Below are 144,179 nucleotides of genomic sequence, written 5' to 3'. Positions count from 1 at the left end.
TAAAATGTAGTATGGCCTAGAACTTATCTTCTACCCTTGAACGACAAGCCATCCAGATTGCATTTGGCCAGTGATGATAGAGTAATGGCTATAACCTATTATGTCAATATCATAGAATATTATTTTGGGCAACCTTATCAGTCCTTATTTATGTGGTGACATTACTGGGATGGAGATCAAGAGAAATTAATTATGGAGATAGAAATAGACTAATATTACACCTCAAATCTGAGCTTAGGTTGATAATGGAAAGTTTGGGTTTTGTAAAGGAATATAGGATTCGTGGGCAGCAGAAGCCTCTTTACCGATGCATGTTCTTGTTATGTAGTGTCGGTCTCGGCCTCTGGGGCTGGCCATTCAATGGTTCCTCAAGGGCGAGAGTGTTAGTGGGAAAATCAAAGGAAATAGCAGGGAAGTCTCTCTCCATTAATGGAGTGTTAGTATCTATTAAGAATTCAAGTATGCTTTGAATTCATGGCGGGCCAAAGCATATGAGAACATGATTAAGCATATTGATTAAGATAATACAAAGAGTGATTAAGCTAATAGCAAGATAATAACAAAAAGTGATTAATCACAAATCCACATAATCTCATTGCATTAGAGTTGATCCAAGTACATCCTTTTATAGCTCTCATGAAGCTCCCAATCCATGCTTTGTGTGCACCCTAGTGCCAACCATGTGTCCATAAATTCTCACACTACATGTGCCTCCTTGTACTTTCCTGTGCTACCTTTTTACCTTTGACCACCTTTTATTACAAATGATCATACAAATCAACCTTTGTCGATGAACCCTTAGTCTTTTCCTCTTTCTCATGTGCATGCTCCTCCCCTTGCTCTATTCATGTTGCACCCTCACACATTGCTTTTCTCAACAGTATCATCCTTATTTTTGTTATCATAAATAGTAGATAAGTAAGAGGTTAATGGACTAAACACTAGATAGGTGTGGTCCTCCTCATCATCTTTTTTATCCCTATCCCCATCATTGGGAGGCAGTGGTTTCTTTTGAAAAGAAATCATATAGGCCATGTGGAGGATAAAATAGTATGTTTTTTTACAATTCTAATACCTTTTAAATAATATAAAAAATAGTAGAACACATCAAAAATTACTCGATAAATCAAGTTAAGCTCTATGTTATTTGAATTTGTGATATGCAAAGTGGGAACATTATATAAGTAATAATGTAATTTCCTCACATTCAGTGTACACGTTCAAACCTCTGACAGGGCCTATATACAGTTTTGGTTCCCAAAGAAAAGGGGATTTGAAATTATTAGATATTCGATAAGATTATAGTTTTAGGTGCCCAAATTTGCATATGATGTTTCATTAGAAGACCTTGAGGTGAAACTCCTTGGCTAACTAGGAGAGATTGGCTATTCTTCTTGAAAAAATGCCTGTTTTTTCAAGCTAAACCCAAGGACGCCCACTAAACGAAACTAGGTAACCTCATCTTGCAACCACCTATGTAATGGGCAACATGTATTGTAAGTAGCAAATGGTGCAAAAAAGAGAAAATTAAGAAAATCAAATATTTAAGAAATGTGATTTATTAAATGATATGTATGATATTTGAATTGCTCATAGAGCGATCATAAATAAGACATGTAATGTAAAATAGAATTGAGAAATGAGCCAAAAGAAAAGAGTACTCCAAGTACTACTCTAGACCTATGTGTATCAACTCATCAAGTTTCATCCTCTCAAGTGATATCATCATGGCAAAACTCATGTCTACTACTTAAGGAGATGTTGATCTATGGCATTGCAACAAATAGAAAATTAAGTTTAAACTATCTTAAATCTTCTAAAATTATATTTGACTAGAATAATGTGTAAATTGGTGTATATGTGTTTATGTAATGGATAACGTGTATTTGTGAGTAGTAGATTGTGCGAAAAAAATTGAGAAAATATGAGAGATTATCAGAAAAAGATTAGATGATATGTTTCATATTCAAATTACTCATAAAGTGATCATAAATAAGACACTATAATGAAAAATAGAATAGAGAATTGAGCCAATAGAAAAGAGTACTCCAAGTATAACACTAGACCTATGTGTAGAATAGAGAACCGAGCCAATAGAAAAGAGTACTCCAAGTATTACAATGGACCTATGTGTACAATGAAAGAGTAGCTAAATTAGCTCATCAACTATCATCCTCTCGAGTGACATTAGGTAAAAGCTTAATGTCTACTAAAGAAGATGATCTACAATGTTGCCAAAAATCATGCATCTCGAGCTGAGAGAAATATATTTATATAATGAACACATACACTTATTTGTTCTTGATATGATAGTAGATGTTATAAGTTAAAAATATAGGTTTAGAAAATAATGTTTAAATTAATCTAAATTTAATCTAAATAATGTTTAGATAATCTAATTTTTTATAGAATTATATTTGACTAGATTAAATAAAATTATGTTAAATTATATGTTTTTATAAAGTATTAAGAATTAGAGAAAGGAGAAAAGGTGTGTGTATGTAAGATAGTATATTCTATAATGATTGATTGAGAAATAAAAAATAATTTTAAAATATAAAGAAATAGAAAATTATGTTTATATTAATTTAAATTTATGTAGAAATATATTTTGATGACTATAATAATGTGTAAATTGGTATATATTTATGTGTGTGTGTGTGTGTGTGTGTGTGTGTGTGTATTTATGAATAGTAGATTATGCAAAAATAGAGAAAAGTGTGAAATTATGCAAGCTTTCATGGCCTTCTTGGCTACTGCCTTAGGATGGTGACCCACATCCATGTTGTCACTCCATGCTTTGAGTGGATAACTCTAGTTTCTTGCATTGGTATCATAGCTCTTAGCTTAGATTCTTGCTTAGAGAGTGATCAGATGATAATCATTTTTGGATTATTCTTAATCCAATTTTCAAGTGCATCATGATTAGCGATAATCATTTTCGGATGACTGTTAATCTAGAATGCATTACTTTGATCATAATTAGTGTTAATCATTTTCAGATTAAGAATTTTCAAAGTTTTCAAAATGTATTTTCTTGTTGTTCTTGAAAATCTTCTTGATTGTCTTGAATTTTGGAGATTTTTTTACATGAATTAGAGTCTATTTTCATCAAATCTTCACACAAACCCTAGTTTCTTACTATCATTTGGAAGATCCTTTGAGTTCTTTGAATTTTTGGAGAGATTCTTGGTTGCTGTGCAGTTTTTGGTGAAAGATTCATCAAGAAAGGTGCTATTATAAAAGATATTGGAGATAGACTACAAATGTTGCAAAATTGGTATAGTTTTCACAAATTGAAGATCTATTGTAGAGTTATTGCAGATTTGAGTGCAGAATTCGACATCAGTGCAGAGTTATTATTCAGATTACACTTCTATGCAGATTGTAGTTTTCTTACAGAGTTATTGCAATTTTCTTGCAGATTTGAGTGCATAATTCAACATTAGTGTAGATTTATTATTCAGATTACGGTTCTATGAAGATTGTGGTTATGTGTAGATTATTACAAAGACATTGTCAAGATTTATAGTTCTGTTTTAGATTTGAACAAGTTTGTGTTGTAGAATTATGAAGATTTCAAAGCAAAATACAGATTGGAGTAAATATTATGTACTTTCTGAAGCTTTTAAAAATCTTGGTGTAGATTTGTAAAGTTTACAAAGATTTTAAATCTTTTCTTAAAAGAGTGGACAACACTTGGCCAAAAACAACATCATCAACATTTAAGGATTTCTGCAATTTCAAGCAAATCTTGGTCCCAACTTCATAATTTTTTTTGGGCCTACGATAGCAACAACTCAATAATAAAACCAGAAAAGTCATTAAGCTTTAGCTCTATTGCTATTCTGCAAGCATTTTCAAGGCTAATTCATCTATTATATTGAAAACACAACATGCACATTAGGACATTTTGGAGGTCATTTATAGGGCCTTGTAAGAAAATCGTCGATTCTTATTTTCTCTCTCTAGAAAAATAATTGAAATATTAAAATAAAGAGAATGTAAGAGTCATAAAAGTGTACTCTCTAAGCCAGAGAGGTAAATCTTCTCCTAGGCGGCCATTGGAACCTTCTTTGAATTGATACATTTCGAAACTGCAAGAATAAAGTTAGTTCATGAGGATGTTATTGCACGGAAGACAGTTTGGAGGGAATGAGAATCTTCATCTCCAATTTCAAAAGACAAATGGAAGCCTTCTCTCACCCATAGCAAGACATATTCTTTCACTTTGCCTCATATCCAACTTACTCATTTTTAGAGAGCACTTCAATGGAGAACAACCATGTACACACTCATTCTATTGAAGAGTCTAATCATGAAAGCATTAAGAGAAAGTACCATCTACACATTGATCTAGAGAGTGAGTATGCGCCCATTCAAAAATGCAAAAGTGGTCAACTATTGCTCTCATCAGATGTCAAAGATCATATGAGGTTATCGGCGGGGAAGCAACACATAGATCTTTGGTGTGATGGTTCCATCTATCCTATAGACCCCCGTACTACTTCACATCCTTCCTTTTCAAATCCCACAACTCTCTTGTGTTTTGCAAGTGATAGCGCCAAAGGCTTACTAGGATATTGCAAGTCAATTTCTTACAATATCAATCCCAATCTTAATCCAGCAAAGCAACTAAAATCATTAGTAACATTAAGAATGGCAAGAGAAATGATAAAGGAGAAGAAGTTTAAGGTGGTTCAACGAGATATAGTGTATGAATTTGTAACCAACAATACAATTTCGGCGGCTGCGGATATTCAATCCACCATGGATTCAAGTGGAGTCAGTGGTAAGGGTTATAGTGCCATCTAGAAGTCAGTGTCATCAGTCCTTGATCCCAAAGGCAATAAAGCAAAGCTACTTCCAACACTTACAAAAGTTTGGAGACATAGGGGAGGATTTAAACATAGAACAACTTCACTATGTTGGTCACTCATACCACATTGTAGGAGAGTTTAAGGGAGAAGGTGGAAGCATATTCTACAATGAACACAACAATATATTCATAGACTTGGAGCTCTTGCAAAAGAGAATGGTAGAGTTCTATGATATTACATTTGAGGAGATAAGAGGTGTCCTTGAGTGTAAGATTATCAAACAAGGAAAAAAGATGGAAAGGGTCACAATAACAATTATGAATAGGGCTCTTTTTAATTACAGTAGGGTCACAATAACAATTATGAATAGGGCTCTTTTTAATTACAGTAGGGATGATCCAAAGTATTTTAGGGTGCAGTTTGAGACAAACATATGGTGGCTAGGTTCATTTGAGGTCAAGAAAGAGGACCATGAATCCTTGTTTTGGGTATTTCATCATACACATATCCCCAATCTCATCAAAGAACAGATAAATGTAACCAGGATGCTCCATGTAGAGAAAAGGGGGGACTTTCAAGTTGAATGGCATCTTGCGAGTGACTTGAAGAATCTCAAGTGCTTATTTAATTGCAGCAAAGGGGCCAATGCAAAGTCTCCATGCCTTTACTGCATAGACTCCGCAAGGGTGATGGACTCTAAGTGGTGGAGACGACCACCGAATAGACCAATTTTGGATGAGAACTTTAAACTAGTGTTTGAGATTCCTCTTTCCAATGTGCATATATGCACGATTCATGCTTTGTGTCGTATCATAGAGAAATTGGTATATCTCTACATTGGCTTTTCTTGGAAGATCAAGAATGTAGCAGAGAGGAAAGAATCCATCCGTGCATCATTGGAGAAGGTGCTATCTGAAATCGAACTACATGAAGGTAATGTCTAGATTCTGAAGGACACTAAAAAGTCATCTAATGAACAGGAAGTTCCAATGAAGCCCTCTATTGGAGGTGTTAAGGCAAGAAGATTTCTTTCCAAGCCAATGAATAATCAGCAACACAAACCCATAAAGTTAGGAAAGCAATATACAACAACCTATACAAGCAACCTATACATTCTTGGAAGATCAAGAATGTAGCAGAGAGGAAAGAAGCCATCCGTTGGAGAAGGTGCTATCTGAAATCGAACTACATGGAGGTAATGTCTAGATTCTGAAGGACACTAAAAAGTCATCTAATGAACAGGAAGTTCCAATGAAGCCCTCTATTGGAGGTGTTAAGGCAAGAAGATTTCTTTCCAAGCCAATGAATAATCAGCAACACAAACCCATAAAGTTAGGAAAGCAATATACAACAACCTATACAAGCAAAATCGAATACCAACAGTGGAAAAAGCTGCATAATGCAGTGAAAGACCATGAAGGTGCTTCAAGGAATGTCAAAGCAGATGTTTGGTGTTCAATTGATACTTTGTTCCAAATGTGTGAGAGAGTCAACTACTCCCATCAAGACAAAAAGAGCTTTCAAGACAACTTACAAGCATTTAAAAAAGCATTCAGAGCTGCTTGGACTCACACCAACATTACACACTACATGGTATGTTTCTAGCTTACCCTTGTTTCCTAGCCCTTGATACAACTTACAACTAGCTTATTCTTGTTTCCTAGCCCTTGATACAACTTACATTGTATATTTTCTTATGCAGCATATTCTCTACAACCACATGCCTTACTTTATCAACAAGTATGGAGATCCTAGCATTTAGAAAAAGCTGCATAATGCAGTGAAAGACCATGAAGGTGCTTCAAGGAATGTCAAAGCAGATGTTTGGTGTTCAATTGATACTTTGTTCCAAATGTGTGAGAGAGTCAACTACTCCCATCAAGACAAAAAGAGCTTTCAAGACAACTTACAAGCATTTAAAAAAGCATTCAGAGCTGCTTGGACTCACACCAACATTACACACTACATGGTATGTTTCTAGCTTACCCTTGTTTCCTAGCCCTTGATACAACTTACAACTAGCTTATTCTTGTTTCCTAGCCCTTGATACAACTTACATTGTATATTTTCTTATGCAGCATATTCTCTACAACCACATGCCTTACTTTATCAACAAGTATGGAGATCCTAGCATTTAGAACACACAAGGGCTTGAGAAATCACACTATATGGCTCGAAACGCATATTTTAGGCACACACAACATGGTGGTGGAAAAAGTAAGGCAAACAGCCTACAAGAAGTGTTTCAATGGTTCTATAGAAGGATACTGCAACAACTACACAAAAAAGAAACCTTGAGGTCATCCAAACTAATGCAGACACTTAGAGATATGGAAAGGAAAAGATTGAAGCGTTCCGAAGCATTTAAAATCTCATGTGCCATACAAGCACAAAACAAATGGAGAGAACAAAAGATTTTTGTTAATCATCATTGGACAAATAGATGTAACATATAAGTCTTTTACAATGTCTCTTTCCTTTCTAATGACTTTTGTAATTCCTGTAGTTCTGGCTTTCATTTATACCTTAGCAAATGGTGTTTTCCATACTCTTCTAGTTCCTGTGGGTTCTCTATGCCTAGAGACAATGCTACTACAGCATAGGTATGAAAGTAACCCTAGGTGCTGGCATAACCAGGGTAGCATCCAAAAATTTCTAAGGAACTAGACTTCTCTATATCAAAATAATCTTCTCATAACTCTTAGGAATAATTGTTCCACCTAGAAACATGGACAATGTCTTGAATAAAAAATTTGCAACTCTCCCTTCCTAGCTCATGGCATTGTGGCAGATTATCATCTTTGCCTTAGACAATTTGGGTAGGTAGTGAGAGAGCTGCATCTTGGCCACAATACTCCCTTTTATGCCGCTGCAAGAATTCTTCATTGAATTCAAACGTACTATACAAAATAAAATAATTAAGGAAACATAAATCTACATATCACTTCTTCACACACACACACACACAGACACACACACACAGAGAGAGAGAGAGAGAGAGAGAGAGAGAGAGAGAGAGAGAGAGAGAGAGGGAGAGAGAGAACCTGAGTCTCATCTCACAAACAGTTGGTCTTGCCAAAGGTTAATAGAACTTTTGCTATCTTCCGCTACTTTGTTCATCCACTCCTTTGTGGAGTCATTTAACTTATCATAGCCATATTTGGCCTGAAGCTCCTCTTTGAACTTCTGTGCTCAAACATATGTTGAGACACTCTTTACTATTGTAATTCTCCTCCAATGCTAAGTCATCACTGTCATCTTCTGAGACGACAAAACCACTGCTCTCTTCCTGAAATTTGGCAATAGCACATATAGCAAAATCTTCCCTACTAAGACTGAAAATATTCTCAATGTCAGATAGTAGCACATAACATTTGTTATCCACAATGAATTCTGGCAGTACTGGCAATATTAGAGCACACTGGTCCACTTTATAGAGATCTACATCCAGAGGTCTCTGTATGGTGCACGTTTTAAGAGCACCAATATCCATAGACTTGGCCTCCTCTTCCTCCCGTACACTAACTGTATCTCTTCCTCCCGTACACTAACTGTATCTCTTCCTCTCGTACACTAACTGTATCTCTTCCTCTCGTACACTAACTGTATCTCTTCCTCAACTTCTACCTCTTGAGAAGGTAACTCATCTTCTTGGGGAATCTCATCTTCAATAGTACCTTCATAGAGCAGTTCTTCACCTTTTTCAGGAAGATCTTTGTAGAGGCAGTGCAAGTAGCAGAGGAATCCCAATGGCTCATACAGCAGCCTGCAGAGCAACTCATGTGTGTGGTACACCAAGTAGGCTTGTAGTAGGAAGATGGGAGTTGCTTGTACTGTATAAAAAAGTATTTTCCTTCTTGATTGGTGCACAATCCAACAAGTGCACACATAAGCCTGATCCCTTAGTAGCAAAGCTTCCTTTGGATATTTCTTTTTCAAAACCGTCCCTCTATTTTGACAGGTATTGTGCATGCTGGTCCAGAATTGACTCTATTGGAAAAGGCTTGTTAAACATCTCAACAATTATGTGAAAGTCATCAGCAGCTCCAACATTGCAAACAAAATCGAAAAGTCTTTCATCAATTAATGCAAGATCATTGCTCTCAACAATTTCCTCCTTCTTGTCCTTCATGTCTATGCTAAGAACAGGCTGCTTCCTCTTCTTCTTCTTCTGCATCTCTGTGTCACCAGTTGGCCCTTTCTTCTCCTTAGCCTCCATTGAGAAATCGAAATCCCTCTTAATAGAGGACCTCCGATGAGCAGGTCATTTGGAGAGGGACACCAGATTGAGAGCACCGACTTTCTCCTCTTCATCTTCATTTGCCCCCATATCCTAGTCGTCGTCAGTTGGAAATCCTTGCTCCTCTGTTTGTCCTCTTACAAGCTCTATCTCCTCTATCCGTGTGTGCCAAATCTCCTTAGGGTCGTCAATAGTGATGATGAAGTCAATAGACCTTTTCTTTGTGGTCCTCAGTAGCTTTCGAGCCTTCATCAGCACGTCGCTCCCCCCCACAGAAGATAATTCTTCGTCCAGTGTCGTGGCTCCTCGCTTAAGCCTTCTCTGTTCTGATAAATAAAACACTGGGAGAAATTAGAACCCGAGCAACCCCTTTATCTATATTTGTGCGGTTTGGCGCGATAGCACACTTCCATTCCTCTTGCAAGCGCTATATCGCGCACCAAACTGCACAAACCACTCTCTCTCTCTCTCTATCTCTCTCTCTCTCTCTCTTGGTGGGTGTACTGTATGTGTGTGCTTATGTTGTATATGTTTCTCTGTGTCTGTGTGTGTGTGTGTGTTTGTTTGTTTGTGTGTGTGTGTGTGTGTGTTTCTTTGTGTGTGTGTGTGTGTGAAAAGAGAGAGAGAGAGAGAGAGAGAGAGAGAGAGAGAGAGAGAGAGAGACCTAGCGGCAGGGTACAATTTCCTATATATATGGGCCCGGGGGGCCCTTTGGGAGTTCATTGCTGACAGCATACACAGGTAATGAAACTTGTGTGTGTGTGTGTGTGTGTGTGTGGGTGTGTTCGTGCGGGCAGCTGCCCACTGTCGCAATGCGCGGCAGGATGTGGGTGGTCCGCCACACGAGGGATGTGTGTGTGGGTGTGTGTTCGTGCGGGCAGCCGCCCATTGTCGCAATGCGCGGCAGGATGTGGGTGGCCCGCCACACACGACAGGTGTGTGTGTAAGGCCATTCTTCGGAATGGTGCTTACCCTGGGGCACTTGGTCGGTAACGCGGCTAGTCTGTGTCCTATTGGTAAGTATGGCACGCCGTAGCGGTACTAGTCGGTAACGCGGCAAGCATAGTATCGTTATGGCGATGTCACCTTCCCTTCCCTTCCCTTTGTCAAATGCGGACATATGGTCAGTAACGCGGCCAGTGTATGTTCGTATCCTATTCGTATTCCCATAGAATCGGGCGGCATTTTGTCGTTAACGCGGCAAGTTGGTGTCGTCCGCTAGTGCATAAATTGTTTTTTGCATATTGCGACATTTGATCGTTAACGCGGTCGAAAAAATGTCGTAAATTTGCTTGCATATTACGGCATATGATCGTTAACGCGGTCGAAAAAATGTCGTAAATTTGTTTGATTTGACTTGTATTGTTTTTATTGTGTTTGATCCATGCGATACTTGGTTGCTAACGTGGCATGAGTATTTCATGGATCAAAGTTTACATCATATTGTCTAAACGTTTTATTTTATAATATCGTGATTCGTAACTCGAAAAATATGAATATCTCTCTCTTCTTACCCCCCTCTCTCTCTCTCTCATGATACACTTCACAACACGATAGATGTGTAGATAAGAATTTCTTTTTATTTCTCTTAAAATATACATAATTCCTAATAATTTCTTTTTTCTCTCTCTATTTACTTAAAAATTAAAACAGTACATTATTTTCCTCTTTAGGCACTCACAAAAACATTAAAAATGTCATCTAATGTTTCTTCTCTCTATCTGTCACAACTCTCTCTTCCTCTCCTCTCTCTCTCTCTCTTTCTCTCTCTCTCTCATGATACACTTCACAATTCTCTCTCTCTCTCTCTCTCTCTCTCTCATGATACACTTCACAACTCTCTCTCTCTCTCTCTCTCTCATGATACACTTCACATCTCTCTCTATCACGATAGGTGTGTAGATGAGGAGTACTTTAGGATTACAAAACATTATTTTTCTCTCTTTAGGACTCACAAAACTATAAAAAATGTCATTTACTTTTTCCTCTCTCTATCTGTCACACCTCTCTCTCTTCCTCCCCCCCTCTCTCTCTCTCTCGTTCGATAATGTATACACTTCATAAGTAATAATGCACTTGTTACGGTTGTCTCACGTTCGATAATGTCTTGCATGATGTTGAGTTCAGTAATATTGTTTGATATATTCTGTTTTTGTTTGATCATTGATAAGTAATGATACACTTGTTGCTGTTCTCTCACGTTTGATGATGTATTGGATGATGTTGAGTTCATTAAAATTATTTGATATTCCATTTTTGTTTGAACATTGATAAATAATGATATACTTGTTGCTGTTCTCACACGTTTGCTTGATGTTGATTTCAGTAATGTTTGATATTCTGTTTTTTTGTGTTTAGTGATATTTGCTAGATTTACGAAGACGACCAACATGCTTTCCCCCGAAGAGCGTAAAATTGTTCTACGAGCAATTCGCATTGAAGCAGTCATCACAGTGTCACAATGTGCTGATGATGTCCTCAAAAAGATCAATGAGTCTGAGATACTCATGCGAGATCTAATAGACCAGATATGGGAAAATGCACAGCGTCGGCTTCAAAGTGGAGGCAACGCTGAGTTGCTTGATAGACAGAAGATAGCAGATTTCAACCATCAACACATAACACGAACCATTTTGGGGAGCATGCGTATAGCATGTAGTGATCTTAGAGATGCTGCCCCGCCTGAAGCCAATGTGCAACGTCTACAGTTATGGGACGTTGTATGGAGCGAGCAAAGAGCCAAGAGCAAGCGCATGAAGGCGTTGGATGCAGAGTCCCTCCCCAAAAGAGTGTGCATTGCCCAGGACGTCGCTGCAATGTCCAGCCAGGCAGATGCAAGTGGTATAGGTGTCATTAATCGTACCATCTACAATTCTATGTGCACACATCTCATTGGCATCCCGCACGAGGCTTTGTTCGAAGGGCGAACAATAGGCTCCGGTGTTTTTGGCACAGTAAAAGAGTATACAGTTAAAGGTATATCATTTTTTTATATCATTTTTACCGGAGCACATTACTTTTTGCGGAAAGCACTACAAAGGAGAAGGCAGCGCCAAGTTCGAGAGCTTCCAGGCAGAGCAAGGTATGCAAGTGCTACATCCATCGATTGTCCGGTGTATTGCCTTTACAAAAGAAGCTCCTTGGATCACTATTTTTTCGTACTATAATGGCGGCGCTCTTGGTGATACTCTTCTGAAGGTTCCCTTCAGATTCAGTGCGTTCACCAGAGCAATTTTCCGTTTGGATCGAGGATGGATACAACCCCCACCTGATAATATTCCTTTAAGTCATCTAGAACTTTCTAAAATAAAACAAAATAGTAATAACCATGCCACATATTATGCATGCCCTGGTGGAAGGCCTAGCGGCAGCACATCTGGCAGGAATTGTACATACCGACCTACATCCATTCAATGTAGTGTTGGATTTTACAAAAGAGTTGAAGCCACGTATAGGTATTATCGATTGGGGGTTACTGCTGAGAGCGCCCAAAAAACGGGTGTCTCTCAATTTTGTATTTGAAGCAGACAAGAACCCTGAGAAGGTGGCACAGGCAGTCTCCTACGCAGACAGAGAGCGAAATAAACGGCCGTGGATAGCCCCGGAGCTTTATGATCCATTTTTGGCAGATGCATACACTCCTGCATCTGATGTTTTTGCCTTGGGATATTTATTACAAACTTTATATGACTTTTGGCAGAAGGTACAAGAGTTGTGGATGGATAATAGTTCCTATGACAAAGTTACCATGGATACTATTATTCATAGAGTAAAAAATTGGATGTTTTTGCCTAATCGCGATGAGCGAAAATCAATTTTGCAAGTAGTTGAATTTTTTAGATCACTAAATACTGACCCAACGAGGGCACAACGTCCTCTTGTAGAGCTATCGGTGTCATTCACCCCAACTTTGTAATGATACAGTATCAAGAGATTAAGTTTCAGGAATGGCATTTTGTTTCTCTCTTCAAAATTTGATGTGTCCATTGTTTGAAATATTATCTCATTGAGTCTTTGCAATATCTCTCTCCTCTTGTGGTGTTTAAGTTTATGTTTTCTCTTCAAAATTTGATGTGCGCGCATTGTTTGAAGTATTTTTGGAGTCAAGTGTATATTTCTCATCGAGTCTTTGCAATACATATCTCCTCTCGTGGTGTTTAACTTTAAGATTTTGAGAGTAATGGTCAATTTATCTTACGTTGATCTTTACAGTTCATTAAAATCCTAAAGTCATTTATGTTCATGCAGATAATTTCTCCAAATATGATCATTTGTACAAGTACTTTTTATGAAATTAATGAAGTGACTTCTTCCTCTATGTCAGTATCTTGCTCCAAAATTCTTTCACCGTTTACTCTCTCCTCTGCTAAATTAAGCTCATCTAAGTCAATGTCTAAATTGTCTTGTATCTCAAGGGTGGTGCACAACGTGCGTCCAACATCAAAGTTCTCGTCCTACTACATCGTCACAATTGTACATCCATCTGGACATATCTTCTTCATACTCTTCGCTTTCAATGTCTCGCAAGATCTTTTCATTGCAATACATGTAAACAAGTTTATCTGCTCGATCTGCAAGAAGTCGATTGCGAATAGTATTGTGAATATATTTGTACATGCTCCAGTTTCTTTCTGAGCCTGAGTTTGAAGAGCACTGACTTAGAACCTTCATCGCAAGGTTACGCAATAAAGCATAATGCTCACCACCATTCATCATCCACCACTTCCATGCAGGTTGCTCTTTAGCCATTTGTTGAACAAGGGAGTTGGAAAATAAACCCTCTTTCAATCGAAATGAGGTCATCTCCGTTATGCACTGTACACGATCATCATCATTATTATAGAAAGTGTTTACCACTTTATAAAAATCTTGCACCACCTCAACGTTGGACATCAAATCCATATTCCAATATTCAGGATCTAACATGTAAGCAGCACTATGTAGTGGTGAATGCGCTCCAATCCATCTAGCATGAAAGTACTTCAATAGAACTTTTCTTTGTCTACTGGAGAATGGTACACGCCATTGCTTTTCCACCACTGAATGCTCTAATTTCTCTGGACACTCCAAACTCCGCTGGACAGTCCACCATTGCATCCATGCTTTTCCGAGATTAGGCGCTCTTTGATCAAGACTTCGTACAGCATACATAACAGGCATCATTACATGGTATGCATCCATCACACTGTTCCACCAACTTCTTCTCGTAAGCGCTCCCTTCAAGACTTTGATTTTCTCTTTCACTTTTTCAAGTTGAGTGTTCTCCCAGTCATGAAATGCCATGCATGTAAATGTTTCGCAAACTGCATCTTTATTTCTAAGAAGAGACTCAAAAGTGTAAAAGTGAGTGCAAAACCTAGTCTCCGCTGGAAGCTTTAACATAACTGACATGCGAGGTCGAAAAATATCTAACACTCTCTGTCTCTTGAGCATGAATTTCACAAGCTGGCGAGCAGTGTCAACGATTGAGGCAAACCATTTGGTATCATCAGATTTATACCAATCTTTTAATACAAGATTCAAACTATGAGTATTACAGCTTACCGGAAAAATATGTGGATATTGTCGCTGTAGGATTTTGGATGCATTTTTACAATTTTTTGCATTGTCCATGACGACTTGGACTACATTTTTGGCACCCACTTCCTCACAGAGCTAATGACTTGAGCAATGTAAGCCCCAATTTTGATTGAACCAGCTGAATCCACGGCTGAATGAAAGTCTTACCTCTAGGTGAAATAACCATTATATTAATTAATGGTTTTCTTTGCACATTAGACCATCCATCACTTACTATACTACATCCAGAAAGCTCTATATTGCTAAGAATTATTCTTTGTACACATTCTTTTACTTGCGCATAACATTTCTCTAATAGATCATTTCGCATAGCATGGTACGTAGGCGGTGAAAACCCTAGTCCAAACTCACCAATTTTCTTCCATGCTCTCTTCCAATGCTCACTGTCCACCATCATCATAGCACTCCCAGAAAAGTAAATCGCTTCAGCAAGGGCGAGTTGTGCATCATCGAGTCGACCTTGACGTAGGCTTTCTTGCAATGAAGTTTGACGCATGGGTATATTTCCTACGTCAAAGTTTCGCTTGCAGGAAGATGCACTGGGTAGATTACTTTCTGGTTGCACATTGCCGTTCGGGGTACAAGTAGGCGATGTAGCGAGAGTTTGATGATTAGAACAACAGTGTTCTTGCTGCCTTGATACATTAACGGTAGGAGTGTCATGTTTTCTTGAATCTTTCTTTTGAATTTCTTCTCTTATGCGTTTGGCCACTATAGGTACAGAGGGGTGGGTACATGACTTTTTCTTCGGTCCGCCTAAAAAGTGTTCTCTTAGTCGAGGCGCCCCACCTGATTTTACTGCATGGCATAGCTTACACTCCCAATCTATGAATCGATCACCAACGTTAATTGCATATTGCCACTCTATCCCAGGTGCCTTTTTTTTCCTGCTATTTGAAATTTGGACTCTATTGAAAGTATCACTGGATCCAACATTGTCCTCCATCTCAACAAATAACCTATTCAACCAAGCATATAATAATGAATACACAAATGAAAAAACAACAAATCACTCACGTATTACAAAACATACATTAGCAGACAAAGTACTTCGAAACTATCTTGACAAATACAAAAGATCATCACATAACACAAAACTACTTTAAACTATCTTGCAAGGTCTTACTACAAAACTACTTCGAAACTATCATGCACATTGCACCCCCAATGAAGGATGCCTTTTGTACCCAATTAAGGATACTTTACACAATCAAAGATCTATGCTTGCCCAATACTCTAGTATAGGACAATAGACCTTCTCTAACATTCACAAAGAAAATCAAAGATCTATGCTTGCCCAATACTCTAGTATAGGACAATAGACCCTTGTCTACTCTAAACTATATCAAGTATCAAGAACCAATACAAGCCCCTAAGCAGGACTCTTGGCTCCATCAAACCATTCATAAAGCAGAATGAGGTAGATTACGTACGTGGCTCAAATGCAAAGGTGAATGACTCCAAATTTGTCCCTAAATCTCCGCAAGTATTAGCTACGAACCACACCCTGCCCCCAGTTCAAAGAACTAAGGACGAGTGGCTCAATAGCCTTAGGAGTGCCTACAAGGAAAGATGACAGCCCCTAAGATAAGGACGTTCTTCCCAAGAGAACACTTCTAGCAACTCGAGAGCTCTACAAGTACTTTGAGGAGAGATATCACGCCCCCAAAACAAGGACTATTTCCCCAAAAGTTGCACGATGGGTGTCGGGCAGTGTTTATATACAGAATAGTACCCCGCTGGTATTCTTTATTTTTCCCGGTGGGCCCGCCAGGATAAATAGTTTTCCCGGTAGGCCCGCCGGGAAAGATAAAAGCCCGGAGGTGTTACGGGACTAGTGGGTTCTGGCAGGTCATTGCTCAGGTCATGTGAATATATAATGTGATCACAAGTTTTAATATGTTAACAACAGGTTTTGTTAACGTGATCACAAAATTGTGAAGACGTTAATAAAATCCCTGCTTAATAGTGATATAAGTTTCAATCATATCAACATTGATTAGAAGTATGAATCATGTTAATAATGGTTCCATATGCTAGGGAGGCTTATCATCTTGGATGTGAATGGATTGCTGCTCAAAAGATAGCCCAAGAGCTTTGGACCAAGTGTTGTAGGGACTTACAAAGTCAGGGGCATGCATGTCATGCTAAGGCCCAAACTGTATCAATTTATCAACTTAGTAACTAAGCACTTTAGATTGGCCATCTGGTCCTCAATGATGTATAATTTGAGGCCTCTTGTCACGCTAGTTTTGAGAGAATCTAAGATTGAGGAGACATAATTGTAACTAAGTACTTTAGATTGGCCATCTGGTCCTCAATGATGATGTATAATTTGAGGCCATCTGGTCCTCAATAATGATGTATAATTTGAGGCCTCTTGTCACGCTAGTTTTGAGAGAATCTAAGATTGAGGAGACATAATTGTACTTTGTATATGACCAAAGGCACTGTTATTTTGACCCAGGTGTTTGTCATCCCGACAAACCTAGGGTACTATTACGTATGAAGCACTATGAGGATATCCAACATCCCTATAATCCCACAAATACATTATTAATTGATGATACTCCTGAAAAGGCAATGTATAATCCCATTAGAACATGGATATCACCCCTTCCTTTCAAAGGTAACCTAGATGATGTTTATTTATTTTGTGCATTGATAGGGTTGGATATAAGTATGACAAACACTGATGATCTTGGTCTCCTTGCCCTAGGAATTGAATCATCTATGATGACATTAGTGGGGCAAAATCGAGATGATAAAAAATGAGATTTGCTACGCATCGTTTTAAGAGAAAATGGAGTGTAGAAGGTTGAAGCTTGGGGAAATGGAGTGTAGAAGGTAGAGAAAATGAAAAGAGCGCGAGAAATTGTTTAAGCCCAAGAGGAAGTTTGAGAAGGAGGGAATTTTTCCTCCTCTGCAAAGATATGTGTATTTAATATATAGATAGGAATAGAAGTTTCCCTCTTTACCAAAGTGCAGGTGTGTTTAATGTATTCGGGTGTGAAAAGTGACTATCAAGTGTAAATAGAATACATTTTGAGGTGGAAAAGAAGAATTTTTTGATTTGGGAAAAAGAAATAACCTATTTTTCAACGTAGCATTGCCTTCTTTCTGATTGGATACGCTCCTTTTCTCTCTCTACGAGAAAAAGCCATACGAATGACCTTCAAAATGTCGTAATGTGTTGACATGGTGAAAGATTTGATGTTTGGACACATGCTAAAGCTATAATACATGCAAAATGCTATAAAAATGGTACAATCCCTCTCTTAATTGAACTAAGACCAATGGTTAGGCCAATGTACTTCCATTACACCAAGGGATTATGGTTTTTCATGCAAAATGTGTAAGAGTAGCATGCAAAGCAGAGTGCAAGTGACAACAAGAGACTTAGTGTAGTGTTCCCACCGCGCAACGGATTTCGGTTATTAGCAGCAGAAGTAGCACTTCATGCGCGAGGCAGGGTCCCATACTCGGGGCCTCGTCCCACGGATATCCGGACAAAAGACTAATCCGTCGGTTTTTCCAAACCGAACCCGAAAAAACTTCCCTTATCCGGAAAGCACGGGCGATTCCTCCAGGATAACTTTTTACTCTAACGTAGTCAAGACCATTAGTGATCAAACTGATCCGACTGCACCTATAAAGATACTCGGTCAGATCAAAGAAGAAACTTGCACTTGGATCATTGGGATCAATGCTTTTTTTCCCATCAAGAGAGGCACAGCCGTTGATTCCTATCCATAGAACAATTACTATCCGGGATTTACTTTATCTATCGTAGTAACAGAAATTGAGTCTCGATTTACGGATCCATCAGTCCAGCCTAACCCCATCCGATCCCATGGGTTAGCCAACCGCCCAACCACTGTAGTAATGGGATCCAATTTGGAATTTGGTTAGGTTTTGTCTCGGGTACCAAGGAAAAGAGTTCCAAGGCCCCCTAGCCAGAAGTTCATGCAAACATAAAACTAGCCACACCACTTACACACCCAATATGAAATTGCCTTTTTCTTAGCATCAGCTAACTTTAAAACAATCCTTTAATGAAACCATAGTACCACTGATCACAATCTTCCAATTTATCCGGTTGATAATTTCCCATCATTCCTTCATCAGAGTATCTATGGCATCATTGGCAACTAGAACGCTCACCACCTGTCCACACAGGGGCCTTTTCAATAGTTCCTAGCCCATAATACTCGGCAATATAATCACTTATAAAAATCAAGATGGACTCTCATTGAAGATCAGCAAGATCAACCAACAGATCCATATAAAGAGCCATGGACTCATCCATTGAAGACCAGCAAGGTCAATCAACCAGATCCATGCCCGGTTTCACAAAACAACTCTTACTCCTTGTTCCAATATCTTCCACGACGCACGTGTGGGTATCTTCGGCGACCCAGAATTGTGCATGCTGGTCCAGAATTGACTCTATTGGAAAAGGCTTGTTAAACATCTCAACAATTATGTGAAAGTCATCAGCAGCTCCAACATTGCAAACAAAATCGAAAAGTCTTTCATCAATTAATGCAAGATCATTGCTCTCAACAATTTCCTCCTTCTTGTCCTTCATGTCTATGCTAAGAACAGGCTGCTTCCTCTTCTTCTTCTTCTGCATCTCTGTGTCACCAGTTGGCCCTTTCTTCTCCTTAGCCTCCATTGAGAAATCGAAATCCCTCTTAATAGAGGACCTCCGATGAGCAGGTCATTTGGAGAGGGACACCAGATTGAGAGCACCGACTTTCTCCTCTTCATCTTCATTTGCCCCCATATCCTAGTCGTCGTCAGTTGGAAATCCTTGCTCCTCTGTTTGTCCTCTTACAAGCTCTATCTCCTCTATCCGTGTGTGCCAAATCTCCTTAGGGTCGTCAATAGTGATGATGAAGTCAATAGACCTTTTCTTTGTGGTCCTCAGTAGCTTTGGAGCCTTCATCAGCACGTCGCTCCCCCCCACAGAAGATAATTCTTCGTCCAGTGTCGTGGCTCCTCGCTTAAGCCTTCTCTGTTCTGATAAATAAAACACTGGGAGAAATTAGAACCCGAGCAACCCCTTTATCTATATTTGTGCGGTTTGGCGCGATAGCACACTTCCATTCCTCTTGCAAGCGCTATATCGCGCACCAAACTGCACAAACCACTCTCTCTCTCTCTCTATCTCTCTCTCTCTCTCTCTCTTGGTGGGTGTACTGTATGTGTGTGCTTATGTTGTATATGTTTCTCTGTGTCTGTGTGTGTGTGTGTGTTTGTTTGTTTGTGTGTGTGTGTGTGTGTGTTTCTTTGTGTGTGTGTGTGTGTGAAAAGAGAGAGAGAGAGAGAGAGAGAGAGAGAGAGAGAGAGAGAGAGAGAGAGAGAGAGAGAGAGAGACCTAGCGGCAGGGTACAATTTCCTATATATATGGGCCCGGGGGGCCCTTTGGGAGTTCATTGCTGACAGCATACACAGGTAATGAAACTTGTGTGTGTGTGTGTGTGTGTGTGTGTGGGTGTGTTCGTGCGGGCAGCTGCCCACTGTCGCAATGCGCGGCAGGATGTGGGTGGTCTGCCACACGAGGGATGTGTGTGTGGGTGTGTGTTCGTGCGGGCAGCCGCCCATTGTCGCAATGCGCGGCAGGATGTGGGTGGCCCGCCACACACGACAGGTGTGTGTGTAAGGCCATTCTTCGGAATGGTGCTTACCCTGGGGCACTTGGTCGGTAACGCGGCTAGTCTGTGTCCTATGGTAAGTATGGCACGCCGTAGCGGTACTAGTCGGTAACGCGGCAAGCATAGTATCGTTATGGCGATGTCACCTTCCCTTCCCTTCCCTTTGTCAAATGCGGACATATGGTCAGTAACGCGGCCAGTGTATGTTCGTATCCTATTCGTATTCCCATAGAATCGGGCGGCATTTTGTCGTTAACGCGGCAAGTTGGTGTCGTCCGCTAGTGCATAAATTGTTTTTTGCATATTGCGACATTTGATCGTTAACGCGGTCGAAAAAATGTCGTAAATTTGCTTGCATATTACGGCATATGATCGTTAACGCGGTCGAAAAAATGTCGTAAATTTGTTTGATTTGACTTGTATTGTTTTTATTGTGTTTGATCCATGCGATACTTGGTTGCTAACGTGGCATGAGTATTTCATGGATCAAAGTTTACATCATATTGTCTAAACGTTTTATTTTATAATATCGTGATTCGTAACTCGAAAAATATGAATATCTCTCTCTTCTTACCCCCCTCTCTCTCTCTCTCATGATACACTTCACAACACGATAGATGTGTAGATAAGAATTTCTTTTTATTTCTCTTAAAATATACATAATTCCTAATAATTTCTTTTTTCTCTCTCTATTTACTTAAAAATTAAAACAGTACATTATTTTCCTCTTTAGGCACTCACAAAAACATTAAAAATGTCATCTAATGTTTCTTCTCTCTATCTGTCACAACTCTCTCTTCCTCTCCTCTCTCTCTCTCTCTCTCTCTCTCTCTCTCATGATACACTTCACAATTCTCTCTCTCTCTCTCTCTCTCTCATGATACACTTCACAACTCTCTCTCTCTCTCTCTCTCTCTCTCATGATACACTTCACATCTCTCTCTATCACGATAGGTGTGTAGATGAGGAGTACTTTAGGATTACAAAACATTATTTTTCTCTCTTTAGGACTCACAAAACTATAAAAAATGTCATTTACTTTTTCCTCTCTCTATCTGTCACACCTCTCTCTCTTCCTCCCCCTCTCTCTCTCTCTCTCGTTCGATAATGTATACACTTCATAAGTAATAATGCACTTGTTACGGTTGTCTCACGTTCGATAATGTCTTGCATGATGTTGAGTTCAGTAATATTGTTTGATATATTCTGTTTTTGTTTGATCATTGATAAGTAATGATACACTTGTTGCTGTTCTCTCACGTTTGATGATGTATTGGATGATGTTGAGTTCATTAAAATTATTTGATATTCCATTTTTGTTTGAACATTGATAAATAATGATATACTTGTTGCTGTTCTCACACGTTTGCTTGATGTTGATTTCAGTAATGTTTGATATTCTGTTTTTTTGTGTTTAGTGATATTTGCTAGATTTACGAAGACGACCAACATGCTTTCCCCCGAAGAGCGTAAAATTGTTCTACGAGCAATTCGCATTGAAGCAGTCATCACAGTGTCACAATGTGCTGATGATGTCCTCAAAAAGATCAATGAGTCTGAGATACTCATGCGAGATCTAATAGACCAGATATGGGAAAATGCACAGCGTCGGCTTCAAAGTGGAGGCAACGCTGAGTTGCTTGATAGACAGAAGATAGCAGATTTCAACCATCAACACATAACACGAACCATTTTGGGGAGCATGCGTATAGCATGCAGTGATCTTAGAGATGCTGCCCCGCCTGAAGCCAATGTGCAACGTCTACAGTTATGGGACGTTGTATGGAGCGAGCAAAGAGCCAAGAGCAAGCGCATGAAGGCGTTGGATGCAGAGTCCCTCCCCAAAAGAGTGTGCATTGCCCAGGACGTCGCTGCAATGTCCAGCCAGGCAGATGCAAGTGGTACAGGTGTCATTAATCGTACCATCTACAATTCTATGTGCACACATCTCATTGGCATCCCGCACGAGGCTTTGTTCGAAGGGCGAACAATAGGCTCCGGTGTTTTTGGCACAGTAAAAGAGTATACAGTTAAAGGTATATCATTTTTTTATATCATTTTTACCGGAGCACATTACTTTTTGCGGAAAGCACTACAAAGGAGAAGGCAGCGCCAAGTTCGAGAGCTTCCAGGCAGAGCAAGGTATGCAAGTGCTACATCCATCGATTGTCCGGTGTATTGCCTTTACAAAAGAAGCTCCTTGGATCACTATTTTTTCGTACTATAATGGCGGCGCTCTTGGTGATACTCTTCTGAAGGTTCCCTTCAGATTCAGTGCGTTCACCAGAGCAATTTTCCGTTTGGATCGAGGATGGATACAACCCCCACCTGATAATATTCCTTTAAGTCATCTAGAACTTTCTAAAATAAAACAAATAGTAATAACCATGCCACATATTATGCATGCCCTGGTGGAAGGCCTAGCGGCAGCACATCTGGCAGGAATTGTACATACCGACCTACATCCATTCAATGTAGTGTTGGATTTTACAAAAGAGTTGAAGCCACGTATAGGTATTATCGATTGGGGGTTACTGCTGAGAGCGCCCAAAAAATGGGTGTCTCTCAATTTTGTATTTGAAGCAGACAAGAACCCTGAGAAGGTGGCACAGGCAGTCTCCTACGCAGACAGAGAGCGAAATAAACGGCCGTGGATAGCCCCGGAGCTTTATGATCCATTTTTGGCAGATGCATACACTCCTGCATCTGATGTTTTTGCCTTGGGATATTTATTACAAACTTTATATGACTTTTGGCAGAAGGTACAAGAGTTGTGGATGGATAATAGTTCCTATGACAAAGTTACCATGGATACTATTATTCATAGAGTAAAAAATTGGATGTTTTTGCCTAATCGCGATGAGAGAAAATCAATTTTGCAAGTAGTTGAATTTTTTAGATCACTAAATACTGACCCAACGAGGGCACAACGTCCTCTTGTAGAGCTATCGGTGTCATTCACCCCAACTTTGTAATGATACAGTATCAAGAGATTTAGTTTCAGGAATGGCATTTTGTTTCTCTCTTCAAAATTTGATGTGTCCATTGTTTGAAATATTATCTCATTGAGTCTTTGCAATATCTCTCTCCTCTTGTGGTGTTTAAGTTTATGTTTTCTCTTCAAAATTTGATGTGCGCGCATTGTTTGAAGTATTTTTGGAGTCAAGTGTATATTTCTCATCGAGTCTTTGCAATACATATCTCCTCTCGTGGTGTTTAACTTTAAGATTTTGAGAGTAATGGTCAATTTATCTTACGTTGATCTTTACAGTTCATTAAAATCCTAAAGTCATTTATGTTCATGCAGATAATTTCTCCAAATATGATCATTTGTACAAGTACTTTTTATGAAATTAATGAAGTGACTTCTTCCTCTATGTCAGTATCTTGCTCCAAAATTCTTTCACCGTTTACTCTCTCCTCTGCTAAATTAAGCTCATCTAAGTCAATGTCTAAATTGTCTTGTATCTCAAGGGTGGTGCACAACGTGCGTCCAACATCAAAGTTCTCGTCCTACTACATCGTCACAATTGTACATCCATCTGGACATATCTTCTTCATACTCTTCGCTTTCAATGTCTCGCAAGATCTTTTCATTGCAATACATGTAAACAAGTTTATCTGCTCGATCTGCAAGAAGTCGATTGCGAATAGTATTGTGAATATATTTGTACATGCTCCAGTTTCTTTCTGAGCCTGAGTTTGAAGAGCACTGACTTAGAACCTTCATCGCAAGGTTGCGCAATAAAGCATAATGCTCACCACCATTCATCATCCACCACTTCCATGCAGGTTGCTCTTTAGCCATTTGTTGAACAAGGGAGTTGGAAAATAAACCCTCTTTCAATCGAAATGAGGTCATCTCCGTTATGCACTGTACACGATCATCATCATTATTATAGAAAGTGTTTACCACTTTATAAAAATCTTGCACCACCTCAACGTTGGACATCAAATCCATATTCCAATATTCAGGATCTAACATGTAAGCAGCACTATGTAGTGGTGAATGCGCTCCAATCCATCTAGCATGAAAGTACTTCAATAGAACTTTTCTTTGTCTACTGGAGAATGGTACACGCCATTGCTTTTCCACCACTGAATGCTCTAATTTCTCTGGACACTCCAAACTCCGCTGGACAGTCCACCATTGCATCCATGCTTTTCCGAGATTAGGCGCTCTTTGATCAAGACTTCGTACAGCATACATAACAGGCATCATTACATGGTATGCATCCATCACACTGTTCCACCAACTTCTTCTCGTAAGCGCTCCCTTCAAGACTTTGATTTTCTCTTTCACTTTTTCAAGTTGAGTGTTCTCCCAGTCATGAAATGCCATGCATGTAAATGTTTCGCAAACTGCATCTTTATTTCTAAGAAGAGACTCAAAAGTGTAAAAGTGAGTGCAAAACCTAGTCTCTGCTGGAAGCTTTAACATAACTGACATGCGAGGTCGAAAAATATCTAACACTCTCTGTCTCTTGAGCATGAATTTCACAAGCTGGCGAGCAGTGTCAACGATTGAGGCAAACCATTTGGTATCATCAGATTTATACCAATCTTTTAATACAAGATTCAAACTATGAGTATTACAGCTTACCGGAAAAATATGTGGATATTGTCGCTGTAGGATTTTGGATGCATTTTTACAATTTTTTGCATTGTCCATGACGACTTGGACTACATTTTTGGCACCCACTTCCTCTATCACAGAGCTAATGACTTGAGCAATGTAAGCCCCAATTTTGATTGAACCAGCTGAATCCACGGCTGAATGAAAGTCTTACCTCTAGGTGAAATAACCATTATATTAATTAATGGTTTTCTTTGCACATTAGACCATCCATCACTTACTATACTACATCCAGAAAGCTCTATATTGCTAAGAATTATTCTTTGTACACATTCTTTTACTTGCGCATAACATTTCTCTAATAGATCATTTCGCATAGCATGGTACGTAGGCGGTGAAAACCCTGGTCCAAACTCACCAATTTTCTTCCATGCTCTCTTCCAATGCTCACTGTCCACCATCATCATAGCACTCCCAGAAAAGTAAATCGCTTCAGCAAGGGCGAGTTGTGCATCATCGAGTCGACCTTGACGTAGGCTTTCTTGCAATGAAGTTTGACGCATGGGTATATTTCCTACGTCAAAGTTTCGCTTGCAGGAAGATGCACTGGGTAGATTACTTTCTGGTTGCACATTGCCGTTCGGGGTACAAGTAGGCGATGTAGCGAGAGTTTGATGATTAGAACAACAGTGTTCTTGCTGCCTTGATACATTAACGGTAGGAGTGTCATGTTTTCTTGAATCTTTCTTTTGAATTTCTTCTCTTATGCGTTTGGCCACTATAGGTACAGAGGGGTGGGTACATGACTTTTTCTTCGGTCCGCCTAAAAAGTGTTCTCTTAGTCGAGGCGCCCCACCTGATTTTACTGCATGGCATAGCTTACACTCCCAATCTATGAATCGATCACCAACGTTAATTGCATATTGCCACTCTATCCCAGGTGCCTTTTTTTTCCTGCTATTTGAAATTTGGACTCTATTGAAAGTATCACTGGATCCAACATTGTCCTCCATCTCAACAAATAACCTATTCAACCAAGCATATAATAATGAATACACAAATGAAAAAACAACAAATCACTCACGTATTACAAAACATACATTAGCAGACAAAATACTTCGAAACTATCTTGACAAATACAAAAGATCATCACATAACACAAAACTACTTTAAACTATCTTGCAAGGTCTTACTACAAAACTACTTCGAAACTATCATGCACATTGCACCCCCAATGAAGGATGCCTTTTGTACCCAATTAAGGATACTTTACACAATCAAAGATCTATGCTTGCCCAATACTCTAGTATAGGACAATAGACCTTCTCTAACATTCACAAAGAAAATCAAAGATCTATGCTTGCCCAATACTCTAGTATAGGACAATAGACCCTTGTCTACTCTAAACTATATCAAGTATCAAGAACCAATACAAGCCCCTAAGCAGGACTCTTGGCTCCATCAAACCATTCATAAAGCAGAATGAGGTAGATTACGTACGTGGCTCAAATGCAAAGGTGAATGACTCCAAATTTGTCCCTAAATCTCCGCAAGTATTAGCTACGAACCACACCCTGCCCCCAGTTCAAAGAACTAAGGACGAGTGGCTCAATAGCCTTAGGAGTGCCTACAAGGAAAGATGACAGCCCCTAAGATAAGGACGTTCTTCCCAAGAGAACACTTCTAGCAACTCGAGAGCTCTACAAGTACTTTGAGGAGAGATATCACGCCCCCAAAACAAGGACTATTTCCCCAAAAGTTGCACGATGGGTGTCGGGCAGTGTTTATATACAGAATAGTACCCCGCTGGTATTCTTTATTTTTCCCGACGGGCCCGCCGGGATAAATAGTTTTCCCGGTAGGCCCGCCGGGAAAGATAAAAGCCCGGAGGTGTTACGGGACTAGTGGGTTCTGGCAGGTCATTGCTCAGGTCATGTGAATATACAATGTGATCACAAGTTTTAATATGTTAACAACAGGTTTTGTTAACGTGATCACAAAATTGTGAAGACGTTAATGAAATCCCTGCTTAATAGTGATATAAGTTTCAATCATATCAACATTGATTAGAAGTATGAATCATGTTAATAATGGTTCCATATGCTAGGGAGGCTTATCATCTTGGATGTGAATGGATTGCTGCTCAAAAGATAGCCCAAGAGCTTTGGACCAAGTGTTGTAGGGACTTACAAAGTCAGGGGCATGCATGTCATGCTAAGGCCCAAACTGTATCAATTTATCAACTTAGTAACTAAGCACTTTAGATTGGCCATCTGGTCCTCAATGATGTATAATTTGAGGCCTCTTGTCACGCTAGTTTTGAGAGAATCTAAGATTGAGGAGACATAATTGTAACTAAGTACTTTAGATTGGCCATCTGGTCCTCAATGATGATGTATAATTTGAGGCCATCTGGTCCTCAATAATGATGTATAATTTGAGGCCTCTTGTCACGCTAGTTTTGAGAGAATCTAAGATTGAGGAGACATAATTGTACTTTGTATATGACCAAAGGCACTGTTATTTTGACCCAGGTGTTTGTCATCCCGACAAACCTAGGGTACTATTACGTATGAAGCACTATGAGGATATCCAACATCCCTATAATCCCACAAATACATTATTAATTGATGATACTCCTGAAAAGGCAATGTATAATCCCATTAGAACATGGATATCACCCCTTCCTTTCAAAGGTAACCTAGATGATGTTTATTTATTTTGTGCATTGATAGGGTTGGATATAAGTATGACAAACACTGATGATCTTGGTCTCCTTGCCCTAGGAATTGAATCATCTATGATGACATTAGTGGGGCAAAATCGAGATGATAAAAAATGAGATTTGCTACGCATCGTTTTAAGAGAAAATGGAGTGCAGAAGGTTGAAGCTTGGGGAAATGGAGTGTAGAAGGTAGAGAAAATGAAAAGAGCGCGAGAAATTGTTTAAGCCCAAGAGGAAGTTTGAGAAGGAGGGAATTTTTCCTCCTCTGCAAAGATATGTGTATTTAATATATAGATAGGAATAGAAGTTTCCCTCTTTACCAAAGTGCAGGTGTGTTTAATGTATTCGGGTGTGAAAAGTGACTATCAAGTGTAAATAGAATACATTTTGAGGTGGAAAAGAAGAATTTTTTGATTTGGGAAAAAGAAATAACCTATTTTTCAACGTAGCATTGCCTTCTTTCTGATTGGATACGCTCCTTTTCTCTCTCTACGAGAAAAAGCCATACGAATGACCTTCAAAATGTCGTAATGTGTTGACATGGTGAAAGATTTGATGTTTGGACACATGCTAAAGCTATAATACATGCAAAATGCTATAAAAATGGTACAATCCCTCTCTTAATTGAACTAAGACCAATGGTTAGGCCAATGTACTTCCATTACACCAAGGGATTATGGTTTTTCATGCAAAATGTGTAAGAGTAGCATGCAAAGCAGAGTGCAAGTGACAACAAGAGACTTAGTGTAGTGTTCCCACCGCGCAACGGATTTCAGTTATTAGCAGCAGAAGTAGCACTTCATGCGCGAGGCAGGGTCCCATACTCGGGGCCTCGTCCCATGGATATCCGGACAAAAGACTAATCCGTCGGTTTTTCCAAACCGAACCCGAAAAAACTCCCTTATCCGGAAAGCACGGGCGATTCCTCCAGGATAACTTTTTACTCTAACGTAGTCAAGACCATTAGTGATCAAACTGATCCGACTGCACCTATAAAGATACTCGGTCAGATCAAAGAAGAAACTTGCACTTGGATCATTGGGATCAATGCTTTTTTTCCCATCAAGAGAGGCACAGCCGTTGATTCCTATCCATAGAACAATTACTATCCGGGATTTACTTTATCTATCGTAGTAACAGAAATTGAGTCTCGATTTACGGATCCATCAGTCCAGCCTAACCCCATCCGATCCCATGGGTTAGCTAACCGCCCAACCACTGTAGTAATGGGATCCAATTTGGAATTTGGTTAGGTTTTGTCTCGGGTACCAAGGAAAAGAGTTCCAAGGCCCCCTAGCCAGAAGTTCATGCAAACATAAAACTAGCCACACCACTTACACACCCAATATGAAATTGCCTTTTTCTTAGCATCAGCTAACTTTAAAACAATCCTTTAATGAAACCATAGTACCACTGATCACAATCTTCCAATTTATCCGGTTGATAATTTCCCATCATTCCTTCATCAGAGTATCTATGGCATCATTGGCAACTAGAACGCTCACCACCTGTCCACACAGGGGCCTTTTCAATAGTTCCTAGCCCATAATACTCGGCAATATAATCACTTATAAAAATCAAGATGGACTCTCATTGAAGATCAGCAAGATCAACCAACAGATCCATATAAAGAGCCATGGACTCATCCATTGAAGACCAGCAAGGTCAATCAACCAGATCCATGCCCGGTTTCACAAAACAACTCTTACTCCTTGTTCCAATATCTTCCACGACGCACGTGTGGGTATCTTCGGCGACCCAGAATTGTGCATGCTGGTCCAGAATTGACTCTATTGGAAAAGGCTTGTTAAACATCTCAACAATTATGTGAAAGTCATCAGCAGCTCCAACATTGCAAACAAAATCGAAAAGTCTTTCATCAATTAATGCAAGATCATTGCTCTCAACAATTTCCTCCTTCTTGTCCTTCATGTCTATGCTAAGAACAGGCTGCTTCCTCTTCTTCTTCTTCTGCATCTCTGTGTCACCAGTTGGCCCTTTCTTCTCCTTAGCCTCCATTGAGAAATCGAAATCCCTCTTAATAGAGGACCTCCGATGAGCAGGTCATTTGGAGAGGGACACCAGATTGAGAGCACCGACTTTCTCCTCTTCATCTTCATTTGCCCCCATATCCTAGTCGTCGTCAGTTGGAAATCCTTGCTCCTCTGTTTGTCCTCTTACAAGCTCTATCTCCTCTATCCGTGTGTGCCAAATCTCCTTAGGGTCGTCAATAGTGATGATGAAGTCAATAGACCTTTTCTTTGTGGTCCTCAGTAGCTTTGGAGCCTTCATCAGCACGTCGCTCCCCCCCACAGAAGATAATTCTTCGTCCAGTGTCGTGGCTCCTCGCTTAAGCCTTCTCTGTTCTGATAAATAAAACACTGGGAGAAATTAGAACCCGAGCAACCCCTTTATCTATATTTGTGCGGTTTGGCGCGATAGCACACTTCCATTCCTCTTGCAAGCGCTATATCGCGCACCAAACTGCACAAACCACTCTCTCTCTCTCTCTATCTCTCTCTCTCTCTCTCTCTTGGTGGGTGTACTGTATGTGTGTGCTTATGTTGTATATGTTTCTCTGTGTCTGTGTGTGTGTGTGTGTTTGTTTGTTTGTGTGTGTGTGTGTGTGTGTTTCTTTGTGTGTGTGTGTGTGTGAAAAGAGAGAGAGAGAGAGAGAGAGAGAGAGAGAGAGAGAGAGAGAGAGAGACCTAGCGGCAGGGTACAATTTCCTATATATATGGGCCCGGGGGGCCCTTTGGGAGTTCATTGCTGACAGCATACACAGGTAATGAAACTTGTGTGTGTGTGTGTGTGTGTGTGTGTGGGTGTGTTCGTGCGGGCAGCTGCCCACTGTCGCAATGCGCGGCAGGATGTGGGTGGTCCGCCACACGAGGGATGTGTGTGTGGGTGTGTGTTCGTGCGGGCAGCCGCCCATTGTCGCAATGCGCGGCAGGATGTGGGTGGCCCGCCACACACGACAGGTGTGTGTGTAAGGCCATTCTTCGGAATGGTGCTTACCCTGGGGCACTTGGTCGGTAACGCGGCTAGTCTGTGTCCTATGGTAAGTATGGCACGCCGTAGCGGTACTAGTCGGTAACGCGGCAAGCATAGTATCGTTATGGCGATGTCACCTTCCCTTCCCTTCCCTTTGTCAAATGCGGACATATGGTCAGTAACGCGGCCAGTGTATGTTCGTATCCTATTCGTATTCCCATAGAATCGGGCGGCATTTTGTCGTTAACGCGGCAAGTTGGTGTCGTCCGCTAGTGCATAAATTGTTTTTTGCATATTGCGACATTTGATCGTTAACGCGGTCGAAAAAATGTCGTAAATTTGCTTGCATATTATGGCATATGATCGTTAACGCGGTCGAAAAAATGTCGTAAATTTGTTTGATTTGACTTGTATTGTTTTTATTGTGTTTGATCCATGCGATACTTGGTTGCTAACGTGGCATGAGTATTTCATGGATCAAAGTTTACATCATATTGTCTAAACGTTTTATTTTATAATATCGTGATTCGTAACTCGAAAAATATGAATATCTCTCGCTTCTTACCCCCCTCTCTCTCTCTCTCATGATACACTTCACAACACGATAGATGTGTAGATAAGAATTTCTTTTTATTTCTCTTAAAATATACATAATTCCTAATAATTTCTTTTTTCTCTCTCTATTTACTTAAAAATTAAAACAGTACATTATTTTCCTCTTTAGGCACTCACAAAAACATTAAAAATGTCATCTAATGTTTCTTCTCTCTATCTGTCACAACTCTCTCTTCCTCTCCTCTCTCTCTCTCTCTCTCTCTCTCTCTCATGATACACTTCACAATTCTCTCTCTCTCTCTCTCTCTCATGATACACTTCACAACTCTCTCTCTCTCTCTCTCTCTCTCTCATGATACACTTCACATCTCTCTCTATCACGATAGGTGTGTAGATGAGGAGTACTTTAGGATTACAAAACATTATTTTTCTCTCTTTAGGACTCACAAAACTATAAAAAATGTCATTTACTTTTTCCTCTCTCTATCTGTCACACCTCTCTCTCTTCCTCCCCCTCTCTCTCTCTCTCTCGTTCGATAATGTATACACTTCATAAGTAATAATGCACTTGTTACGGTTGTCTCACGTTCGATAATGTCTTGCATGATGTTGAGTTCAGTAATATTGTTTGATATATTCTGTTTTTGTTTGATCATTGATAAGTAATGATACACTTGTTACTGTTCTCTCACGTTTGATGATGTATTGGATGATGTTGAGTTCATTAAAATTATTTGATATTCCATTTTTGTTTGAACATTGATAAATAATGATATACTTGTTGCTGTTCTCACACGTTTGCTTGATGTTGATTTCAGTAATGTTTGATATTCTGTTTTTTTGTGTTTAGTGATATTTGCTAGATTTACGAAGACGACCAACATGCTTTCCCCCGAAGAGCGTAAAATTGTTCTACGAGCAATTCGCATTGAAGCAGTCATCACAGTGTCACAATGTGCTGATGATGTCCTCAAAAAGATCAATGAGTCTGAGATACTCATGCGAGATCTAATAGACCAGATATGGGAAAATGCACAGCGTCGGCTTCAAAGTGGAGGCAACGCTGAGTTGCTTGATAGACAGAAGATAGCAGATTTCAACCATCAACACATAACACGAACCATTTTGGGGAGCATGCGTATAGCATGCAGTGATCTTAGAGATGCTGCCCCGCCTGAAGCCAATGTGCAACGTCTACAGTTATGGGACGTTGTATGGAGCGAGCAAAGAGCCAAGAGCAAGCGCATGAAGGCGTTGGATGCAGAGTCCCTCCCCAAAAGAGTGTGCATTGCCCAGGACGTCGCTGCAATGTCCAGCCAGGCAGATGCAAGTGGTACAGGTGTCATTAATCGTACCATCTACAATTCTATGTGCACACATCTCATTGGCATCCCGCACGAGGCTTTGTTCGAAGGGCGAACAATAGGCTCCGGTGTTTTTGGCACAGTAAAAGAGTATACAGTTAAAGGTATATCATTTTTTTATATCATTTTTACCGGAGCACATTACTTTTTGCGGAAAGCACTACAAAGGAGAAGGCAGCGCCAAGTTCGAGAGCTTCCAGGCAGAGCAAGGTATGCAAGTGCTACATCCATCGATTGTCCGGTGTATTGCCTTTACAAAAGAAGCTCCTTGGATCACTATTTTTTCGTACTATAATGGCGGCGCTCTTGGTGATACTCTTCTGAAGGTTCCCTTCAGATTCAGTGCGTTCACCAGAGCAATTTTCCGTTTGGATCGAGGATGGATACAACCCCCACCTGATAATATTCCTTTAAGTCATCTAGAACTTTCTAAAATAAAACAAATAGTAATAACCATGCCACATATTATGCATGCCCTGGTGGAAGGCCTAGCGGCAGCACATCTGGCAGGAATTGTACATACCGACCTACATCCATTCAATGTAGTGTTGGATTTTACAAAAGAGTTGAAGCCACGTATAGGTATTATCGATTGGGGGTTACTGCTGAGAGCGCCCAAAAAACGGGTGTCTCTCAATTTTGTATTTGAAGCAGACAAGAACCCTGAGAAGGTGGCACAGGCAGTCTCCTACGCAGACAGAGAGCGAAATAAACGGCCGTGGATAGCCCCGGAGCTTTATGATCCATTTTTGGCAGATGCATACACTCTTGCATCTGATGTTTTTGCCTTGGGATATTTATTACAAACTTTATATGACTTTTGGCAGAAGGTACAAGAGTTGTGGATGGATAATAGTTCCTATGACAAAGTTACCATGGATACTATTATTCATAGAGTAAAAAATTGGATGTTTTTGCCTAATCGCGATGAGCGAAAATCAATTTTGCAAGTAGTTGAATTTTTTAGATCACTAAATACTGACCCAACGAGGGCACAACGTCCTCTTGTAGAGCTATCGGTGTCATTCACCCCAACTTTGTAATGATACAGTATCAAGAGATTAAGTTTCAGGAATGGCATTTTGTTTCTCTCTTCAAAATTTGATGTGTCCATTGTTTGAAATATTATCTCATTGAGTCTTTGCAATATCTCTCTCCTCTTGTGGTGTTTAAGTTTATGTTTTCTCTTCAAAATTTGATGTGCGCGCATTGTTTGAAGTATTTTTGGAGTCAAGTGTATATTTCTCATCGAGTCTTTGCAATACATATCTCCTCTCATGGTGTTTAACTTTAAGATTTTGAGAGTAATGGTCAATTTATCTTACGTTGATCTTTACAGTTCATTAAAATCCTAAAGTCATTTATGTTCATGCAGATAATTTCTCCAAATATGATCATTTGTACAAGTACTTTTTATGAAATTAATGAAGTGACTTCTTCCTCTATGTCAGTATCTTGCTCCAAAATTCTTTCACCGTTTACTCTCTCCTCTGCTAAATTAAGCTCATCTAAGTCAATGTCTAAATTGTCTTGTATCTCAAGGGTGGTGCACAACGTGCGTCCAACATCAAAGTTCTCGTCCTACTACATCGTCACAATTGTACATCCATCTGGACATATCTTCTTCATACTCTTCGCTTTCAATGTCTCGCAAGATCTTTTCATTGCAATACATGTAAACAAGTTTATCTGCTCGATCTGCAAGAAGTCGATTGCGAATAGTATTGTGAATATATTTGTACATGCTCCAGTTTCTTTCTGAGCCTGAGTTTGAAGAGCACTGACTTAGAACCTTCATCGCAAGGTTGCGCAATAAAGCATAATGCTCACCACCATTCATCATCCACCACTTCCATGCAGGTTGCTCTTTAGCCATTTGTTGAACAAGGGAGTTGGAAAATAAACCCTCTTTCAATCGAAATGAGGTCATCTCCGTTATGCACTGTACACGATCATCATCATTATTATAGAAAGTGTTTACCACTTTATAAAAATCTTGCACCACCTCAACGTTGGACATCAAATCCATATTCCAATATTCAGGATCTAACATGTAAGCAGCACTATGTAGTGGTGAATGCGCTCCAATCCATCTAGCATGAAAGTACTTCAATAGAACTTTTCTTTGTCTACTGGAGAATGGTACACGCCATTGCTTTTCCACCACTGAATACTTTAATTTCTCTGGACACTCCAAACTCCGCTGGACAGTCCACCATTGCATCCATGCTTTTCCGAGATTAGGCGCTCTTTGATCAAGACTTCGTACAGCATACATAACAGGCATCATTACATGGTATGCATCCATCACACTGTTCCACCAACTTCTTCTCGTAAGCGCTCCCTTCAAGACTTTGATTTTCTCTTTCACTTTTTCAAGTTGAGTGTTCTCCCAGTCATGAAATGCCATGCATGTAAATGTTTCGCAAACTGCATCTTTATTTCTAAGAAGAGACTCAAAAGTGTAAAAGTGAGTGCAAAACCTAGTCTCCGCTGGAAGCTTTAACATAACTGACATGCGAGGTCGAAAAATATCTAACACTCTCTGTCTCTTGAGCATGAATTTCACAAGCTGGCGAGCAGTGTCAACGATTGAGGCAAACCATTTGGTATCATCAGATTTATACCAATCTTTTAATACAAGATTCAAACTATGAGTATTACAGCTTACCGGAAAAATATGTGGATATTGTCGCTGTAGGATTTTGGATGCATTTTTACAATTTTTTGCATTGTCCATGACGACTTGGACTACATTTTTGGCACCCACTTCCTCACAGAGCTAATGACTTGAGCAATGTAAGCCCCAATTTTGATTGAACCAGCTGAATCCACGGCTGAATGAAAGTCTTACCTCTAGGTGAAATAACCATTATATTAATTAATGGTTTTCTTTGCACATTAGACCATCCATCACTTACTATACTACATCCAGAAAGCTCTATATTGCTAAGAATTATTCTTTGTACACATTCTTTTACTTGCGCATAACATTTCTCTAATAGATCATTTCGCATAGCATGGTACGTAGGCGGTGAAAACCCTGGTCCAAACTCACCAATTTTCTTCCATGCTCTCTTCCAATGCTCACTGTCCACCATCATCATAGCACTCCCAGAAAAGTAAATCGCTTCAGCAAGGGCGAGTTGTGCATCATCGAGTCGACCTTGACGTAGGCTTTCTTGCAATGAAGTTTGACGCATGGGTATATTTCCTACGTCAAAGTTTCGCTTGCAGGAAGATGCACTGGGTAGATTACTTTCTGGTTGCACATTGCCGTTCGGGGTACAAGTAGGCGATGTAGCGAGAGTTTGATGATTAGAACAACAGTGTTCTTGCTGCCTTGATACATTAACGGTAGGAGTGTCATGTTTTCTTGAATCTTTCTTTTGAATTTCTTCTCTTATGCGTTTGGCCACTATAGGTACAGAGGGGTGGGTACATGACTTTTTCTTCGGTCCGCCTAAAAAGTGTTCTCTTAGTCGAGGCGCCCACCTGATTTTACTGCATGGCATAGCTTACACTCCCAATCTATGAATCGATCACCAACGTTAATTGCATATTGCCACTCTATCCCAGGTGCCTTTTTTTTCCTGCTATTTGAAATTTGGACTCTATTGAAAGTATCACTGGATCCAACATTGTCCTCCATCTCAACAAATAACCTATTCAACCAAGCATATAATAATGAATACACAAATGAAAAAACAACAAATCACTCACGTATTACAAAACATACATTAGCAGACAAAGTACTTCGAAACTATCTTGACAAATATAAAAGATCATCACATAACACAAAACTACTTTAAACTATCTTGCAAGGTCTTACTACAAAACTACTTCGAAACTATCATGCACATTGCACCCCCAATGAAGGATGCCTTTTGTACCCAATTAAGGATACTTTACACAATCAAAGATCTATGCTTGCCCAATACTCTAGTATAGGACAATAGACCTTCTCTAACATTCACAAAGAAAATCAAAGATCTATGCTTGCCCAATACTCTAGTATAGGACAATAGACCCTTGTCTACTCTAAACTATATCAAGTATCAAGAACCAATACAAGCCCCTAAGCAGGACTCTTGGCTCCATCAAACCATTCATAAAGCAGAATGAGGTAGATTACGTACGTGGCTCAAATGCAAAGGTGAATGACTCCAAATTTGTCCCTAAATCTCCGCAAGTATTAGCTACGAACCACACCCTGCCCCCAGTTCAAAGAACTAAGGACGAGTGGCTCAATAGCCTTAGGAGTGCCTACAAGGAAAGATGACAGCCCCTAAGATAAGGACGTTCTTCCCAAGAGAACACTTCTAGCAACTCGAGAGCTCTACAAGTACTTTGAGGAGAGATATCACGCCCCCAAAACAAGGACTATTTCCCCAAAAGTTGCACGATGGGTGTCGGGCAGTGTTTATATACAGAATAGTACCCCGCTGGTATTCTTTATTTTTCCCGGCGGGCCCGCCGGGATAAATAGTTTTCCCAGTAGGCCCGCCGGGAAAGATAAAAGCCCGGAGGTGTTACGGGACTAGTGGGTTCTGGCAGGTCATTGCTCAGGTCATGTGAATATACAATGTGATCACAAGTTTTAATATGTTAACAACAGGTTTTGTTAACGTGATCACAAAATTGTGAAGACGTTAATGAAATCCCTGCTTAATAGTGATATAAGTTTCAATCATATCAACATTGATTAGAAGTATGAATCATGTTAATAATGGTTCCATATGCTAGGGAGGCTTATCATCTTGGATGTGAATGGATTGCTGCTCAAAAGATAGCCCAAGAGCTTTGGACCAAGTGTTGTAGGGACTTACAAAGTCAGGGGCATGCATGTCATGCTAAGGCCCAAACTGTATCAATTTATCAACTTAGTAACTAAGCACTTTAGATTGGCCATCTGGTCCTCAATGATGTATAATTTGAGGCCTCTTGTCACGCTAGTTTTGAGAGAATCTAAGATTGAGGAGACATAATTGTAACTAAGTACTTTAGATTGGCCATCTGGTCCTCAATGATGATGTATAATTTGAGGCCATCTGGTCCTCAATAATGATGTATAATTTGAGGCCTCTTGTCACGCTAGTTTTGAGAGAATCTAAGATTGAGGAGACATAATTGTACTTTGTATATGACCAAAGGCACTGTTATTTTGACCCAGGTGTTTGTCATCCCGACAAACCTAGGGTACTATTACGTATGAAGCACTATGAGGATATCCAACATCCCTATAATCCCACAAATACATTATTAATTGATGATACTCCTGAAAAGGCAATGTATAATCCCATTAGAACATGGATATCACCCCTTCCTTTCAAAGGTAACCTAGATGATGTTTATTTATTTTGTGCATTGATAGGGTTGGATATAAGTATGACAAACACTGATGATCTTGGTCTCCTTGCCCTAGGAATTGAATCATCTATGATGACATTAGTGGGGCAAAATCGAGATGATAAAAAATGAGATTTGCTACGCATCGTTTTAAGAGAAAATGGAGTGCAGAAGGTTGAAGCTTGGGGAAATGGAGTGTAGAAGGTAGAGAAAATGAAAAGAGCGCGAGAAATTGTTTAAGCCCAAGAGGAAGTTTGAGAAGGAGGGAATTTTTCCTCCTCTGCAAAGATATGTGTATTTAATATATAGATAGGAATAGAAGTTTCCCTCTTTACCAAAGTGCAGGTGTGTTTAATGTATTCGGGTGTGAAAAGTGACTATCAAGTGTAAATAGAATACATTTTGAGGTGGAAAAGAAGAATTTTTTGATTTGGGAAAAAGAAATAACCTATTTTTCAACGTAGCATTGCCTTCTTTCTGATTGGATACGCTCCTTTTCTCTCTCTACGAGAAAAAGTCATACGAATGACCTTCAAAATGTCGTAATGTGTTGACATGGTGAAAGATTTGATGTTTGGACACATGCTAAAGCTATAATACATGCAAAATGCTATAAAAATGGTACAATCCCTCTCTTAATTGAACTAAGACCAATGGTTAGGCCAATGTACTTCCATTACACCAAGGGATTATGGTTTTTCATGCAAAATGTGTAAGAGTAGCATGCAAAGCAGAGTGCAAGTGACAACAAGAGACTGAGTTATACATGCTACTAGCCCCCATCAAAGGACACAGATGACATGTAGGCTATTGGGTTACATGCAAATTGAAGTTCTTACAGACAAGAGCCGTTAGAAGCACTACACAAGCTCACATGGTTAAAGTCATATACATTGCAACTTATGGGGAAGAAGAGTTTGGACAGATGACATGTAGGCTATTGGGTTAGATGCAAATTGAAGTTCTTACGGACAAGAGCCGTTAGAAGCACTACACAAGCTCACATGGTTAAAGTCATATACATTGCAACTTATGGGGAAGAAGAGTTTGGAGAGTAGCAAGAAGAACTCAGCTCTTATCTCTTGAGACTAGACTAGGCAATCTTGCAAGTGATGGAGAACACTATTGTGTAAAGACAAGAAGGGTGGGCAAGATCAATACTTGCAGCTTTTGCTAGTTGTAGATTGGATACAGCAAAACATGAACATTTAAGCTTCACTGCCTTTTCAACATTTCGGCTCAGCCAGCTCCCTAGAGCGCATCACAAGCAGTTGAGTGAAAAGTAGTTGTGTGCATCGCTACATTTCATTAGGCTTCATCTTTCAGCTCAACCAACGCAACCAACCAGGAGATCTTATATGGCTTCATTGCCTTTCTCCTGGCTCAGCCAACAACTAAGAGCTATGCAAGATCATGGCCATGGACATGAACTAATGCATCACAAGCAGTTCGAGCGCAGGCAGTAGCATTCATTTGCCTTGCAGTCGTATTCATTTGTATGGGCTAAATTTGCAGTAGTTTATCAGCCATGCGTATGGCAGCAGCTTGCAATGCCATGAGAGCTATGGGAAGTAGATGTATAGCCTCCTGGGTTAGCTCCAAGCGCAGAGCGCTGGTTTACGAGTACCGTGAGGGCATCGTCCACCTCTAGCAACAGTAGAAGCATTTGCAAAACTAGATCTACAACAGCACACAGAGACAAAGCTTCCACTGTAGGAAAAACGGCAGCACGCATCATCAACAGAGGCATCGATTTTATGGCAGAAGCAAAACGCAAGACAGAGCAGAGCTTCCACCACTGTAAGCGTCGATTAGATGGTAGAGGCAAGACGCAAGGCAGAGCGCACCGTAAGAAAAATGGCAGCAGGCGTCGATTAGCTTCCATCGCCTTTTGAATGCTCAACCTTCTTCTTGCAGAGAAGACGTTGATAATTAGTTAGGAGGCTCGATCATCTTGCAGCGCAGCGCATCGTTTCTTTCATGGCAGCCGTTTTTCACACAAGCGAAAGCTGCAGGAGAAGGCTTGAATTTGAGCCATTCCAGTTTTAAAAATTACAGAAAATGAGGATCAAAATTGTATAGCCGTTGTTGGCACACCTTTGTGCTCACAGTTTGTTTGTGTGTGTGCAGTGTAGCCAGTGGTAAGGCAAAATGGGAGGATAGTTTTTTTTTTACTCTCTGCAAAATTCAATTCACAACTTTAACAAATTAAAAAAGAGAAACAAGCTTCCTTGCCGTAGAGGGCTCAAGTGCAGGTGGTCGCACAGGTGGTCGCACAGAGAGAACGCCACACGGGGAGACGGAAGAGGATAAATGGCAGGAGTCCCAACTGAGTTAGTGTAGTGGTCAAAGCTTAGTGTAGTGTTCCCACCGCGCAACGGATTTCGGTTATTAGTAGCGGAAGTAGCACTTCATGCGCGAGGCAGGGTCCCATACTCGGGGCCTCGTCCCACGGATATCCGGACAAAAGACTAATCCGTCGGTTTTTCCAAACCGAACCCGGAAAAACTTCCCTTATTCGGAAAGCACGGGCGATTCCTCCAGGATAACTTTTTACTCTAACGTAGTCAAGACCATTAGTGATCAAACTGATCCGACTGCACCTATAAAGATACTCGGTCAGATCAAAGAAGAAACTTGCACCTATAAAGATACTCGGTCAGATCAAAGAAGAAACTTGCACTTGGATCATTGGGATCAACGCTTTTTTCCCCATCAAGAGAGGCACAGCCGTTGATTCCTATCCATAGAATAATTACTATCCGGGATTTACTTTATCTATCGTAGTAACAGAAATTGAGTCTCGATTTACGGATCCATCAGTCCAGCCTAACCCCATCCGATCCCATGGGTTAGCCAACCGCCCAACCACTGTAGTAATGGGATCCAATTTGGAATTTGGTTAGGTTTTGTCCCGGGTACCAAGGAAAAGAGTTCCAAGGCCCCCTAGCCAGAAGTTCATGCAAACATAAAACTAGCCACACCACTTACACACCCAATATGAAATTGCCTTTTTCTTAGCATCAGCTAACTTTAAAACAATCCTTTAATGAAACCATAGTACCACTGATCACAATCTTCCAATTTATCCGGTTGATAATTTCCCATCATTCCTTCATCAGAGTATCTATGGCATCATTGGCAACTAGAACGCTCACCACCTGTCCACACAGGGGCCTTTTCAATAGTTCCTAGCCCATAATACTCGGCAATATAATCACTTATAAAAATCAAGATGGACTCTCGTTGAAGATCAGCAAGATCAACCAACAGATCCATATAAAGAGCCATGGATTCATCCATTGAAGACCAGCAAGGTCAATCAACCAGATCCATGCTCGGTTTCACAAAACAACTCTTACTCCTTGTTCCAATATCTTCCACGACGCACGTGTGGGTATCTTCGACGACCCAGAGCCCGAGCACCATATGGTCAGCACCCTCTAGGATCCTTCGCAGGTGACCTAGCGCTTCACTCATAGGCCGCTTCCTTGGTCCCTCATCCACCGTACCGGAAGCTCACCATTTAAATCGAACCGAGGCTGGTCAAGACCTCGGTCGACCTTGCTACGCGAGACGTCCTCCATTGACTCTCCGTCAGCAGTTGCAACTTTAACAGTTAGGTCTTCATGACCTTAATCCACAAGACGGTCAAAATGCTTCCCCAGCATTCTTGACATAAAACAGTCATTTACAAACAGTCACAAAATACAGTTTCTAAATCGAACTCTCGTCTTTCCACATTATCCCTCCTTAGTCCACATTACTTATTCCACATTCTATTCAATGTGTACTCATTCTCATCCATTTCCTCATATCGACGACACATTAATTCACATACACATTCACATTCACATCCATACATCCACATTTACATGCATACATCCATTTTCACATCCTCATTTATACATCCACATCCCATATCCACATTCATACATACACATCCATATCCACATCCATACATCCACATCCACATCCACATTCATATTCACATCCATATCTACATGCATACCTCCATTTTTACATCCTCATTTATACATCCACATCCCATATCTACATTCATACATACACATCCATATCCACATCCATACATCCACATCCACATCCACATTCATATTCACATCCATATATCCACATCTACATGCATACATCCATTATCACGTCCTCATTCATACATCCACATCCACATACATACATACATTCACATCCACATTCCCATTCACATCTATACATCCACATACATACATACATCCACATCCACATTCCCATTCGCATCTATACATCCACATCTACATCCACATTCCCATTCACATCTATACATCCACATCTATATCCACATACATACATACATCCACATCCACATTCCCATTCACATCTATACATCCACATCTACATCCACATTCACATACATCCACATCCACATTCCCATTCACATCTATACATCCACATCTACATCCACATCCACATTCCCATTCACATCTATTCATCCACATCTACATCCACATACATACATACATCCACATCCACATTCACATCTATACATGGGTGGTTGCAAGATGAGGGTACTCACTTTCGTTCACTCTGTCTAAAATTGGGACATCCATGCATCTCGGGCGCAGTACCTCGATCGTGATAGTGCCGCGAATTAAAAGACGACACGTGTCTCCCGAGCCTAAATCGACATATCTCGATCGAGATGCCAACTAATGCCATGCTAGCAGGTCCGGGTTTCCAGGCGTCATCCATGTCACCAATACATGTCACCGCCATCACATTATCTCGATCGAGATATCTTTGCCACTCGGATCCACATCAAGGCCATGCTGTATCCCCCTAGGCATATTTGACTAGCACATCTCCATCGTCCACGTATCTCGAACGAGAAATTAACATCAAATCGCGACCATTCATTGTTCGAGGTAATGGGATACAATCTCCACCGTCCCCATATCTCAATCGAGATACTGAGATCAAATCTCAGCCGTCCAAATATCTCGATCGAGATACAGAGATACAATCTGCACCGTCCAAATATCTCGATCGAGATACGTAGATGCAATATCCACCGTCCAATTATCTCGATCGAGATACGTAAACGCAATCTATACCGTTCATTCACGTACGTTGGAAGATGCGATCTCGGCTGTTTAAATATCTCGATCGAGGTATATAATGAATCTTGACCGTCGAGATACCTTGTCGTGGTAATGCCTTTAAATCAGGGCCGTCCATGTACCTCGAACGAGATAGTAATATCAAATCTCAGCCGTCGATCCATCCCCAACCCTAAAATTAGGTGTGTATCTTGGCCGTATATTGCACTAACCCTAATATCCAGAGCGTTAATCTTGCAAACCCTAAATTGCATGATGTTACCGAACCTCGATCGAGGTTATAAAACCGGAAAACTTTTTTTTTTGCCTCATTGTTACAAGTCGTTTTCACTCTCCTTGCTCTCTTGATTTGGATTAGCATTAGTGAGCCCATTAGCATTGTTTTATAGCTTCATTAGTGCTACTTAGCACTAAGCATTAGACCCTTCACATTAGACCCTTCACATTGGACCCTTTACATTTGGCTTAGGTTTTAGCATGGAGTCACACGAGGAGGGCCACGAGGAGGGCCGCTCATCTATTGCGGACCTCATCGCGGAGATAGATCGCGAGCTAGCGGCTATCCGTAGGAGTGCTAGAGACACTCCGTCTACATTACATATCGTGGCAGACTTGGAGGCGATGCTTGCGTCCCTTCGTAGCCTTCACGATATTGTTTATGTAGATGAGTAGATAGCCCACCATCGCGCTGCTCCTGTGTCACATGGCCTGACATATCGTCACGTCTGTGATCTTGCTCCTATTTAGGGATGGAGCCTACCTAGATCTTTTCCTCGATAGTCGTGGGATGAGGCCTGGGGCGGGCAAGCCCCTCACTATTTCGCGGTATTCGCATCCTCGTATGGCGGCACATATCTATAGTCGATATGTTGCCGCATATGGGAGGATGCCGAACAACCGCCAGATTCCCATATACTTCGCAAAGCAGTTATATGCAGAGTTTGTCTTAGGGGAGGAGGTGGATTACACCAGCCATCGTCCGGGTGGTGGTGCTGGCCGAGGCCGTCTCCAGGACCAGGGTAGGCGGCCTCCACCAGCCCTTCGTGTAGCACCTACCACAGATCCTTCATTTGTGCCATTGTCGACAGTAAAGGCTCTTGGCACGCAGGTCGGCATTGACGTACGGAGTACCACGGGAGAGCATCCAGCACGTGGTGCGCCTGTTCTCACGATCTATACCGACGACGACAGATGTCGAGGTATTTACATATATATTACGTCTTAAGTTTTTTTGGTCATTTATCTTCATGTTTATATATACTTTTCTATATTTTTACATGAGCAGCATGGTTGATTGTGTCACGTAGGTTCCCACACCTGCCACTGCGAGGCTCACTCAGGAGTTGGTAGAGGCGAGAGCGGAGATTGACCGCCTCAGAGCTGCATTACAGATGGCAGAGGCAGCTACTGCAGAGGCACAGCATCTGAGAGTCCGACATCCAGTAGGTAGGTTTCTCTTGCACGTAAAAGAGTTATAATTAAGGTCCTAAGTTATAAATTTCTTTAAGTAATACCTAATGAGAGACTAATCAATTATTTTAATGCTTTACTTTTTTGCGTAGGCTCGGACCGAGGTAGAGAGCTCCAGAGCTGAGGCACAGCATCATCAGATTATGGAGCAGATTGCCCAGCACAGGGCAGAGCAGCTGATGCTGCATGTTCGAGAGTTTCGTAGATCCTCAGACGTGACAGTGCCTTACCTACCTTTATATCCACGGCCTGTCTCATCACAGAGGTTTTTCGACGACCTCTCCCGCAGGATGCACCACCCTTCCTACGTGATGCGTGCTGCTCTTTATGTATCGAGGACATTGATAGTACAGGTGGATATGCCCTGGGATGTGGACATATTTTCCACTTGTCTTGCATCACCCAGGAGCTAGTCCGATTCTCAGCATGCCCCTCCTGCCGTGCACGCGTCGACCTAGCGACGTACAGGGTATTGGGCATCGATGATCTTCACCCAGGCCTCGTTCGAGTAGATGCCAGGACTGGCAGGCCTGTCGACTTTACATCAGCTATGGACTTGGGACTCGACGCCTTCGATGATAGAGCCCAGGAGCCTGAGGTGCCTCCTGAGATAGAGTGGAGCTCACATGAGTTCGACGCTTACCAAAGAGTCCTACATGAGAGCCAGGTCACAGCATATGAGCGCGTGGGTGGTGCTGGCCCTAGTGGCACCTCGGGTGATGGTGCTAGCAGCAGTGCTGCTTCTCATGAGCAGTGTGTCCTTACAGTAGAGGAGTTTACACGAGTAGAGTGGCAGACACGTACCATTGCAGATTATAGATTTTGGGTTTACAGACAGAGGCGTCTTGCATAAGCAAGACGTTGAGAGAGAGAGAGGGCCATAGCAGCTTTTGGGACTCGTGAGCTCCCGAGTACACCGGCACCAGCTCACGATCCTGCCTTTGAGGCAGACCTCCCCGCAGACATTCGACGACCCCCGCAGCCGGCACAGCCTCCTCGACGTGCACAGCAGCCTCGACGCGCACGTCGACCGGCAGTTAGAGATGACGATTTTGATTGGGTTGCTGTTGATAGTGACTAAACTCAGACTAGCTGGATTAGCTCACTTACATTGTACTTAGATTTTTGGGCAGTGACTAACCTCAGACTAGCTGGGGTAGCTCATTTTCATTCTGATGTACTTATTTGACGTTTATATCATTATGAGTTTTTTCATTATTGAGTATCATTACATTTTAGTTGATGTTCTTAATTTTATTATATTTTTTAACACTTTGGCTATCATATTGTTTGTTGAAAATCTCCATGCCATCGTACCCAAACATGCTCTGATGGGGACCAAACTTTGCAAGCATGGGGGGGCACCCACCCCCACATGCTTGCAAAGTTTGGTCACAATCAGAGCATGTTTGGATTGGTAATTAGCGCCCAGTGCGGGTTTTTGAAGTCTCTTGGTGCTTAAGAGGCCATGGAAAATCCGGGCCTTCCCCATACCATCGTACCCAAATATGCTCCGATGGGGACCAAACTTTGCAAGCATGTGGGGGTGGGTCCCCCCCACATGCTTGCAAAGTTTGGTCACAATCAGAGCATGTTTGGATTGGTAATTAGCGCCCAGTGCGGGTTTTTCAAGTCTCTTGGTGCTTAAGAGGCCATGGAAAATCCGGGCCTTCCCCATACCATCGTACCCAAACATGCTCCGATAGGGACCAAACTTTGCAAGCATGTGGGGGTGGGTCCCCTCCACATGCTTGCAAAGTTTGGTCACAATCAGAGCATGTTTGGATTGGTAATTAGCGCCCAGTCCGGATTTTTCAAGTCTCTTGGTGCTTGAGGCCATGGAAAATCCGGGCCTTCCCCATACCATCGTACCCAAACATGCTCCGATAGGGACCAAACTTTGCAAGCATGTGGGGGTGGGTCCCCCCCACATGCTTCCAAAGTTTGGTCCCTATCGGAGCATGTTTGGATTGGTAATTGGCGCCCAGTGCGGGTTTTTGAAGTCTCTTGGTGCTTAAGAGGCCATAGAAAATCCGGGCCTTCCCCATACCATCGTACCCAAATATGCTCCGATGGGGACCAAACTTTGCAAGCATGTGGGGGTGGGTCCCCCCCACATGCTTGCAAAGTTTGGTCACAATCAGAGCATGTTTGGATTGGTAATTAGCGCCCAGTGCAGGTTTTTCAAGTCTCTTGGTGCTTAAGAGGCCATGGAAAATCCGGGCCTTCCCCATACCATCGTACCCAAACATGCTCCGATAGGGACCAAACTTTGCAAGCATGTGGGGGTGGGTACCCTCCACATGCTTGCAAAGTTTGGTCACAATCAGAGCATGTTTGGATTGGTAATTAGCGCCCAGTCCGGATTTTTCAAGTCTCTTGGTGCTTGAGGCCATGGAAAATCCGGGCCTTCCCCATACCATCGTACCCAAACATGCTCCGATAGGGACCAAACTTTGCAAGCATGTGGGGGTGGGTCCCCCCCACATGCTTCCAAAGTTTGGTCCCTATCGGAGCATGTTTGGATTGGTAATTGGCGCCCAGTGCGGGTTTTTGAAGTCTCTTGGTGCTTAAGAGGCCATAGAAAATCCGGGCCTTCCCCATACCATCGTACCCAAATATGCTCCGATGGGGACCAAACTTTGCAAGCATGTGGGGGTGGGTCCCCCCCACATGCTTGCAAAGTTTGGTCACAATCAGAGCATGTTTGGATTGGTAATTAGCGCCCAGTCCGGATTTTTCAAGTCTCTTGGTGCTTAAGAGGCCGTGGAAAATCCGGGCCTTCCCCATACCATCGTACCCAAACATGCTCTGATTGTGACCAAACTTTGCAAGCATGTGGGGGGTGGGTAATTAGCGCCCAGTCCGGATTTTTCAAGTCTCTTGGTGCTTAAGAGGCCGTGGAAAATCCGGGCCTTCCCCATACCATCGTACCCAAACATGCTCTGATTGTGACCAAACTTTGCAAGCATGTACCCCCCACATGCTTGCAAAGTTTGGTCACAATCAGAGCATGTTTGGGTACGATGGTATGGGGAAGGCCCGGATTTTCCACGGCCTCTTAAGCACCAAGAGACTTGAAAAATCCGGACTGGGCGCTAATTACCAATCCAAACATGCTCTGATTGTGACCAAACTTTGCAAGCATGTGGGGGTGGGTCCCCCCCCATGCTTGCAAAGTTTGGTCCCCATCGGAGCATGTTTGGGTGCGATGGTATGGGGAAGGCCTGGATTTTCCATGGCCTCTTGAGCACCAAGAGACTTGAAAAATCCGGACTGGGCGCTAATTACCAATCCAAACATGCTCCGATTGTGACCAAACTTTGCAAGCATGTGGGAGTGGGCCCCCCCCCATGCTTGCAAAGTTTGGTCCCCATCGGAGCATGTTTGGGTGCGATGGTATGGGGAAGGCCTGGATTTTCCATGGCCTCTTGAGCACCAAGAGACTTGAAAAATCCGGACTGGGCGCTAATTACCAATCCAAACATGCTCTGATTGTGACCAAACTTTGCAAGCATGTGGGGGTGGGTCCCCCCCCCATGCTTGCAAAGTTTGGTCCCCATCGGAGCATGTTTGGGTGCGATGGTATGGGGAAGGCCTGGATTTTCCATGGCCTCTTGAGCACCAAGAGACTTGAAAAATCTGGACTGGGCACTAATTACCAATCCAAACATGCTCTGATTGTGACCAAACTTTGCAAGCATATGGGGGTGCCCCCCCCCCCCCCCCCCCATGCTTGCAAAGTTTGGTCCCCATCGGAGCATGTTTGGGTGCGATGGTATGGGGAAGGCCTGGATTTTCCATGGCCTCTTGAGCACCAAGAGACTTGAAAAAACCGGACTGGGCGCTAATTACCAATCCAAACATGCTCTGATTGTGACCAAACTTTGCAAGCATGTGGGGGTGGGTCCCCTCCCCATGCTTGCAAAGTTTGGTCCCCATCAGAGCATGTTTGGGTACGATGGCATGGAGATTTTCAACAAACAATATGATAGCCAAAGTGTTAAAAAATATAATAAAATCAAGAACATCAACTAAAATGTAATGATACGCAATAATGAGAAAACTCATAATGATATAAACATCAAATAAGTACATCAGAATGAAAATGAGCTACCCCAGCTAGTCTGAGGTTAGTCACTGCCCAAAAATCTAAGTACAATGTAAGTGAGCTAACCCAGCTAGTCTGAGTTTAGTCACTATCAAGATAGAGATCTAGTCAGCAGCACCCTCTCTAGCTCTCAACTGCTCTAGAATGCTCTCATGGTCATCCACTCGAAGCCGAAAACGAGGGTGAGAACAGTGTTTTTGGCTCTGTGCTCGAACAAGAGTGAGCCTGGTAGCAACCACTAGATGAGAGAACTAAAATGCCTCTAACTCCCACTTCCACTGCTGGAACTCTCAAGACTCCCCCGATGAAGTCGAATCTGCTGGTAGAACCGGCCTGCCACAATCATGCTATGGGCATCATAAGAAAACCCATGATCATCCACTGTATCCTGGTCAAGCATGCACTTTGGCCTAGTACAACTCATCAGATAGTAGTAGTCTACTCCCTCGCTATTTCCCTTCACTGGCAATAACAGCAAATACATCACCCTCCTGTAGCAAATTTGTCAGGTCATCATAACTGACCATGAACGCAGGACCTGTGTGCTCATCAGACACCACTGGATGTGAAGGATGCTCGGGGGAGAGGAATGTCTGTATCCATGCATCTGCCCATCCTCTCGAGGCACAATGTGACCAATCGCCATCCATACATGCTCCACAGAAGCATGCAAACCGTCATGTGTAAATCGTGGGGGCCGCCATGCACATGCTCCTGATGGAATGTAAGCCCAAGGTGCCAGGTACTGTGTCACAATCATGGGAGGCTCTACGGTCAATCATGCCACCATCCACATGCCAAAAAAATCTCCTGACAATCCGAGCATCACGTTTGGGGTACGATGATGTTGCACTCCCACACAAATGTTGGGAGCACCACTCGACTACGTGGCCCGCATCTCTGAACCGCTGAGCATCCTGTCGCAGCTGATGACGCCTCAAGGCACGTTTCACACACGCGCCCGCACCATCATGCTCTCCCTTCCCATGACCAGTCTCAAAGAATGACCAAATCACTGGGATACTAGACTGCACATGCCACCTATAAATCCATAAAAGATAGTCTTAGTTATTGTTTTCTTTAAGATGTTCTAGTGAATTTAGTTTAATTGTAAATGTAAGAAAGCCATAAGTACTACCTGTAGAGCCAATAGAATTGACGTGATGACTTGAACTGTGCGCCACAACCATCTGACCAAACCCATCGCTGGACATGTCTGATCCCACAATCTCCTAAAAAATCGTCATGGAGACGAAAACAGTGTTGCACAAAATGTGCATCATGTGAACGATCATCACTGATATAGAAATGATACTCTCGAATAATGACACGGGTCTCGGGGGTACTCGCTATCCCATCTACATGAGCCTCTACATGTCAATAGCTAATGTGGACCAAAATAGCAACCTGGTGAGGTAAGCAATACATACGTTTAGGACACAAAAAATCAATTAAGTAATGTAGCTCAAACATAAAACAAATATTACAAAATATAACCATTACTTGCTCTGAGAAGTAATACTCAGATTGTATCTCTGAAAAGGTGTGAAAGTGTAGTTCTCTGCAAAATCAATCACAGAGACGACCACACCAATAGGAAACTCTGCTAGGCATGCTCGGAACTGACGATCCTGCCACTTGGCACAATGATTGTGCCGTATGTAGGGATAGATCTGCTCCCTAAATGTGGCTGTGAAGTGACAACATGGTGTATGTTTGTCCACGAGCTGCAACTTCCTGGACTGTCCACCACTCTGGAGCTGGTGTGTCACATACTCATAACGTTGCCATGCCACTATCTCTTGGTCACTTGCATCAAGATCTACCATCTGTAGATGTGCAAGTGAACCACATGATGTGCAATTGCTCTCCACATACTCATAACGTTGCCATGCCACTATCTCTTGGTCACTTGCATCAAGATCTACCATCTGTAGATGTGCAAGTGAACCACATGATGTGCAATTGCTCTCCACACAAGGCATCCTATGGAACTGGGCATCCTCCGTGCGTGCACACAAAAGAGAGTGGATGAAATCATGTGGACTACGAGGCAACTCTCTATGCCCACTAAGAGAACGGAACACATCATAAAAAAGTTTGAACTCAACATGGTAGCGACAACAACATGTGTCACGCTGACGTGAGTACCTGACAAACCAAGGCTTACACCCCTCAAATGACCTTTGCCCAATTTTAAGCTCTGGATACGAAGCCACAAACTGAGAATACAACTCAGTTTGGGTCATTTCAAGAAAGCAAGCACCGTGCTCAATGAACACTCCTCTTGTCACTCTCTTACGCAAAGCTTTCTTGAAAACTGGCGATGCACGACAATTCTCCTCCCAAAAACTTTCTATCAAGGTTCTAGTGGTTTCATCTAGTAGGCGATCATGCCTAGCTACACGACCACTACTCGCCCACATAGCACCAACCTCATTGGCATCTAAACTTTGTCGCCTAATAGACCCAACTCTAAGTGCGTGTGGTGCTATGGAAAGGATGCGAGATGTGGCACTAACCTTACCCTTCATTTGGGAGCTACTTATGGCTGCCACAATAGCCCGTCGAGCAGCCAAAGCGTCCGCAAAGTTCCTCTTCTTGTTAACTATATAGGAATGACAAACACTTTGTAGCACCGCCATGCCAGCTCTCCTCTCTCTTCGACCTCCAATGTCGGAAAGCGCCCTGCAGTTGGCCATGTTGGGCAGATCAATCAAAGCATCAAGCACACATGCCTGTGATGAAGACGTGAGGTCTTTGAAATAGGAATGGAAGATTGCATGGGCACGACGATGTGCCCCTGACTTTGATAGTTCTTTCCTATCCACACGAAGGGCGCCCAAAGGAGGGGGGGTGGGTTCTTGTAGAAGAGAGGACTCAAGAAGGGCGGGTTCATGTGGATTATCTAAACTAAGGGGTAGTGGGGGGGAAGAGGGCGAAGGGAGAGGAAGTGGAAGAGGAGGAGCAAGGCTTGGATCATCGCCAAACGGAAGGTGTTGCTCGTTGACGTGCTCTCCACTCTCTCTTTCTCTCACGAGCTACCCTTCTCCTCTCCTCCTCTTGAACTTGGTGGATGGGGGGGAGTCTAGTCCTATCACGTTTCCGACTCCTACGACTTTGAGAACCCATTCTCAAGGAAGCTAAGAGAGAAAATATTATAAAGGCTCAATAATGGGATAGTACTAGAGATAAGTGTGGGATAGTACTAGAGATGTGTGATTATATAGGAAAAATAGGTTATCCACTTCAAATCTCATTGGATTTCCTATCTAAGATTAATTGGATAACTAAGATAAACATAAAGATAATTAAAGATAAACTATTATCCACTTAAAAATTAATATTATTTATAATATTTATTAACAAGTCTAAATATTTATCATTACTAGATATATAAATATATCTTTAAAGATATCTTTTATTTTATAATTATATAACTACTTTTTTTAAATAAAATATTTTTTTTAAATTTTATTCAAAGGTTTATTCTACATAAAAAAATTTCAAGAAATATAAAATTAAAAAATTTATTTTTTTTAAATTAATAATATGATCTTTAATAATATTTTTATTGATCTAATCCCAAAATATAATCCTTTAAAATTAGTGATTTTAAATTCTTTTATTTAATAAGTTACATATATTTTATTATTTAAATTTCTATATTCTATTTCTCTAAATTACTAAATTAACTTTTCCAAAAATATGTTTTTGAAAAAAGAGGGGAGGTGGGAAGGAGATGCCACGTGTCACAAGCGTGCATGACACGTGGCATTCTCTTGACATGTGGCACTATTATGGTTGATGTGGCAATTCCATGATGTGGCATGCCACGTCACCATGTGCGAGGTGGCATGCAAAGGTGGCAAGATGATGTGGCATTAATGATGACTAGGATGATGAGGTGGGGAGTCAACTAGGTTGACCATGTTGACATGGAGGGTGGAGGTGGCAAGCTGAGGTGGCAAGCTGCTTATGTGGATCCTCTCGATGCTCTCGTGGACATAAAGTGGCATGCATATATAAGGTTTGTGCCTACCCAAGCCTCACACATGGAATGAAACCTAAGCTGTGAAGTTTACCAAGCCTAGATTTCCAAACCTAACTAGGATTGGTTTTAGACTTGAAAAGGGGAGAGTGGACACAATAGGGGAATTTTCACTTGGGAGGATTGAAAATGGACCTTCCCATACTCAAATCAAGCCAAATTTTTTTTAATAAATTCATGGCAACAAGAGTATTGATCCCTTGAGTTTTTAGATTGAAAGATTCAATATTTAATTTTCTAGAATTAAATTACTATTGATTTAATGGGCCTCTAACAGTCATAATAAATTTTCCAAAGTAAATCTACAAAAATCAAACCGTTAGATTTGTAATTTTACCTTATACCCACATTATACTAATCTTTCCCAATCTAATCATCACTAGATCCATACAATTTGAGCATTTTAAATGGTAGATGTGGTGGGAGGATAAAATAGTATGTTTTTTAACAATTCTAATATCTTTTAAATAATATAGAAAATAGTAGAACACATCAAAAATTACTCGATAAATCAAGTTAAGCTCTATGTTATTTTTATTTGTGATATGCAAAGTGGGAACATCATATGAGTAATAATGTAAAAGTTATAGGCAATTTACTCACATTCACTATATCTGTCTAAACCTAGGACAGGGCCTGTATACAAACTTGGTTTCCAAAGAAAAGGGGATTTGCAATTATTGGATATTCAATCAGATTATAGTTTTAGGTGCCCAACTTTGCATATGATGTTTCATTAGAAGACCTTGAAGTGAAACTCCTTGGCTAACTATGAGAGATTGGCTATTCCTCTTGAAAAAATGCCTGTTTTCCAGCTAAAGCCAAGGGCGCCCACGACATGAAACTAGATAACCTCATCTTGAAACCACCCACATCCACATCCCCATTCACATCTATACATCCACATCTACATCCACATTCACATACATTCACATCCACATTCCCATTCACATCTATACATCCACATCTACATCCACAATCACATCTATACATCCACATCTACATCCACAATCACATCTATGCATATACATCTTCATGCATACATCCATTTTCACATTTATACATCCATACTCCCATCTCCACATCCACACATCCACATACATACATCCATTTTCACATTCCCATTCATATAACCCCATATGCCTTCACATCTAATCTTTTACATCACATCCATTCTCGCCCTATCACAACCCGTATACATCTTATCCTATCACATACACTTCTTACCTCATCCCATACACATCTTATCACATCTTAATTCATCTTATCACCTCTTATCACATCTTATACACCTCTTAAAGAAGCTTGTAAGCAAATGTATTTTATCTAAAATTATAGGTAAGAGTCTCTTAAATACTTTCATAACATTCAATCAAGAAGAAAGATTTAAACAATTGAACAAAAAGCATAATTTTAAACTACTATTTATATGCTATGCTTTACTATTAAACATAGTGAGGAGGCACTGAAAAATCAATAAGATGAAGAAAGAATAAAACATATAGTAGGTGGTCAGTATAATTGAATTAGAGATGAGGTGAGTTGAGGGATCTTGAGGTAAGTTTATGAATGTTTTTTTTTTTTGCGAGAGTGATAAGTTGGATAGTTTGATGCAGGCTTCACTAGAGTACTTGTCTAACCTTACGATGGTCATTTTACAAGACTTTTCTTTTCCTTTCTCTTTGGGTCTATGAATATCTTTGGTGTTACAAAAATTTAAACTTTGTAATACCTTAGATTTATATTTATATTGGTATTAAGATTTTTGAAGCTTATAGTAATAAGCTTTCCCTAGGCTTCTTTATTTTTTGAATTATACTTGAAGCTATTAAAAGCTTTAATTTTTAGTTTCAAGATAACTCTACTAAAGGTTATAAGCAACTAGTGTGTAAGGGACATGGAGCCCTCATGCATATATAAATATTAACCTTTAATTTCAACTACGCCTCTCCATAACCATGCACCGACGGCCATTGGCCTACAATTGAGAATGGGTATATATATATATATATATATATATATATATATATATATATATATATATATATTAGCTTTGATTTTATTAGCCCAAAATTTAAACAAGCCACTGAGGAATTGAACAGCATACAGCGTTACAAAATTTTGGTCGTGCGCCCTGCCGCGTGTTAGGAGGAGTTATATATATATATATATATATATATATATATATATATATATATATATATATATATATATATAATCTTGATTATTAAGCTTTAATATATAAAATATTGATTACTAAGATTTAATTAAAGCTTAGATTAAGGCTTCCACCAATCGAAAATTGCGCGTAACGCTTGATTTGTCGAGGGAAGGAGAATTTAAAAAAATCAGCAACGCATTTCCCTCCTTATTGATTTTGCCAACGTTGCTAGGAACATGGTGGAGGGAAAAAAATCATGTTCTCACTTCGAAGCTCTTCCCTCTGCATTCTTGAAAGAGCCGGAGTTCCTAAGAAAGAGCTTCGAGGAAAAGGTCTTCCTTCATTCCTGAAACTTCTTGACTCTAGATTCTGGTTGGGACCTTGGTGTCTCTTTGGAGGCGGAAGGTTGGAAGAACTTCCCGGTGTTTGGAATCTCTTGAAGGATGAGGGAGATGGCTTTGGCAGGACTTTAACAATGAAGGCTTTGGCGAAGTCCTTTGCCATTCTTAGAGCTTCAGCCATGGAAATTGGCTTGGCATTCTTGACCAGGGTGTCTAAAGGTTCGTTCATTCCCCTAATGAACCTGGCCATAAGTCTTCATTTAGTGGTGGTGGTGAGTACTTGCGGAGAACAGCAAATGCTTGGTGATATTCTTCAATAGTTTTGCTCCCCTGGTTTAGCTCTAAGAATTCATTCATCTTAGGGGGACGAAATCTCTTCCTTAGATAGGCTTTGAGATCATTCCAGGACTGGGTATTCCTATCCAGATGGTTAGTGTCGCAATGGTTTCTCCATACCACCCTGGCTGTTTCCACAATCTTCAACCTAGCAAGAGCCATTTTGCTCCTCTCGTTGTATCCGGTTAGTGTCGCAATGGTTTCTCCATACCACCCTGGCTGTTTCCACAATCTTCAGCCTTGCAAGAGCCATTTTGCTCCTCTCCTTGTATCCGGTGACATCAAAATATTCCTCCATGGCCTCAATCCACTTCTCCACAACCTTGCCCAAGTTCTCCCCTTCACCTTTAAAGGGGTCCTGGGCTGAGTTTTGTGAAGAGCCTTGTAAACGTCGGGGTCAAGCTCTTCCTCATCAAAACACATACCAAATGTGATGTAAAGAGATGAATATATGTGGATATGAAGTAATGTATGTGGATATGAAGTAATGTATGGATAGATGTGGGTAGTCGTACATGTGAACGATTGGATGGATGTGGATGAATGAGATGATATGTGTGAATGAGATGAGATGTGTATGAATGAGATATGATGTGGATAGATGTGATGTGATGTAAAGAGATGTTATGTGACATGAATATATGTGGATGTGAAGTGATAGATATGAATATATGGATAGATGTGGGTAGTCGTACATGTAAATGATTGGATGGATGTGGATGAATGAGATGAGATGTGTATGAATGAGATATGATGTGGATAGAGATGAGATGTGTATGAATGAGATATGATGTGGATAGATGTGATGTGATGTTATGTGGATAGAATGTATGTGATGGGATGGTGATGAGAATGAATGTGATGGATATGAATGAATGTGATGTGATGGATGTGAATGGATGGAGGTGATGTGATGTGAAATGGATAGATGTGAGTGGATGAGATGTGATGTGATGTGAATTGGGATGTGAATGAATGAGATGTGATGTGATCTAAATTGGGATAGATGTGAATGGATGATATGTGATGTGATGAGATGTGGATATGGGTAGATGAGAGTGGATCAGATCTGATGAGGATAATTGAGGAAAGATGTGATGAGATGAAGATGATGTGATGAGATGAGAATGGGAATACATATGAAATGGATGTGGATTAAATAATGTGGATTGATGTGGAAAAATGTGGAAAGACGAGAGTTCGTTATAGAAACTGTATTTATGACCTATTTTTAAATGACTATTTTATGTCAAGAATGCTAGGGAAGCATTTTGATCGTCTTGTGGAATGAGGTCGTGGAGACCTAACTGATAAAGTTGCAACAGTTAATGGAGAGTCAATGGAGGATGTCTTGCATAGCAAGGTCTCAGCCGAGGTCTTGACCAGCCTCGGTTCGATTTAAATGGTGAGCTTCCGGTACGGTGGATGAGGGACTAAAGAAGCGGCCTATGAGTAAAGCACTAGGTGACCTACGACAGAAGGATCCTAGAGGGTGCTGACCATATGGTGCTCGAGCTCTAGGTCATCGAAGATACGCACACGTGCGTCGTGGAAGATATTAGAACAAGGAGTAAGAGTTGTTTTCTGAATTCGGGCATGGATCTGGTTGATTGACCTTGCTGGTCCTCAACGGATGAGTCCATGGCTCTTTTATATGGATTTTTTGGTTGATCTTGCTGATCTTCAACGGAGATTCCGTTTTGATTTTTATAAGTGAATGTATTGTCGGGTACTATGAGCTAGGAACTATCAAAAAGGCCCCTGAGTGGACAAGTGGTGAGCATTCTGGTTGCCAATGACGCCATAGGTACACCGATGAAGGAAAAATTAGAAATTAGGATTCAACCAGATATTTTGGAGGATTATGATCAGTGATACTATAGTTTCATTAAAAGATTGTTTTAAAGATAGCTGAATCTGTGAGAAAGGTAATTTCATATTGGGTGTGTAAGTGGTGTGACTAGTTTTAAGTTTGCATGAATATTCGGCTAGGGGCCTAGGAACTCTTTTCCTCCGTGGTACCCGAGACAAAACCTAACCAAATTCTTAAATGGATCCCATCACTACAATGGTTGGGCGGTTGGCTAACCCACAGGATGGGGTAAGGCTGGACTGATGGATCCCTAAAATGAGACTCAATTTTGTTATGGTACGATAGATGAAGTAAATCTCAGATAAAAATTGTTCTATGGAAAAGAATCAACGGCTGTGCCTCTCTCAATGAGGAAAAAAGCATTGGTCTCTATGATCCAAGTGCAAGTCTTTTCCTTGATCTGTGGAACTTACAGGTTTGGTCAGATCAGTTCAGTTAGTTAAGGCTCATGACTACGTTAGAGTAAAAATATCCTGGAGGAATCACCCGTGCTTTCGGGCGAGGGAAGTTTTTGCAGGTTTGGTTTTTGGAAGAACCAAGGGATCAGTCTCTTGTCCGGATATAAGTGAGCAAGGCCCTGAGTGAGGGACTCTGCCTCGTGCAAGAAGTGCTACTTCCACTACTAGCACCCAAAATTCATTGTGCGGAGGGGGCAGGGACCTTTGAGTTTAGCCTCTTGTCCCTCCTTTTTTCTTTAATCCTCCTAGAAGTTCTGTTGTAGTTCTACTATCGCTTAACTGGTTATTTTCTTCATCAAATGTTTTGTATTGGTGAGAACTATCGCACAAATGTTCATATCTTGATACACTCAAAGCATGTCTTCTAGCACTTGGTTGACTCTTTCTATTTGACCACCATCAGACTACGGATGGTCGGCCATACTTATACTCAAAGTAGTCTGACCACCATCACACTACGGATGGTTGGCCATACTCATAGTCAAAGTAGTATCCAAATTTTTGAAGACTTCCCTTTAAAAGTGGCTACCAAAGTTCCTATCTCTATTAGAAACTATATCTGTGAGTAGGCCATTTAGCTTGTAGAGATGTTTGATAAAAATTTAGCTAGCTCAAGAGCTTTTACCTCCTTTCTAGTAGGAATAGACTTGGCCATTTTAGTCAAGCTATCTACCACCACCCAAATGGAATCATATCCTTAACTCGTTTTAGGTAACCTGGTGATAAAATCCATGGAAACACTCTCCCATTTTCCTTTGGGAATATCTAATTGGATGGAGAAAGCATCCTACTTTGAGACGCTCATGCTTACTGACCTAACACTTCTTGCATTTCAGCATGAAGTCTTTGATGTCCTTAAACAAACTAGGCCAATAGAAATGCCTTTTAACTGGTGCATAGGTTTTTTGTACCCTAGGGTGACTCTAGCACTTGGACTATCATGACTTTCAATAATAATTGGGCACCGAAAGTCACCCATAGATGGTACACAAACTCCACCTTGGTACAACAAGTACCCATAGTCGATAGACAAATTCCTAAACCTTCCCCCATCACCCCCATTTGAAATAATATCAAATACTAGCAAAGGTTCCATCCCCGAGCTGTTCGTCTCTCGGTACATAACCCAAGTGGCCCGTCCCTCTTCTTCTTGCAGAAACCTCAACTAATCGCTTCGGATTAGCACTCCTCTTTGGCAAGGAAGGTAATGGCAACTAGAAAATGCATGTGCATACATCAAGCTTAACCTCTAAATAAGATGGATCATGCTCACACAAACGATGTAGTGAATCTAAGAACTTGGTCTTAATGGTGAAGCTCAACTCATTCACCATTGGCATGTGACAGTGCTTACTACATTAAATTTACCTCTTTTGGTAACGAAGTTAAAGGTTGAACTCTTGTAGGATCTTTGCCCACCTTGCTTTTCTACCTTTCAACTCATTTTGACTTGAAATCCATTTCAAGCTTTCATGGTCTGTACGGACCTCAAAAGTAGCACCATATAAATAATGTTTCCACTAATACCGAGTCATGAAAAATGTTCACGAAATCGTGCAAACGTTCACTCAAGTCCATTTTGCCAAAAAAACATTAAAAAGACTACTTTTTCGAGATTGTTTAAAATAAATCACTTTTTATGTAGGTGGGCATTAATAAATAAATAAATATTGCTACCTTTTTCAGACATTTTAGAATGCATTTCATCACTTTAATCAAGAGAACTCTAAAAAAAGACTTGATTTGGACCAAACCAAAACCATCACATTCCATGAAAATTTGAGTACAAAATACAAATACTTCTCCTTGCAATCAAGAGAGATCTTTGAACGTTTTCTTCAATATCTCTACAGTTGTCTTGCGCAAATGACCAGTTTTTTCAAATCAAACCCATACACAAGGATTTCTACATCCTCTAGATTGAGCATGTCCACACAGTGACAAATTCATGTTTTCTTCCCCTTTTTACTTTGTTTCAGCATCTCAGGATCGTACTTGCCTTTCAATGGATCTTCTCTAGTTGTCTGATACCAATGCACTTCTAGTGTGGCCATTTTGGTGCAGCTTATACAAGGCCTAAAAATTTCCAATTTCCCATAGTTAATGGACCCACAACTATAGGAAACCACCTCTAATGATCGGCCAAAAAAGTGCATTATTTCTTTTTGCAATAATGTCCGATAGCACTTAAAACACACTTTGGACACTTTGGTGAAAAAAATAAATAAATAAATAAATAAATAAAATAAAAAGAGTCTCAAACATCCTCCTAGCTCTAAAGCAGCATGCAATGATATGCACTTGCGATCTAGGTGCATTTTAGAGACAAATTTAGAGGAAACTGCATCGATCCAATTAGGCTCTTATCAACTCTCCTTTGTCTCGAGACTCTCTTTAAGAACAAGATTCAATGCGGTATAGGGCTTGAGACTCTCAACAAGTAGCAACACTTTCTCTGCTCTTGAATCAATGGAAGAAATACTGGACCAAGGGGGAGAAGACCCCCTCAAATAATAAACGCTAGACCTGTCATCCACTAGCTTGATAGGCCACATAACCAATTTTTTTAGGGTTCAACTTTAGATTGCAATCTTTGCACCTAGCCACGCAACATATCAATTTGGGGATGAGAGAGTTGAGCTTAGCTCCAAGGCCACACCTAGTGTTGCCTTACACATGAGCCCCATGCATGTGGAAATCTTTGTCCACCAATCGTGATCGGCAACCCAATGCCTATAGACCAAAACTACACCAATTGTGTAAGCCACCAATTACCCATGTGATTGATAGCCTAGAGAGCACTAGACCACATGAATTCATATCCAAAGTGGATCTAGGTGTAAGATTTTCAGACACATTATTGCAAATTGAGAGCTGGAAATTTGATGCAACCTAGAAAACCTTGACGGTCTTGGCTTTGAGCCTTACTTATGGTGTTAGTTGGGAGGAAATTAAGTAAGCCATCTCTTCTTCCACAAATGAGAAAGAGCAACTTTAGATAGTTGTGTAATGTATTCAAGCTATCGTATAGAGTAGAGGCATAGACAGGGAATCACCATGCCCATATGACTTCCTATGACATAGGTTGGGACAAGTAATGCACACGAGGTCGTACCTTAAGTAAGATGGTCTACCTCTGAGTATTGGCCCACATGCGCTTAGAAGCCTAGTTTTCATTGTTGAGCATTATAATGTATTATTTTATGTGTATGTTGTCGATTGTGTATTAAAGGCACAACATCGGACTTTATGTTGAGGTTACTATCAATGGCTAAGTGTAGAATCCCTGACCCCACTGCGCAACGTCTGGGGTGCTAGCAGCGGAAGTAGCACTTCTTACGTGGGGCAGGGTCCCACACTCAAGGCCTCGTCCACGGGTATCCGGACAAGAGACTAATCCATCGGTTTTTCCAAAACCGAACCCGAAAAAAATTCCTTTGCCCGGAAAGCACGGGCGATTCCACCAGGATAACTTTTCCCTAACGTAGTCAAAAGCCTTAACTAACTGTACTGATCTGACCGAACTTGTAAGTTTCATAGTCAGATCAAGGGACAGATTGCACTTGGGTCATAGAGACCAACGCTTTTTTCCTCATCGAGAGGCACAGCCGTTGATTCTTTTTCCTCCATAGAATAATTTTCGTCCGGGATTTACTTCATCTATCGAACTAAACAAAAATTGAGTCTCGATTTACGGATCCATCAGTCCAGCCTATCCCATGGGTTAGCCAACCACCCAACCACTATAGAGATGGGATCCAATTAGGAATTTGGTTAGGTTTTATCCCGGGTACCAGGGAGGAAAAGAGTTCCCAGGCCCCCAAGCCGGATGTTCATGCAAACATAAAACTAGTCACACCACTTACACACCCAATATGAAATTGCCTTTTTCTCAGCATCAGCTATCTTTAAAACAATCCTTTAATGAAACCATTGTGTCACTGATCACAATCCTCAAAATCTCTGGTTGAATCCTTATTTCCAATCATTCCTTCATTGGTGTACTTATGGCATCATATTGGCAACCAGAACGCTCACCACCTGTTCACTCTCAGGGACCTTTTCGATAGTTCCTAGCTCATAGTAACCGGCAATATATTCACATATAAAAATCAAGATGGAATCCTCGTTGAAGATCAGCAAGATCAACCAACAGATCCATATAAAAGAGCCATGGACTCATCCGTAGGACCAGCAAGGTCAATCAACCAGATCCATGCCCGGTTTCAGAAAACAACTCTTACTCCTTGTTCTAATATCTTCCACGACGCACGTGTGGGTATCTTCGGCAACCCAGAGCCCGAGCACCGTAGGATCCTTCGCAGGTCACCTAGCGCTTCACTCATAGGCCGCTTCCTTGGTCCCTCATCCACCATACCACTGGAAGCTCACCATTTAAATCAAACCGAGGATGGTCAAGACCTCGCCCGACCTTGCTACACGAGACATCCTCCATTGACTCTCCGTTAGCAGTTACAACTTTATCAGTTAGGTCTCCACGACCTTAATCATAAGACGGTCAAAATGCTTCCCCATCATTCTTGACATAAAACAATCATTTACAAACAGGTCACAAATACAATTTTTATAATGAACTCACGTCTTTCCGGATTGTTCCACATCAATCCATATTACTTAACCCAATTCCAAATCATATGTGTATCCATTCTTGACCAGATACATCATTTTCCATCCCTTCACTTCACATAACATCCATTCCTATCTTTCTTAATTTACATTACGTCTCATCACATCCATTTCTCATTACATCTCATTCGTTCACATCTTATATTATTCATTCACATTCTTATTCACATGACATCTCATCTCATCCATTCGCTCATATCGACTTCATATCCATTCACATACATATTTGCATTCATTATTCCACATACGCATCCACATTCGTACATCCACATCCACATCTACATCCATACATCCATTTTCACATCCACATTCATACATCCACATCCACTTTCACATCCAAATCCACATTCACATCTACATCCATATATCCATTTTCACATCCACATTCATACATCTACATCCACATCCACATTTATACATCCACATCCACATCTACATCCATACATCCATTTTCACATCCACATCCACATCCACATTCATACATCCACTTTCACATCCACATCCAATTCACATCTACATTCATACATCCATTTTCGCATCCACATTCATACATCCACATCCATACATCCACATCTACATCCATACATCCATTTTCACATCCACATCCACATTCACATTTACATCCATACATCCACATCCACATCCACATCCACATCCATACATCCACATTCATACATCCACTTTCTCATCCACATCCATACATCCACATCCACATCCACATTCATACATCCACATTCACATCTACATCCATACATCCACATCGATACATCCATACATCCACATCCATACAACCATTTTCACATCCACATCCACATTCATAAATCCACATTCATACATCTACATCCCTACATCCACATCACCATTTTCACATCCACATCCACATTCATATATCCACATTCACATCCACATCCACATTCATACATCCACATCCACATCCACATCCATACATCCACTTTCTCATCCACATTCACATCTACATCCATACATCCACATCCATATCCACATCCATACATCTATATCATGCATTCACATCCGCGTTCACATTCATACATCCACATCCATATCCACATTCACACATCCACATTCACATTCACATACATCCACATTCACATTCACATACATCCACATTCTTACATCCATATCCTTATCTACATTCCACATTCATACATACACATCCACATTTCATATCTACATCCATACATCCACATTCTTATATCCATATCCTTATCCACATTCCACATTCATACATCCACATCCACATTCCATATCTACATCCATACATCCATTTCCACATACATCCTTCCCTTCACATACATACATCTACATCATTTCTTTAACATACATATAACTACATCCATTCTTTCACATACATACATCTCCATCTATTCCTCGTTCATTTTCATCTATCTGATTCGTTTCACATCCTCATATCTATTTATAGAATACAAGAGAATTCTTATTTTTGATATAAGATTTCTTTACGCATCTATTTATGCATAAATTTCATTTTAAGGAGAATAACACTTTCGAAATAAAAATCTATCTTTTATGCATCTTCCTATGCATAAATTCATTTTAAATGAGAATGACACTTTTGAATTAAAAATTAATCTTTTATGCATCTTCCTATGCATAAAATCAAAATTGACGAAAATAACTCTTTTGAACTAAAAATAGATTTCTTTATGCATCTTTCTATGCATAAAATTAAAATTGATGAAAATAACTCTTTTGAAATAAAAATAGATTTCTTTATGCATCTTTCTATGCATAAAAGCAAAATTAATGAGAATAACACTTTTGGATTAAAATAAATTCTTTATGCATCTTTCCATACATAAATCCAATTTAGAAGGAATTACACTTTTAGAATAAAAGAATTTCTCTTATGCATCTAATTTAAGCATAAAATTATTTATGATGAAAATCACACTTTTAATATAAAAAATATCCTTTATGCATATGTTTATGCATACAAATCATTTATGATGAAAATCACTCTTTTAATATAAAAGAATTTCTTTTATACATAAAATCACTTATGATGAAAATCACACTTTTAATATAAAAAAATATCTTTTATGCATACAAATTTTTTATGATGAAAATCACTCTTTTAATATAAAAGAATTTCTTTTATGTATCTAATTTATGCATAAAATTATTTATGATGAAAATCACACTTTTAATATAAAAAAATATCTTTTATGCATATAAATTATTTATGATGAAAATCACTCTTTTAATATAAAAGAATTTCTTTTATGCATCTAATTTATGCATAAAAGCATTTATGATGAAAATCACTCTTTTGAATTTAAAAAAAATTATGCATCTTTCTATGCATAATATAAAAATTGATGAAAATAACACTTTTTGGATTAATTTAAATTCTTTATGCATCTATCCATGCATAAATCCAATTTAGTAGGAATTACATTTTTAGAATAAAAAGTAAAACTTATTTTTACACAATTTTAGACACAATTTTAGAAAATTTTACCATAACCTCCTTTGTATGGCTGACTAATTTTTAATTTTTAATTTCCTAAAATCAATTTCACAAAGAGTATTTAATTCATTCTAATGTAAGCAATTTCTACTTATTCAAGAGAAACATTATGAAAAACTTGATTTTATCCATTAATAATTCATCTAGGATAAAGAATGGTTAGATTTACTAAAGAAGAGAGGGGAATGCCTTTTTTCAATGAGGCATAACATCATATTCAATTTAGAGAAGACAAAAATCATAAAAATTAAGCATACATGGGAATTTATGTATTTCCTTACTACCATTTGTCAATTAACTTCAATAGCATTAAAAAGCCATTCCAATTAAGCTTCTCAAGCTTTAGAGGGGTTGAGAAGAGAGAAACATTGAGAAATTATGGAAAAAGATCAAAATTCACACTTTACCTTACAAATTGCTTGATTCTTTGATCACGATAGAGGCCTCCAACCAATCAATTGGTTTGGTGTGTTGATGGAGCCACCAATGGAGATTGAAGAAGGAGGGAAGCTCCAATTTCTTCAATTTGGAGATAATTTTAGAGAATAGTAAAAATTATCATTATTATTTTGGCATAGTATAATTCTCTTATTTTTTTACAAAGGGCTCAGGTTCTATTTATAGGAGAGGGAGGCTTTAACCAAGGCGGCCAACTGATTTCTAGAACTTTCCAGATTCAGTTTGGTTGAATTTGGACTAGATTTGGACCTAGTTTGGTTCCTTTTTTATTCGGTTTTGATTCGGTTTGATCCAAGAGAGAGGAGAGATAAAAATATCACATTATTTTTGTGATACCTAGTTTGGTTCCTTTTTTATTCGGTTTGATCCAAGAGAGAGGAGAGATAAAAATATCACATTATTTTTGAGTTTAAAACTCATTCAAGCATGTGAAGTAGGCGCCTCCTTGAAGGGACTCACCTTCCTTACACATGTGTCAAAATGGAATCATTATACCCAAAATATCTCATTTTTTAAATAATACTCAGTTTTTTACTAATAAACCTTGTACATAGTCAACTCTTCATCTTATGTGGGCATTTACTCATTTTTTGTTATTTTCTATTACAAATTGGATTTATCTCCTCCCCACACATGGATTGATCCTATTGGCCCATAGGAACCTTAATTTAAAATTTTTCAAAAATATGAACCCCTAGGATAAGGCCTCTTGAGATGAGCAGATTATACTTGATTTCTAATGCACCTTTTGGAAATCTTTTTGAACTTCTGTTTCAGGGGAACTTATATTAATAAGATGAGAAATTTTTCTATCCAAAAATATTTAAAATCTGAATACTCTCTCTCTAGAATATTTTCTCTCTCTAAGCCAAAACAGGTAGAAACAAGATCTTTGATATTTCTGAAGAGGGATTTGACTACAGGGGAAGATACTCAACATCCTGAGCGGCTGGGGAGGAATCTATCATTCTACCCCACTTAAAAATGCGAGATGTCCTCATCTCGCAAAACTAGAGGAGAATTCTTTTTCTTAAGATCCAACTGATTATGGGTTCCTTATATTTTGGTGAACCCAACAGAATCATGGGATAAAGATCCCTTATATAAAACTCATTATCAAATAACAATTCACTCAGATCATAACATTCACTGATTCCTTAATCATAATAACAGTCCTTCATGGAAATTTTTCATTTATGAAGATTTTTAATTTGACCTTGCTTTAACTTGATCTACTGGGTCAAGTGTTAATAGTAGCAATCTGTCAGCACAATCCACTAATCTTATAGTGATTTGCTGGAGTCATTAACGTCATTCTAACTACGAACATTATCACAAGTACTCGTTCCATTCATCCTCATTGAGGTTTTGCTTAGTTATTACATTTCAACCAAATTTCAAGAATCATCATTTTTTTTCAATCAGAATCCAAATCAACTCATCAGTTCTCAACCAGAATTTAAAAATCATATCAACCACATTCGAATTCATCATCTAGATAGCATTAATGCTTATAATTCCAAGTCTTAGATTCATTCGTATATACTGCCAGTGAAGAGCTGTAGTTATACCCTCGGTATATAAGGGTAGTCATGGTTCTTGGAACTATAAGGTAAATACCATCATGTCTAGGCCTCAAGCAAGTCAGGGATTCCATACAATTGCGGTACTTCCATTTGAAGACCCAATTACTAATTTATGAATTTCAGTAAATTGTATGAATTTTATCACGCAATTACAACCTTTTAGTGCTTCTTGAAAAATGTTTGACATTTTTGGCTTCTCAGTTGATCCTCATTAGCCAAATAGCTCTGATGCCAACTGTAGGATCCCTGACCCCACTGTGCAACAAATTCTGGGGTGCTAGCAGCGGAAGTAGCACTTCTTGTGTGCGAGGCAGGGTCCCACACTCGGGGCCTTGCCCAACGGATATCCGGACAAGAGACTAATCCATCGGTTTTTCCAAAACCGAACCCGGAAAAACTTCCTTTGCCCGGAAAGCACAAGCGATTCCACCAGGATAACTTTTCCCTAATGTAGTCAAAAGCCTTAACTAACTGAACTGATCTAACCGAGCTCGTAAGTTCCATAGTCAGATCAAGGGACAGATTGCACTTGGGTCATAGAGACCAACGCTGTTTTCCTCATCAAGAGACACAGCCGTTGATTCTTCTTCCATAGAACAATTTTCGTCCGGGATTTACTTCATCTATCAAACTAGACAAAAATTGAGTCTCGATTTACGGATCCATCAGTCCAGCCTAACCCCATCCAGTCCCATGGGTTAGCCAACCACCCAACCACTGTAGAGATGGGATCCAATTAGGAATTTGGTTAGGTTTTGTCCCGGATACCAGGGAAAAGAGTTCCCAGGCCCTCTAGCCGGATGTTCATGCAAACATAAAACTAGTCACACCACTTACACACCCAATATGAAATTGCCTTTTTCTCAGCATCAGTTATCTCTCAAACAATCCTTTAATGAAACCATTGTGTCACTGATCACAATCCTCAAAATCTCTGGTTGAATCCTTATTTCCAATCATTCCTTCATCGAAGTACTTATGGCATCATTGGCAACCAGAACACTCACCACCTGTTCACTCAGGGGCCTTTTCGATAGTTCCTAGCTCATTTGAAGAAAGAGGGAAGCTCCAATTCTTCAATTTGGAGAGAATTTTAGAACGAGCAAGGTCAATCAACCAGATCCACGCCCGATTTCGGAAAATAACTCTTACTCCTTGTTCCAATATCTTCCACGACGTACGTGTGGGTATCTTTGGCGACCCAGATCCTGAGCACTGTATGGTCAGCACCCTCTAGGATCCTTCGCAGGTCACCTAGCGCTTCACTCATAGGCCGCTTCCTTGGTCCCTCATCCACCGTACCGGAAGCTCACCATTTAAATCGAACCGAGGCTGGTCAAGACCTCGCCCGACCTTGCTACGCGAGACGTCCTCCATTGACTCTCCGTCACAGCAGTTGCAACTTTATCAATTAGGTCTCCACGACCTTAATCACAAGACGGTCAAAATGCTTCCCCAGCATTCTTGACATAAAACAATCATTTACAAACAGGTCACAAATACAGTTTCTATAATGAACTCACGTCTTTCCAGATTGTTCCACATCAATCCATATTACTTAACCCAATTCCAAATCATATGTGTATCCATTCTTGACCAGATACATCATTTTCCATCCCATCACATCAGATTCATTCACTTCACATAACATCCATTCCTATCTTTCTTAATTTACAGTACGTCTCATCACATCTTATATTATTCATTCACATTCTGATTCACATGACATCTCATCTCATCCATTTGCTCATATCGACTTCATATCCATTCACATACATATTTGCATTCATTATTCCACATACACATCCACATTCGTACATCCACATCCACATCTACATCCATACATCCATACATCCATTTTCACATCCACATCTACATCCATACATCCATTTTCACATGCACATTCATACATCCACATCCACATCCACATTCATACATCCACTTTCACATCCACATCCACATTCACATCTACATCCATACATCCATTTTCACATCCACATCCACATCCACATCCACATTCATACATTCAAATCCACATCTACATTCATACATCCATTTTCACATTCACATCCACATTCATACATCTAGATTCACATTTACATCCATACATCCATATCCACATCCATACATCCACATTCATACATCCACTTTCTCATCCACATCCACATTCATACATCCACATTCACATCTACATCCATACATCCATTTTCACATCCACATTCATACATCCACATCGACACATCTACATCGACACACCCACATCCACATCCACATCCACACCCACATCCACATCCATACAACCATTTTCACCTCCACATCCACATTCACATCCACATCCACATTCATACATCCACTTTCTCATCCACATCCACATTCATACATCCACATTCACATCTACATCCATACATCCATTTTCACATCCACATCGATATATCCATACATCCACATCCATACAACCATTTTCACATCCACATCCACATTCATACATCCACATTCATACATCCACATTCACATCCACATCCACATTCATACATCCACATCCACATCTACATCCATACATCCACATCCATACAACCATTTTCACATCCACATCCACATTCATACATCCACATCAACATTTATACATCCGCATCCACATCCACATCCATACATCCACTTTCTCATCCACATTCACATTCATACACAATTACATCCATACATCCACATCCATATCCACATCCATACATCTATATCATACATTCACATCTGCGTTCACATTCATACATCCACATCCATACATCCATATCCACATTCACACATCCACATTCACATTCACATACATCCACATTCTTACATCCATATCCACATTCACACATCCACATTCACATTCACATACATCCACATTCTTACATCCATATCCTTATCCACATTCCACATTCATACATACACATCCACATTCCATATCAACATCCATACATCCACATTCTTACATCCATATCCTTATCCACATTCCACATTCATACATCCACATCCACATTCCATATCTACATCCATACATCCATTTCCACATATATCTTTCCCTTCACATACATACATCTACATCATTTCTTTCACATACATATAACTACATCCATTCTTTCACATACATACATCTCCATCTATTCCTCGTTTATTTTCATCTATCTGATTCGTTTCTCATCCTCATATCTATTTATAGAATACAAGAGAATTCTTATTTTTGATATAAGATTTCTTTACGCATCTATTTATGCATAAATTTCATTTTAAGGAGAATAACACTTTCAAAATAAAAATCAATCTTTTATGCATCTTCCTATGCATAAATTCATTTTAAATGAGAATGACACTTTTGAATTAAAAATCAATCTTTTATGCATCTTCCTATGCATAAAATCAAAATTGACGAAAATAACTCTTTTGAACTAAAAATAGATTTCTTTATGCATCTTTCTATGCATAAAATTAAAATTGATGAAAATAACTCTTTTGAAATAAAAATAGATTTCTTTATGCATCTTTCTATGCATAAAAGCAAAATTGATGAGAATAACACTTTTGGATTAAAATAAATTCTTTATGCATCTTTCCATACATAAATCCAATTTAAAAGGAACTACACTTTTAGAATAAAAGAATTTCTCTTATGCATCTAATTTATGCATAAAATTATTTATGATGAAAATCACACTTTTAATATAAAAAAATATCCTTTATGCATATGTTTATGCATACAAATCATTTATGATGAAAATCACTCTTTTAATATAAAAGAATTTCTTTTATGCATCTAATTTATGCATAAAATCACTTATGATGAAAATCACACTTTTAATATAAAAAATTATCTTTTATGCATTTATGATGAAAATCACTCTTTTAATATAAAAGAATTTCTTTTATGCATCTAATTTATGCATAAAATCATTTATGATGAAAATCACACTTTTAATATAAAAAAATATCTTTTATGCATACAAATTATTTATGATAAAAATCACTCTTTTAATATAAAAGAATTTCTTTTATGCATCTAATTTATGCATAAAATCATTTATGATGAAAATCACTCTTTTGAATTAAAAAAAGAAAATATTTTATACATCTTTCTATGCATAAAATAAACATTGACGAAAGTAACACTTTTTGGATTAATTTAAATTCTTTATGCATCTATCCATGCATAAATCCAATTTAGTAGGAATTACATTTTTGAAATAAAAAGTAAAACTTATTTTTACACAATTGTAGAAAATTTTGCCATAACCTCCTTTGTATGGCTGACCAATTTTTAATTTTTAATTTTCTAAAATCAACTACAATTTCACCAAGAGTATTTAATTCATTCTAATGTAAGCAATTTCTACCTATTCACAAGAGAAACATTATGAAAAACTTGATTTTATCCATTAATCATTCATCTAGGATAAAGAATGGTTGGATTTACTAAAGAAGAGAGGGGAATGCCTTTTTTCAATGAGGCATAACATCATATTCGATTAGAGAAGATAGAAATCATAAAAAAACCATAAAAATTAAGCATACATGGGAATTTATGTATTTCCTTACTACCATTCATCAATTAACTTCAATAGCATTAAAAAGCCATTCCAATTAAGCTTCTCAAGCTTGAGAGGGGTTGATAAGAGAGAAACATTGAGAAATTATGGAAAAAGATCAAAATTCACACTTTACCTTACAAATTGCTTGATTCTTTGATCACGGTAGAGGCCCCCAACCAATCAATTGGTTTGGTGTGTTGATGGAGCCACCAATGGAGATTGAAGAAGGAGGGAAGCTCCAATTTCTTCAATTTGGAGAGAATTTTAGAGAAAAGTAAAAATTATCATAATTTTGGCATAGTATAATTCTCCTATTTTTTTACAAAGGGCTCAGGTTCTATTTATAGGAGAGGGAGGCTCTAACCAAGGCCAACTGATATCTAAATTTTTTTAGATTTAGTTTGGTTGAAATTGGACTAGATTTGGACCTAGTTTGGTTCCTTTTTTATTCGGTTTTGATTCGGTTTGATCTAAGAGAGAGGAGAGATAAAAATATCACATTATTTTTGAGTTTAAAACTTATTCAAGCATGTGAAGTAGGCGCCTCCTTGAAGGGACTCCCCTTCCTTACACATGTGTCAAAATGGAATCATTATACCCAAAATATCTCATTTTTTTAATAATACTCATAGTTTTTTTACTAATAAACCTTGTACATAATCAACTCTTCATCTTATGTGGGAATTTACTCATTTTTTTTTATTTTCTATTACAAATTAGATTTATCTCCTCCCCACACATGGATTGATCCTATTGGCCCATAGGAACCTTAATTTAAAAATTTTCAAAAATATGGACCCCTAGGATAAGGCCTCTTGAGTAGATTATACTTGATTTCTAATGCACCTTCTGGAAATCTTTTTGAACTTCTGTTTCAAGAGAACTTATATTAATAAGATCAGAAATTTTTCTATCCAAAAATATTTAAAATCTGAATAATCTCTCTCTAGAATATTTTCTCTCTCTAAGCCAAAACAGGTAGAAACAAGATCTTTGATATTTTTGAAGAGGAATTTGACTACAGGGGAAGATACTGGACATCCTGAGAGGCTGGGAAGGAATCTTACACTAAGTGTTTGCACTTGTATAGGAGACCTAGGATACCCGAGGACCTAATTTTTAAGCTTTGGACACCCAAGGAGGTAAACCCTAAAAACAAATTGGATAAGGCCTCTTGTAACCAAAACCCCTCATTTTCTTATCTTGTATACTTATTGCATGTGTGTGTGTGTGTGTGTGTGTTGTGAGAGAGAGAGAGAGAGAGCGAGAGAGAGAGAGAGAGAGAGAGAGAGAGAGAGAGAGAGAGAGAGAGAGAGAGAGATTGAGTGAGAGGAGGGTCGAGTTTCCTTGGTGTGTAGTAGCAACAACCGCAATGGAGTGGACCTCTTGGTTCTTTTGCCTGACGACAACGCTACCTATGAGAATCCCACGCAACCTACTTTTATGAGGTAAGTGACATACCCGGATTTTACATTTGTGAGCTAGGCCACGACATACTGGTTTCTCGGTTGAGCTGTTTGTACTCTAGAGTGTGGTTGGGCAAAGCCCCATGATATTGGGTTGTTCCTTGCATTCTTTCCATGGCACTAGGGTCTTCTAAAAGCAAAGTAGGCTAGTGGTTTATGTCTCTTAATAAACTTGAAAATGCCATGAGGAATTGAGTCACACTTTCTCGCTTAGTGGAGCTAGATGGAGCCTAATTGTACAAATCTATAGCCTTAAGTAGGAGGAAGGGAAAACCATGTGGGACTACATTGCTAGATCCAAGTATCTCCACATGAGATGCAACACCCATGAAAGAGTGGACCATCTCTACAAATCTAACTACGATATCTTTGTTGAGTGCTGATGTTGCATCCTATGCGAGGCAATTAACCTTGTGGATAACCTATAAGACACTGATGTAGAAGTTGTCCACCTGAACAAGAGATAGGGGATGCGTCATCCAAAGCCTCGTCATCACCGCTTAGGGTGCTGGCTAAGGATGCCAAACTAGCACAAGAAGATAGAGTCCTAGTTAAAGACATGAGCATGGAAGAGTTTGTAGAGAATCTACTCAACCATTTAGGCCAGCCCCAAGGGTACCCTCAAGGCAATCCCCAACTAGCCCCAAGTAGGACACATGCATCTATTCCCATGAAGAGATATAATTTGGTGTGAAATTTACCACCGAAATCATACAAGTATAGAGTGTCCAATGTTGAGGCTTAGACAATAATAGTTTTGTGCTAATTGCCAGTGTCACGAGAACCATTACAGAGCTCATTGTTGGTACTAGGAAAAGTACGAGTCCCAATAAGTTCTCTTTTACAAGGAAAGTCTCAACTTTGGAGAGACTTATCCGATTGGATGAATGGAAATTTAAGAGCCCAAAGAGATGAGCCTAAACTTGGAGAGGAGGAGGATGAGCCATTCCATAGTGAGTGCTCTCCCTCTATACCCAAGATAAAAGGATAGCCCCCACAGTGAGAGCACTCTCCCTCCATACCCAAGATAAAAGGATAGCCACCAAAAGTGCCCATGAACAAGCTAGGGCACTACTTTTAAAGTGATGAAATTAACATTGTGTTCTATAAAGGCATGATAGTCTTTGCAATCTTAGATGATGGTGCTAGTGTCAGTATTATCACACCAAGGATTATTTTGGGAGGGCTAATGTTGTAAGATTCCTCCCTCTAGCTTTTGAGGTGTGCAGGTGTAAGAACCTCCCCTTCTAATCTTATAATTATTCCCCTCTCTGAAATAAAAGAAAGATCCTGTTTTACCCTATTTTGGCCTGGAGAGAGAAAATGTCTAGAGGGAGGTAATTCAAAATTGAGATATTTTTGGATATAAAAATCCTCCTAGTATCTAAAATGATTTCCCTTGAAACAGAAATTCAAAAAGAACTTTCCAATGTGCAATTGGAATTAATTAAAATAGGTATAAAGGACCTTAGCTTTGTAAGATTCCTCCCTCCAGCTTTTGAGGTGTACAGTGTAAGAACCTCCCCTTATGACCTTGTAATTATTCCCCTCTTTGAAATAAAAGAAAGATTTTGTTTTACCCTGTTTTGACCTAGAGAGAGAAAATGTCCAGAGAGAGGTAATCCAAAATTGAGATATTATTGGATATAAAAATCCTCCTAGTGTCTAAAATGGTTTTCCTTGAAACAAAAATTCAAAAAGAACTTTCCAATGTGCATTTGGAATTAATTAAAAATAGGTATAAAGGACCTTACCCTAAGGACCTTAGCCTAAGGGTCTAGATTTTCAGAAATTTTTGAATTATGGTCCAATTAAGGTTCCTATATGGACCAATAAGATTAATCCAAGTGTGGGGAGGAGATAAATATAATTTTTAAAAGAAAAATCCCCAAAAATAAGTAAATGCTCACATAAGATGAAGAGTTGACTAAGGACAAGGTTTATTAGTAAAAAAACTATAAATATTACTAAAAAAAATAAGATATTTTGGGTATAATGATTCAATTTTGACACCTTGGTAAGGAGAAGGGGGATCTTCAAGGAGGCACCTATTTCACATGTGTGGTGGAGTTTTAAACTCAAAAATATTGTGATATTTTTATCTCTCCTCTCTCCTGGATCAAACCAAATCAAAAGGGAGCCAAACTAGGTCCAAATCTTTTCCAGGTTCAGCCAAACTGAACCTGGAAAATTCTAGAAACTAGTTGGACTTGGTTAGAGGCCTCCCTCACCTATAAATAGATCCTTAGCCATTTGTAAAAAAATATAAGAACTATACCATGCCAGTATTATACTGAAATAATGATATTTTCTATTATCCTCTAAAAATCCTCTACAAATTGAAGAGATTGGAGCTTCTCTCTCTCTTCAATATTCCTTGGAGACTTCATCAACATACCAAACCAATTGATTGGTTGGGGGCCTCTACTTTGATAAAAGAATCAAGCAATCTAGGAGGTAAAATGTGGTTTATGGTCTTTTTTCTTTAATCTCCAAATGTTTCTCTCTTCTCAACCCCTCTCAAGCTTGAGAAGCATTCAATTGAATGGCTTTTTAATACAATTGAAGTTCTTTAATGAATTGTAGTGATAAAACACATAAATTTTCATAATGTTATTTTGAGCATGTCTCTCTCTCCCCCAAAGAATGGTCATTCCTATGACCTATTCTATATTCAAATGAAGTTCTCTAATCTAAAAGTAATTTCTATGCTTGTCAAATTAGAGGCCAATTAAGTGGCTTTTTAATGCTTTAATGCTATTTAATTTATGAAAAATTTAAGAATCAAGTCCATAATTGAATACTGATCCAATTAATGGTTATTCTAATCATAGAGATATTACTAAACTTTATGCTTTCAAATTATAGAGAATTATCAGTAATAGCAGCGGAGCTATGGTAAAATTTCTAAAAAATTAACACATAAATCATTTTCATTCATAATATGAAAAGAGGACTTTCTACCATATTCTAGGATTAATCATCCTAGATTAATTGAATGATTCTCATTATAATCATAGAAAATTTTATTTTTATGTTTATGCATAAATAGTTAATTAGAAAAAAGAGAAATTTCTAGTAATTCATTCTTATGTTAAAAGACTAATCCCCATGAAATTGGAAATCCATGTATTCCAATGAAGTAAGAGAAAACTTGGGATGTTAAAATAATGTATATTTTATTTAAAAATTAGAGAAGGACTTTAGTTAAATTTATCTTTTTGCATAGATAAATTTAAATGATGAAAGAGGAATTTTCACCATATTGGAATTCAAATATTTAAATGTGGAAAGTGTAATTACTAGTGTAAAGGAATTATTGGAAATTTTTATTTGAATTTTAAGAGAATATTTAGTTAAATTTATCTTTTTTCATAGATAAATTTAAATGATGAAAGAAGAATTTTCACCATATTGAAATTTAAATATTTAAATGAGGAAAGTGTAATTTTTAGCATATTAAAATTAATGGGTATTTTATTTAAATTAATGGGTGTTTTATTTAATGGGTGTTTTATTTAAATTCAAAGATGAGTTTTAGATAAATTTATTTTATCTATGAGAAATATTTAAATGTTAAAAGAGGAATTCCTATCACATTTGAAATTCCATCATTTAGATGGGAAAAGAGAAATTCCTAGCATATTGAATTAATGGGTATTTTATTTTAGATGAAATTACTTTATGAGAAATATTTGATGATAAAAGAGAAATTTCCATGACATTGGAATGCAAATAATTAAATGCAAAGAAGAGGAATTCCCATGGTATTTGAGATCCAAGAAATTAAATGAGAAGAAGAGGAATTTTTAGTATAATTCAATTTATGATTATTTATCAAAAGTGAAAATATGGGTAGAATTAATTTCTGTAAATCCTATGAATTCTTTTATTCAAAAGAGGAATATTGAATATAATTCATTTGAGAAATTGAGAATGAATATGGAAATAGTCGTCGAGAAAAAGAATCTTTAATTAGACCAAGCAATTGGTAGAAATTTAGAAAAAAAGTCCCATTATCGGGATCAACCTAGAAAAAGCTATTAAATGGGAATAGCATGTGAATGGATGAGATAAGGTGAAAATAGGATGTGATAAGATGTGTATGGGATGTGATAGGATGTGATAAGATGTAAACGGGATGCGATAGGATGAGAATAAATGTGATAAGATGTGTATGGGATGTGATAGAATGTGAATGGATGTGATAAGAGGTGTATGGGATGTGATAGAATGTGAATGGATGTGATAAGATGTAAACGAGATACGATAGGATGAGAATGGATGTGAAAATATGTGTATGGGATGTGATAGAATGTGAATGGATGTGATAAGAGGTGTATGGGATGTGATAGAATGTGAATGGACGTGATAAGATGTGTATGGGATGTGATAGGATGTGATAAGATGTGATATAATGAGAATGAATGTGGATGTGTATGTGGAAGAATGGATGTGGATGTTTATGTGGAAGAATGAATGCGGATGTGTATGTGGAAGTAAAAGAATGGATGTGGAAGAATGAATGCAGATGTGTATATGGAAGAATGAATGCGGATGTGTATGTGGAAGAATAGATGTGGATGTGTATGTGAAAAGATGTGATGTGATGTGAATCGGGATGTGAATGAATGAGATGTGATGTCATGTAAATCGGATGTAAATGTATGATATGGGATGTGAATGGATGAGATGTGATGTGATGTGAATCGGGATAAGAATGAATGAGATGAGATGTGAAATGAATGAGATGAGATGTGATGTAAATTGAGATAGATGTGAAATGAATGAGGTGTGATGTGATGTGAATATGAATGAGGTGTGATGTGATGTGAATATGGGTTGATGCGAGTGGATGAGATGTGATGACAATAAATGAGGAAAGATGTGATGAGATGAAAAATGATGTAATTGGATGAGAATAGGAATACATATGATATGGATTAAGTAATGTGGACAGATGTAGAAAAATGTGAAAGACAAAAGTTCATTATAGAAACTGTATTTATTACTTATTTTTAAATGACTGTTTTATGTCAATAATGCTGGGGAAGCATTTTGACTATCTTGTGAATGAGGTCGTGGAGACCTAACTGATAAAGTTGCAACAGTTGATGGGGAGTCAAACGAAGGACGTCTCCCGTAGCAAGGTCGTCGTAGCAAGGTCGGCCGAGGTCTTGACCAGCCCCGGTTCTTGATTTAAATGGTGAGCTTCCGGTACGGTGGATGAGGGACCAAGGAAGCGGCCTATGAGTGAAGCGCTAGAAGGTGACCTGCGAAGGATCCTAGAGGGTGCTGACCATACGGTGCTCGGGCTCTAGGTCGCCAAACATACCCACACGTGCGTCGTGGAAGATATTGGAGCAAGGAGTAAGAGTTGTTTTCTGAAACCCGGCATGGATCTGGTTGATTGACCTTGTTGGTCCTCAACGGATAAGTCCATGGCTCTTTTATATGGATCTATTGGTTGATCTTGCTAATCTTCAACGGAGATTTCATCTTGATTTTTATAAGTGAATATATTGTCGGGTACTATGAGCTAGGAACTATCGAAAAGGCCCCTAAGGGACAGGTGGTGAGCGTTGCAATGATGCCATAGGAACACTGATGAAGGAATGATTGGAAATTAGGATTCAACTGGATATTTTGGAGGATTATGATCAATGACACTATGGTTTCATTAAATGATTGTTTTAAAGATAGCTGAGATATTTTGGAGGATTATGATAAATGAGGGACCTGCCCCGTACAAGAAGTACTACTTCTGCTGTTAGCAACCCCGAATCCGTTTTGCACGGAGAGGGCAGGGATCTTTCAACTGGTATCAAAGCGAATTGGCTAAAGTGGATCGACCGAGAAGCCAAAAATGTCAAAAAATTTTATGAAGTACATTAAAAGGTTGTAATTGTGTGGTGATAAAATTCATACAAATTGATATTCAGAATGAAGATTCATAAAATTGAAAGTGGGTCCCCAGATGAAGTAATGCAATTGTATGGAAATCCTTGACTTGCTTGAGGCTTAGACATGATGGTATTTACCTTATAATTCCAAGGACCGTGACTACCCGTATATACCAAGGGTATAACTGCAGCTCTTTACTTGCAGTATATACGAGTAAATCTAAGACCTTAAAATTATAAGTAAAAATGCTAATCCAGATGATGAATTCGAATGTGGTTGATATGATTTTAAAATTTTGGTTGAGAATTGATGAGTTGATTTGGATTCTGAAAAATGGTGATTCCTGAATTTTGGTTGAAAACCGATCAGTTAAATAAAGCCACAATGAGGATGAATGGGATGAGTCCCTGCCTGTGATGATGTTCATAACTGGAATGACAATAATGACTTCAGTAAATCACTATGAAATTAGTGGATTGTGCTGAGAGATTGCTACTGTTAACACTTGACCTAGTGGATCCAGTTAAGGGATGACAAATTAAAAACCTGCATAACTGAAACTTCCATGGAGGAATGTTCAGATGAAATTTTTGGTCTGACCGACCATTATTGTGTTAAGAATATAAATAATATGTTCTGAATGAATTGTTATCTGATAAGAGTTCTATATAAGGGGTCTTTATCCCACAATTTTGTGGAGAGCTGACCAATCTAAAGAACCCTAGAATCAGTTGGATCTAAAGTCAGATTTGAATTGTAAATAAAAGGACTTAACAAGAATTTTCATATTGATAGGATCATGGATCGAGGTCGTCGTGGTAGAAATGAAAACCCCCAACTTGATGAGGAAGAGCTCGACTTGGATGTTCGTAAAACTCTTCATAGATCGCAGTTTGGACCTTTCAAGGGTGAAGGGGAAAACTTGGGCGAGACTCTGGAGAAGTGGATCGAAGCAATGGAAGAGTACTTCGATCTCACCGGGTACAATGAGGAGCAAAATGGCTCTTGCAAGGCTAAAGATAGTAGAAACAACCAGAGTAGCATGGAGAAACCACTGCGAGACAAACCGTGTGGATCAAAACACTCAGACATGGAATGATCTCAAAATTTACCTAAGGAAGAGGTTCTGTTCCTCCTGGCTTTTTGGAAACAAAGATGAACGAATTCTTAGAGTTAACCCAGGGGAGCAGAACTATTGAAGTATATCACCAAGCATTCGCTCTCCTCCTCAAATACTCGCCACCACTGGATGAAGAACAGCTGATGGTGGCCAGGTTCATTCAGGGGCTGAACGAACCTTTGAATATCCTAGTGAAGAATGCCAAGCCAGTTTCCATGGCCGAAGCAGTGCGGATGGCGAAGGATTTCACCAAGGCCTTTGATGTCAAGGTCCCGCGCCGAAGCCAGCACCATCACCTTTCAAAAGGTTTTTAGCTCCAGAAGGTAATTCCAACCTTCCACCATCTAAGAGATATAAGGGTCAAGCCCAGGATATGGGAAGTTCCAGAATGGAAGAAATGTCCTTTTCCTGGAACTCAATCCCTTGGAATTAAACTTCAAAAGTTCCACCCTTGAATAAGGAAGTGATATGCTATAACTGTCAAGGATTTGGACATCATAGTATGGATTGCCCAACTCCTTTGGAACAAGGTTTTTAGGGTGGGATAATCTGGGATCAAGATTCCAGACTCTAGCTCCTTCCTTCCAGAGTAATCAGGTTTCTTTTTGCCAAAATCAGAGAAATCCCAGAGGTAGACTCTCTAACCAACCCGCAGTTTTAATCCAAAGTAATGCAAGACCTCCGCCTTAGAATAAGGGAAGTCAAAGAGAGATGTTCCCAAATCGGCCATCCACTTCCAAGGCAGTAACGCTGGAAGTGATTGAAGAAGAAGATGATGATGAAAGAGATCATACTCCACCTACGAGATAAAGACATCTCGCGTCCTATATGCAGGATATTCTCAGAGAATACTTGGATGATTTTGTTCTTGTCTTCTTTGATGATATCTTGGTATACTCAAAGAATGCTGCAAATCATGAAGATCATGTGCGCAAGATCCTAGAAATCCTAAGGAAGCACCAACTCTTTGCAAAAAAGAGCAAGTATTCTTTTTTTGTCGACCAGGTGGAATACTTGGGACTCATAGTGTCTAAAGATGGGATTTATCTTGACCCAGCAAAGATCCAAGCAGTCGTAGATTGGCCGCAACCCAAGACGGTAAAGGAAGTCAAAGGATTCCTAGGATTAACCGGATGGTATAGGATCTTTATACCCAGGTGTGCTCAAATAGCATCCCCTTTAACTAACCTTCTCAAGAAGAGTGCCCTATTTCAGTGGTCTACTATATGTCAGAGTGCCTTTGATAAGCTGAAGATAGCCTTAGTAACCAACCCTGTCCTTAAATTGCCAAATTTTACCAAACCTTTTAAGGTAGTTATTGATGCCAGTGGGTTTGCCTTAGGCGGTGCTCTTATGCAGGAAGGTCATGTAGTGGGCTATGAATCCTGAAAGCTCAGAACACATAAGAAAAATTATGACGTCCATGACCTGGAGTTACTCTCAGTAGTTTATGCTCTAAAGTTGTGGAGACATTATCTTTTGGGACAGAGGTTCACCTTGATGACAGATCATCAAAGTCTGAAGTGGATCTTCACTCCAAAGGGACCTCAACATGCGTCAAAGGAGATGGATGCAGACCCTACAAGAATTCAATTTTGAAATTAAGTATCGGCGAGGGAAAGAAAATGTCGTGGTAGATACGCTCAGCAGAAAAGCCTCCTTGCTTGCAAATTACAGTGGTGTCAAATCCATTAGTGAAGCAAGGGAGAGAATCATGCAGGACAAATTATTTACCCCTATTGCTACCCTTCTGATGCAAGAAAGCAAGACTCCTCATGAAATGAGTCAAGTTCTTGGGCACAAATTGGATGAAGGATGCATGTATTATAATAATTGGCTATGCATTCCCAATGATGAGGGAATAAAGGGAAGGATTCTGAGATAAGCCCATGATAGCCTGATATCTGGACATCCAGGGTTTATAAAAACCTATATGTCTGTGAAGAAAAGCTTCTTCTGGCCACCAGGACTCAAAAGGATGTACTTGATCATGTGCGGCAATGCTTAATATGTCACAAAGTCAAGGCAGAGAGAGTCAAGATGTTAGGAAAATTGCAGCCTCTAGACATTCCATAGATGAAGTGGGAATGTATCAGTATGGACTTTGTCATTGGATTACCTTTAGTGTAGGTTACAACTCCATTTTTGTGGTAGTTGACAAACTAACCAAAGTTGCCCATCTAATTCCAGTGAAAGAAACATACACTGCAGTGGATGTTGCTAGAGTTGTCCTTAAAGATATCTTCAGATTGCATGGCTTACCCAGGAGGATAGTAAGTGATAGAGATCCCAAGTTCACATCAAAATTCTGGACTGCATTCTTTGAAGCAGTAGGAACTTTCTTGGATCTCAGTACAGCCTATCTACCGGAGATACATATGGCCAGACTGAAAGAGTGAATCAGGTAATAGAAGATATCCTTTGGTCATGCTACGGTAGGGAACCCAAGAAGTGGTTAAGCCATTTACATCTGGTTGGATTTGCTTACAATGCTTCTTATCACATCGAAGCATTGGGATGAGTCCTTTCAAAGCTTTTTATGGATAAGATTGCCTTACACCATTGACTTGGTCCAACCCATTGATCAGAGTCGAAATGTGCAAAAGATTACCCCCACTTTGCGAGATGAGGACATCTCGCGTTTTTCAAGTGGGAGAGGATGTAAGATTCCTCCTCAGCCTGAATAATGAAAAAGTTTTTACCTCAATCCCCTGTAATCATTCCCTATTTTAGAATGCAAGAAAATATAGTTTTTCCTTTTTTTTGCCTAGGGAGAAGAAAAATTATAGAGAGAGGTAATTCAATATTGAGATATTTTTAGATATAAAAATTCTCCTAATATCTAAAACATATTTTCCTAAAAGAGAAGTTCAAAATAAATTCTCCAATGTGCATTAGGAATCAATTAAGATGATATAAGGGACCTTAGCCTAAGGGTCTAGATTTTAAGAAATTTCTAGATTACGGTCCAATTAAAGTTCCTATGGGCCAATAGGATTAATCCAAGTGTTGGGATGAGATAAATCCAAAGAATAAAAGAAAATATCCATAGATGAGTAAATGCTCGCATAAGATGAAGAATTGACTGAGTACAAGGTTTATTAGTTAAAAATCAAGAGATATTACTATAAAAATGAGATATTTTAGAGAAATGATGAATTTTTGACACCTTGGTAAGGAAGGGGGGACCTTTGAGGTAGGTGCCTCCTTCACATGTGTGGGAAGGTTTCTTAATTCAAAAAAAGTGTGATATTTTTATCTCTCCTCTTCTGGATCAAACTGGATCAAAAGGGGAGCCAAACTGGTCCAAATCTTGTCCAAATTCAATCAAACTAAAGCTAGAAAATTCTAGAACCCAGTTGGACTTAGTTAGGGGCCTCCCTCATATAAAAATAGACCCTCATTCTTTTGTATTCTCATCTGTGAGCTATACCATGCCAATATTACATTAAAATAATCATATTTTCTATTATCCCTTAAAAATCCTCTACTTTTGGGGAGCTTGGAGCTTCTCTCTCTCTTCAACAACTCTTGGAGCTCTCTTCTCCATTTGCTAAACCAATTGATTGGTTGGGGGCTTCACTTTTAGAAAAAGAAGCAAGCTAATCCTTGAGGTAAGAATGAATTTTATGATTTTTTGTTAATATTCTCAAATGACTTCTCTTCTCAACCCCTCTCAAGCTTGAGAAGTTTCTAATTGGTTGTTTTAAATTCAAATCAAGCTTTCCCTAAGAATTTTAATGTTTAATCAAGAAAAAGTTAATCTTTATGCTTATTTAGAATGCTTTCTTATGTATATCTCTCTCTCCAAAAAGAATAGTCATTCCTATGGCTAATTCTTTAGCAAAAGAATGCTTCTCATTGATAAATTCTTATTTTAAAACCAAACTCTAAGCTTGTTAAGCTAGAGGATAAGAAAATGATATTTTTATGCTTTTATGTTTAATAAAATAATGGTAAATTCTTTTAGATTATTTATAAGTAGTTAAAAAACTACTTTAATTGATTCTAAATGGGAAAGAGATAATCTTATCAATTTAAAAAAAGAGGAAAAATGAAAATAGCTTAATCTAGTAGAATAATCATAATTAAGTTTATGATTATGGTTAAAATTATGATTCAAATTCATAGTTTAGACTTAAGTTTAAGATTATGGTTGAAATTATGATTCAAATTCATAGTTTAGATTTAAGTTCAAGAATAGATCTTCTATCATATTTGCATTATTACAATGTTTTATTCTTTTAAGAAAAAATTTAAAAATTATCAGTAATAGCAGCAAAGCTATGGTAAAATTTTTAGAAAATAATACATATCTTATTTCTATGCATAATTCTAAAAGAGGAGTTCCTACCATATTCTAGGATTGGACATCCTATGCAAAAAGAATGTTTTTCATCATATTCATGTGAAATAAATTTTTAGTATTTATGCATAAATATTTAATTAAAAGAAAAGAGAAATTTTAGATAAAAAACATTTTATGCATAGGAAAATTTTAAATGATAAAAGAGGAATTTTCATGACATTTGGAATTAAATCATTTAAATACAAAAAGAGAAATTTTTGGCATATTTAAAATAATCGGTATTGTATTTAATTTAAAAAAGAAGAATTTTAGATAAATTTATTTTATGTATAAGAATTTTCAATGATAAAAGAGGAATTCCCATGACATTTGAAATTCAATCATTTAAATATAAAAAGAGGAATTTTAAGCATATTAAAAAATGGATATTTGTATTTAAGTAAAAGAAGAATTTTTATGGTATTTTAAGTAGAGAAATGTTTAAATTAAATTTTGATGAGACAAAAGAGGAATTTTCACCATAATTTTACCTAGAAAATTAGGGTTGATAATAAATTGGTAGAAGGAATATTCTTGGATATTTTATGTGGATAAATCACTAAATTGATATTTATCCAAAATTAGATTAATGGAAGAAGAGTATTTTTATTTAAAAAATAAAAATTAGATTAATGGAAGAAGAGTATTTTTATTTAAAAAATCCGATATTCTCATATAGAACCATTTCTTAATCTATTATGGTTAGGAAGGAATGAAATTCATAAAGTTAGAATTTTCCTTACGACGGTTAGAAGTTCAGTAGATGTTTATCTAAAGAAAATCCTTAGAATCAAAGTTAGAAGTAAACCAAATAATTTTGGTTAGACCATGACTGTAAGAATGGTGACCAGTAAATTACTTGCCCATCTGAATCAAGCAGAAACCTCGTGACCAATTCCAATTCTTGACACAAAGAATTGACTACCATTGAATTAGCATAGTTTTCCCTTAATCGAAATCACCAAGAATCTAGTTGAAAATTCAGTCAAATGATGGGTAGGTTACCCTGATGTGAGATCAATGATTCTCATTAAGAAAATCAGGATTAAAGGAAAAGGGTTTTGTTGAACCAATCTCAAACCGGGAATTTTACTTGCATAGAACCTCTATTTTCTTAATGAGAGGAGGAAGCATTTGGTATGTGTTTAACTAAGGAGAGTCTCATTTGTAATAACAGCAGGGAGTCGTCGAGGGACGTCGTTTGTGGCAAAACCTGTCGAGGTCTTGACCAGCCTTGATATGGTTAAAATGGTGTGCTTCCGTGGTACGATGGATGAGGACCGACGAAGCGGTCCCTGAGTGAAGTGCTAGGACATCTAAGTAGGATCCTAGAGGGTTCTGACTAGGTGATGCACAGGCTCGCGGTTGCTAGGACACCCATGCGTACGTCAAGGAAGATACTGATGAACCGAAAGAATGACTTTTGTGAATGGAATTTTGATGTTGGATCTCGTTGGTTGACCAGCTGGTCTTCAAACGGAGAGTCCGGATGATATATTTTGTAAGACAATGGACTCAATATTTTGGAGGATTATGATCAGTAATACTATGATTTCATTGAAAGATTGTTTAGTTAAAATGGCAATTTCATATTGGTGTGTAAGTGGTATGACTATCTTGAATTTTTCTTGAAACGCCGGCTAGGGGGCCTGGGAACTCTTTTCCTCGGTACCCGGGCATAACATAACCAAATTTTTATAAAGGAATCCCACCAATACAGTGGTTGAGCGGTTAGCTACCCATGGGCTGGCTAACCCATGGGTCGGTTGGCTGGATCAGGGGATTCCTGTGATACAAATAGTTATGATTAAGTTACGTTAGTTAGAATAAGTCCTAGTTTCTATCAGATCAGTTTAGTTAGTTAAGACTTTGACTCATTAGATCAATTCTCCCGTTAGATGATTTTCCTGGTGAAATCGCCCGTGCCTTCTGGGCGAGGGAAGTTTTTTCGGGTTCGGTTTTGTAAGATTTCTCCCTAGCCTTTCCAGATGTCCAACATCTTCCCCTGTAATCAAATCCCTCTTCATAAATATAAAAGATCTTGTTTCTACCAGTTTTGGCCTAGAGAGAGAAAATCTTCTAGAGAGTGGTAATTAAGTTTTTAAATATTTTTGGATGGAAAAATATCTCATCTTATTAAAATAAGTTTCCCTAAAATAGAAGATCAAAAAGATTTTCAGAAGGTGCATTAGAAATTAAGTATAATCTGTTCAAGAGGCATTATCCTAGGGGTCAAAATTTTAAATTAAGGTTCCTATGGACCAATAAGATTCATCCAAATGTAGGGAGGAGATAAATGGAGAAATAAAAGAAAAATCCCCCAAAAATGAGTAAATACTCACATAAGATGAAGAGTTGACTAAGGACAAGGTTAATAGTTAAAAAAGAGAGATATTTAGACAAAATGATGCATTTTTGACACCTCAGTATGGGAGAATTTCCCTCATGAAGGAGGCACCTATTTCACATGTGTGGGATAGTTTTAAACTCCCAAATAATGAGATATTTTTATCTCTGCTCTCTCCTGTTTCGACTAGATCCAAAAAGTGGACTAAACTGATCCAAAAATGGTCAAAAATTGGCCAAACTGATCTGAAAAATTCTAGAATCAATTGGCTTGGTTAGAAGCTCACTTTTTCCTATAAATAAAAGCCTTTCCCTTTGTTGAAGCTTAATAGTGTTTTTTCACTGTTACCCTACTTCTCCCAAGAGCCAAAAAACTATGAATTTACTCATAATTCATTAGTTTTTTGACCTTCCCTCGTCTAAAGATTGGTGGCCATTCTTGTTTCAAACAAGAGTAGAACCCTCAAACCATCAAGCCAAAAGAAAAAATAAAGTAGAAAATGTTTGCATTAGAATGATTTAAATACTCTTAGTGAACTTCTAATTAATTTTAGAGAGTTAAAATTTGAAAAATGGTCAGCCATACAAAGGAGGTTATGGTGAATTTTTTCTACAATTGTGAAAAATAAAAAATATATTACTTTCTTTAGAATTAAATTATATGTATAGAAGAGAGCATATTGAAATTTTTATTTTGATTATAAAAGTGTTATTTTCATCATAAGTGATTTTTATGCATAAATGGATGCATAAAAGAAATTCTTTTATATTAAAAGAGTGATTTTTTGATTTGTATACATAAACATATGCATAAAAGATATTTTTTTATATTAAAAGTGTGATTTTTATCATAAATGATTTTTATGCATAAATGGATGCATAAAAGAAATTCTTTTATATTAAAAGAGTGATTTTCATCATAAATGATTTGTATGCATAAACATATGCATAAAAGATATATTTTTTTATATTAAAAGTGTGATTTTTGTCATAAATGATTTTTATGCATAAATGGATGCATAAAAGAAATTCTTTTATATTAAAAGAGTGATTTTCATCATAAATGATTTGTATGCATAAACATACGCTTAAAAGATATTTTTTTAATATTAAAAGTGTGATTTTCATCATAAATGATTTTTATGCATAAATGGATGCATAAATAAAATTCTTTTATATTAAAAGAGTGATTTTCATCATAAATGATTTGTATGCATAAACATATTCATAAAAGATATTTTTTTAATATTAAAAGACTTTCATCAGAATTAGATTTTATGCATAAATAGATGCATATAAAATGATTATATTTAAATAAGGGTTCTCTTAATCCTCTGTTTAATTTTCACAAAAATTAGAAAAATGAATAAGTAGATAATTTGTGAGAAGAAATGCTACCGTTTCATATTCACTACGATGGTAATGAGAAAATTCAATTAAACTATCGAAGTCGAAGATGGAGATAAACGATTATTTTATTCTTCATAAGAAATTCATGTTTTAGAAACCTGTAAGCAAATATTTGTCGAATGAAATTTAGAAAAAGAGAAATTGAAATAGTACCTTTTGAGAAAGATAGTTTAGGAAGAACCTTTCTAGACCCAAACTCTGATTCAGACTATTGACTAAGACCTAATTCCTTCATCAGTTTCAATCAATGACGATGTGCGCAGTTCAGGAAAAATGTACTCAAATCCCCCACCGAATCTGAAACTAAATTAAGACTTTTGATTTTGATCTGAGGATCAATTTAACAGAATTCGAGGAATTTTGTTTGGAATTCAGACCTGGATCTAGAAGTATTGGGATACGGATTTAAGATTTATTCATGGTATTCAAACAAAATCAAAACTGTAAACTTGCATAGAAACCCTATTTTCTTAAAGGACTGTCTTATGCCAGAATGCTGGAGGGAGCATTTGGCATATATGTTTATCTAAGGGAAGTTCGGTTGCCAACAGCTGGCGGGGAGTGTTCAAGGGATAGCTCACGCGGCAAAAACCTACCCAGGTCTTGACCAGCCTGGGTATGGTGAAAAATGGTGTGCTTCCGGTACGATGGGCGAGGGCCAATGAAGCGGTCCCTGAGTGAAGTACTAGGACACCTAAGGAGGATCTTGGGGGGTTCTGACCAGGCGATGCACGGGCTCGCAGTGCTTAGGACACCCATACGTATGTCGAGGAAGATATATATATGTATGTTGACGAAGTGATTATTGTAATCTGTTTACTGGATCTCATACTTGCTAACCAGGACCAGCTGGTCAGCTGACCACCCATACGTATGTCGAGGAAGATATATATATGTATGTTGACGAAGTGATTATTGTAATCTGTTTACTGGATCTCGTTGCTGACCAGCTGGTCCCAACGGAGAGTCCAGAGTGGTACTATTTTTGTGAAACAAGGGATTGAATGGAAATTTTGAATTATGAAATCTGTGATCATATCTGTTTTGTTAATGGATTATTTTTATATTAAAGTTTTAAAGAGGAGTGTGTGCGTATCTGTTTTCTAAAGCCAAAGTTAAGAAAGGCATTTCAATTATGGGTGAGAGTACTTGTTTGGTTCTACCGATTCCAGTGGTAGGGTGGTGGCTAACCCATGGGCCGGATGGGGTTAGGCTAGAATCAGTGGAGTTTTAATAATCAAACTGAAAAATCTTAGGATTACGCTAGGATTCGAGTAGTTAGTTAATTCCCTGTTAATTTTCTCAATTGAGTGGATCAACGTCTATGCTTGATCTTGATTAGAAAAAAAGCATTGAAATCGCTCAGATGATCAAATTATATCAGTGATAGTTTCCTTCTATCTAGTTTATTCAGGTGAAAGATAGTTTAGATTTGATCTCGTTAGAAAAATTCGTTAAGAAAATTCAAAAAGGTGGATCGTCCCCGCTTTACGAGCATGGGATATTTTCTCGGTTTTGGTTTTCAGAGTGACCACTAGCCTAGTCTCGTGCCCGGACATTCGTGGGCGAGGCCCCGAGTGAGAAACCCTGCCTCGCGCATGAGGGGGCTGCTTCCGGTGTCAGCTACCGGGAGTTCCGGTGCACGGAGGGGACAGAGGGATCTCACAGTTGGGTATCAGAGCGCTGTTATAAATTTAAGTAACATCATCGAAAATTGCCTAAATTTTTAATAGAAATCTAGGAAAGAAATGTTTTTCGCTTGTTAATACTATGTGAATGAACTTCAAAAATTGAAAACTTATAAATTGAATTGGAAATTTATAGATGGACACCTCGAACCTATCTGGAATTCCTGGACTCTCTCAGAGTCAGGATATGATAGCTTTTGCATTTGATCACCTCATCAACTCTACTACGATCCGAATGAGCAGAGTGAGACTCGCTTGCCATTTTGAGAGTCTTTACTTTCCTGATCCTCTTGAGCGACGTCGGTATACGTGGTTCAATGGAGGACGGTGTATTACTATCAGTACCAGTCAGTGTCAGCAGAGGCTCAGGCAAAATATTTCCTTGACCATGATTCTGATAAGACTAGGGCTTGTTCAGCATGTTCAACTCTGTGATCATTCACCCAGGAACTTCAGAACTTCATGCCGATTTTTTAGACTTAGCCATTTTATCCCGAGAAATAGAATTACAGCACCTCTTTGTGTAATGAATCGTGTGTACCATGGTATGTCCTCATCACAATTTTGCTTCTTTATACGATTACAGCTGAGGCAGTGATTCTTGAGCCGAGCTACTCTATGTACATATTGCAACTTTTATATAAATATAGAAATGTTTTCTAGAGAAAAAAATTTTCGTGTTGTATAAGTGATTGTTTACGGAGGATCTGATAAAGAAAAATCTGTTATCGGACATATGTCATAGATCTCTAATAAGATCATTGTCTTGTTTAAGAAATTGTTTTCCAAACCTCTTCAATCTTAGGATCTCGTGAATGATATCAAAATAAAAATTTAATAATATATAAATTTTTGGCAAAATTATGAGACGAGAAAACCGTGGCCGTCAGCCAGACCCTCTCTCTAAAGATGACGAGCTTGACCCTGATGTTCGCAAGGCTCTTCATAGGACTCAGCCAGGACCCTTCAAAGGAGAAGGGGAGAACCTGGGCGAGGCTGTGGAGAAATGGGTGGAAGCCATGGAAGAATATTTTGACGTCACAGGCTACAATGAGCGGAGCAAAATGGCTCTTGCGTGGCTGAAAATAGTGGAAATAGCCAGGGTAGCATGGAGGAACCACTGTGACACCAACCGTCTGGATAGAAATACTCAATCCTGGAACGACCTAAAAACCTATTTGAGAAAGAAATTTTGTCCCCCTGGATTTTTGGAAATCAAAATGAACGAATTCTTAGAGCTAAAGCAAGAGAGCAAAACCATCGAGGAATATCACCAGGCCTTTGCTCTTCTACTCAAATATTCACCACCTCTAGATGAAGAACAACTCATGGCCAGGTTCATTCGGGGAATGAACGAACCCTTGGACACACTGGTCAAAAATGCCAAGCTAGTGTCCATGGCTGAAGCAGTAAGAATGGCAAAGGATTTTGCCAAAGCCTTTGTAGTAAAGGTCCTGCCAAAGCTTGCACCCTCTAACTTTAAAAGATTCCAAGCCCAGGGAAGTACTTCAAACTTTCCACCCCCGAAGAGGCAGCAAGGCCCGAATCAGAATCAGGATGCAAGAATATTCCAAAGTGAAGGAAGATCCTTCCCCCAGAATACTTTCTCAAGAGCCCCACCTCTTTCAAGAAATCAGAGGGATGAACTCAGAAGTGAAAACCGATGTTTTGGATGCTAAGGTTTTGGTCACCAACTGAAAGACTGCCCGACTCCTGCCATGTCAAGGGGACAGGGAAGTCAAGGACCCCGAGTTCAGAGACCAACCCCTTCATACCAGTCTCCGTCTTGCTCAAGCCAGGGAAACCCCAGAAGAACTCCAGCTTAGCCATCTGCCTCTGTCCAGAGTTCCACCTCAGACTGCAGCAGCCAGAGTAGTCACAATTTCAGATGAAGTAGAAGAGGAAAGAGGGCAAATCTTTGCTGTAATTGAAAACCAAGGACCTAACCGTTAGTTCTCAATCATCCATACTCCAACAGAATATCAGGGTAAGCCTTTTAAGCTTTTGATTGATTCAGGCAGTTCTCATTCATTCATTTCCCCTGGGTGGATGCTTGTGTAAGCTAGTCTTAGAACAGAAATCAGGGAAACCTATGCCAGTTGAATTGGCCAGTGGGAAGACTCTTTTCACTCACCATGAGACAGATCTTATCTAGTTCAATCTAGATGGTAATGTAACCGACTGTCAGTTCAAAGTCTTACCTCTGGGAGTTTTTGACGAGATCCTTGGAATGGATTGGCTCCATAAAAATCAAGCTAACATACACTGTCACAATGGATCCATTTCCTTCCATGACCTTCACGGGAACAAAGTTCAAGGAACTGGAGTTTTCGGATCCCCAGACCTTCAGTTAGTAAAAGCTTCTAGGTTGCTGAAAGGACTTAGAAAGAAGCAGCAAATTTATGTTGTCAAAATGAACCCAGTAGACTCAAAGCTTAAGGCTAAAGAACCAGAATGGTTAAATGAATTTGATGATCTATTCCCAGTAGAGCTAACTGAAATGCCTCCAATCCGGGAAGTAGATCATGTGATTGAATTGACCCCCGAAGCTCAGCAGTAGCCCTGCGCATGTACAAAATGCTAGTTCTTGATGCCATCAAACTCAAGGAATAGCTTAGATAGCTGTTAGAACAAGGGTTTGTAAGACCCAGTGTTTCACCTTGGGGTGCGCCAGTTCTCTTTCAGAAAAAGAAAGATGGAACGCTTAGACTCTGTGTGGACTATAGAGGTCTAAATCAGCTGACAGTTAAGAATAAGTATCCTATCCCAAGAATTGATGAGCTTTTGGACAGGCTAAATGGAGCCCAGATCTTCACAAAGATAGATCTCAAATCTGGATATTACCAGATCAGGATCAATGATCAAGATATACCGAAAACAGCCATCAATACTTGCTATGGGCATTATGAATTTACTGTTATGTCGTTCAGATTAACTAATGTCCCAGCTACATTCAATCGCTTAATTCAGGACATCCTCAGAGAATACTTGGATGATTTTGTTCTAGTTTTCTTTGATGACATTATGACTTACTCAAAAGAATGCAGCTGACCATGAGACTCATGTCCGAAAAGTTCTTGAGATTCTAAGGAAGCACCAACTCTTTGCCAAAAAGAGCAAATGCACTTTCTCTGCTGACCACGTTGAATACTTGGGCTTTCTGGTATCCAGAGATGGAATTTCTCTAGATTTCGCAAAAGTCCAAGCAGTCATAGATTGGCCTGAACCAAAGACACTGAAAGAAGTCAAAGGATTCTTGGGATTGACTAGTTGGTATAGAATTTTTATACCAAAGTATGCTCTCATAGCTTCCCCCCTGACTAACCTTCTCAAAAAGAATACCCCATTTCTGCCAAACAAGTGCCAGAGTGCTTTTGATAAACTGAAGACCGCCTTGGTAACCAGTCCCGTTCTGAAGCTGCCAAATTTCTCTCTACCCTTTGAGGTAGTAACTGATGCAAGTGGTTTTGCCCTGGGAGGTGCACTCATGCAGGAAGATCATGCAGTGGCCTATGAATCCCGAAAACTCAAAACGCATGAGAGAAATTATGCTGTCCACCCACGATCTGGAACTACTTTCAGTAGTATATGCCCTGAAGTTGTGGAGACATTACCTACTGGGACAAAGATTCACTTTGATGAGACAGATCATCAGAGCTTAAAGTGGATCTTCACCCAGAAGGATCTCAACATGCGCCAAAGAAGGTGGATGCAGACCTTGCAGGAATTTGATTTTGAAATCAAGTACCGTCCAGGCAAAGAAAATGTGGTAGCAGATGCCCTCAGTAGAAAAGCCTCCTTGCTTGCAATTACTGTAGTATCAAATCCTTTGATTATTGAAGCAAGAGAGAAGATCATGCAGGATAGATTCTTTGGCCCTATTGCTACCCTACTTATGCAGGAAAGCAAAACTCCACAGGAGTTGAATAGAGTTCAAGGGTACAGCCTGGATGATGACATTATATATTATAATCTCGCAGGCTATGCATTCCCAATGATTATATATTATAATCTCGCAGGCTATGCATTCCCAATGATGAGGGAACCAAGGATCAAATTCTAAATGAAGCCCATGACAGCCTTATAGGAGGACATCCAGGTTTCATCAAAACCTACATGTTTGTAAAGAAAAGCTTCTTTTGGCCTGGTCTGAAAAAGAATGTACTGAATCATGTACGTCAATGTCTGACATGCCAGAAAGTCAAAGCTGAAAGATTAAAAATGCCTGGGAAGTTACATCCATTGGACATCCCCCAGACTTTATTAATAGATTACCTTCAGTGCAATCAGGTTACAACTCCATTTTCCTGGTAGTTGACAGACTAACCAAAGTTGCCCATATGATCCCAGTAAAAGACTGCAGTGGATGTGGCTAGAGTGTTCCTCAAAGAAATCTTTAGATTGCATGGCCTACCCAGGAGAATAGTAAGTGATCGAGGTCCCAAGTTTACTTCAAGGTTCTGGACTGCATTTTTCGAAGCAGTGGAAACTTTCTTGGATCTCAACACAGCTTATCATCTTGAGACCGATGGTCAAACTGAAAGGGTAAACCAAGTAATCAAAGATATACTTCAGTCATGCTGTGGCAGGGAACCCAAGAAGTGGCTAAGCTATCTGCACCTAGTCGAGTTCGCCTACAATGCTTCTTATCACCGAAGTATCGAGATGAGCCCTTTTAAAGCTCTGTATGGACAAGATTTCTTAACTCAATTAACTTGGTCTGACCCATTCATTAGGGTCGAGATGTCTAGACAGATGCTTGATAACATGGAGCAGTAGGTGCAATCAATTTGTAAAGATATTAAAGCTGCCCAGGATCGACAGAAGCAGTATGCAAATAAGAAGAGGACAGACAGAAAGTTTGAAGAAGCAGATATGGTCTTCATTAGAGTACGACCCAAAAGAAGTTCTCTATCTCTTGGGAAGTACAAGAAGTTATCCCCCAGATATTGTGGGCTATATCTGGTTACAAAGAAAGTAGGTGACTTAGCCTACGAGCTTCTTCTACCTCCTCATCTCAAAGTTCATAATGTATTTCATGTAAGCCTTCTAAAGAAATATGTGCCAAGCCCAAATCATGTACTTGATGACCTCTTCAACCCAAGGACAGATGGAACTCCAACCTGAAGAAATTCTTAATGTTCGAGAAAAGATTCTCAGGAACAGAATTCTCAGAGAATTATTGGTAAAATGGAAGTTCTATCCTTTTGAAGATGCCACCTGGGAGAATGAAGCCGATCTATTGCGGGATTACCCCTAGTTTGCGAGATGAGGGTTCCTTGCGTTTTTCAAGTGGGAGAGAATGTAAGATTCCTCCCCAACCTTTCAAGATGTCCAGCATCTTCCCCTGTAATTAAATCCCTCTTTAGATATATAAAAGATCTTGTTTCTACCAGTTTTGGCCTAGAGAGAGAAAATCTTCTAGAGAGTGGTAATTCAGTTTTTAAATATTTTTGGATGGAAAAATATCTCATCTTATTAAAATAAGTTTCCCTGAAACAGAAATTCAAAAAGATTTTCAGAAGATGCATTAGAAATTAAGTATAATCTGTTCAAGAGGCATTATCCTAGGGGTCAAGATTTAAATTAAGATTCCTATAGACCAATAAGATTCATCCAAATGTAGGGAGGAGATAAATGGAGAAATAAAAGGAAAATCCCCCAAAAATGAGTAAATACTCACATAAGATGAAGAGTTGACTAAGGACAAGGTTAATAGTTAAAAAAGAGAGATATTTAGAAGAAATGATGCATTTTTGACACCTCAGTATGGGGGAATTCCCCTCATGAAGGAGGCACCTATTTCACATGTGTGGGAGAGTTTTAAACTCCCAAATAATGAGATATTTTTATCTCTCCTCTCTTCGGTTTCGACTAGATCCAAAAAGTGGACTAAACTGACCCAAAAATAGTCAAAAATTGACCAAACTGATCTGGAAAATTCTAGAATCAGTTGGCTTGGTTAGAAGCTCACTTTTTCCTATAAATAGAAGCCTTCCCCTTTGTTGAAGCTTAATAGTGTTTTTGCATTGTTACCCTACTTCTCCCAAGAGCCAAAAAACTGTGAACTTACTCATAATTCATTAGTTTTTTGACCTTCCCTCTTCTAAAGATTGGTGGCCACTCTTGTTTCAAACAAGAGTAGAACCCTCAAACCATCAAGCCAAAGGAAAGCTCTCAATTTCCTTTGTAAGTTGGAGATTCTTCTCTTTTCTATTCATTTTATGATTTTTTTATGATTTTTGTCTTCTCTAAATGGAAAATGATGTTATGCCTCATTGAAAAAAGACATTCCCCACTCTTCTTTAGTAAATCCAACCATTCTTATCCTAGATGAATGATTAATGGATAAAATCAAGTTTTTCATTATGTTTCTAGAAAATGTTTACATTAGAATGATTTAAATACTCTTAGTGAACTTCTAATTAATTTTAGAGAGTTGAAATTTGAAAAATGGTCAGCTATACAAAGGAGGTTATGGCAAAATTTTTTTAAAATTGTGAAAAATAAGTTTTACTTTTTTATTCAAAAAGAGTAATTCCCATCGTATATGTATTCTTAAAGTGTTATTTTTCATCCTAGGTATAGAAAAATGCATACTAAAAATATTTTATTAAAAAAATATATTACTTTCTTTGGAATTAAATTCTATGTATAGAAGAGAGCATATTGAAATTTTTATTTTGATTATAAAAGTGTTATTTTCATCATAAATGATTTTTATGCATAAATGGATGCATAAAAGAAATTCTTTTATATTAAAAGAGTGATTTTCATTATAAATGATTTGTATGCATAAACATATGCATAAAAGATATTTTTTTATATTAAAAGTGTGATTTTCATCATAAATGATTTTTATGCATAAATGGATGAATAAAAGAAATTCTTTTATATTAAAAGAGTGATTTTCATTATAAACAATTTGTATGCATAAACAAATGCAAAAAAAAAAAAATATTTTTTTATATTAAAAGTGTGATTTTTATCATAAATGATTTTTATGCATAAAAGAAATTCTTTTATATTAAAAGAGTGATTTCCATCCATAAATGATTTGTATGCATAAACATATGCATAAAAGATATTTTTTTATATTAAAAGTGTGACTTTCATCATAAATGATTTTTATGCATAAATGGATGCATAAATGAAATTCTTTTATATTAAAAGAGTGATTTTCATCATAAATTATTTGTATGCATAAACATATGCTTAAAAGATATTTTTTTAATATTAAAAGTGTGATTTTCATCATAAATGATTTTTATGCATAAATGGATGCAAGTGTGACTTTCATCATAAATGATTTTTATGCATAAATGGATGCATAAAAGAAATTCTTTTATATTAAAAGAGTGATTTTCATCATAAATGATTTGTATGCATAAAAGATTTTTTTATTAAAAGTGTGATTATCATCATAAATGATTTTTATGCATAAATGGATGCATAAAAGAAATTCTTTCATATTAAAAGAGTGATTTTAATCATAAATGATTTTTATGATGATAAAAGTGTGACTTTCATCAGAATTAGATTTTATGCATAAATAGATGCATATAAAATGATTATATTTAAATAAGGGTTCTCTTAATCCTCTGTTTAATTTTCGTAAAAATTAGAAAAATGAATAAGTAGATAATCTTTGAGAAGAAATGCTACCGTTTCATATTCAGTAAGATGGTAATGAGAAAATTCCATTAAACTATCAAAGTCGAAGATCGAGATAAATGATTATTTTATTCCTCATAAGAAATTCATGTTTTAGAAACCTGTAAAGCAAATATTCGTCGAATGAAATTTAGAAAAAGAGAAATTGAAAAAGTACCTTCTTTCGAGAAAGATAGTTTAGGAAGAACCTTTCCAGACCCAAACTCTGATTCAGACTATTGACCAAGACCTAATTCCTTCGCTCGTCAGTTTCAATCAATGACGACCAGTTCAGGAAAAATGTACTCAAATCCCCCGCCGAATCTGAAACTAAATTAAGACTTTTGATTTTGATCTGAGGATCAAGTTAACAGAATTCAAGGAATTCTGTTTAGAATTCAGACTTGGATCTAGAAGTATTGGGATACGGATTTAAGATTTATTCATGGTATTCAAACAAAATCAAAACTGTAAACTTGCATAGAAACCTTGTTTTCCTAAAGGACTGTCTTACACCAGAATGCTGGAGGGAGCATTTGGCATATATGTTTATCTAAGGGAAGTTCGGTTGCAACAGCTGGCAGGGAGTGTTCAAGGGACAGCTCATGCGGCAAAAACCTGCCTAGGTCTTGACCAGCCTGGGTATGGTGAAAAATGGTGTGCTTCTAGTACGATGGGTGAGGGCCGACGAAGCGGTCCCTGAGTGAAGTACCAAGACACCTAAGGAGGATCCTGGAGGGTTCTCACCAGGCGATGCACGGGCTCGCGGTGCTTAGGACACCCATACATATGTCGAGGAAGATATATATATGTATGTTGACGAAGTGATTATTGTAATCTGTTATTACTGGATCTCGTTGCTGACCAGCTGGTCCCAACGGAGAGTCCAGAGTGGTACTATTTTTGTGAAACAAGGGATTGAATGGAAATTTTGAATTATGAAATCTGTGATCATATCTATTTTGTCAATGGATTTTTTTTATATTAAAGTTTTAAAAGAGGAGTGTGTGCGTATCTATTTTCTAAAGCTAAAGTTAAGAAAGGCATTTCAATTATGGGTGGGTGAGTACTTGTTTGGTTCTACCGATTCCAATGGTAGGGTGGTGGCTAACCCATGGGCCGGATGGGGTTAGGCTGGAATCAGTGGAGTTTTAATAATCAAACTGAAAAATCTTAGGATTACGCTAGGATTCAAGTAGTTAGTTAATTCCCTGATAATTTTCTCAATTGAGTGGATCAACGGCTGTGCCTAATCTTAATCAAGAAAAAGCGTTGAAATCGCTCAGATGATATTATATCAGTGATAGTTTCCTTCTATCTGGTTTATTCAGGTGAAGGATAGTTTAGATTTGATCTCGTTAGAAAAATTCGTTAAGAAAATTCAAAAAGGTGAAATCGTCCCCACTTTTCGGGCATGGAAAATTTTCTCGGTTTTGGTTTTCAGAGTGACCACCAGCCTAGTCTCGTGCCCAGACATTCGTGGGCGAGGCCCCGAGTGAGAAACCCTGCCTCGTGCATGAGGGGGCTGCTTCCACTGATGTCAGCTACCACGAGTTCCGGTGCGCGAAGGGGGCAGAGGGATCTCACAGGTTTCGGAGGAACCGCTAGGCTAGTCTCTTGTCCGGATATCCATGGGCGAGGCCCCGAGTGTGGATCCCTGCCTTGCGTGAGAGATTGACGTTGCTTCCGCCGCTTGCACCCTCGGAGGGGGTGGGGGTCTCACACCTGGTACCAGAGCTTTGTTGAAAGCTAATAATGAGAAATGAATTCTTATCAGAAATTTATAATAAAAACTCAAAAAGAGCATTTACATTTTGTATTTTCATTTCTTAAGCTTCATTAATGAAGATTTTTAATCAAAGAATTTAGTTTTATAAATAGAAGTTCCACACTTATCCGGTATTCCCAATCTTATCTAGTCAAGGTATGACTGCTTTCGCCTTCGAGCATCTCATCTCTTCTTCCTACAACTCGAACGAGCCGAGCCAGACTCGCAAGCCATTTTGAGGATTTATATTTCCAAATCTTGGCCTATCATCAAACCACATTTGTTTGCAATGTGCATTGGAAAGGCCCAATTTGCAATGTGTTGTGGCCTTAGAGAGCACCTTGAAAATTGGGCCATTTGAACGCATATTGCAACCAAATGTGATCCGAATGGTGACCAAACATTGCAAGAGTGTATATGTAGACCCCATCCTCACTCTTCCAAAGTTTGGTCACCTCATAACATATTTGGTGGCAGTGTGCATTGGAAAGGCCCAATTTTGACCGTGTGGTGGCCTTACAACCCCTGAAAACTAGGCCTTCGACACTTACATTGCACACAAAAAAGGTTTTATGGTCACAAAGCTTTGCAAGAGTGTATATGTGGATCCCACACTCACTCTTGCAAATTCTGGTCATCAGCGAAAAACATTTGGTTTCAATGTGCATTAGAATGGCCCAATTTTCGATGTGTTGTGGCCTTAGAGGGTCCCTTGAGAATTGGGCCTTTCAAATGCACATTGCAACAACCAAATAAGGTCTGTGGTGACTAAACTTTGCAAGAGGGAGAGTGGCCTCCACATATACACTCTTGCAAAGTTTGGTCACCATCGGACCACATTTGGTTGAAATGTGCATTGGTAGGGCCCAATTTTCAAAGCCCCTTGAAAATTCGATCTTTCTAACACATATTAAAACCAAATGTTGTTTGATGTTGACTAAACTTTGCTAGAGTGAGGTTGGGGTCCACATATACACTGTTACAAATTTTGGTAACCATAGGACCACATTTGGTTGCAATGTGCAATAAAAGGCCCAATTTTCAATGTGTTGTAGCCTTAGAGAGCCCCCTTAAAATTGGGCCCTTCCAATGCACATTGCAACCAAATAAGGTCTGATGGTGACCAAACTTTGCCACTGTGAGGATTCAATCCACATATACACTCTTGCAAAGTCTGGTCACCATCGAATGATATTTGGCTGCAATGTGCATTGCAAGGGTCCAATTTTCAATGTGTTGTGGCCTTAGAGAGCCTTGTGAAAATTGAGCCTTTCCAATGCACATTTCAACTAAATGTGATGTGATGGTGACCAAACTTTGCAAGAGCATATATGTGAACCCCACCCTCACTCTTGCAAAGTTTCATTACCATCAGATCATATTTGATTACAATGTGTACATTGGAAAGGCCTAATTTTCAATGTGTTGTTGCCTTAGAGAGCCCTCTGTAGTCCAATGGTCACAAAATTTTGTAAGAGTGTATATATGGACTCCAACCTCTCTCTTGCAAAGTTTGGTCATCATCAGACAACATTTGTTTGCAATGTGCATTGGAAAGGGGCTCCCTAAGGTAACACCACATTAAAAATTGGGCCTTTCGAACGAGCCGAGCCAGACTCGCAAGCCATTTTGAGGATTTATATTTCCAAATCTTGGCCTATCATCAAACCACATTTGTTTGCAATGTGCATTGGAAAGGCCCAATTTGCAATGTGTTGTGACCTTTGAGAGCCCCTTGAAAATTAGGCCTTTCCAATGCACATTACAACCAAATGTGATCTGATGATGACCAAACTTTGCAAGAGTGTATATGTGGACCCCATGCTGAATCTTGGAAATTTTGGTCACCATCATAACGTATTTGGTGGCAATGTGCATTGGAAAGGCCCAATTTTCAATGTGTGGTTGCCTTACAGTCCCCTGAAAATTGGGCCTTCGACATTTACATTGCCAAATAAGGTTTGATGGTCACAAATATTTGCAAGAGTGTATATGTGGATTCCACCCCCCTCACTCTTGTAAATTTTAGTCATCATCGGACAACACTTGGTTGCAATGTGTATTGAAATGGCCCAACTGTCAATGTGTTGTGGCCTTAGAGGGTCCCCTGAAAATTGGGCCTTTCAAATGCACATTGTAACCAAATAAGATTTGTGGTGACCAAACATTTCAAGAGTGAGATTGGGCTCCACATATACATGCTTGTAAAGTTTGGTCACCATCGGACCACATTTGGTTGCAATGTGCATTGGTAGGGCCCAATTTTCAATGTGTTGTGGCATCATAGAGCCCCTATGTAAGGGTGCAATATGGTTCGATGGTGACCAATTTTTGCAAGTGTGAGGGTGGGTCCATATATACACTCTTGCAAAGTCTAGTCACCATCAAACCGTATTTGGCTTCAATATGCATTGCAAGGGTTCAATTTTCAATGTGTTGTGGCCTTAAAGAGCCCAGTGAAAATTGGGCCTTTCCAATGCACATTGTAACTAAACGTGATATGATGGTGACCAAACTTTGCAAGAGTGTATATGTGAACCCCACCCTCACTCTTACAAAGTTTCATTACCATCGGATCATATTTGATTGCAATGTGTGCATTGGAAAGGTCTTATTTTCAATGTGTTATTGCCTTAGAGAGCCCTTTGAAAATTGGACCTTTGGCACACACATTACACACAAATGTAGTCCAATGGTAACAAAATTTTGTAAGAGTGTATATATGGACTCCACCCTCCCTCTTGCAAAGTTGGGTCATCAATCATCAGACAACATTTGTTTGCAATGTGCATTGGAAAGGCCTAACTTTCAATGAGTTGTGGCCTTAGGGAGCCTCGTGAAAATTGGGCCTTTCCAACACACATTGCATTCAAATGTGGTCCAATGATGAACAAACTTTGCGACAATGTATATGTAAACCCCGCCCTCACTCTTGCAAAGTTTGGTCACCATCATACTGTATTTGGTGGCAATGTAAATTGAAAAGACCCAATTTTCAATTTGCGGTGGCCTTAGGGCCCCCTGAAAATTGTGCCTTCAACATGTATATTTTACACAAATGTGGTAGGATGGTCACAAAACTTTGCAGACCCCATCCTCACTCTTATAAAGTTTGGTCATCCTCGAAACACATTTGGTTGCAATGTGTATTGAAAAGACCCAATTTTCAATGTGTTGTGGAGGGAAAAAATAGGGGCTATTTATAGTCCAATGGCTATTTTTTAGGGTTCTTGAAAACTTATGGGATATTTTATTCCAACCATTCAAAAGATTATTTGACTAATTATTTCCAAATTTTTAGAGGGAATGAAGAAAGATTCACTAAAAATACACTAGGCACTACAATTTTGTAGAAGAATTTCAAAAGATTCGCCCAATTTTATATTTTTCTAGGTTTTTATAGAGCACATATTCAACAACCCATCTACACTTACACATTGTTGAAGGTGTCTTATTTTTTACCTTAGTGTTGTGGCCTTTGAGAGCCCCCTGAAAATTGGGCCTTTCCAATGCACATTGCAACAAAATGTGACCTCATGGTGACCAAACTTTGTAAGAGTATATGTGGGCCCCATCCTCACTCTTGCAAAATTTAGTCACCATCGGATCATCTTTTATTTTGCAATGTGAATTGGAAAGGCCCAATTTTCAATGTGTTATGGCCTTAAAGAGCCCTCTGAAAATTGGGCCTTTGGCACACACATTACACGTAAATGTTGTCGGATGGTGATAAAATATAAGAGTGTATATGCAGACTCTACCATCCCTCTTGCAAAGCTTGGTTCATCATCGGACCGCATTTATTTGCAATGTGCATTGGAAATGCCCAATTTGCAATGTGTGGTGGCCCTAGAGAGCACCCTGAAAATTGGGCCATTCCAATGCACATTGCAACCAAATGTGATCCGATGATGGACAAACTTTACAAGAGTGTATATGTAGATCCCATCCTCACTCTTGCAAAGTTTGCAAAGTTTGGTCTCCACAACTTCAGCGCATAAACTACTGAGAGTAACTCCAAGTCATGGATGACATAATTTCTTGCATGGGTTCTGAGCTTTTTGGATTCATAGGCCACTTGCTGTGCATGACCTTCCTACATAAGAGCACCACTGAAGGCATCAAAAACTACTTCAAAAGGTTTGGTAAAATGTGGTAATTTAAGGACGGGATTGGTTACTAAGGGTATCTTTAGCTTATCAAAGGCACTCTGACACATAGCAGACGACTGAAATAGGGTACTCTTCTTGAGAAGGTTAGTTAAAGGGGATGCTATTTGAGCACACCTAGGTATAAAGATCCTATACCATCTAGTTATTTCTAGGAATCCTCTGACTTCCTTTACCGTCTTGGGTTCCGGCCAATCTATGACTGCTTGGATCTTTGCGTGCTGGTCGCAAGAGGCGTGGACATACTACCCTACAAACCACTTGTGTTGCCGTCTCTCCGCCTATATACAGTCTTGTAAAGTTTTCTGACCATTCTACCACATTTGTGTGCAATATACATGTTGAAGGCACAATTTTTAGGGGACTCTAAGGCCACCACACATTGAAAATTGGGTCTTTTCAATGTACATTGCCACTAAATCAGGTATGATGATAACCAAACTTAGCAAGACTGAAGGCGGGGTTTACGTATGCACTCTCTGTTATGGCTCATCCTAACCCTCCTTGAAACACATCCAAAAAGAGATTACCTGGTAAACCGCAACTGTCATGAAGATCTTTCCAATGGCCGAGCTCATAACCCTTGAGGTCTCCAAGCTCTACAACTCCTTGAGAAGCAATTCCACCGTGTCTTCTGCAAGCATTGTCACACTGCTGCGTTATTGCACTATGGGTCCTTGTCCCTCTTCTCACCTCACTTCACTCACACACACTCACTAGCATGCATTAGGGAGAGAGATTAGCAAGAGCAAGACTCAATTGCACAATGGGAGAGTATGTTGTATTATGAGAGAAATTCACTTATATACATGGCCATAAGTGTTCACACTCACTTAAACTAGGGTCGACCGGGCACTTTAGGCTCATAAGAGGCCTAATGCTATTACAATGACTACTCTCATAATATATCCATGAAGTACATTACTTATAGGACTTCATCTTAACATGCTACCACATGCTCTTGAAGCAGGAATCGCCATAAATACTCCGTTATACCATTACGAGCGCCCATCCAAGTTGTAGCTTTGGACACCATCGCTTCATATTTTGAATGTATGATCCTTTGGTGTATCTACCATGACTCCTTGATGTAAGATAATGGCGATTGGATTAACACTCTCGCGAAGTTTGGTCACCATTGGACCACATTTGAATGCAATATGCATTGAAAAAGCCCAATTTGCAAGGGACTCCCTAAGGCAAAAACACATTGAAAATTGGGCCTTTCTAATGCACATTGCAAACAAATGTTGTCCAATGATGACCAAACTTTGCAAGAGGGAGGGCGGAGTCCATATATACACTTACAAAATTTTCTCACCATTGGACTACGTTTTTGTTCAATGTGTGTGCCAAAGATCCAATTTTCAGAGCGCTATCTAAGGCAACAACACATTGAAAATTAGGCCTTTCCAATGCACACATTTTCAGAGGGCTCTCTAAGGCCACATCACATTGAAAATTGGGCCTTTCCAATTCACAGTACAATAAAATATGATCCGATGATGACCAAAATTTACAAGAGTGAGGATGGGATCCACATATACACTCCACATATACACTCTTGCAAAGTTTGGTCACCATCTAATTACATTTGGTTGCAATGTGCATTGGAAAGGCCCAATTTTTAGGAGGCTCTCAAAGGCCACAACAGTGACAACACATTGAGAATTGGGTCTTTTCAATGCACATTGCAACCAAATGTGGTCCGAGGATGAACAAACTTTACAACAGTGAGGATGGGATCCATATACACAATGTTGCAAAATTTTGTGATCATTCTACCACATTTGTGTGCAATATACATGTTGAAGGCACAATTTTCAAAGGGCTCTAAGGCCACCACACATTGAAAGTTGGGTTTTTTCAATGTACATTGCTACGAAATATGGTATGATGGTGACCAAACTTTGCAAGAGTGAGGGTGGGGTATACGTATACAATGTCAAAAAGTTTGGTCACCATCGGACCATATTTGAACCCCATGTGCATTGGAGAGGCCTAATTTTTAAGGGGCTCCCTAAGGTAACACCACATTGAAAATTGGGCCTTTCCAATGCATATTGCAAACAAATGTTGTCTGATGATGACCAAACTTTGCAAGAGGGAGGGTGGATTCCATATATATGTACACTCTTATAAAATTTTCTCACCATTGCACTACATTTGTGTGTAATGTGTGTGCCAAATATTCAATTTTCAGAGGGCTCTCTAAGGCAACAACACATTGAAAATTAGGCCTTTCCAATGCACACAGTGCAATCAAATATGATCTGATGGTAACAAGACAAGAGTAAGAGTGGGATTCACATATACACTCTTGCAAAGTTTGGTCACCATTATATCACATTTAGTTGCAATGTGCATTAGAAAGGCCTAATTTTCACAGGGGTCTCTAAGGCCACAACACATTGAAAATTGGACCCTTGCAATACACATTGTAGCCAAATATGCTTCAATGATGACCAAAATTTGCAAGAGTGTATATGTGGAACCCACCCTCACACTTGCAAAGTTTTGTCACCATCAAACCTTATTCGGTTGTGCGTTAGAAGGGCCCAATTTTAAGGGGGCTCTCTAAGGCCACAACACATTGAAAATTGGGCCTTTCAGTACACATTGCAACTAAATGTGGTTCTATGGTGACCAAAATTTGTAAGAGTGTATATGTGGACCCCAACCGCACTCTAACAAAGTTTAGTCAACATCAAACAACATTTGGTTGCAATGTGTCGGAAAGACCCAATTTTCAAGGGGCTCTCTAAGGCCACAACACATTTAAAATTGAGCCCTTTCAATGCACATTGCAACCAAATGTGGTCTAATGGTCACCAAACTTTGCAAGAGTGTATATGTGGACCCCACTCTCACTCTTGCAAAGTCTGGGTACCATTAGATCTTATTTGGTTGCAATGTGCATTTGAAAGGCCCATTTTTCAGGGGACTGTAATGCCAACAATACATTGAAAATTGGGCCATTCCAATGCACATTGCAACCAAATGTTTTTTGATGATGACTAAAATTTGCAAGAGTGAGGGTGGCATCTACATATACTTGTTTGCAAAACTTAGTGACCATCAAACCTTATTTGTGTGCAATGTAAGTGTCAAAGGCCCAATTATCAAGGGCTATAAGGCCACCACACAATGAAAATTGGGCCTTTCCAATGCACATTGCCACCAATATATGGTATGATGGTGAACAAACTTTGCGAGAGTGAGGATGGGGTCTATAAATACACTCTTGTATAGTTTGGTCACCGTCGGATCAAATTTGGTTACAATGTGTGTTGGAATGGCCTAATTTCCAAGGTGCTCTCTAAGGCCACAACACATTGCAAATTGCACCTTTCCAATGCACATTGCAACAAAATGTGGTCCAATGATGAACCAAGATTTGCAAAGAGGGACGGTAGCGTCTGCATATACACTCTTATATTTTGTTACCATCGGACAACATTTATGTGCAATGTGTGTGCCAAAGGCCCAATTTTTGGAGGGCTCTCTAACGCCACATCACATTGAAAATTGGGCCTTTCCAATTGACATTTCAATAAAAGATGATCCGATATGGTGACCAAACTTTACAAGAGTAAGAATGAAGTCCACATATACACTCTTGTAAACTTTGGTCACCATCAGATCACATTTGGTTGCAATAATGTGCATTGGAAAGGCCCAATTTTTAGGGGACTCTCAATAGGGGACTCTCAAAAGCCACAATAGTGATGACATATTGAGAATTGGGCCTTTCCAATGTGCATTGTAACCAATGTGGTCCGAGGATGAACAAACTTTACAACAGTGAGGATGGGGTCCATATATACACTGTTGCAAAATTTTGTGACCATTCTACCACATTTGTGTGCAATATACATGTTGAACGCACAATTTGGAAAGGGCTCTAAGGCCACCACACATTGAAAATTAGGTCTTTTCAATGTAAATTGCCACTAAATATGGTATGATGGTGACCAAAATTTGCAAGAGTGAGGGCGAGTTTACATAGACAATGTCGCAAAGTGTAGCAACCATTCGACCACAATTGAACGCAATGTGCGTTGGAGAGGCCCAATTTTAAGGGAACTCCCTAAGGCAACAACACATTGAAAATTGGGCCTTTCCAATGCACATTGCAAACAAATGTTGTCCGATGTGATGACCAAACTTTGCAAGAGGGAGGGTGGAGTCCATATATACACTCTTAAACAATTTTCCCACAATTGGACTACATTTGTGTGCAATGTGTGTGCCATAGATCCAATTTTCTGAGCACTATCTGAGGCAACAAACACATTGAACATTAGGCCTTTCCAATGCACACATTGCAATCAAATATGACCGATGGTAACGAGACTTTGCAAGAGTGAGAGTGGGGTTCACATATACACTCTAGCAAAGCTTGGTCACCATCATATACACTCTAGCAAAGCTTGGTCACCATCATATCACATTTAATTGTTGCAATGTGCATTGGAAAGGCCCAATTTTCACATGGCTCTCTAAGGCCACAACACATTGAAAATTGGACCCTTGCAATGCGCATTGTAGCCAATATATGGTTCGATGGTAACCAAAGATTGCAGGAGTGTATATGTGGACCCCACCCTCACACTTGAAAAGTTTGGTTAGCATCAAACCTTATTTGGTTGTGCATTGGAAGGGCCCAATTTTAAGGGGGCTCTCTAAGGTCACAACCCATTGAAAATTGGGCCTTTCAGTGCACATTGCAACCAAATGTGGTCCTATGGTGACCAAATTTTGCAAGAGTATATGTGGACCCCATTTTCACTCTAAGAAAATTTAGTCAACATCAAACAACATTTGGTTGCAATGTGTGTTGGAAAGACCCAATTTTCAAGCAGCTTTCTAAGGCCACAACACATTGAAAATTGGACCCTACACATGCACATTGCAAGCAAATGCGGTCTGATGGTCACCAAACTTTGCAAGAGTGTATATGTGGAGCCCACTCTTACTCTTGCAAAGTTTGGTCACCATCAGTCCTTATTTGGTTGCAATGTGCATTTGAAAGGCCAAATTTTCAGGGGACCCTCTAATGCTACACATCGAAAATTGGGCCATTCCAATGCACATTGCAACCAAATGTTTTTCGATGATGACCAAAATTTGCAAGAGTGAGGATGGGACCCACATATACACTCTTGCAAAACTTTGTGACTATCAAACCTTTATTATGTGCAATGAAAATGTGTCGAAGATCCAATTTTCAGGGGCTGTAAGGCCACCACACATTCCAAATTGGACCTTTCAAATGCACATTGCCACCAAATATGGTATGATGGTGACCAAACTTTGCAAGAGTAAGGATGGGGTCTACATATACACTCTTGGAAAGTTTTCTCACCATTGGATCACATTTGGTTACAGTGTATATTGAAATAGCCTAATTTTCAGGGTGCTCCTTCAGGCCACAACACATTGCAAATTGGGCCTTTCCAAAGCACATTGCAAAAAAATCTGGTTCGATGATGAACCAAGCTTTGCAAGAGGGATGGTAGGGTTTTCATATACACTCTTATATTTTGTCACCATCGGATAACATTTATGTGCAATGTGCCAAAGGCCCAATTTTTAGAGGACTCTCTAAGGCCACAACACATTGAAAATTGGACCTTTCCAAGTCACATTACAATAAAACATGATCAGATGGTGACCAAACTTTGCAATAGTGAGGATGGAGTCCACATGTACACTCTTACAAATTTTGGTCACCATCATATCACATTTAGTTATAATGTGCATTGGAAAGGCCCAATTTTTGAGGGGGATCTCAAAGGCTACAATAGTGACAACACATTGAGAATTGCCTCTTTCCAATGCACATTGTAACCAAATTTGGTCCGAGGATGACCAAAATTTACAAGGGTCAGGATGGGGTCCATATATACAGTTTTGCAAAGTTCTGTGACCATTCTACCACATTTATGTGGAATATACATATTGAAGGCACAATTCGCAGGGGGCTCTAAGGCCACCACACATTGGAAATTTGGTCTTTTCAATGTAGCTTGCCACCGAATATGGTATGATGGTGACAAAAGTTTATAAGAGTGAGGGCGAGGTTTAGCTATACAATGCCGCAAAGTTTGGTAACCATCAAACCACAATTGAACGCAATGTGCATTGGAGAGGCACAATTTTGAGGGGACTCCGTAAGGCAACAACACATTGCAAACAACAAATGTTGTCCGATGATCACCAAACTTTGCAAGAGAGAGGGCCAATTTTCACATGGCTCTCTAAGGCCACAATACATTGAAAATTGGACCCTTGCAATGTGCAGTCAAATATGGTACGATGGTGACCAAACTTTGCAAGAGTGTATATGGCTCTCTAAAGCCACAATACATTGAAAATTGGATCCTTTCAATGTGCATTGCAGTCAAATATGGTACACGATGGTGACCAAACTTTGCAAGAGTGTATATGTAGACCCCACCCTCATACTTGAACAAATTTGGGCACCATCGGATCTTATTTGGTTGTGCATTGGAAGGGCCCAATTTTAAGAGTATATATGTGAACGCCAACCTCACTCTAACAAAGTTTAGTCAACATCAAACAACATTTGGTTACAAAGTGTGTTGCAAATACCTAATTTTCAAGGGACTCTCTATGGCCGCACACATTGAAAATTGGGCCCTACAATGCACATTATTGCAACTAAATGTGGTGCGATGGTGACCAAACTTTGCAAGAGTGTATATGTGGAGCCCACTCTCACTCCTAAAAAATTTGGTTACCATAGATTTTATTTGGTTACAATGTGCATTTGAAGGGCCCAATTTTCAGGAGACCCTCTAAGGCCACAACACCTTGAAAATTGGGCTATTCCAATACACATTACAACCAAATGTCTTCCAATGATGACCAAAATTTACAAGAGTGAGGGTGGGATCCACATATACACTCTTGCAAAGCTTTGTGACCATCAAACCTTATTTATGTGCAATGTAAATATCGAAGGCCCAGTTTTCAGAGGGCTGTAAGGCCACCAGACATTGAAAATTGGACCTTTCCAATGCACATTGCCACAAAATATGGTATGATGGTGACCAAAATTTGCAAGAGTGAGAATAGGGTCTACATATACACTCTTGCAAAATTTGGTCATGATCGGATCACATTTGGTTACAATGTGTGTTGGAAGGGCCCAATTTTCAGGGTGCTCTCTAAGCCCACACAACACATTGCGAATTGGGCCTTTCCAATGCACATTGCAAACAAATGTGGTTCGATATGATGAACCAAGCTTTGCAAGAGGGACGGTAGGGTTTGCATATACACTCTTATATTTTGTCACCATCAGACAACATTTATGTGTAATGTGTGTGCCAACAAAGGCCCAATTTTCAAAGGGATCTCTAAGGCCACAACACATTGAAAATTGGGCATTTCCAATTCACATTGCAAAAAAAATATGATTTGATGGTGACCAAACTTTGCAAGAGTGAGGATAGGGTCCACAAATACACTCTTACAAACTTTGGTCACCATCAGATCACATTTCGTTACAATGTGCATTGGAAAGGCCCAATTTTGAGAGGGCTCCCAAAGCCCACAATAGTGACAACACATTGAAAATTGGGCCTTTTCAATGCACATTGTAACCAAATGTGGTCCGATGATGAGCAAACTTTACAAGAGGGAGGGTGGAGTCCATATATACACTCTTGTAGAATTGTGTCACCATTGGACTACATTTATGTGCAATTTGTTTGCAAAAGATCCAATTTTTAGAGGGCTCCCTAAGGCAACAACACATTGAAAATTAGGCCTTTCCAATGCAAAAGATTCAATTTTTAGAGGGCTCCCTAAGGCAACAACACATTGAAAATTAGGCCTTTCCAATGCACACATTGCAATCAAATATGATCCAATGCTAATGAAACTTTTCAAGAGTGAGGGTGGGGTTTGCATATACACTCTTGCAAAGTTTGGTCACCATCATCACATTTAGTTGCAATGTGCATTGGAAAGGCCCAATTTCGACATGACTCTCTAAGGCTATAACACATTGAAAATTAGACCCTTGTAATGCACAGTGCAGCCAAATATGGTTCGATGGTGACCAAATGTTGCAAGAGTGTATATGTAGACCCCACCGTCACACTTGCAAAGTTTGGTGACCATTGGACCTTATTTGGTTGTGCATTAGAAGGTCCCAATTTTAAGGGGCCTCTATAAGGCCACAATACATTGAAAATTGGGCCTTTCATTGCACATTGCAATCAAATGTGGTCCTATGGTGGCCAAAATTTGTAAGAGTGTATATGTGGACCCCAATCTCACTCTAACAAAGTTTAGTCAACATCAAACAACATTTGGTTGCAATATGCGTTGGAAAGACCCAATTTTCAAGGGGTTTCTCTAAGGCCACAACACATTGAAAGTTGGGCCTTACCAATGCACATTTAAACCAAATGTGGTCCGATAGTGACCAAACTTTGCAAGTGTATATGTGGAGGCTACTCTCCCTCTTGCAAAGTTTGGTCACCACAGACCGTATTTAATTGCAATGTGCATTTGAAAGGCCCAATTTTTAGGGGACCCTCTAAGGCCCACAACACATCAAAAATTGGGCCATTATAATGCACATTGCAACCAAATGTTTTCTAATGATCAGAATCTATGCAAGAGTGAGTGTGGGATCCACATATACACTCTTGCAAAGCTTTGTGACCATCAAACCTGATTTGTGTGCAATGTAAGTGTCAAAGGCCTAGTTTTCAGGGGGCTGTAAGGCTAGCACACGTTGAAAATTGGGCCTTTCCAATGCACACTACCACTAAATATGGTATGATGGTCACCAAACTTTGGATGAGTGAGGATGGGGTCCAAATATACACTCTTGCAATGTTTGGTTACCATCAGATCACGTTTGGTTGCCATCGGATCACGTTTGGTTACCATCAGATCGCTTTTGGTTGCAATGTGCGTTCGAATGGCCCAATTTTCCAAGGTGCTCTCTAAGACCACAACACATTGCAAATTGATCCTTTCTAATGCACATTGCAAACAAATGTGGTCCGATGATAGGCCAAGATTTGTAAGTGGAACGATAGGGTCTACATATACACTCTTATATTTTGTCACTATCGATAACATTTATGTGCAATGTGTATGCAAAATCCCCAATTTTCAAAGGGCTCTCTAAGGCCACATCACATTGAAAATTGGCACATTGCAATAAAATATGATTCGATGGTGATCAAACTTTGCAATACACTCTTGCAAACTTTGGTCACCATCAGATCACATTTGGTTGAAATGTGCATTGGAAAGGCCCAATTTTCAAGGGGCTCTCAAAGGCCACAACATTGACAACTCATTGAAAATTGGGTCTTTTTAATACACATTTCATCCAAATGTAGTCCGAGGATGAAATTTACAATAGTGAGGATGGGGTCCATATATATAGTGTTGTAAAATTTTGTGACCATTCTACCACATTTGTGTGCAATATACATGTTGAAGGTAAATATGATCCGATGGTAATGAGACTTTTCAAGAGGGAGGGTGGGGTTCACATGTACACTCTTGCAAAGCTTGGTCACTCACCATATATCACATTTAGTTGCAATGTGCATTGGAAAGGCCCAATTTTCTTAGAGGGCTCTCTAAGGCCACAACACATTGAAAGTTGGACCCTTGCAATATTCATTATAGCTAAATATGGTTCAATGGTGACAAAACTTTGCAAGAGTGTATATGTGGATCCTAGCCTCGCACTTGCAAAGGGCATCGAAACTTATTTCATTGTGCATTAGAAGTGTCCAATTTTAAGGGGACTCTCTAAGGCCACAACACATTGAAAATCGGTCCTTTCAGTGCACATTACAACCAAATGTGGTCCTATGGTGTCCAAATTTTGTAAGAGTGTATATGTGGACCCTATCTTCACTCTAATAAAATTTAGTCAACATCAAGCAACATTTTATTGCAATGTGTGTTGGAAAAATCCAATTTTCAAGGGGGTCTCTAAGGCCACAACACATTGAAAATTGGACCCTACAAATGCACATTGCAACCAAATGCGGTCTGATGGTCAACAAACTTTGCAAGAGTGTATATGTGTAGCCCATTCTCACTCTTGCAAAGTTTGGTCACCATCGGACCTTATTTAGTTGTAATGTGCATTTGAAAGGCCCAATTTTTGAGGGACTCTCTAATGCCACAACACATTGAAAATTGGGCCATTCTAATGCACATTGCAACCAAATGTTTTCCGATGATGACCAAAATTTGCAAGAGTGAGGATGGGATCCACATATACACTCTTGCAAAGCTTACCACCATCAAACCTTTATTGTGTGTAATGTAAGTGTCGAAGGTCCAATTTTCAAGGGCTGTAAGGCCACCACACATTGAAAATTGGACCTTTCAAATGCACATTGCCACCAAATATGGTATGATGGTGACCAAACTTTGCAAGAGTGAGGATCAGGTCTACAAATACACTCTTGCAAATTTGGATCACCATCGGATCACATTTAGTTACAGTGTGCATTGGAATGGCCCAATTTTCAGGGTGCTCTTTAAGGCCACAACACATTGCAAATTGGGCCTTTCTAAAGCACAGTCCAAAAAAATGTGGTCCCATGAGATGAACCAAGCTTTGCAAGAGGGATGGTAGGGTCTGCATATACATTCTTATATTTTGTCACCACCATCGGCGGCGGATAACATTCATGTGCAATGTGTGTGCCAAAGGCCCAATTTTCAGAGGGCTCTCTAAGGCCACAACACATTGAAAATTGGGCCTTTCCAAGTCACATTGCAATAAACCATGATCCGATGGTGACCAAACTTTGCAAGAGTGAGGATGGGATCCACATATACACTCTTGCAAAGTTTGGTCACCATCAAATCACATTTGGTTACAATGTGCATTGGAAAGGCCCAATTTTTGATGGGGCTCTCAAAGGTTACAACGGTGACAACACATTGAGAATTGCGCCTTTCCAATGCACATTGTAATCAAATTTGGTTAGAGGTTGACTAAACTTTACAAGAGTCAGGTTGGGGTCCATATATACAGTCCCGCAAAGTTTTGTGACCATTCTACCACATTTGTGTGGAATATACATGTTGAAGGCACAATTTGGAGGGGGCTCTAATGCCACCACACATTGAAAATTGGGTCTTTTCAATGTAAATCGCCATTGAATATGGTATTATGGTGATGAAAATTTGTAAGAGTGAGGGCGGGGTTTAGCTATACAATGTCGCAAAGTTTGGTAACCATCGAACCACAATTGAATGCAATGTGTGTTGGAGAGGCATAATTTTGAGGGGACTCCCTTAGGCAACAACACATTGCAAACAAATGTTGTCTGATGATGATCAAACTTTGCAAGAGAGAGGGCGAAGTCCATATATACACTCTTACAAAATTTTCTCACCATTGGACTACATTTTTGTGCAATGTGTGTGCCAAAGATCCAATTTTCAGAGCGCTATCTAAGGCAACAACACATTGAAAATTAGGCCTTTCCAATGCACACATTGCAATCCAATATGATCTGATGGTAACGAGACCTTGCAAGCGTGAGGGTGGGGTTCACATATACACTCTTGCAAAGTTTGGTCACCATCATATCACATTTAGTTGCAATGTGCATTGAAAAGGCCCAATTTTCACTTGGCTCTCTAAGGCCACAACACATTGAAAATTGGACCCTTGTTGCAATGCGCATTGCAGCCAAATATGGTTCGATTGTGGCCAAACTTTACAAGAGTGTATATGTAGACTCCACCCTCACACTTGAAAAAATTTGGGCACCATCGAACCTTATTTGGTTGTGCATTGGAAGGACCCAATTTTAAGGGGACTCTCTAAGGCCATAACACATTGAAAATTAGGCCTTTCAGTGCACATTGCAACCAAATGTGGTCCTATGGGGTGACCAAAATTTTTAAGAGTATATATGTGAACCCCATCCTCACTCTAACAAAGTTTAGTCAACATCGAACAACATTTGGTTGCAATGTGTTAACAAATTTTTAGGAGTATATATGTGAACCCCATCCTCACTCTAACAAAGTTTAGTCAACATCGAACAACATTTGGTTGCAATGTGTTTCGGAAAGACCAAATTTTCAAGGGGCTCTCTAAGGCCACAACACATTGAAAATTGGGACCTACCAATGCACATTGCAACCAAATGTAGTGTGATGGTCACCAAACTTTGAAAGAATGTATATGTGGAGCCCACTCTCACTCTTGCAAAGTTTGGTCATCATCAGACCTTTTTTGGTTGCATTGTGCATTTGAAAGGCCCAATTTTTAAGGGGACCTTTAAGGCCACAACACATTGAAAATTGGGCCATTCCAATGCACATTGCAACCAAATGTTTTTTGATGATGATCAAAATTTACAAAGAGTGAGGGTGGGATCCACATATACACTCTTGCAAAGCTTTGTGACCATCAAACCTTATTTGTGTGCAATGTAAGTGTTGAAGCCCCAATTTTCAAGGGTTGTAAGGCTACCACACGTTGAAAATTGGGCCTTTCCAATGTAGATTGCCACCAAATATGGTATGATGGTGACCAAACTTTGTAGTAAGAGTGAGGATGGGGTCTATATATACACTCTTGCAAAGTTTGGTCACCATCGGATCACATTTGGTTACAATGTGCGTTGGAATGGCCTAATTTTCAAGGTGCTCTATAAGGCCACAAAACATTGCAAAGTGGGCCTTTGTAATGCACATTGCAAAAAAATGTGGTCCGATGATGAACCAAGCTTTGCAAGAGGGACGATAGGGTCTGCATATACACTCTTATATTTTGTCACCATTGGACAACATTTATGTGCAATGTGTGTGCCAAAGGCCCAATTTTCAAAGGGCTCTCTAAGGCCACAACACATTGAAATCTAGGCCTTTCCAATCCACATTACAATAAAATATGACCCGAGTGATGACCAAACTTTGCAAGAGTGAGGATGGGGTCCACATCTATGCTAGTATACACATGTATCTCACTTTGATGTATAATGCACATAGGTCTTTAGTGGGAACCCTGACTCTTAGACGCTTGTGACCATTGATGATGGTTAGGAGATGGTCAGGGGGTACAAGCATTAGCTGAGGTCCAAGGGTATTCGGGGGCGAGAGTTCCCAAGGCGACAGTAGGAGTAATATTCCCTCGGATACCAGGTCCATCATTAGTGGTGGTGGGCAGTGGTGGTTGGTGGTCGATGGGCTGCATTCTTGATACGTGGGCAGTGACCGTGTCTATGGAGTGTAACCTCCCTCGTTGTATATGCCTCTACCACACCGCCTATAGTAATATATATGGACATGTATATATGGACATGGTTTCCATGAGCTAAGGCATCCAATGCTTGTGAGTATCCACCTCCTTCTACACTTCGTACTACATACTACATCTAGAGTCTATCTAGATTGCTATCTAAGCTCTAATTGAGAGTACACGGGTGGACAGCACCATCACTTGTACCTCTTTGGTATAATCAGAATTTTAAATTCTCTCCATTGTGTATCTACTGCATTGTCTATTGTGCTTTATCTTGCTATCTCTTTCCGTTGTGCCATATTCTTATAATATACACTCTTGCAAAGTTTGTCACCATCAGATTACATTTGGTTGCAATGTGCATTGGAAAGGCCCAATTTTCAGGGGGCTCTCAAAGGCCACAACAGTGACAAGACATGGAAAATTGGGTCTTTTCAATGCACATTGTAACCAAATGTGGTCCGAGGATGAACAAACTTTACACAAGAGTGAGGATGGGGTCCATATATACACTCTTGCAAAGTTTTGTGACCATTCTACCACATTTTTGTGCAATATACATGTTGAAGGCACAATTTTCAGAGGACTCTAAGGCCACCACACAATTTTCAGAGGACTCTAAGGCCACCACACATTGAAAATTGGGTTATTTCAATGTACATTGCCACCAAATATGGTATGATGGTGACCAAACTCTAAGGCCACCACACATTGAAAATTGGGTTATTTCAATGTACATTGCCACCAAATATGGTATGATGGTGACCAAACTTTGTAAAAGTGAGGGCGGGATTTAGATATACACTGTCAAAAATTTTGGTCACCATCAAACCACATTTCAACCCCATGTGCGTTAGAAAGGCCCAATTTTTAGGGATCTCCCTAAGGTAACAATACATTGAAAATTCGGCCTTTCCAATGCACATTGCAAAACAAATGTTGTCCGATGATGACCAAACTTTGCAAGAGGGAGGGTGGAGTCCATACATACACTCTTACAAAAATTTGTCACCATTCAACTATCTTTGTGTGCAATGTGTGTGCCAAAGATCCAATTTTCAAAGGGCTCTCTAAGGCAACAACACATTGAAAATTAGGCATTTCCAATGCACACATTTTTCAATTAAATATGATCCGATGGTTACGATACTTTACAAGAGTGAGGGTGGGATTCACATATACACTCTTACAAAGTTTGGTCACCATCATATCACATTTAGTTGCAATGTGCATTGGAAAGGCCCTATTTTCACAAGGCTCTCTAAGGCCACAATACATTAAAAATTGGACCCTTGCAATACACATTGGACCCTTGCAATACACATTGTAGCCAAATATAGTTTGATGGTGACCAAACTTTGAAAAACTGTATATGTAGACCCCACCCTCACACTTGTAAAGTTTGGTCACCATCGGGCCTTATTTGGTTGTAATGTACATTGGAAGGGCCCAATTTTAAGCGGGCTCTCTAAGGCCATGACGCATTGAAAATTGGGCCTTTCAGTGCATATTGTAATCAAATGTGGTCCCATGGTGACCAAAATTTGTAAGAGTATATATGTGGACCCCAACCTTACTCTAGCAAAGTTTAGTCAACATCAAGCAACATTTGGTTGCAATGTGTGTTGGAAAGACCCAATTTTCAAGGGACTCTCTAAGGCCACAACACATTGAAAATTAGACCCTACCAATGCACATTGCAACCAAACGTGGTCTGATAGTCACCAAACTTTGCAAGAGTGTATATGTGGACCCCACTCTCACTCTTGCAAAGTTTGGTCACCATCAGATCTTATTTGGTTGTTGCAATGTGCATTTGAAAGTCCCAATTTTTAGGGGACCCTCTAAGGCCACAACACATTGAGAATTAGACCATTCCAATGCATATTGCACACAAATGTTGTCTGATGATGACCAAACTTTGTAAGAGGGAGGGTGGAGTCCATATATACACTCTTACAAAATTTTATCACCATTGGACTATCTTTGTGTGCAATGTGTGTGCTAAAGATCCAATTTTCAGAGGGCTCTCTAAGGTTGTTACACATTGAGAATTAGGTGTCGGAATGGCACAATTTTTAGGGTGCTCTCTAAGGCCACAACACATTGCGAATTGGGCTTTCCAATGCACATTGCGAATTGGGCTTTCCAATGCACATTGCAAAAAAATGTGGTTCGATGATGAACCAAGCTTTGCAAGAGGGACGATAGAGTCTACATATACACTCTTATATTTTGTCACCTCATCGGACAACATTTATGTGCAATTTGTGTGCCCAATTTTCAAAGGGCTCTCTAAGGCCACAACACATTGAAATTTTAGTCTTTCCGATTCACATTGTAATAAAATATGATCCGATGGTGACAAAACTTTGCAAGAGTGAGGATGGGGTTCACATATACACATTTGCAAAGTTTGGTTACCATCAGATTGCATTTGGTTGTACATTGTAACCAAATGTGGTCCAAGGATGACCAAACTTTACAAGAGTGAGAATGAGGTCCATATATATAGTCTTGCAAAGTTTTGTGACCATTCTACCACATTTGTGTGCAATATACATGTTGAAGGCACAATTTTTAGGGGGCTCTAAGGCCACCATACATTGAAAATTGGATCTTTTCAATGTAAATTACCACTAAATATGGTATGATGGTGACCAAACTTTGCAAGACTAAGGGCGGGGTTTATGTATACACTCTCGCAAAGTTTGGTCACCATCGGACCACATTTAAATGCAATGTGCATTGAAAAGGCCCATTTTTCAAGGGGCTCCCTAAGGCAACAACACATTGAAAATTGGGCCTTTCCAATGCACATCGCCAACAAATGATGTTCGATGATGACCAAACTTTGCAAGAGGGAAATTGAGTACATAGATACACTCTTACTAGATTTTGTCACCATTAGACTACATTTCTGTGAAATGTGTGTGCCAGAGATCCAATTTCCAGAGGGCTCTCTAAGGTAACATTACTGAAAATTAGGCCTTTCCAATACACACATTGCAATCAAATACGATCCAATGGTAACGAAACTTTGCAAGAGTGAGTGTGGGGTTCACATATACACTCTTGCAAAGTTTGGTCACCAAGGCCCAATTTTTACAGGGCTCTCTAAGGCCACAACACATTGAAAATTGGACCCTTGCAATGCACATTGCAACCAAATATGGTTCGATGGTGACCAAACTTTGCAAGAGTGTATATGTGGACCCCACCCTCACTCAAAGAAAGTGGCAGCATAGATTTAGCCTCATTAGCCTAGGATTAAGGAAAGCATGAGAGATTAACCTAGGATTAGAACAAGAAGAGAAAGAAAAGGGCTTGTGTAATCTTGATTATCCAAAGGTACCAAAAATATGGTGTATATGACCTATATACATGACCCCCGTTTCACACTATCATAAGTGTTGTCCATGGGCATGGTCAATTGGCCTTAGGCCCATTAATCATATGAGACCATTCCACTTTATTAAAAACCGTCCCCACCTAAACGGTTTCATCCTCGAAACTATTGATATGTACAATTACAATTCCCATGTATGAATTGTATGTCAATGGACTCATGTAAATCTTGAAGCTTAGGCTCTCACCATGTATGGGATATTAAAATCTCATGTATATGGCTGTAAAATGCACAATAAGCCTTCAAAACAAGTCATAACTTCTTTCGCATAATGGCTAAAAAACCTTGAGTAGCTTCCAATCATTATGCATCCAATTCCCAAAGGTATAGGGCTGTCCACAGTGAATTTATAGTAATCTCCAGCAAGATAACTCACTGTTTAGGACCCTCGTTGGAATTCCAAAATGCATCCAATAACCCTTCAAATCCTTCCAATGTAGAGGAGGGTTACCAAGAAGCTTCTTCCTTAGGTAGCCCTTGCCATATGATCAAGTACTCCACAAATGTACGGTTGCGGAGGACTCTTTCTCTTGTACCCAAAATTGCTTTCGGCACATACTCAATCATCATCCACTAGAGGCAATTCATCTTGCACAAATACCTCCGAAGCTTTGAGATGTGATACATGGAACACATCATGAATCTTGAGGTTGATGGAAGTGCCAATTGATAAGCAACTTCACCAACATGCCTCACCACCTTGTATGGCCCAGGGTAGCGATGAGCTAACTTGGTATTTGTCATGCCCTTGAGAGAACCATATCTTATCTTGGGAATCCTCAAGATTACCCAATCACCCTCCATAAATTTCAATGGCCTCCGATGAGAATTAGCATAATGCCTCATCCTTTCTTAAGCTTGCTTCGTATTAGCTTTGCATTGTTGCAAGAGTGCATCCAGCTTTTCCATTCCTCTTTTGCATTAGGATTCACCCCTTCTTGCTTTTGAAACATCATTGGCATATTCACTTTGTACCCATAAAGTGCCTCAAAACAATGCTCTCATGATGCATGCTATTATGAGCAAACTCGGCAAGCAGCAACCACTCATCCCAAACACCTTGCATATCAATAGTGCCTTAAGTAAGTTTCCACCCACTTGTTCACCCTCTCGGTTTGCTCATCGGTTTTGGGGTGATAGGTGGTGCTAGGTGTCAAAACAATCCCCATGATCTCAAACAATGTCCTCCAAAATGAACTCATAAACTTCACATCTTGGTCACTAACAATTTGTTGTGGCACTCTATGCAACTTGAACACGTGATCCACAAACTATTTTACAACCATAGATGCTGGAAATTTGACCTTGGAGGAAGGATTAAAATGCGACACTTTTGTCAAGCGGTCTACCACCACATATATGCTATCCCATTCCCTCCTTGTATGAGGAAGCCTCATGATGAAATCCATGGAAATGTGTGTCTATTTTCTATCGGGAATAGGCAAAGGCTGAAGCAAACTACCGGGCTTGTGTGTGGGATCTTTGTTTTGTTCAACAACAAGGCAAGCAACTTGTCACAAAAGGATACACATCTTTCCACATTTCCTTCCAATGAAAACTCTTCCGCACCTTCTCAATGGTATTAGATAGCCCCATGTGCCCCAACAATGGAGAAGAATGCATCTCTTCTAATACCCTCTTCTTGTAGCTTAATGTAGGCACAAGGTAGACTTTGCCTTTGTAGTAGATGAGTCCATTACGAAGTTCAAAATGTAGCAAATCATCATGGGATCCTTGCTGTGATTTCTACCACAATGGTGCCACTTCCTCATCCAATAGGTATTTTTCTTGGATATCCAAAATCCAATCTTTATGTATCTCCAAAATTGCCATACATCTACATGCTCATATGCATGACAATGCATCCGCCACAACATTCTCTTTCCCCTTCATGTAAGAGATCTCAAAGTCATAATTTTGCAATGTAGCCACCCACCTTCTTTTCTTGGGAGAGAGTGTAGGTTGAGACAAGAAGTACTGAAGCACTCTATGATCACTCTTTACAAAGAAATGACTCCCATACAAGTAATGATACCACTTATTTATTGCATGAAGTATTGCCAACATCTCTTGATCATAGACATGCATAATCATTTCCTTCTCAATCAAGCTTTCGACTCTCAAAATCGATCACTCCATGTTCTTGGAAAAAAACAGCCCCAATGCCTCTTCCACATGCATCGGCTTGAACCACAAATGGCTTCAAGAAGTCCGGGCATACAAGTATAGGGGCTGATGTGAGTATGTCCTTGAGATCTTGAAATCTCTTATCCGCTATAGCATCCCAAAAGAAAGCCTCTTTCTTAAGCTTGTTCGGTGAGAGGTGAGACAATATGAGCATACCTCTTAATGAACCTCCTATAAAATGATGACAAGCCCAAGAATCCCCTTAATTGAGTGGTATTTGTTGGCGTGGGAAAAGTCTTAACACGTTCAACCTTCTTAGGGTTCACCATAATGTTAGACATCATCCCCTACTTGCTGTCTTCCTATTTGGTGTCCTATTTTAGCCTCTAGGGCTGACCATGTTAGTCAGAGGGGCTGGCCACCCCTCGCTCATATTTTACCCATATTTATTCCCCATTTTATGGTCTTGGGATTTTCCCCAGTCGTGGAGGTATTTATCCCTAGTCAGCTGCCTTCATGTAGAGGTATATATAGCCGGCATGCCTCCCTCATATTTTACTGCTTGCATTGCTTGCCTAGCTTGTCTAGTTGCAGTCTCTCACTTATGAGGTTCTCCCCTCTTGCTCGGGACATGTATTCCTTTTGATGATGATATTGAGAGCAGGTTCTCACCTGTGTTTCCTCTCCATCTTTCTCTCTCTCTCTCTCCCTCCTCTGTTTCCACTTTCCCTTCTTCCGCTGCACATTTTATCATGGTATCAGAGCGTCGGTGATTTTCAGCGTTGGATGCTCCCTCCTATACCTCTTCATATCTGCGTTTTTTTGGTCTCTGGACAGACTTGCGTTTTTGCGTTTTTAGCAAGGGCAGCAGCACATAGGTTGCTGCGTTTTTCTTCAGGTGGTTGTCTACAGCAGTTTTCAGCAGTTCTCAGCATTCATACCCCCCCTGTAGTGCTGGTTGCTTGTTTTGTACAGGCCAACAGCAGCATATTTGCTGCATTTTTTTCTTCTACAGGTTTCTGATGCTGATTTGCTGATCTGAGGCTTGGGTGTACCTATTTCTTCAGCGTTTCCATATTCAGCCCCTTATACCTCTGCGTTTTCAGATTTGCAGCCACCATGATTGCTGCGTTTTTTTCTGAATCGATCTTGCTGGTAGCTCTACCTTCAACTGGGCTTCATCTGTTGGACCCGAAGGTACCTTCTCTTCAGCGTTTTTCCTCATAGGAGGTGTGGACACTGGTTGGCCTGAATTTTCAGGTTTGTAGCCCTTGTTTGGTTGCATTTTCTTCTCCAGTGGACACAGATCACTTGCAGAGGGGGTTTCTTGATTGGATTGTGGCTTTGGAGGCAGTTTGGTACTTGAGGAGGATTCTGAATTTCAGATTTCAGTCAGTGTTTTTGCTGATTTTGGAGCATCTATACCTGTGTTTTGTTCTTGGCCTACACGGTTTCCCGGTTTCTACATGTTCCTTGCCTTCTGTTGGCGGTTTCTACATGTTCCTTGCCTTCTGTTGGCGGTGGAGTGCTATTTTTGCTGGATAGCAGTGTTTTGGCTGCGTTTTGCTTCCCATAGGAGTTTTCTACACTCAGAGGGGGCCTTTCTCCAGCTACTTCACTTGAGGATCAGTTTCGGGAGCTGTGCTGTACCTGTGGAGACATTCTTCTTTGACAAGAGTTTACAGTTATTTGGAGGAGAGCAGTGATCTTTTCAGAGATCCTGAGCAGAGTTTATTTTGTCCGAGCTTGTGTTCTTTGCAGTATTTGCAAAACAAGGAGGGTGTTTTGCCCTTTTGCGGTGTGATCCTTTCACATGGATCTTTTATCTGTTGCTGATTCTTGGGATCTGATTCTACTTCTGGAACAGTCTTCTGCTATCTATGATGCTTTTGAGGATTTTGTTGCCACTGCAGTTTATGTTCCTGCTTCCCTTCCTCATTGTGAGGAGTCTACCTCTGCCTCTCTTTGTGATGCTTTTGAGGATGCCCCTCCCCCTGCCTATTCTGATGGCTTGTTGTTTTGGAGGATGGTTTTTTGGACCCGGTGGGATGCTTTGGATCTGTGGTTGCTAACCGTGCCTGGGGCACAGTGGTACTTCCAGAGTTTTTTGGATTTGGATCAGAATCAGGTTGGGCTTGTACCAGTCTGACGATATCATTTTTCAGAGGGGGATGTGGAGTCCTTTCATCTTGTGATGCCCACCTCAATGGCGTGTACTTATGTACAGCATTGGGCAACTCATGTTATGGAGTTTGAGCAGATGGACCCCATATTTTCTACAGAGTCTTTACATCTTGCGATGTCGACCTTTTCAGAGGATGCTTTTATACAGCATTTGGCTACTCTTGGTACAGAGTTGGAGCAGATTGACTCTATTTCTTTTGAGGGTTCTAGTGAGGAGCAGTTTGCTTCTCCCAGGATTGGTTATATACAGGATCTGATCTTGGTTGGTTTTGAGGTTTTTCATACCTTCTCCTGGCTGGATACACGACATTCGACTTCCGGGAGTGTTCTTACACTTGGGTTTGGAACCATTATTTGGAGCAGCACGTCGCAGCTTATATGGTTGTTTTCTTCCAGAGGAACGGTGTACCTGGCAGCTTGTTCTGTTGCTTTTGTAGCTGAGTTGCTGAGGAGATTGCTTGTGGAGCTTTCTTGGTACCTGTTTCTGCAGTCTTTCATCTTTGATCGAGGATGGCGTCTCTGGCTTCTTGGAGTTTGCTCAGCATCCGGTGCTGAGAGGGGGTGTTAGACATCATTCCCTACTTGCTGTCTTCCTATTTGGTGTCCTATTTTAGCCTCTAGGGCTGACCATGTTAGTCAGAGGGGCTGGTCACCCCTCACTCATATTTTACCCATATTTATTCCCCATTTTATGGTCTTGGGATTTTCCCCAGTCGTGGAGGTATTTATCCCTAGTCAGCTACCTTCATGTAGAGGTATATATAGCCGGCATGCCTCCCTCATATTTTACTGCTTGCATTGCTTGCCTAGCTTGTCTAGCTGCAGTCCCTCACTTACGAGGTTCTCCCCTCTTGCTCGGGACATGTATTCCTTTTGATGATGATATTGAGAGCAGGTTCTCACCTGTGTTTCCTCTCCATCTTTCTCTCTCTCTCTCTCCCTCCTGTGTTTCCACTTTCCCTTCTTCCGCTGCACATTCTATCACATAATGCCTTCTTTGCTCACTATGTGTCCACGATACTCAACTTTTTGTGCCATTAATGTACATTTACTCTCCTTTGCATATAAGTTGTTGGCTCTTAAAGCATCCAAAACAGCCCTTACATGCATCAAGTGCTCCTTCTCCCCTTTGCTATATATCAAGATATCATCAAAGAATACAAGCACCCATTTGTAGAGGAAAGGTCCAAGCACCTTGTTCATTAGAGCTTGAAATGTTGTCGGCACATTGCACAACCCAAACGGCATAACCAAATAATGGTCTCTCGATCTAAAATGCCGTTTTATACTCATCATCTTCCTCCTTGATTCTCAATTGGTGATAGCCCAATCCCAAATAAATCTTAGAGAAGAATCATGCACCTTTCAACTCATCAAGAAAATCATCAATTCGTGGAATAGGGAATCTATTCTTGATTGTAGATTTATTCAAATCCCTATAATCCATGCACATGCGAAAAGTACCATCCTTCTTCTTGACTAAGAGTACGGGAGATGCAAAAGGTGATTGGCTAGGAAGTAACCCATCCCATATCCATAAGCTCTTACACTTGCATTGCCACTTCATCCTTATCCACTTTTGACAGTTTATAAGGTGGCTTGTTGACGGGTTTGGTATGCGGTTCCATCTCTATCCCACGATCCACCTCCCTTTTTGGCGACAAGCACTTTAGCATTTGGAACGCATCCTCATACTCCTCCAACAATTCCTTCATACCTTTATGCATAACTTCACCCTTTGGTTCATTTCCTTTCTCTTTGCAAAGTTGTAAAACATATATGCATCCCATCTTCTTTATCTCCCTCTTGAGTTGTGTGGCATTGATCATCTTGATACTAGGCACATGAGTTTCGGTCAATGTAACCTCATGGTTTCTATGCATAAAACTCATATACCCTTGCTGTAAATTCATGTGAAACAACCCAAGAGTTGCCAACCAATCGCATCCCAAAAAAATATCAATGAGACCCATATCCAATAAATACAAGTAAATAAGCCTTCCAAGTATAATCATTTGTGAGAATCAACCTCACATTCTTGCATACCATTGTGCAATCCATCTTTGCCCCATTAGCCACTACCACAAAGATAAAGCTACGGGCTGTAATTTGAGACTGCACATGGATTTGGTGTTGATAAAGCTATGCTTGCTTCCACTATCAATCAAAACATGTGCCACGCTTTCATGAATGCATGCCTTTAACCTTAATGTATTGACTCATTTGCAACCAGCATAGGCATCACTTGAGATATTGCATAGAGTAGCCATATTGTCTTTGTCATAATAAGCACACAGGCATTGGTAACCCATCATCATAGTCAACATCTCCCTCCTTTAATCCACTCGGATTAAAGGGAAATTAACCAGCCTTCTCTACATCCTCAACTTTGTTTTTGGCATCTTCAAAGTACTCCTCATACTCATCCACATCCTCCTTAAGGTCTTCATGGCAAGGTTTGGTGAGAATCATTCTTAGGGCCATCTTGTTGGCCTTACAAACTTTCCAATGATCCTTGTTCCATTTATCACTACATTTATAGCATAAAGCCTTTTCGTAAAGGTCATTAATATGATCTTCTCCCAAAACCTTGCTCTTGTTAGATGCTTTTGCATCAACTTGCTTCCCATCACCATGTGGAGGTCGAGAAAAAGTGTTACCAAATCTGAAATTTCCTCTTCCATGTCTTCCATAGTAGACGGTTGGAAATCTAGGAGGACCCATGTGATAAGAAACTCCACTTGAAGATTTTCCCAAATTTGGAGTGCCAATATCAGCCCTAACTCCCGTGTGATAAGCAACTCCACTTGAAGATTTTCCCAAAGTTGAAGTGCCAATATCAGCCCTAACTCCATGCCTTGATCCACTAGCATGTGTATATTTTACCTCATATATCTCCGTAAGAAGCATGGCCTCCTTGATGGTGCCGGGTCTTTAAGCATCCACATCAACCTTGATGGTGTCGGGTCTTTAAGCATCCACATCAACCTTGATGGTGTCGGGTCTTTAAGCATCCACATCAACCTTAATGTTGTTTTGCGGCCCTTTGATAAACTTCCTCAATTTGTACTCCTCACTCAAATCTTCCACATGAAGTGAAAACTTTATAAACTTGTGCACATAGTCCTTGACATTAGTCCTTGACATTGCCTGTTTGAGTGAGATCATCCCATTTGTCCACCATCCTTGATCTATTGAGGGTTGAAACAAAGGTTCTCATTTCAAGCTTGAAATCATCCCAATTAGTGATAAAATAACCATGAGTATTCAAGTGCCTCCACCATGCATGGGCATAACCTTCTAAATGCAAACAAAACCTTGGCCGTATCACACTGAGGGCTAAGTTCAAAGTAAAGCTCGATCTTTTCAATGCATTCTTCAAATTCATCATTCGATGAACCCTCTCCTTTGAACTTAGTGAAGGTAATCTTATCCTTAACACCTTTGAACTCCTCATCATCATCTCTATGATGATCACGTGATCTTGGGTGAAAAGCACCCATATCATTGAATCAAGGTGGCCTAATGTGATGAGGTCCCAAACCATTGAAATGATTATTTGCCCCTGAATCATTGATGAAACGGCCTCCCAAGTCATTGGAATGATGATCTTGCAAATTTGGAGAAGCGTTCCAATTTGCCAAATGGAGGTGGTTCACCTAATGGAACACCTTTTCCTCTTTCCAAACTTCTCCCTTACATTGGAGATAACCCATGCCACGATGTACTTGTTATATTAGCATTCCCTTGATGCATAGGCATATTTGGAGCATTATTTTAACTTGATTGCATAGGCATCCCATAACCACCTTGTTGCATCGGCATTTCAAATGTGCTTGTTCCACCTTGGTACATCTTAGGAGGCCCATGGCTTGATTCAAGTTGATGAGGACCAGCTTGAGATAGTTGTGTAGCATATGCATTCAAAGTGCCCACGGTAGATCCAAGAGGTTAGGGTCCCAATGCTCAAGATCCCACTAGATCGGTAAGATTCCTCCTCACCCTGAATAACAAATAAGCCTCTACTTCAATTCCTTGTAATCGTTCTATGTTTCTCAATATAAGAAAGTATTATTTTTCCTTGTTTGGCCTAGTGAGATAAAAAATTCTAGAGAGTGATAAATTAATATTGGGATATTTTTGGATAAATAAATTCTAAAAATATCAAAAAAAATATTTTCCTAAAATAAAAAATATATATATTTTCCAAGGTGCAATTGGAATTAATTAAAAATGATTTAGAAGACCTTAGTCTAAGGGTCAAGATTTTCTGAAAATTTTGGATTAAGGTTCCTATGGACCAATACGATTAATCCAAGTGTTGGGATAAGATAAATCCAAAGAATAAAAGAAAATACTCAAAAATGAGTAAATACCCACATAAGATGAAGAGTTGACTAAGTACTAGATTTATTAGTTAAAAATTATGAAGTATTAATAAAAAATGAGATATTTTGGAGTAATCATTCATTTTTGACACATTGGTAAGGAGAAGGGGGCCCTTCAAGGAGGTGCCTATTTCACATGTGTGGATGAGTTTTAAACTCAAAAATAATAGGATATTTTTATCTCTCCTCTCTCCTGGATCAAACCAAATAAAAAAGGGAGCCAAACTAGTCAAAATTTAGCCAAACTGAAGCTGCAAAATTCTAGAACTCAGTTGGACTTAGTTAGTGGCCTCCCTCACCTATAAATAGACCCTCATTCTTTTGTATTCTCATCTGTGAACTAAACTATGCCAGTATTACTCTAAGATAAGCTTATTTTCTATTATCCTCTAAAAATCCTCTATAAATTGGAGAGATTGGAGCTTCTCTCTCTCTTCAATCTTCCTTGGAGTCTTCATCAACATACCAAACCAATTGATTGGTTGGGGGCCTCTACTTTGATTAAAGAATCAAGCAATCTAGGAGGTAAAGTGTGGTTTATGTTCTTTTTTTTTAAATCTCCAAATGTTTCTCTCTTCTCAACCCCTCTTAAGCTTGAGAAGCATTCAATTGAATGGCTTTTTAATACAGTTGAAGTTCTTTAATGAATTGTAGTGATAAAACACATAAATTTTCATTTATGCTTAAATTATAATATTTTTTTAAAGCATTTCTCTCTCCCCCCAAAGAATGGCCATTCCTATGACCTATTTTATATTCAAATGAAGCTTCTCATGAAGCAATTCTCTATTCTAAAAGTAATTTCTATGCTTGTCAAATTGAGGCCAAATAAGTGGCTTTTTAATGCTTTTAAGCTATTTAATTCATGGAAAAATTAGGAATCAAGTCCATAATTGGATATTGATCCAATTAATGGTTATTCTATCATAAGATATTACTAAACTTTATGTTTTCAAAATTATTGAGAATTATCAGTAATAGCAGAGCAGAGCTATGGTAAAATTTTTGAAAAATTAACACATAAATAATTTTCATTCATAATATGAAAAGAGGACTTCCTATCATATTCTAGGATTGATCATCCTAGACTAATTGAATGATTCTCATTATAATCATGGAAAATTTGATTTTTATGTTTATGCATAAATAGTTAATTAGAAAAAAGAGGAATTTCTAGTAATTCATTTTTATGTTAAAAGAGTAATCCCCATGACAATGGAAATCCATGTATTCCAATGAAGTAAGAGAAAAATTGGGATGCTAAAAAATTTTATATTTTATTTAAAATTAAAAGAAGGATTTTAGTTAGACTTATCTTTTTGCATAAATAAATTTAAATGATGAAAGAGGAATTCCCGCCATATTGAAATTCAAACATTTAAATGAGGAAAGTGTAATTCCTAGTGTAAAGGAGTTAATGGAGATTTTTATTTAAATTTTAAGAGAAAATTTAGTCAAATTTATCTTTTTACATAGATAAGTTTAAATGATGAAAGAGAAATTCCTACCATATTGGAATTCAAATATTTAAATGAGGAAAGTGTAATTCCTAGTGTAAGGAATTAATGGAGATTTTTATTTATATTTTAAGAGAAAATTTAGTTAAATTTATCTTGTTTCATAGATAAGTTTAAATGATGAAAGAGGAATTCCCACCATATTGGAATTCAAATATTTAAATGAGAAAAGTGAAATTTTTAGCTTAATAAAATTAATGGATATTTTTATGTAATTTTTAAAAAGAATTTTAAATAGATTTAATTTATGGTAAAAGAGGAATTCCCATGATAATTGGATTGCACTCATTAAAATGAGAAAAAGAGAGATTTCAAGTTTATTTTAAAAAAAGGTATGATATTTAGTTAAAAAGAAGAATTTCTATGATAATTAAGAAAAGATGGATTTGAATTAAATTTTAGTATCAAAAGATGAATTTCCACCATAATTCTACCTAATGAATTAAGGTTGAAGAATTTTGTGATAGAAGGAATATCTTTGGATATTTTAATTGGTAAAATCACTAAATGGATATTTACCCAAAACTAGATGTTTATCTAAAGGGAATCCTTGTAGAACTAAACTGAATGAATTTGGTTAGACTACGAGAGGGACGGACAGTAAACCTACTTGTCCATCTCTTGATCTAAATCAAGTAAAAACTTCGTGACCAATTCCAGTTCTAATCACAAAGAATAGACTACCATAACTAAACTAGTTTTTCCTGACCGAACTCACCAAGAATCTAGTTGGAAAATTAGACCGAATGATGGGTAGATTACCTTGATAAGAGATCAAGGATCCTCATTTATGAAACTGAAATTATGGAAAAAGGGTTTTTGGAATTAATCTCAAATTGGAACTTTACTTGCATTGGAACCTCTATTTTTTTTAATTCAAAGGACTGTTTTACACCAGAATGCTGGAGGAGGCATTTGGCTTATGTTTTTATAAGAGGAGGTTCATTGGAACAACTGGTGGGGAGTCGTCAAGGGACGTCGCTCGTCGCAGCAAAGCTTGCCGAGGTCTTGACGAGCCTCGGTATGGTTAAAATGGTGCACTTCCGGTACGATGGGCGAGGACCGATGAAGCGGTCCCTGAGTGAAGTGCTAGGACACCTAAGGAGGATCCTAGAGGGTTCTGACCAGGTGATGCACGGGCTCGCGGTTGCTAGGACACCCATGCATACGTCGAGGAAGATTTCAGATGGACTAAAAGGAAAGATTTTTGGGAACCAAATTTTGATACTGGATCTCGTTGGTTGGCAGTTGTTCTTCAACGGAGAGTCGAGAGGATATTATTGTAATACAATGGACTCGGTTTTGGAAAATGATGATCAAAAATCTTATGATTTCTATTGAAGGATTATTTTAAAGCCAGTCGAATCTGTTATAAATGGTAATTTCATATTGGGTGTGTACCTGGTATGCTTATTCTAATTTTTGCATGAATCACTGGGGCTAGGGGCTTGGGAACTCTTTTCCTCGGTACACGGACAAAAACACAACCAAATATTTATAAAGGAATCCCACCAATACAGTGGTCGGGTGGTTGGCTAACCCATGGGGTTAGGCTGGATCGGAGGATTCCTGTTTGGCCAGGACTCAAAAAGAATGTACTTGATCATGTGCTAAAATGCTTGATGTGCCAAAAAGTAAAGGTAGAGAGAGTCAAGATGCCAGGGAGATTGCAGCCTCTAGACATTCCACAGATGAAGTGGGAATGCATCAGTATGGACTTTGTCACTGGATTACCTTCAGTGCAATCAGGTTACAACTCCATTTTTGTGGTAGATGACAGGCTAACCAAAGTTGCCCATCTGATTCCAGTGAAAGAAACATACTCTGCAATGGATGTTGCCAGAGTTTTCCTTAAGGAGATCTTCAGATTGCATGGTTTACCTAGGAGGATAGTAAGTGACAGAGATCCCAAATTCACATCAAAATTTTGGGTGCGTTCTTTGAAGCAGTAGGAACTTTCTTGGATCTCAGCACAGCAGCCTATCACCCCGAAACAGATGGCCAGACGAAAAGGGTGAATCAGGTAATAGAAGATATCCTTTGGTCATACTGTGGCAAGGAACCCAAGAAGTTAAGTCACCTGCATCTGCATCTCGTCGAATTTGCTTACAATGCTTCTTATCATCGGAGAGTTTCAAGAGTTAGATATGGTCTTCATTCGAGTACGACCAAAAAGAAGTTCCTCATTCTTAGGGAAGTACAAGAAGCTCTCTCCCAGATACTGTGGGCCGTATGCTGTCATAAAGAAAGTGGGCAATCTAGCCTATAAACTTCTTTTGCCTCCCCATCTCAAGGTACATGATGTATTCCATGTTAGTTTGCTTAAGAAGTATGTACCTAGCGCGAGTCACATGCTTGATGATGAACAATTGATCTCTCCGACTCAAGGTACTCCAACCTGAGGAAATCCTTAACATTCGAGAGAAGATTCCCAAGAGCAGAGTCCTCAAAGAATTCCTAGTAAAGTGGGGGTTCTTCCCTCTAGAAGACGCCACTTGGGGAGAAAGAAGAAGAGTTGGCGAAAGATTATCCCCACCTTGCGAGATGAGGACATCTCGCATTTTTCAAGTGGGAGAGGATGTAAGATTCCTCCTCACCCTGAATAACAAATAAGCCTCTACTTCAATCCCTTGTAATCGTTCTATGTTTTTGAATACAAGAAAATATTATTTTTCCTTCTTTGGCCTAGTGAGATAAAAAATTTTAGAGAGTGGTAAATCAGTATTGGGATATTTTTGGATAAATAAATTTTAAAAATATCAAAAAAATGTTTTCCTGAAACAAAAAATCAAAATATATTTTCCAAGGTGCAATTGGAATTAATTAAAAATGATTTAGAAGACAGCCTAAGGGTCAAGATTTTCTGAAAATTTTGGATTAAGGCTCCTATGGACCAATAAGATTAATCCAAGTGTTGGGATAAATCCAAAGAATAAAAGAAAATACCCAAAAATGAGTAAATGCCCACATAAGATGAAGAGTTGACTAAGTACTAGATTTATTAGTTAAAAATTATGAAGTATTAATAAAAAAATGAGATATTTTGGAGTAATCATTCATTTTTGACACATTGGTAAGGAGAAGGGGGCCCTTCAAGGAGGTGCCTATTTCACATGCGTGGATGAGTTTTAAACTAAAAAATAATAGGATATTTTTATCTCTCCTCTCTCCTGGATCAAACCAAATAAAAAAGAGAGCCAAACTGGTCCAAATTCAGCCAAACTGAAGCTGCAAAATTCTAGAACTCAGTTGGACTTAGCTAGTGGTCTCCCTCACCTATAAATAGACCCTCATTCTTTTTTATTCTCATCTGTGAACTAAAATATGCCAGTATTACTCTAAGATAAGCTTATTTTCTATTATCCTCTAAAAATCCTCTACAAATTGGAGAGATTAGAGCTTCTCTCTCTCTTCAATCTTCCTTGGAGTCTTCATCAACATACCAAACCAAATGATTGGTTGGAGGCCTCTACTTTGATAAAAGAATCAAGCAATCTAGGAGGTAAAGTGTGGTTTATGCTCTTTTTTTTTTAAATCTCCAAATGTTTCTCTCTTCTCAACCCCTCTTAAGCTTGAGAAGCATTCAATTGAATGGCTTTTTAATATAGTTGAAGTTCTTTAATGAATTGTAGTGATAAAACACATAAATTTCCATTTATGCTTAAATTATAATGTTTTTTAAGCATTTCTCTCTCCCCCCAAAGAATGGTCATTCCTATGACCTATTTTATATTCAAATGAAGCTTCTCATGAAGCAATTCTCTAATCTAAAAGTAATTTCTATGCTTGTCAAATTGAGGCCAAATAAGTGGCTTTTTAATGTTTTTAAGCTATTTAATTCATGGAAAAATTAGAAATCAAGTCCATAATTGGATATTGATCCAATTAATGGTTATTCTATCATAAGATATTACTAAACTTTATGTTTTCAAAATTATTGAGAATTATCAATAATAGCAGAGCGGAGCTATGGTAAAATTTTTAAAAAATTAACACATAAATCATTTTCATTCATAATATGAAAAGAGGACTTTCTATCATATTCTAGGATTAATCATCCTAGCCTAATTGAATGATTCTCTATCATAGTTAATTAGAAAAAAGAGAAATTTCTAGTAATTTATTTTTATGTTAAAAGAGTAATCCCCATGACAATGAAAATCCATGTATTCCAATGAAGTAAGAGAAAAATTGGGATGCTAAAATAATGTATATTTTATTTAAAATTTAAAGAAAGATTTTAGTTAAATTTATCTTTTTGCATAAATAAATTTAAATGATGAAAGGGAAATTTTTCGCCATATTGGAATTCAAATACTTAAATGAGGAAAGTGTAATTCCTAGTGTAAAGGAGTTAATGGAGATTTTTATTTAAATTTTAAGAGAAAATTTAGTCAAATTTATCTTTTTGCATAGATAAGTTTAAATGATGAAAGAGGAATTCCCACCATATTGGAATTCAAATATTTAAATGAGGAAAGTGTAATTCCTAGTGTAAAGGAATTAATGGAGATTTTTATTTAAATTTTAAGAGAAAATTTGGTTAAATTTATCTTTTTGCATAGATAAGTTTTAACGATGAAAGAGCAATTCCCACCATATTGGAATTCAAATATGTAAATGAGAAAAGTGGAATTTTTAGCTTAATGGAATTAATGGATATTTTTATGTAATTTTTAAAAAGAATTTTAAATAGATTTAATTTATGGTAAAAGAGGAATTTCCATGATAATTGGATTGCACTCATTAAAATGAGAAAAAGAGGGATTTCAAGTTTATTAAAAAGAAAGGTATGATATTTAGTTAAAAAGAAGAATTTTTATGATAATTAAGAAAAGATGGATTTGAATTAAATTTTAGTGTCAAAAGATGAATTTCCACCATAATTCTACCTAATGAATTAAGGTTGAGAAATTATGTGATAGAAGGAATATCTTTGGATATTTTAATTGGTAAAATCACTAAATGGATATTTACCCAAAACTAGATGTTTATCTGAAGGGAATCCTTGTAGAACTAAACCGAATGAATTTGGTTAGACTCCATCTCTCGATCTGAATCAAGTAAAAACTTTGATGACCAATTCCAGTTCTAATTACAAAGAATAGACTACCGGGACTAAACTAGTTTTTCCTGATCGAACTCACCAAGACTCTAGTTGGACAATCAGACTGAATGATGGGTAGATTACATTGATGAGAGATGAAGGATCTTCATTATGAAACTAGAATTATGGAAAAAGGGTTTTTGGAACCAATCTCAATTTGGAATTTTACTTGCATTGAAACCTCTGTTTTTTTAATTTAAAGGGCTGTTTTACGCCAGAATGTCGGAGGAAGCATTTGGCTTATGTTTTTCTAAGAGGAGCAGATGGTGGGGAGTCGTCAAGGGGGACGTCGCTTGCAGCAAAGCTTGCCGAGGTCTTGACCAGCCTCTGTATTGCGTTTCCAGTACGATGGGTGAGGATCGACGAAGCGGTCCCTGAGTGAAGTGCTAGGACACCTAAGGAGGATCCTAGAGGGTTCTGACGAGGCGATGCACGGGCTCGCGGTTGCTAGGACACCCATGCGTACATCGAGGAAGATTTTGGATGGACTAAAAGGAAAGATTTTTGGGAACCAAATTTTGATACTAGATCTCATTGGTTGGCCAGTTGGTCTTCAACGGAGAGTCCAGAGGATATTATTGTAATACAATGGACTCAGAATTTTGAAAAATGATGATCACAAATATTATGATTTCTATTGAAGGATTATTTTTAAAGCCAGTCGAATTTGTTATAAATGGTAATTTCATATTGGGTGTGTACGTGGTAATGAAGGATTGTTTTAAAGCCAGTCGAATTTGTTGTAAATGGTAATTTCATATTGGGTGTGTACGTGGTATTGAAGGATTGTTTTAAAGCCAGTCGAATTTATTATAAATGGTAATTTCATATTGGGTGTGTACGTGGTATTAAAGGATTGTTCTAAAGCCAGTCGAATTTGTTATAAATGGGTGTGTATGTGGTATTGAAGGATTGTTTTAAAGCCAGTCGAATTTGTTATAAATGGGTGTGTATGTGGTATTGAAGGATTGTTTTAAAGCCAGTCGAATTTGTTATAAATGGTAATTTCATATTGGGTGTGTACGTGGTATGCCTATCTTAATTTTTGTATGAATCGCCGGCTAGGGGGCCTGGGAACTCTTTTCCTCGGTACCCGGGCACAAACACAACCAAATCTTTATAAAGGAATCCCGCCAGTACAGTGGTCAGGTGGTTGGCTAACCCATGGCTGGATCGGAGGATTCCTGAGAAACAACAAGATACAATTAGTTACGTTAATTAGTTTAAATCCTGAGAAGACCTTGTTCTGTGGGAGGGGATCAGCGGGGCTGTGCCTCGTAAATGAGAAAAAAAGCGGTGATTCCATAGACCGAGTGCAAGTCTCTTCTTGATCTCACTATGTGACTTCATGTTCGGTCAGATCAGTTTACCTAGTTAAGCTTTTGACTCGTTAGAGTAATCCCCCCCTCCCCGTTAGAAGATTTTTCCCATGGTGGAATTGCCCGTGCCTTCTGGGCGAGGGGAGTCTTCCGAGCCCGGTCTCAGAGGGACCGCCCGGGCTACAGGGCACCACGGAGGGGGTAGGGTCCTCACACGATCATTGAGAACTTCCTTTCCCTTGCCCAATTCTTGCCTTAAGCTAGTGAACCCTTCCTTGATCTCAACAAACCCATCATGCAAGGTGTCATTAACCTTTTTGAAATTTTGATCCATGGCGTCAAATCTTTGATCCAAGTGGTTAAAGAATTTATTCTCACTTGCATCATCTTGAGATTTTTGGTCTAAGTTCTCCATAAGCTGTACCAATTTGCTCATAGCTATTCCTTTGTTGCTCAAAGTTAGTCCTTTGTTGCTCAAGGAGCATCTTTACCAACCATTGCATCATCCCTAGATTCTCAATGGAACCTTGTGGTAAGTTTGACCCTTGATGCAAGTCAACATTACCTTGCACATGCTCTGGAACATCTTGCCTTGTATTCAGAAAACCGCCCTCATGCTCAACTACTTCCTTGAAAATAGCCTTGGCCTTTGACTTGGATGCCATTAGAAAATGACCAATTTCAAGTTGGATATGTTTCGAACTCCGATTTATGAGTTCTTTAGCTCTATGAAGAGGCAATGATGTGTAGAACACTTGTGTATGATGATCACTTTGACCATGGTCAATGATGTGTAGAACACTTGTGTATGATGATCACTTTGACCATGGTCAATGTGTAAGTACTCTCTATTTTGACTTCTTTGAAAAGTCAACCAGTGAGTAATTTGCCACTTTGACCAAGCAAACGGGGTCCAAATCTTGAAGTTTTTAGCTTGCCGGAATGAGGGAAGAGCTTACTATCCACCTATGATGTCAAAATAGGTTCAGTGTCCAAAAACCCTAATTTTCATAAAAATAGGGTATTTAGTAAAAAAATGGATGTAGCGGATAGCTCCGGTGTGCGAATGGTGAGATCTAAGGCTAGATGGGAAGCTTAAGGTATGGGGAACCTAACCCTATGCTCACTTTGCCAAAATGAAGTGCTGTTTTTTATTGGGCAGCCTTCTTGTCTTGCGGGTAGACTTGCCAATTAAAGAAGTAAATGGAGTCGAATCAAACACGTAAGGGCTCCAAACGTAGCCCTTGGAGAGTAGAATGAGTCTATGAAAACACCTTGAAAGCATCCCTAACCCTATCAAACTGAATTAGAGTTTAGTGCCACAACAGAAAACTATCAAACTTCTCTCCAATTCAATCGTGACTTCCCTTTTGCAGTGGCAATGTCTTAGACCTTATTTGAAGGCATGAATCTCATCAATTTGTAACTTGGCATCCACAGGTAACCTCAAGTGCCTTGCATAAGTTCTTTTGCAAAAATTTTGGCAGCACCTCCTTTGTTTGCAACCAAATCTCAATATCAAATCAATTGCAATACGGAATCCCCAAATCCTTGCCTTATAAAATGCATCCACAATAGGCACTCGGAAGTCGATGTAGAGAGTTGAATCTTGCAGATCTCTTGGCCAAGCTCTTCCCACCCTCGTACATAGGTTGAAACTAGGCACAAATTGGGGCCATTTTTTTACCATTGGTACCTAATTCTCCACCTTACCGCTTTTCCAAGGTACTCACGTCAAGGCAGATTTCCCTTCCTCTCCTCCAAATGCTGAGGTACCCTCACACATCACTTGATTATACTAGGAATTGAGATGTGAGTACAAGTGTGTAACACGAACTTGAAAGTGTATGTCGGCACTTATAGTTGCATGCCATGACCATCCAACATACGAAGCTAATGTCGTAGAAGAGGTTAACTGGGAATGCAATTAGTGCTCCTTGATTGCTTTAATCCCCATGGCTTCACGTGGAGACAAATCAATGCCAATTGCACAAAGAAACCCAAAAAGAGAAGGGCAATTTGACTTCAATGATCCACACTTAGGTATGTGCACTTCCCTTGATATAACCAATGCATAACATGATCAATGAGACCTATGGGCATATGTCCATGCATATGAAATGAAGAAAAGTCCAAAGTAAGCCCTAATTTTAGAGCACTTTCCCTAAATCCCCTTTTCTCCAATAAACCTTAATTCCCAATTGATTTTGATGTAAAAGTGATATAGGAGGATAGAGGAAGGCTTAATGAAGATAATGAATGCCTTGGATCTCAAGAAAAACATGTAGAGACCCTAATTTTTAAGAAATCTCAAAATTGCAAGAGAAGGAAACTAATGCACAAATTGATCAAAGATATGCATATAGATAAGCATGATAAAGAGGATTATTGAGAAAATTTTAAAATTTTTTGGTAGCAAACCCTAATTTCTCCATGAATCCCCACACATGCAAAAATATGAAAGAAAATGAAGCATTGATGTAATAGATCACATCTACACCATGATTAGAAGCTTTGCTAGTCTTGTTGAAGATTGTGATGGTGATTTTGAGCTCCAAACTCCACGAACAGTTGCAACCGTCATCACCATCCTCACAGCCCAAATTGTGCTCCAAATCCCTTCCAAAATGGCATAAGCTAATGCTGACATTTCTTGAAGAAATGCAACAAGGATTAGCATGGCTTGGCGGTAGCCTTCTCGCGTCAAATTTGCGACTCAGAGGGCAAGAAGAGACTCATTAAGAAGCTCCAAACATGGCTATTACATAGATCTAGGTAATGGCAGAGATTAAGCACATGAAAAGGGCTCCATAGCCATCAAAGATTAAGAACAAGAGGGAAGCAGGAAGAAAATGTTTTGATTAAGGAAGATTAATCATAATTAGCAAAAGTTTCCCTAATTCAAAATTTTAGATTTTGGTCCACAGTGACCCATAGCCCCCAAAACCTTGGAATCAACCAAAAATCAAAAGGATTTTCATCATTCTCCAATCACCATACCCATTTCTTGATCAAGAAAATCAAGAAAATCAAGAAAGTTCAAGAAAACCAAGAAAATGCAAGAAATTGAAAATTTTGAAAAATTTGAAAAAACTAGATCAAAGATATGCTTGATACCAATGAAAGAAAGTGGCAACCTAGATTTAGCCTCATTAATCTAAGATTAAGGAAAGAATGAGAGATCAGCCTAGGATTAGAACAAGAAGAGAAAGCAAAGGACTTGTGTAATCTTGATTATCCAAAGGTACCAAAAATATGGTGTATATGACCTATATACATGACTCCCGTTTCACACTATCATAAGTGTTGTCCATGGGCATGGTCAATTGACCTGGGACCCATTATTCATATGAGACCATTCCACTTTGTTACACTTACACTTGAAAAGTTTGGTCACCATCGGACCTTATTTGGTTGTGCATTGGAAGGGCCCAATTTTAAGGAGGCTCTCTAAGGACACAACACATTGAAAACTGGGCCTTTACGTGCACATTGCAACCAAATGTGGTCCTATGGTGACCAAAATTTGTAAGAGTGTTTATGTGGACCCCAACCTCACTCTAACAAAGTTTAGTCAACATCAAACAACATTTGGTTGCAATGTGTGTTGGAAAGACCCAATTTTCAAGGGGCTCTCTAAGGCCACAACACATTGAAAATTGGGCCCCCTACCAATGTACATTGCAGACATAGTAACCAGAAACGGCGTTTCTGCCCCCTAGAAACGGTTCGAACGTTTTCGGAAATGGCAGACCGGCGAAAACGCAGTTTTCGTACATTTTTTTTCAGGTTAAACAGGGGGGCCGCGTGCATTTTTTTCATTTCGCTCCTCCTTTCCTGTGCTTTTGCGAATCCTGGATTGCCTTTTTGTCTTGGCTCTTTTCTAAGTTCTAACTTTAAAGTCTTTCTTTGGTTTTGTTTGTTACTTGTAGAATCGCGGAGATCAAGCAAATTTGGCAAAACTGTTGGGTTTGGTTTCATAGACCAATCCATGCCGTGGCTCATGTGTTGCATCCTCTATGGCGTAGCAAGGATCAGCTTGAGTGTGAGGAGCTAAACGATGGCTTCCAAACCTATGTGGAGAAATGGTGTGGTGGCAATTTGGAGATGTTGCGATGCTTAGAGGATGATCTCCTTGCTTTCCGCAACAACACTGGCTACTTCACAAGACCTACTGCAAAACTTCGAGAAACGTAGCTTCAGCCGGTCTCATGGTGGGAGAAATATGGACATGGTGTGCCTACGTTAGTGAGTAAGAAGCCCCTCCGCTTAAGCTTTAACGGCGACACCTTATTTGTATAATGTACTAATCCTAAATCTGCTCTTTGAACAGAGACCGTCTTGCCATTCGAGTCCTCTCACAAGATTGCAGCTCTGGATCTTGTGAGAGGAATTGGAGCACATGGGCGCTCTACCATACGAAGAGGAGGAACAAGTTGACTATAGCCCAACTTGAGCGTCTTGTTTTCTGCAATTGTAACTTGAAGCTTCTTGAGCGGGCAGCTATGGGTCCTGAGCCAATGCAAGTGAATGTCGACAAGATTGACATTGAGAAGGTGCGGGATATTCCCACAATTCTACAAGAGGACCGAGATCTTTACACTTTGCTTTATGAGGAGGCCACAACACCAGTTCACGACACACATGGTGGTCGTCGTAGGAGAGGGAGGCCGGCTGCAGCTAGTACTAGTGCTGCTAGAGAGGAGGCTACTGGAGTCTTCTTGTAGTGAGGACACACGCGAGAGCCATGAGGACTCTCAGGAGGATTCAGACTCCTCGGGTGCTTCAGATGAGGCTCAACAGTGATCACTGATTCACTGATGTTCCATGTTTTTTGTTTAGTTTTTCTTATCCTTAGGGATTATGGACAACCGGCATGTCGATTATTTTGTAGTTTTTGAACCTCTGACTCCCAAGTTTGATGATCATTGCTGATATGTATGATGTATTATGATCACAATTTGCAGCTCGCTATGTATGCTTCAGCCTTCAGCCTTCAGCCTTTACTTTTTTATGGTCATGAATTTGCCGCGACATCATACATGTCCATTATCTACATTCTGTTAAGTGTTATGATTCTAATGTCCACTTGAGTCTTTGATGTGTCTTGTTTGAGATCTCTATGCATGTTTTTTGCATCTCTTGACATAAGTTTATTTAATAGGATGTCTCTATGCATGTTTTTTACATGTCTAAAATAAATTCAAAAGAAACTCCGTTTCTTGCCGTTTCCGACCTCACGGAAACTCGGAAACACCATTTCCAACCCGGTTCGAACCGACCGTTTCTGCCGGTCCAGGTTACTATGATTGCAGATGGTGACCAAACTTTGCAAGAGTGTATATGTGGCCCAATTTTCAGGGGACCCTCTAAGGCCCACAACACATTGAAAATTGGGCCATTTCAATTCACATTGTAATGTAATGTTTTTCGATGATGACCAAAATTTGCAAGAGTGAGGGTGGGATATCCACATATACACTCTTGCAAAGCGACCATCAAATCTTATTTGTGTGCAATGTAAGTGTCGAAGGCCCAATTTTCAGGGGGCAATAAGACATAACACATTGAAAATTGGGCCTTTCCAATGCACATTGCTACCATATATGGTATGATGGTGACCAGACTTTGCAAGAGTGAGGATGGGGTCTACATATACACTCTTGCAAAGTGTGGTCACCATCGGATCACATTTAGTTGTAATGTGTGTTGGAATGGCCCAATTTTCAGGGTGCTCTCTAAGGCCATAACACATTGCAAATTGAGCCTTTCTAATGCACATCGTAAACAAATGTGGTCCGATGAATAACCAGGCTTTGCAAATGGGACGATAGGGTCTGGATATGCACTCTTATATTTTGTCACCATCGGACAACATTTATGTGAATTGTGTGTGCCAAAGGCCCAATTTTTAGAGGACTCTTTAAGGCCACAACACATTGAAAATTGGGCCTTTCCAATTCACATTGCAATAAAATATGATTGGATGGTGACGAAACTTTACAAAAGTGAGGATGGGGTCCACATATACAGTCTTGCAAAGTTTTGTCACCATGATTGCAATGTGCATTGGAAAGGCCCAATTTTCAGCAGAGGGCTCTTGAAGGCCACAACATTGCTAACACTAGCACCACCATCTAAGATTGCAAATATCATTATGCCTTCATAGAATATGACGTTTATTTCAGTGCTTTCAAAGTAGTGTCCCATCTTGTTCATGGGCACTTTTGGCTGTCCTTTTATCTTGGGCATGGAGGGAGAGCTCTCACTGTGGCTTTCCTTTTATCTTGGGTATAGAGGGAGAGTGCCTTGGGGGGTGTACTTTTAGGAAGATCTACATACAACGTGCGTTCAGAGGATATTAAAAAATACCATTTTTTGTGAATTTTCACTTAATTAAATGACCCCTTTTCATTATACACTTACAAAGTTTTTTTTTTCAAAATGCCATTTAAAACCCCCTTATGTAAGTTAGATTTCTGTAAATTTTTCTCAAAATGTTGGTTAAAAAACCCCTCCTAATGATTGCACGTAGTAGACTTACATATTTTTAAGTGAACCCCCCGGGAGAGCACTTACTCTGGCACGACCCATCCTCCTCCTCTCCAAGTGCAGGCTCAGTTGTGTCGGCTCTTATATTCCCATTGATCCAATTAGATAAGTCTCTCCAAAGTTGACACTTTCCTTGTAAAAGAGAACTTATTGGGATTCAAGCTTTCAAGGTTGAGACTTTCCTTGTAAAAGAGAACTTATTGGGACTCAATCTTTTGAGGTTAAGAAGGATGTGAGGCATGCTATGTCTCTCGTGCGATATTCAAGTTCACTTAGCTTGTACTCACTCCAGAGGTAGGCGTGGACCTTCTAATGTGTACAGGATGTGCGTAGATCCTTCCGTAGGAGGTGGTGCCTCTGATGGAATTGAAATGAAATCGTCACCTATCACATCAAAGCCCACCTGCACGTGAACCCAAGAGGATTTAAACTCAGGACGGTGGACCTCCCGTAAAAGGTCCAAAGTCTTATTGCGGACAGCATGCTTGATTTTTGACAGGTGGTGTGCCTTGTCAAAAATCAGATTTTTGGGAATATATATGTGAAGGTACGGGGAAAACAATGGGCAAATATCAATACCCAAGATGACCGTCGACTGACGCGATTTATGTGGCCAGTGGGACCCAACAAAGGTAACGTGGTGGCCAAGGAATGGTTACAGTGACTGGTTCAAATATGGCGAATCTGGTACTGACACATGGTGGCCAAGGAATGGTTACGGTGACTGGTCCAAATATGGCGAATCTGGTACTGACACATGGCGGCACCAGACATTGGAATACGCTACAGGGCCGGTCCGTGTGCCGCCGGCTGTTTATAAAGAATACGCCCCACAACCCAGCGGGAGGTTCTCGAATTTTCCCGTACGAAAA

At 39.2% G+C, this 144,179-nt stretch overlaps 2 protein-coding genes across 5 annotated transcripts in view; one reads left to right on the top strand and one right to left on the bottom strand.

The window, feature by feature from the left end:
• Positions 1-49,235: 49,235 nt before the first annotated feature.
• On the bottom strand, positions 49,236-127,927 carry LOC147607139 (uncharacterized). Its single transcript, XM_086791499.1, has 3 exons — positions 127,722-127,927; positions 49,697-49,855; positions 49,236-49,599 (listed from the first exon to the last, which is right to left on the bottom strand). The coding sequence occupies exons 1-3, from the start codon at positions 127,925-127,927 to the stop codon at positions 49,236-49,238; spliced, it is 729 nt and encodes a 242-aa protein (XP_086647625.1).
• A 16,196-nt stretch (positions 127,928-144,123) lies between these two features.
• LOC147607138 (inactive poly [ADP-ribose] polymerase RCD1-like) overlaps positions 144,124-144,179 on the top strand; it is a 3,638-nt gene continuing 3,582 nt past the window's right edge. For 2 of the 4 annotated variants that reach the window (XM_086790938.1, XM_086790936.1), the window contains exon 1: positions 144,124-144,179. This exon is cut by the window's right edge and continues 142 nt beyond it. The gene's annotated coding sequence lies outside the window, so the exon portion shown is untranslated. The other 2 variants (XM_086790937.1, XM_086790935.1) reach the window with 1 other exon arrangement.

This window comes from Cibotium barometz, chromosome 56 (assembly GCF_041138505.1).
Source record: "Cibotium barometz isolate CiBa-2024 chromosome 56, ASM4113850v1, whole genome shotgun sequence".
Taxonomy (NCBI): domain Eukaryota; kingdom Viridiplantae; phylum Streptophyta; class Polypodiopsida; order Cyatheales; family Cibotiaceae; genus Cibotium; species Cibotium barometz.
The sequence above is the reverse complement of the archived record's forward strand: the minus strand, read 5'-3'. Positions and strand labels throughout refer to the sequence as shown.

What these genes read in the sequence shown, in the direction of transcription:
- LOC147607139 (XM_086791499.1), bottom strand. Translation starts at nt 127,927, where the DNA reads ATGGGTGCTTTTCACCCAAGATCACGTGATCATCATAGAGATGATGAT. An exon ending in GTTTTGTTTGCATTTAGAAG is followed by an intron (nt 49,856 to 127,721) that starts GTTATGCCCATG and finishes TTTCTATATCAG; the next exon opens with TGATGATCGTTCACATGATG. An exon ending in CAATTCTATTGGCTCTACAG is followed by an intron (nt 49,600 to 49,696) that starts GTAGTACTTATG and finishes ATGGATTTATAG; the next exon opens with GTGGCATGTGCAGTCTAGTA.